We start from the raw sequence: 132,165 nt of genomic DNA on the forward strand, positions 1-132,165 counted from the left end.
CTAACAGACTTCACATTTTAATTCTACAGTGGCAGACTCACCACTTTACCTGTGAATTTTCCTCGGCGGAGTAAATTCAAGAGGTTTTAAAAAAATCCATTGTAGTCAAGTGCCTCTCACTAGAGAGGCCATAGTGTACTCACCATTTCAGGACAGAATTGACGGACTCTTGAAACAAAACCAGAAGAAAACTGGAAAGTCATGGAAAAGTGGGGGTGGGGGGCATGACAGGGTTCTCTCAGAAAGTAATGTGTCAGGGGTAGGAAAGAAAGAGGTAGTCACCATTTATTAGCTAGAATTGCAAGGAGATAGAGCAGAGGGCAAAGGTAGAGAAAAAGCCAAAGTATGCACCAAATGAGAATTGATCATTGCACTCAGATGTCCTTGGCCCTTTACTGAAGGCCAACCATGGGACCTGGACCCTTCCTTTCAGGCAGTTTGCTCTAGGTACCTTAACTGGTTGAATTCAAACACACTGGGATGCTGTCTGGTGGAAGTCAAACCCACAAGTGACCTGCCTGCTGGGACTCAAACCCACAACCTTTCACTGATTCAAGCACCTGGGTGCCAGTCCCCACACTGCATAGCTGGTGCATCACAAAGCTACTTCCCCTTTCAGGGTCTCCTTATCCTCATCTGCCATGGAGGCATCACATCAGACAGAGTTCCTCTCAAATCGAGGATTTGAGAACCTTAAAGAATATTTGCCCTGTCCTTTCCTCAAATTTGGTAATGAGCACTCTGTGTGCCCTAGTTGTATTAGGACTGCCAAGAGGTAAAAAATATTAATTAAGTTCTTCCCAGAGAGCTCGTAATCTATAATGGGAACAAAATGAAGCCACAATTCATGATGATAGAAGGCAGCATCCTAAAACTTCCATAGGGAGTCAGATGAACTCGGAAGAATTCCCATTTAATTGACATGATCAAAGAAGGCTTCATAAAGGAGACAACATTGAATGAAATGATGAAAGGTAGAGAAGTTTTCCAGGGCAGTGGTCAGGGCAGAACGTGACGGCAGAGGTAACAAGACGAACTAAGACCTACAATTGGGACAATATAGAGCATGGAGTGGAATTGAGGATTTCTCATAATTGCTGAATCACAGCATAAGTTAACACAGGAATTCAAGATAAAATGAGAGTTATAATGTCAGCATTGGGTGGTCAAAGCCTGTGTATGCCAAGAGCAGGTAATTGGATCTTAATATAATTAGAGATTTTGAGATTTCTACAATTTTATTTGGTAGGAGAGCCTCAGACTATGTCACGGAGAGTGTTTTTAGTAAGAATTTCACTTGAAAGGTGCTGACTTGGGCAAGGCTGGGGAAGGAAGACTGGAGTAGGGGAGGCCTGGAGGTGGCAGCAACAACAAGGTCAGTGCAATAGTTTCAGGTAAAAAGTACAGAGGACATAAGAGTGATGGGGGAGGCAGGAGGGAGAGGAGAGGTGCTGACACTTCCTCACCTCTTTGTCCAATCACGGGCCTCATTCCTCAACTCTTTTGTTGAGATTCCAAGGAGTAGTATTTCTAGTAGAAGCTCCAGTTGGTAGAAGCATAGTTGTTAAAGGTTTACTTTATCCCTTTCAAGCTTCCAGTGAGGCCAATGGAGAATTTAATACCCTGAGAAAATTTCTCAGATCTCAATCTCATCTTATAAAATGGGTAGAGATTATAGAGTAAGGCATTTTGCTGAAATCCTTTATAACTGCTGTGTCTTTCTGCTCTCACTATTTAGTCCATCATACTTTCCCTCATGTTGGGTGTCTTTTGAAAGTTTTGTACCTCAGTTTCCTTATCCACAAAATGAGAATTATAGCAGTATCTACCTTCCAGTATTGTTGTGAGCATAACATATGTTCATACATGAAACATGCTTAGAACAGTGCCTGGTATGCAGGTATATTCTTATTATACTATTGTTACTCTATGCCTAGAAATTGATCAAATGGTAGAGATATCACTGGATTGAAGTTCTGGTTGGACCATTGAAAACCATAAATAACTACTAATACTAAGAATATCACAGCAGGAATAACCTCCATGAATACACACATACATGAAATACAGAGTCGTGATAAAATGAGTTCATACTGCTATTTCCAAATACAAATTTTAAACTTACAAATATTTTTAGCATATTTATTCTTTTATCTCTTTCCTTTCATGATGAAAATTTAATTCCTAATAATATTGAAATAATCACTTATTTATAATACATATTTGTTTTCAAGTTAAATTTTGATTTAGCATTGCTTTTTAAGTAATGTAAAATATTTCCGTGTTTCCCCAGTCAAAATTTTACCATAGAGACATGTAGAGAAGCCTTATATATGTTCCTTTTCTCTTTACTCTATAACCTCTCTCAGTCTATAGGTAGCTGTTTTATATTTTTTCTGTTCATATATACATTATTTACTTGTGAAGTGTACATAATGCATACATAGATATCCATATTTTACTTTTTTACACAATAGTCAATCTTTCTACCATACTGCACTTTGATTATTTTTACTTCACATATTCTAGACCTCACTCTACATCAATATATAAAGATCATCCTTTCATTTCTCTAGGTGCATAATAATCTATTGTGTAGATGTACTATTGTCTATTTATCAAGTATCTTGTTTATAGAGATTTGAGTTCATTTTGATCTCTTACCATTAGGGAAAAAATGCAATGATAAATAGCTTAGTGCATATGTATTTTCCTATTTTGGCAATTACATCACTGGGGTAGATTTCTAGAAGAAGTATTGTTGGTTGCAAGAGAAATTTAATATGTAGTTTTGCTAAATGTTGCCAAATCTTCTCAAGCAATGTATGAGTGTTTGTTTCCTTCTAGACTTTCCAATGAAGTTTGTAGTAAAACGTTTGGATTTCTTATCTAAATTTGCCTGTGATTTATTGATCAGCTATCATCTATCTCTATTTTTACTGATCTAAAAGTTGGAAAATATTCTCTGAAGGTAGTGGCAATTTAGTTTTTTAATTAGCAATTGTATTTTTTCAGTTATAAATTTTTTTGTCTCTCAACTCTGAATCCACCCATCCTTGCCCTGATTTGATGATACTGTGCCTAGACACTATCAATAAACCCTACTGTATGACTTCTTGCTTGCCAGCCCTGGTCAGTGAATGTCTCTGCCACATAGTCGGCCACAACTACCTCTAGCACAAACATATTTAAAAGAACTTTAAAGGTGGGAGTCTTCGCCCACGTTTGTCCCTACCGTGGGTGGTCTGCCTCAGCCCCAGAGTAATAGCTGCTCTGTCTCTTCTTGTATACTTTAGACTTTCCTTGATCACTTGATAGTTAATTCACTGTTACCAGGTAGTAATCATTTATATTAAATTTTACCTGTTAAAATTACTGTGTGGATTTCTGTCTTCTGACTCCGTCTTTACTGATACAAAGATTGAACACCTTTTTATATATTCAAGGGACATTTGCATTTCTATTTTTATCAAACCAAGCATTTAGACACCCCATCTTTCTATTCCTAATATCTTTAATTTATTCTTACTCCCAGCAACCAACATCATCTAGACTACGATACACACTATTCCAAAGCTTGCATATATTGCCGAGAAGACACCAAATAAGCAATTAATCATAAGGGTGTTTTCCACAAACTCTTTATTACTCTTGAACTGCAATAACACAAAATGGTTAGCAATGCACATTCTTGAGTAAGGAAAAGCTGTTCAAATCCCAGTTCAGATCTATATTAACTATTTGGACAGTTTTTTTCAAGGCCTGCCTTACTTACTGTGATGGAGAATGCATGTATCACAAAACACACGTGTATAGGAGGGCATTGACAAACAGTATGTGCATGGTAAACACCAACTGCTATTATCACTGTGCCCTAGTTCCCTCTACTTATGACCAGGAAGATAACTGGCTGAACATGTTCTCACCATTATTCTTAATTCACATTAATATATTAGCTCCTCTAGAATGGAAGTCACATCTTTGTCATCACTATCTCTATTACTTGTCGGATCAATGCCTATTGCTTGGTTATTGGGCTTTAAAGTTCCAAGGTTCTTCATAAAACGTTCAGCACAGCTTAACTGTTGTATATGATTCATACCTTATGGTACGAAGATCAAAATCCTGTATCCAGTATGAATTCTCAGACTGCTCCATGGAGATCACATTTTTTTCTAACTTCTGGTTGGTTCTCATCCTCGTGTCAGGGAGATTAGCATCATCTGGCATCTCTTTGATGACACTCAAGCTAGGATCTGAAGCTCTTCATGGCCTGGGGCTGACTAAGTCTTACCACCTATCCTGTCCAGAACCTAACTACTCCTTTGTTGCCTGGAAATTTCATTCTACCACTCTCTTATTACCTAAATTCCTGAAATTCTTTGTACCTTACCACTGCTCTTTGTGCTGTGTGTAGTCTCTCTTCCAACCTCCATCCACACTTCAATTGCATTTAATTATCAACTTGTTCCCATATAGCAACTAATTTGTACTTCAGTGAAAGTTATTTATTTATGTATTAACTAAATCTTCATTGTTTTCCACTTATGTTTTAGACCAGGTGTCCTCAAACTACGGCCCTGCAGGCCACATGCGGCCTGCTGAGGACATTTATCTGGCCAGCTGGGTGATTTCGCCACTGCTGCCTGTCCTGCTTAGCAGCCAACTTGACCCGGGCCCACAGTGCGCATGTGTGGAATGTGCGGCACACTCTCCAACCATCTGAGGGACAGTGAACTGGCCCCCTGTTTAAAAAGTTTGAGGACCCCTGTTTTAGACTCTGCATTGATAGGAGCCTACTATATTTTCCCTCCAAGGTAACAATATAAAAAGGCAGAGGGTTAAGACTTACCAAAATAATGTGAATGTTTCTTGTCTGAATTCTTGGACGTAAAACATCTTAAATCTTTGTGTCCCCCAGCATTTAGTGCAAATTACATTGATTAAATGGTACTGAGAGACAGATTAATTATAGTGTTTTCTCAAAGTATCACAGATAATGCAAATGATACAGATATTGACGCAATATTGATCAACTTGTTGCTGAATCTATGTCTCTTATACGAAAAATATGGAAGATGTATTTGGGCAATGGGGCATCTCATAAGTCTTCAACTAGGCTATATAGGTTGATAACTTTTTCTTAGTCCAGACACTGAGAAAGAGTGTCAGAGTGAGAAAAACTCTTATGTATACGTATTGGATGCAGCAGTTCACATTCATTAATTTGTTTTGTCTCCACAGTCACCCTATAAGGTAGGCATCAGAAATGAAAAAGCTAATGCACAGAGATTTAGTGAAATTCCCAAGATCACACAAACAGTGAGCTGCAGAGTTCAGGTTCCAAGACAAGAGAGTCCTGTTCTCTCTGTCTCTGTGTCTCCTCCACTCAACTCCATCATCATCATCCAGGTAGCCTAACTTCTTATATGAACATTATAAAGAAGGTGGGGCCAAAGGCAGAGCTAATCTGCTATTTTGTGAATTCTTTAGATTCTCTGGAGAGGACCAAATCTCTAGCTGTCAGGAGAGATAGAAGGATATTTAATGGTGGTTGATAAGATGGGCCTCCAAATTTGCTCTCCACTGGGTCCAGGTGTCCCATAGGTGAAGGAAAAAAAATATGAAAGAGTCCTGCAATTTCCTTAATGTCAGAGGGGAAAAGCAAGTAGATTATAATGAGGTAGTATGAGGAATACAGTCCCCAGATACCAAAGAACAAAAAATCATTCTACTTAAAATAAGCTAGGATGCTTACTCCAGTCTGTTCTACGATTGGAAAAAACTGCAAATGATCTTACAGTTGCACTGCAGCAATATACTCTAGATTTTGAAATGTAATTTTGTCGTGATATATCACAGTGGAATATTTATCTGTAAGGAAAAGTAAAAGAAGGAAAGACTCAATCTCTGCTGAATGCAGAGGATTCTTTTATCACAGGGAGGCTGAAGCGGTTTCAGTTCCCTACTTCTATAAAGGATGTTCTCCAAAGACCATCCCAACTATTCTTCCTGCTTGACTTGGGAGAATTACAGTGAGTGCCTTTGCTAAGAAAAAAGATTTAAGGTTTACTTTTTGTTTGTTTGTTTGCTTGCTTTTTTCCTTTGGTGAATTTAGGCATTGGACAGGAGCAAGCAAAGCAATCAAATAGAAGTTGAATAGTTATAAAAGTTAAGAGAAAAATATAAAGAGTTCTGTCCATTTAACTTACTGACCTCATGAAATATTCACAATCTTGTTAATTTCATCAATCACTTGTTGACCCAAAGTTGCAAAAACACTGAGTGGCTAAGAAAGTATGTTAAACCAATGCTATATCTATTTTTTTTAAATTCCAAAATTTATAAGTCATTAGGAGGAATATAAACAGTGGTAAATAATGTGATTTTAAGGTCCTTTTAAATACCAGAACTATCTCAGGAAATTTAAGTATTCTTTTCAGAAACTCTTGGAAATTGAAAACTCAGATCAAGAATTTCTAGGCCATAAGGTTGACTGAAAAATCTATGCAGAGTGAGGGGAAATATTGCAGAAAAACAAGAAATGTATTTGCCAGAGTAGAAGGGGAGACAGAAGTATATAATTCACAGTATGAGATGTAAAAAAAGTGTATTTTGTTATCTTGAAAGTTAATATATGTGAATTCTAAAATAGGCAGTTTTCAGCAGCTGTAATTATATTTTTTCTTATGGAGGTATATGGCTGACTTTAATGCAGTTTAATGTATTCTAAAGTATTACTGAAACTCTGAGAATTACAGTACCAAATGCTCATATCTGTTATTACCAGGGCTATTCTAAATGATGTCAAATGTTAAGAGAATGATAGTTACATTGGCTGGTATAAATTTAGACTCCATTAGCCTAACTTTGTGACTTTGGGCAAGTGAACCTTTTGTACCTCATTTTCCTATCTGCAAAAAGGGCAAAATACAGTGTCTGTCACATAGGATTTAAATAAAATTATATAGGCAGCACACTTAACACAGTGTTGTGGAACATAGGAAATCCTCAACAGATTCTAGTACATTTCAATACTTGTCATTTTTCTCCCATCATTGTTTACTTTGTATGTTTAACCCCTCTGTTTGGGGATCAGAGAACAAAAAGATCCAGTCCTTCTTTTTCATTCTTTCTGGAGACAATGTTCTATGAAGTTCAAACAGCAAGTGTACTTCAAGGAAGAGGACCTAGATTGTACATCCATGCAAATAAAATACAGAGAAAAGAAATGTGGTTTTGAGGGACAGCAAATGATTTGGCATCAAGAGACCTATATTCTAGCCTAGGAGTCAACACTGGTTAGCTAAGAAACTCTTACGCTTTGCTGACCTCATCTTACAAAAGATAATCTTATTAATACTCTCAGGATATTGCTTCTCTCTTTCTCTGATTTGTGGTCAGGTTCCTATATGATAATGGATGCAATGACATGTAAACGTGTTATACAGGAGTATTCTATACAATGTCAGTTTTCATTGTTGATTAGGATGTTGAACGCTTACCTCAATGAACGCAGTAGAGCTGAGTATAAATAGGTATATCTGTGTGTGGCAGTGTCTGTGAGCATGGAACCAGCCCTCCTCACTCTTCTCTGCTTCCCAGGTGTGTTTAGGACCTTCCTTACTTCCAGTGTTAGCAAAGGTATGGGGTAACTTTTGACCCCATGTTTTAATTTTAAGGAGTATCAAACAACTTTGTTCTGTTAATCATAAAGGATTTACTTTTGCCTTGCCTTCTGAGCTATATTTTGACAGCTGGCCTAGTAAAATTTACTCTCTTATTCAATAATCTGAAGTCCCAGAAGAGGCGAGGTGTTTGAGAGGAAGTGGAGGAGCATTCCACTGTGCTGTGGCTAAATGTCAACTTGGAGATCTGGTCTGGGCATCGACTCTTAAGTTTTCTCTTTTTTCTTCTACTTTTCTTACCCTATATTTGGTTTCATTATGCCTTGCCAGGGGTGAATCTTTTTTTTCATTTTGATTATTTGCTATTGAATTATCCCTCGGGGTCAGACAGTGGCTGAAAACTTCCACTTGTCACTCCTTTTTTTTTTTTTTTTTTTTCAAGGAAATATGAGAGTACAGACATTTTGGTTGCATTTTATATCTTTACCTCTCTCTAGCAAGGGTTAGGGGTTTGCCCTTCCCCTCCACAGTGCTCACCACATCCTTCAGATGTGGGTCTACCCCTGCCCACCCCCGAATCCCTGGTGAACTTGTCACTTCTGATGTTTTCTGGTTCTCATGTGAACCTGTGGATCTGAGTGTGAGGGATTTTCACTGCCTCGGCTAGTTCTGTCATCTTCATCAGGGATGTCTGGTGATTCTTACAGTATGAGTCTCTAAATATTTGAGTGAATTATTGAAAATTCTCAAAATTTAACTGATCCTTTTTTGTTGTTGTTGTTCTTTAAAGATGTTAATTCTGGGAAATTGGGGTGGCATTCGAGCTGTACTGGCTGCATGGGGATATCCTTTATTCCTTTCCTTAGCCATACATTTTTAAAGGTTTTCCCCTCACTACCCCAAGAGATTCAGCTATTTTCCCTATCTGCTACTGTTAATTAATTTTGTTAACTTTGAATATTTTAAATTGGTTCCATCGGTACTGAGTTAATTCTGCCGACTTTCTCCAGTTGTGTCTGGAGGGTATGTTCATGTATCAATTCTAATAATTTATTTATCATAAATCATTAAGAAAGTCATATATTAATAATAAGTTATTTTAATTATCCAATAAAAAGTTAATGCCAGAAGTGATTGTAATTTAATGTATGCTAAATCACTTGCCTCAAGTTCATTAGTTAGTAGGCAACACACCTACTACTCAGATACGTCTTTGATTTGACATCAAGTCCAGCTTACTTTTTACTATGCCTTTCATTTTTCACTCCTATGTTAGAATTTTTATGTTTCATTAAAACATATTTATAGCTCCATTGTGTATTCATCTGACCAGATTGAATGTTCCATCTTCTCTCTTATTGCAGCTCAAATGATCAGACATATGAAAGAAGTCCGAGGCAGAAATCAAACAGAAGTGGCAGAGTTTATCCTCTTGGGACTTTCAGACAATCCAGATATACAAGGTGTCCTCTTTGCATTGTTTCTGTCCATCTATTTGGCCACCATGGTGGGTAATTTGGGGATGATCGCATTGATTAAGATTGATCCCTGTCTCCACACTCCCATGTACTTCTTTCTCAGCAGCCTCTCTTTTGTTGATGCCTCTTACTCTTCTTCTGTCACTCCCAAGATGCTGGTGAACCTCGTGGCTGAGAATAAGGCCATTTCTTTTAAAGGATGTGCTGCCCAGTTCTACTTCTTTGGTTCCTTCCTGGGGACTGAATGCTTCCTGTTGGCCATGATGGCATATGACCGCTATGCAGCCATATGGAATCCCCTGAGATACCCAATTCTCATGTCTGGGAGGATTTGCTTCTTGCTAGTAGCTACCTCATTTTTAGCAGGCTTTGGAAATGCAGCCATACACACAGGGATGACTTTCAGGCTGTCCTTTTGTGGGTCTAACAGGATCAACCACTTCTACTGTGACACCCCACCCCTGCTCAAACTGTCTTGCTCTGATACCCACATCAATGGCATTGTGATCATGGCTTTCTCCAGTTTTAATGTGATAAGCTGTGTTACAATTGTCCTCATTTCCTACCTGTGTATCCTCATTGCCATCTTGAAGATGCCTTCATCAGAGGGCAGGCATAAAGCCTTCTCCACCTGTGCCTCCCACCTCACGGCTGTCACCATATTCTTTGGGACAATTCTCTTCATGTACTTGCGCCCTACATCTAGCTACTCTATGGAGCAAGACAAGGTTGTTTCTGTCTTTTATACAGTAATAATCCCCATGCTAAATCCCCTCATCTACAGCTTGAAAAATAAGGATGTGAAAGAGGCCCTAAAGAAGGCCTTACAGAAACATGTACTGTGAATCCTGTTGTCTGCCATCTTGTTATGTAAAAGAAAATATAGTTTCATATGAATTTTGTCTGATTGCTTAACCTCTTTCTCTGCACTAAAGTATATGATTAAAATGAAGTATACTTCCTAATCTCCTAGCATCTTAAATATGTATACAAGTACCCATCTACTGAATCAATATAATGGATGAAGGTGGTGTCTGATAAAGGTATCAAAACACTTGGAATTGACTAGCCTGGGCTTAAGTTACAATTTCAGTATTTAGGTTATCTCAAGCTCAGTTTTGTTATATATCCATTGGTGTCTTTGTTTGGGCAAACAAACACTGAGGCACTTATTTGTATGGAGGAAGGTTGTTGGAGAGCGTTCTTAGGAACAATCCCTGTGTTGTGAGGGAAGCAGGATTACACAGAATAAGTTGAATTATGATGAATTTGCAACAGAAGTTTCAGTCAATCCCACAAAGTGTTCTGGAGCAGACATGGCCCTTCACAGATATTCCAAATTAAAGAAAAAGGGTCAGTTCTGGAGGTGAGTTACTCACTGGGAGGGGGCATTATTTGAACAAGGCAATTCCTGCTAGCGGGGGAGATTCCAGGAGTGAAACTCAGCCGTCAACTGTCAGCTGGCAATACAACTGTAAACTGGGGAGATGAGTACCTCAATTTTGAGAGGCAAATATGGGTGCTGTGCCACAGCATCCACAATAAATAAAAATACTGCTCCACTCACCTGGATATCAAGAGTACCAAATTAGATACACAAAAGAGTCTTACCAGGTAATGTAAAATTATGTGAACCACAGCAATAATGGGGGGATATTTTACTGACTTTTGAGTTAATTGGAATATTTTGATGGTAGTAATACTCTCTAGTCCTCCCAATTTTTCCAATAGTTTCCAATAAACATTTGACAGATTAAATTACATATGTATTGCTTGTTGTAGTGGATGGGAAACTATCAATATTGGAGTAATGAGATAACAGCCTTCTTTGATGACATGACATTTTCAAGGAGATATAATTAATGAATTGGAATCAAGCATTAAATGTCTAGTCCCTATTTTTTTTCTTTCCACCAGCCACTATAGATCATGAAGGAGAACATTAGTATCTGCATGCTCCAACTGATGCCACCTCATCCCTGAAGAATTCATTAGAGACCACAAAGGAGAATTTATCACATCCTGACCACCTGCAACAATCCTCTCATATTCCCATAACTTCCACTTTCAACTGTTAACCAAGATTTCTCTCAAGGACATCCAAAACTATATCATGACTTGTGTCTTCCTTCAATTTCTTTTTATTCTAGTTCTTCTACTATAATATTTATCCTTTAACTTTTTCTTAATCACTAATGTAAGGAAAGTAGCCCACATTATCATTATTCATCACTGTTCTTTTTTTAATTTTTATTATTTATTTTATTTTAATTTTTTTATTTTAGCGTATTATGGGGGTACAAATGTTAAGGTTACTTATATTGCCCATGCTCCCCTCCCCCCTTGAGTAAGAGCTTCAAGCATGTCCATCCCCCAAACGTTGCACATCTTACTCCTTGTGGTTGTATATACCCGTCCCCTCTTTCCCCCTCCCACCCTCCCGACACCCGATAAATGTTACTTCTATATGTCCACTTAAAACAATGGTGATATAGCACCTCTTGTATATTCCTGGATACAGCTGGAACCCATTCTACTAAGTGAAGTATCTCAAGAATGGAAAAACCAACACCGCATATACTCACCAGCAAATTGTTATTAATGGATCATCACTGTTCTTATGACCCATTTTCTCATTGCACTGCTGAGATTCCATGGTCCATCATATAATGACATGCTGTCAATCACCCTGAATTCCATGGTTCCACTTTCCTTCTACTCAACTCATCTGTCTGAATATCTACTTAGTTAAACTTAATTATTTCTTTGCTGTGTCCTTCACTTAAACTGATTTGTGCAATTACAGAAAATCCCTCAGCACTCTTTGTTGCTGATCTGTTGCTTCATACTTCATCCTCCAAAAAATAATTAATAACATAATTATTTCCACCTTACTACCTCTGAATCTTTATAAATATACTCGATCTTTCCTCCTGTCATAAGGGCACTTGGGCTGTTTCCACAGCCTTGCAATTATGAATTGTGCTGCTATAAACATATATATATTAGTTGGCCAATTAATTTCTTTCTATTTATAGTAGAGATGGGGGTCTCGCTCTTGCTTAGGCTGGTTTCGAACTCCTGAACTCAAGCAATCCACCCGCCTGGCCTCCCAGAGTGCTAGGATTACAAGTGTGAGCCACCGCGCCTGGCCTTGTCTTTTTTTCTTAATTCAAGGTTCCTTTATATTGGAAGCAAAGAAAAGAGAAAAAGATAAACGAGTTAACTTTCTGCATATTCGAATTGAATCCATTGTTAAAAAAATTCTGTATGGAGCCAAACTTGCACTATATCCAAGGTATGTCTGTATTTAAAAATTGTCAAAATTTGTTTCTAAATCAAGTATGGGTATCTCCCATGAAGAAGATAATCAGTTTTGTTTAAAGAAAATTAATGAGACGTATCACAGGGTCAAGAAAACATGTAAAATACTATGTTCTTTGTTGAAATCAAAACAGATATTGTTTTAAATTCAAGATAAGTAGACATAAAAATTTACTATGGCATCTGAAATTAGAGATATTAGTTTCTTTTGAGAATATAATCAGCTTCCACTAAAGGAAACTATGTAACATACCACATGAATGAAATCATTTTCTTATTCAGAAAATATATTGTAAAGTATTTCACTTTGTTGTTGAGAGTAGCTAAGAGATAATCAATATCGATGACCTAGGAAGTAAAAGGAAGAACTTATATGCTAACTAATCAAGTAGAAATAAATTCTCAAGTAGGACTAAACACATGACTCTGCTTAATCATAAACAGTTGACGCCTGTTGTTGTGTTTTCCATCAATCATCACTTCCAAACCAATTTAACACTCATTATTTCCATTAGACTTTCACTTGATCTCAAGCTATGAATATACAAAAACATTGTTCATTCCAGAGAATTGCATTTAAGAAAAACCAATGAGGGATACTTTTTGATTATTTTAAGACTCATTTTTTTTTTATTGGGAGACTGTAGATATTGAACTTTTCTCCATTTTACCAAGATTTCTCATAAACACTCTTTTCAAAGCCTGTTTCACATCCTTGTTTCTCAGGCTATATATAAATGGATTCAGCATGGGACTCACAAAAATACAAAACACTGCCACAATTTTTCCTTGCTCTACAGATTGCTCATTTGCTGGTCTCAGATACATGCAGAACAGGGACCCATAGAACATAGTGACAGCTGTCAGGTGGGAGCCACAGGTGGAGAATGCTTTGCGCTGCCCTTCACTGGAACGGATCCTCATAATGGTGATGAAAATGAAAATGTAGGAGATGAGGATGATGAGCAGGGAACCTGTGAGGTTAATCCCTGCAGACACAAACAGGGCGGTTTGCTTTATGTAAGTGTCAGAACAGGTCAACATTAAGAGGGGTGGGTCAGCACAGTAGAAATGGTTGATGGTGTTGGGGCCACAAAAGGACAAGCGAGAAGTCAATATTACCTGCATTGTGCCCACCATGGAACCCCAGAGGTAGGGGAAAGTCACCAGGCAGTTGCAAACCGGCCTGGACATTTTGCTGCTGTAATGTAGGGGGTTGCAGATTGCCATGTAGCGGTCATAGGCCATGGCTCCAAGCATGTAATACTCCGTAAGGAGCAGAGTCACAAAAACAAAACACTGGGCCAGGCACCCGGTATAGGAGATGGTCTTCTTCTCAGATAAGAAATGAACAAGCATCTGAGGAGAGACATTAGTGGAGTAAAAAATATCCACACATGCTAAATGAGTGAGGAAAAAATACATGGGGGTTTGCAGTCGAGGAGTCAATCTGATTAGAGAAATCATCCCAAAGTTCCCTGTCAGGGTGATGAGGTAAATCAGGAGGAACACCACAAAAAGGATGGGCTGCAGCTCAGGCCGGCTGGTCAGGCCCAGAAGAATAAACTCGGTTGCCTCAGTGCCATTGTGTTTGGGATCTAACTTGGTCTTCATGTTCTCTAGTTAGAAAAGAAGAATATGTCAGAAAGAAAAAGAAAAGTAAATTATATGCAATCCAAGAATAGGCAAAGTCAAACAAATTGGTTTTGAAAATATGATTACAAAGGCTGTCTCTCTCCAAGATGGAAGATTTCAGCAGATGCCCTCCAGTGGTTTGTGGAACTGGTTAAAGTAAACAATACAAAAGATTTTGCAGTCTATGCACTATATGACACGGGCTGTTTTGCAAATCCCACCTCTGCTCTGCTAACACACATGAGATTTGACTCAGCTCATTGATGTCCCTAATTAGACTACAAAATCAAGACCCTTGATCCTCAAACATGGCTCTAGCCGTAGTCTGATTATGACACAAATACTTGATCTGGGAATGGGGCAAATGAGTGACTCTCTCTCGACTGGTTCCATCATTGCCTGAAAACGTGAACCTTCTGTAAATTGGGAGACCGTGTATTTCTTGAGGGTCCATTGTATATACACTCAAGCTCAGTTTCTTCCTCATTTCTTACTTTCCAACAGCAATAAGCATCTAATGGTCCCTTGGGGTTCTTTCCACCCTAATTCCACCCTTTTCCAAATTAACAATTTATCTTTTGGATTGTTTTTTCACCTAATACGCACTTTTATCTCATAAATCTCATTATATCCCAATATATTTCATATTTATATTTTAACTTAACTAACACCCTTGACTTAACACCTTATATTTGAACCACCAAAAGTCTTGTCAGTTCTACCTTCAAAATGTTTCATACTTAATTGCAAAAGGGCTTGTCAGCATTTTCTCTTCTACCAGTCAGGTCTAAGATAAAATTCTCTCTTGTCTGAGCTACTGTAGTAGTTTTCATTCAGTTATAATTCTCTATTCTGCAATGCAAGCCAGTGATATTTTGTAAACTTAAATCCACAGCATGTCACTGACTTGATAATATAATGCAAGATTTCCCATCACACTTGGGCTAAAATCTAAACTTCTTAGCAGGATATACAAACACCTATATGTCGTCTCCCCATCCCCCAAACTCTTTTCCTATCCCTTTCTCTTCAGTCCTTCTTCTCCTGTGACATTGACCTTCTAGCTGTTCCTTGAGCATGCTGAGCACATCCCCACTCAGGGTCTTTGCACACATTGTTACCTTTTCCTAGAATATTCTTTCTCCAGATGTTTAGCGATTCATTTCATCACTTCCTTTACATTTCTCTCTTACTCTCTGAAAGCCATTGCCTGCTCACTTTTCTAGGTAAGCTGTATTCCAAATTGCTCTGGAATCATTAATCATGATTTATTTTTCCTCATATAATTTGTCATTTCTGAAATTATTTATGTGCTTATTGGTGTCCCCTCTATTAGAATGTTAGCCATATGAGGGCAGGGCCATTATTTTTGCCATATCCCTAGAACTTGGAGAAATTCCTGAATTATAGTAGCTACACAGTAACCATTAGTTGAATAAATGAGTGTATCACTGAGATAAATTTGCCACCTTATATTAGCTGACTTACCATGGTATATGGATCTCTTACCTCACTGATGTTATCACTGGAGACTGAGTTAACATAAAAAAAAAAACTCTAGATATGTGAAGAATTATATAAAGGAGCATAATTAGAGCTAGTGAAATCAATTAAGTGTTTGTTTTAGTAACAAAGCTAGTGGTAATGGTGCCTGACCCAAAACCTAGCATGCTGATGGTTAAACCTTGCAGGTTGTTCTGTTGGAAATGAGGGGGAAGTGGACCTAGGACTGTAAAAATCAGCTATCCTTAAGTCACTACAGCAAATTTTGCAAGGCCAGAATAACATAGAAAATTCACATCTTTCAAAAAATAACTGTATTTCTTTCTTTAATATATCACATATTTATGAACCTAATATTTAGACCAGCGGTTATCATCCTTGGCTTCTCATTGAAATCAAGTGTCGAGTTTTTGAAATCACCGATACCTGAGTCCTAGCCCGACCCAGGTGGAGCACACACCTTGGTATATCTTTAACAAGATTCCACATGATTGCAATGCACAGTCAGTGTTGAAAGCCTTGACCTAGACAGTTGAAATGACCTGTTGAAACTACATGAGGTTTTTCGCACATAGTTTTACCCTCTCTCCTTACACGAAGATTCTGAGATATTACCACAAAGTCTTCCCTCCCCGACCCCAAGTATAAAAAATTGTTTTCATCAATGCACATAAATCTTTTCTCCATCAGTCTGGGAGAAGGTAAAGCCCCAGCCTTTGACATTAGCCCCCATAGTATTCTGTTGGATCTAGAAAGTTTGACAAGAGAAAATCTTTCTGAGAGCCTCCATGATCCCATCTCAAATCTTCTTGCACTCAAGAAACAGGAAGAAAAGAAAGAAAACTTTCTTATCAAGGCTTATATCTTATTGTTTATTACACACAGCCCAGGGTTTGACTTATAGGATGGGTTGAAAAATGTATATCCCATAGATCACCAGTTGTGAAATAGACGCTAATATAGCTATCTTTCAAGTTATAAAATGTGGGGAGTAGGAGAGAAGGACTCTCTGTTATCAGTCCTGCTGACATGTTCACGCTCGTAGAAATGCCAGGGCAGATGGTTTGTGATGAAAGGCGTCTACGGATTTTCAGTCACATGTCACATAACACAACCTGCAACACCAGGAGCCTCCACCAGATGGACCCATCTCGAGATCTCTTCCTCCCCTTTCTTTTTGCTTTTCTTTTTCTTTCTTTTCTTTTTTTTTTTTTTGCTTTTGCACTGGATGCTTCAGAGTGTTATTTTATTTTTTTAATTTTTTTTTTATTTCAGCATATTATAGGGGTACAAATTTTAAGGTTACGTGTATTGCCCATGCCCCTCTTCCCTCCTCGAGTAAGAGATCTCCCTTTTTACTCAATGGTTTTCTCTCAATTCAAGGGAAAGGTGAGTCAGAAAATGGGAGGAATACGGAGAATAATAATGGCATGTACAAAATTGTTCCAGTTTAAACAATAGGATTACCCCAATTATGCTTAAGGTGGGGAGCAATCAAAGTTCCACGTACAATTCAGAGGGGGGAAAACCTCACTAAACACAACTTGACAGCCATATAGAACCTCTTCTGAAAACTTTGGCCACGTGACATGCTTCAGCTGAAAGCTCAACAAAATCCATAGCAATGTTGGAAGGTACACAGTAGAGAAAGGTGTAGTTCCTGGGAACAAAGCAATGCAAACCTGTTTTGATGATCCTGGTACAGCAATGGCATCACATTTCAGTGCAAACCCCAACTGGAAAAACCTAAGGGAAGTCCCTAGACATCAGGAAGGAGAGGTATTCACAACTATTTTCTATTTTTTTCTTCTCACTCTTACCCTTATACCCATTTTTATTCAAATCTCTTAACACTTTTCTGTTAGTAATAATTGTATGAAATCGTGAAAGGCATTAACGTTAAAGGCATAAGGGAGTGAGGCTATATTTTCTTGTGCCAAATTCTAAGGATCTAGGCTTGAAGAAGTCACACAAGTTAAGAGAGAAGTATGCCTTTTTGAATTCCAAGAACTGACTAAAGCTCAACTTGTAAGCCTACCCTAAACTGTAGCTGTATCATGAATAATGCATCTGTAACTGAGGTCAGAGATAGTTACAGAACCTATCTGACATCCTAATGCACCACTAGTCACCTGCTGTCTTTGTTGGAGAGGTTCTGTGTCTTTGGTTTTGTGCTAGTGTGGCAATTCTTATGGCCATGACCAATTCCATTTTGTGATGAAAAGAATAAAAAAAAAAATCAAACCAAATTTCTTATGAGTGCTTGATTTTCAAAACAGCCAGACTTACCTGTGGAGGTATAGTAATTTCTTATCCTCCTAGAGAGTCCCCAAAGAAGGTGGTTTTATACCTGAATGACTAACCTTTGGAGATTCATCCCTGAAGCATTAATCAAGAAATCACACAGGGATGTCATTAGGGTTCCCTCTGGAGGTGTTTACAGAAGTCACATCTTAATGGAGTTTATCATTAGATGTAGGTAGTGTTTTTCAGTAAATCCAAAAATACCTGGTACAAATTTTGATATTGGAATTCATTACAGGAAGATAAAAAAGTATTTCATTTTTACCCAAAAAGGCAGATAAAAATGATTCTGTTCCATTCCAATCAAAAGACCTGTGCTGTGACTCTGCTCATTATATCCTCTGATAGAATAGTCTTTTATGCTTCTGAATGCCCATAATGGTTGTTTCTGGCTCTTTGGTAATATTTGCCTCCTTTTATAACTTTTCTATTTCTTCTACTGGACTTTAGATGCTCTGAGGATAGAATTATTGTCAAGCTTATCCTGGTATCCCCTGTGGAGATCTGCACAAAGTTTTGTGTGCACGGCTAATGTTTATTGAAGAGTTATTGAATAAATAACTAAATAGTGATGATTAGTTTAAAATTAGCTCAAGCAGATGAATTAGCAAAGACCACTTATATACACATATGTTTAATTTCTGATTCCAGAGATATATTAGCTAATATAACATTTCCATTTATTTATTTATTTATTATTTATTTCATCATATTATGGAGGTACAAATATTGTTAGGGTTACAAATATTGCCCCTGCCCCCCTTCCTCCTCCCAATATGTCCAATCCCCCAGTGGTGTGCATCACACATGTTATGGAAGCATACACCCCTCTCCTCCCCCCTACCACCGGCCCACCACCCGATAAAAAGTTTTGTTTTGATTTTTTTTTTTGACATTTTGGTTACATTGTATATCTTTGCCTCTCCCTAAGAAGGGTTAGAGTTATGCCCTTCCCCTCCAAAATACTCGCTACCTCCCTATCATTGGGTGTCCACCCCCCTAATCTCTGGTGAGCATTGCCACCATTTGAAACCCATAGTTTTAATCAGTCAGTACCAATTTGATGGCGAGTAGATGTAGAGCCCATTTTCCATGTCGTGTGTTGCCTCACTTTGGATAACGGGCTTAAGCTTAATCCAGGATAGCATAAACGGTGCTAGCTCACTGTCATTTCCTAGAATTGAGTAATATTCCATTGTGAGGATATACCACATTTTAATTATCCACTCATGAATTGATGGGCTCTTGAGTTGTTACCATGACCGTGCAATAGTGAATTGTGCTGCTATAAACATTCGGGTGCAGATGTCTTTATAATAGAATGTCTTATGCTCTTTTGGGTAGATGCCCAACAATGCTATTGCAGGGTCAAATGGTATTTCTATTTCTGGCTGTTTGAGGTATCTACAAATTCTTTTCCACAAAGGTTGCACTAATTTGCAGTCCCACCAGCAGTGTAGGAGTGTTCCTGTCTCTCTGCATCCTCGCCAGCATTTGTTGTTTTGGGATTTCTTGGTATAGGCCATTCTTACTGGGGTGAGGTGGTATCTCATTGTGGTTTTGATTTGCATTTTTCTAATAATTAGAGAAGTTGAACATTTCTTTATGTGTTTGCATGCCATTATTCTGTCTTCTTTGGAGAAGTTTCTTTTCATTTCTGTCGCCCATTTCTTGATGGGATTGTTTGCTTTTTTCTTGTTAATTCTTTTAAGTTCTAGATAGATTCTTGTTATTAGACCTTTATCAGAGGTGTAGAGAGCAAATATTTTCTCCCACTCTGTAGGTTGTCTATTTGCTCTACTGGTTTCCTTGGCTGTGCAGAAACTTTTTAATTTGATCAGATCCCATTTGTTTATTTTTGATGCTGCAGTGATTGCCTTGGGGGTCTTCCTCAAAAATTCTTTGCCTAGGCCAATGTCTGATAGGGTTTTCCCAACATCTTCTTCCAGGATTCTTAAGGTTTCATGCCTTAAGTTTAAGTCTGTTATCCATCTCGATTGAATTTTTGTGAGAGGTGAGAGGTAGGAATCCTGATTTGCTCTTCTGCATGTAGCTAGCCAGTTTTCCCAGCACCATTTATTGAAGAGAGATTCTTTTCCCCAATGTATATTTTTGTCAGCTTTATCAAAGATTAGATTACCATATACTGATGGTTTCATCTCTGGTATCTCAGATCTATTCCAGATATCTATGCTTCTGTTCTTGTGCCAATACCAGGCTGATTTAACTATTATTGCTTTATAGTACAGCTTGAAGTCAGGAAGACTGATGCCTCCCAGTTTGTTCTTTTTATTTAAGATTGCTTTGGCTATACAAGGTTTTTTCTGGTTCCATACGAAGTGAAGAATTATTTTTTCTAGATCTGTAAAGAATGCTGATGGTATTTTGATGGGGCTTGCATTGATTCTGTAGATCACTTTAGGTAATATTGACATTTTAACTATATTGATTCTACCAATCCATGAACAAGGTAGATTTTTCAATCTGTTTAAATCTTCTGCAATTTCTTTTTTTAGTGTTTCATAGTTCTCCTTGTATAAATCTTTTGTATCTTTCCTTAGGTATACTCCTAGATATTTAATTTTCTTTGGGGCTATAGTAAAGGGTATTTCATTTTTGATTTGAGTTTCTGTTTGATGGTTCTTGGCATATATGAATGCTTCTGACTTGTGTATATTGATTTTATAACCTGAAACTTTACCAAATTCGGTTATCAAGTCTAGGAGTCTCTTGGAAGAGTCCATGGGGTTTTCTAGGTATATTATCATATCATCGGCTAAGAGCGAGAGTTTGATTTCATCTGCCCCCACTTGAATGCCCTTAATACCCCTCTCCTGCCTGATTGATATCGTTAGGACTTCAAGTACTATGTTGAATAGGAGAGGAGATAGCGGGCACCCTTGTCTAGTTCCGGATTGAAGGGGGAAAGATTTCAATTTTTCTCCATTTAGAATGATAGTAGCAGTGGGTTTGTCATGGATGGATTTAATAAGTTTAAAGTATGGGCCATCTATGCCTATTTTGTTAAGAGTTTTTATCATAAAGGTGTGTTGGACTTTGTCAAATGCTTTTTCTACATCTATTGACAAAATCATATGGTCTTTGTTCTTGATTTTATTTATGAAGTGAATTGCATATATAGACTTGCATATGTTGAACCATCCTTGCATCTCTGGAATAAAGACCACCTGGTCATGGTGAATTATTTTTTTGATGTGCTGCTGAATTCTATTCACTAAAATTTTATTTAGGATTTTTGCATCTGTATTCATGAGGGATATTGGTCTGTAATTTTCTTTTTTTGTTGTGTCCTTTCCTGGCTTTGGTATCAAGGTGATATTGGCTTCATAGAATGAGTTAGGAAGGATACTATCCTTCTCGATGGTGTGGAATAGTTTCTGTAGTATAGGTATGAGTTCATCTTTGTATGTTTGGTAGAACTCTTAAGTGTAACCATCTGGCCCAGAAGTTTTCCCTTTGGGCAGGTTTTTAATTACTGCTTCAATTTCTAAGCTTGAGATTGGTCTTTTTAGGAATTCTGTTGCCTCCTGTGTGATCTTAGAGAGGTTGTATGAATCCAAGAATTTGTCCATTTCATCTTCGTTCTGTAGTTTTGGGGCATATAGTTTTTTATAATAGTCAAATATAATGTTTTGTATTTCTTTGATATCTGTTGTGATATCTCCATTTTCATTTCTTATTGAGTTTATTACAGTCCTTTCCCTTTGGGTCCTTGTCAATCTAGCAAGAGGGCCATCGATTTTGTTTATCTTTTCAGAAAACCAGCTTCTGGTTTTGCTGATTTTTAGTATAGTTCTTTTGTTCTCCATTTCATTCAGTTCTGCTTTGATCTTTGTTATTTCTTTTCTTGTATTAGGATTGGAAATTGTTTGCTCTTCTTTTTCCTATTCCTAGAGCTTATTCATTAGGTTGACAGCTTTCTGTTTTTTGGATGTGAGTGTTAATTGCTATTAGTGTTCCTCTCAGGTAAGCTTTTGCTGTATCCCACAGGTTTTGGTAAGAGGTATCACTGTTATCATTTTGTTTGAAGAAATTCTCAATTTCCCTCTGAATTTTTTTTCTTTTCCCAATAATTTTTCAATAATAGATTGTTTAGTTTCTATGATTTTGTGAGGGATTGAGTGTTTCTATAGGAATTGAACTGTAATTTTATACCGTTATGGTCAGAGAAGATACAAGGTATAATTTCTATTTTCTTAAATTTTTTGAGATCTGATTTGCGGCCTAGGATATGATCAATTTTAGATTAGGATCCATTGGCTGCTGAAAAGAATGTAAATTCAAGTTTGTTTGGATGGAATGCTCTATAGAGATCTGTCAGACCTTTTTGATCAGGACTTTATTTAGGTCCATTATTTCTTTGCTTATTTTCTGTTTGGAGGATCTATCCAGATCATTCAATGTGGTGTTGAAGTCACCTGCTACTACGGTAGTGTTATGTAACAAGGTGTTTATATTCGACAAGGTTTTCTTTAAGTAATTGGGTGCTCCTGTATTGGGTGTGTAGATATTAAGAATTGTTAAATCTTCTTGTTGGATCTTCCCTCTCACCATTATATAATGGCCATCTTTATCCTTTTTTACTTTTGCTATTTTAAAGCTTATATTATCTGCAAATAGTATAGCTACTCCAGCTTTCTTTTGACTTCTGTTTGACTGGATGATAATTTTTCCAACCCTTGACCTTCAGCTGGCGGGCATCTTTGTGAGTTGGATGTGTTTCCTGTAGACAGCAGATGCTAGACTTGTGAATTTTTATCCACTCTGCCAGTCTATGTCTCTTCAGAGGACAGTTTAAGCCGTTTACATTTATTGAGAGGATTGAAATTGGAGGAAAATTACCATTCATATTGTTGGGTGAAATCTTGTTGCTTTGTCTTACTCCTTGGGCCATCATTTAGTTCGAGATCTAAACTTTAATTCTTTGATGATTTCACTTTGAGGAGTGTCTACTGCCCTGTTCGGTTAGAAATGCAGGTCTAAGAACTTCCTGTAGGGATGGTCTGGTCTTTCCAAATTCCTTCAGTGATTGCTTGTCTGAGAAGGACTTTATTTCTCCCTCATAGATGAAACTTAATTTTACCGGATAAAGAATTCTAGGTTGGGCTTTGTTCTGTTTTAGAAGGTTAAGGTTAGGCACCCAATCCCTCCTGGCTTGTAAGGTTTCAGATGAGAAGTCAGCTGTTAGTGTGATAGGCTTACCTTTATAGGTCATTTGCTGCTTTCGTCTCGCTGCACGGAGAATTGTTTCTTTCACATTTACTTTGGTCAGCCTAAAAACCACGTGGTGAAGTGATTGCCTTTTCACATTGAGTCTCCTAGGAGTTCTGTGTGCTTCTTGTATTTGGATATCAAGATTTCTGGCCAGGCCTGGCATATTTTCCTCCAGTATTCTGTGAAATAATTTTTGCAGCCCTTGAGAATGTTCCTCTTCCCCTTCCGGAATCCCAATCAATCTGATATTTGTTTTTTTAACATAATCCCACACTTCCGGTAAACTTTGGTCTTCTTTCTTGTTTCTGTGTTCCCTTTCTTCTTCTGATTTGTGTAGAGCATAGGCATAATCTTCAAGTTCTGAGATTCTTTCTTCTGCATGGTCCATCCTGTTCTTTAGGCTTTCCACTGAATTATGGAGATTCTTGATTGTTTCCTTCATTGCCAGAATTTCTGTATGGTTTTTCTTGATAGTCTTAATTTCTTTGGAGAATCTTTCGTTCATTTCTTGTATTGTTCTTGTGGTTTCTCTATGCTGTGATTCTATTTTCTCTTCAATTCCTTTCAGTTTTGTAGCAATCTATATTCGAAAATCTTCCTCTGTCAGTTTACTCATATCATGTAAGTTAGTGTCAGATGATGGAGAATGAGTATTTTGCTTTGGAAGTGACATTTCTCTCTGGTCCTTCATGTTTCCTGTAAATTTTTGCTGGTTCTTTCTCATCTGGATACTTTATTGAAGATCGGAGATGAAGGGAATGAATTATGAGCTAAAATCAGCTGTGCTTGAGCTGCCAGGGATCACTGAGAATCTCCACTGAGGGGTGAAGACTGTCCCTTTTCCATTTGTCACCAGTGGAGCTTTAGTCACTGCAGACCCCTGGGGAGGATCCACGGAGGATGGCGCTAGCCACTTCTTATGCCCCTTCCCAGGCAGAGCTCAAGCAGCTGGGGGCCGCAGACAAGTTCCTCTGAGGGGTTCTGAGGAGTGAAAACTATCTGTGCATCCTCGGTGGTGGCGGGGCTTGGGCCACTGGAGACCCTGGGAGGGTCCTGGAGGATGCCTCTCACTCCCCTCTTCCACTCCCTCCCTTACAGGGCTTGGGCTGCTGCCCGAGTCCACCGGGCAACTCAGTCAAATGAGCAATCTATCTCACTTTTCTGTCCCTTCACAATTGAGGCATAAGCCGCTGGTGTTTATAGATCTCCCAGCAAAGGCAACCTTACACCGTGCCCTGGAGATTTCAAATTACTTTCTGCTCCTGACTCCTCTCCAACCTGCCTGCCTGTCCATGTTACACCTTCACGCTGTCTTCAGGCACTTTCCTGCTTGCATGGGCATGGAGGTCAGTGAAGGGGAAGTTGTCCCCCTGTGGGGAGGATCATACAGCTGTTTGGCTGGCCGTTGAGCACGGCCAGCTTACACCCAATCTTTGCAATACCACTCGGATTCTCGGAACTTCACAGTAAATCCACTGAGTCACTTTATTCCTTTTCCCAGCACTACTGCCCCTCGAAGCTTTCCTGCAATTCCGTGAAGCTGATCCTGTGGGAGAACTACCCTCTCGAGTGATTTAGGCCACCTTCTTCACCTCCCACTCCAAGAACAGAGAGCAAGGAGGTCATTCCTAGTCTGCCATTTTTAACAAAGCTCAACATTTCCTTTTTGATCTTATCTATACTGATATTTGAAATCAGAGTAAAGTCCTAGTACCTATGGGCCAGATTCATAATAATACTATTTGAATGATAACAAAATGATATATTATATCTTGCTCATAACTAAGACAACCTTACTCTCCTGGACTCCATTCACCATTAATACTTCACATAAAATATATATAGATTATGAAGGAAAGAAAGTAAAAGGCCTAAAGCATGACCATTCAGGACAGGCGTACTAATGAGGGGAGATGTAAAGCACAAGACAATTTAAGACCTTAGGAGATCTCTTTGAGACAGGATGTTCTAATTTTCCTGCCATAGGCTTTGGCCCTAAATCAACTTATTGGGGAGCCAAAGCAAGCTTTGGGCTCAGCTTATTTAGGCAGTTCACACCTGGATTTGAGCTATTATTTCCACATTCTTCAGTTTCCACATGGCATGAACAGTATTCAAATTTCCAAATTCCCAGCATGTCCCTAATAGGGGAGTACGAAAATAGCTAAGATTTGATCACTAAGATCTAAGATGTCATGACCTGGATGTGTTGTATTAGTGAATCTGAGTCCTACACAGCAGACTTCCTGGAGTAGATATAAAGGTAGACCTAAGGGGGAGATTTGTTGTTCCCATGAAAACCAAGATGAAACTGGGTGAGTGGAAAGATTAACAGGCTATGCCCAGCCAAGGGATATAAATGACCCTGAGATGCACTTGTCATGGCAAGTGACAGCAGAGCATATGCTAACCAAGCTGACTAGAAGCCAAGAACACCAGAGAGCAGCACCAGATATAAATCTAGGCCTCCCTTCCCCACTGATTTGGGCCTCGTAAGTAAAAGAAGGGAAAACAGGATTAAAATCTGAATGACAGAGCATTTCCCTAAAGAGGAAATTCAAAAGAAGTTATTTGAATCACTGGAAACCCATTGAGTAATTATGTCTTGATATAAGAACCCAGGTAATGCAATAATTAAAGGTATTTGGTCACTATAATTTTTTTCTAAAGAGAAACAGGAAAACTATTTACATACCAGTTTCCATAAACATGCAAAGAATAAACAAAACACGTACGTGTCAAGGTGGGCAAAAATGTTACTACAGTTTAAATAAAAGCCCTGCATATATTCTTTATTTTCTCATTCTGGAAATGTGTTGCTGTCTAGTTGATTAATTGAAATGGGTGAAAGCTCTACTGTAGTAGTGTCTGTTACATTTGTAACACCTAGTCCTAAATTTGATATTTGATAGCCCTATATTTGATAGCCAAACTATCAAATTTTCATTAAATGTGTTGCCTAGGAGGAACTATGTTTTAGTGTTTGACGAAGAAAGTGTTTTCTCCCTTAAGGTGATACATTGTGTCTGTTATACAGGGTGTCCCCATAATCTCCACACAAAGGAAAAAATTTGTAATGAATATTTTGTAAATAAAGGTACATTTAGCTATAATTTCCCATTTTCCCTGTATCTCCAGATTTTCCTAAATTCCGGTTGGACAAATGGAATCAATTGGATTTATGGCACATACACTATAAAAAAACATATTTTGAAATTGTGTTTTACCCTCTCTCTGCTCATCAGGATGGAGCTTCTGTGGAAGTTAAAAGCAATTACAGAGAATTTAAAGGCTGCATTTTCGAATTTTCTTTATATTATCTGGTGGTAGGGCACATTCATTCGTAACTCTTACTATGATGACTACTGTCATCTCTTGAGTACTTACCAGAAAACAGCCACTTGTATACTAAGCATTTTAAAATGGTTACTTATATTCATTTCCAAAGAAAAACACAGTTTATTGAACACTTGCATTGTCCTTATGATACAGATATTATTGTTTATTTCTTACAGATAAAAAGTCTATAACTCATAGGAATTAAATGATTGTTTTCAAGGATACAGCAAGAGTTTGGTTTCAAATACAAATATTATTATTTTAGATATTTCTGGGCTGGCGCTGTTAACACCCCAAACCATATAGGTTTATTAAGCTGGTTAGTGAGTAACTATAATATGGTTATTAATAATTTGTTAATGAGACAGTTGCAAACTTTATGAATATAAAATATACATGACAAAGATACATATGTAAATATTTTATACTGTGAAGACTCACATGGAGAACTCAAAACTATTATAATTTCCAGGCAAAAATGATAGAGTCAGGTAAAAAGTTGATAGTGGTTGATGAGATAAAATAAAGTCAGAGCTATGACTTCCTTTCCTTGCATGCACTTCTCATTCACAGCATATTCTCGAAGTTGTAATTTATATTCATGGAATAAATTAATAAAATTTTGTAAGATTTTAAAAACCAGGTCTCCTTCAAAGTATCATTGCAAGCTTCTTTGATGTTCCTTGCAATTGATTGTAGGAAAATTTGATTTTTGAGATATTTAAAAAGTCATGGAGATGATGTTAATATTTGGCCATGGGAGGCATTGGGAATGGGAGGAGAAAATGAAGGGTGACTCAGAGATGTCTGGAATATATACATACTTGCAAGGGTGTGGCAAGCATGATAAAAAGGATTGAGGCAGAGGATCGAATGACAGGACAGAATATTTTAAAGGGCACTTTGTGGTGATCTCCCTACACCTGCCATGCCCCTACCTCAGGGTGAATGGAAATTGGTGATATTGAAGCTGCCTGGCTGTTAATCTGAAGCATCCTCTTCTCCTCTTCATGATAAATATGGATGCTGAGGCTGTCCTGGATCTGGAAAGGAGAGGAGTAGGGAGGGTTACTCTCCTGCTCTCTGAGGGATTTCAATTTAGATGGAAGGAGCAGAAAAGCATGTCATAGCCACATTCTCAAATCCAAATTTGCCTGCAATAATGCTAATAATTTTAATATCTGATACCTACATGTAGTCCTTAATTGAATTAGGATCCAGAAAGAGAGGGATTCAATGACCTCTTTAAGCACCAACAATGGAGAACCCAAAATATCCCAAGACTTTAACAAAAATAATATTTATTATAATAATTATTATGACTGCTACTGCCTCCACCGCAACCCTTGTTGAATAAGTACTATCTGGGTCAGAGATGCAGCATAAAACTAAATTCTACTCAGATAGTTTAGCTGACGGGAAATTCAATGAAAAGATGGAGCATATTGGCATGGTTAAAGAAATCAGCCAAGGAAGTTGACACACCTGGAGGCTAACTGCAGAAAACAATTTCCATGGGCAGTGGCTACTGTCATCAGAGAACTGGAGCCAGGAAAAAAAAAAAAATCCCTTGTCACTTTCTTCTCCAACACAGACCCCAGCAGGAGTTCTCCTTTGAGGGATGCGGGCACTCTAGCACATATTTCCGCACATATCTAGCATATATTCCTGTTTATATTGAAGCAGGAAGGGAATGAGAAAGAAATTGAGTTACTTCTCCCTCCTTCCCACTTTAGACTTCATGCTGGTTCCTTTCATTCAAAGTCAGCTGGAAACCAGACACCAAAAAGCTCTATTCTTGCAATAGGGGTTAAACTCCAGGTGGGCAATGTAAGGTGAGAAGACAAGACAATAGATCTGAATGGAAGTAGAGTAGTAAACAGAGAATCACCAGCACACCAATATTATCTATAACCCACAATGTTTCATAGATATGTATTATCATCCCTATTAGAAAGATGAGGGTACGAGGCTCAAAGTCAGTAAATAACTAGTCCAAACTCAGCAAAAGTTAATTGATCATGCAATGGTTTTCCACACTCTAAAACTTTCTCCCTATATTGTTGACTATTCTATCTTACATGCTGTACACAAAGAAACTTAATAACCGCCCAAGACAAAATATATTAATTAATTCAAAAATAAAGTAAAATAAATAATGAATCCCATTGCTTCATTATTCTGGGGAGATTTGACTCCCTCATGACCTTGGGTAGTGGGCAAAACTGATGTCCTCAGTGAGCTTAGGATTTTCAGATGAATAAAAACAAAATAATGGCTCTTCATAATTCGAATGAATTTTTCCTAGAAATAATTGAACCATAGGGATTTAGTCCTTAGGTGACAGTTTTGTTATAAACTCTTCGGGTTCTTCATCTTCGTGCTGTCATCATGAAATCACTCATCTTTCTCAGGTAGGATTAGACTTTTTAATATTTTGGAATCTAGAAATAATTATTTTATTCAATAAAAATAAATTGAGGCAAAATATATTCTAATTAATTAGCCAACGTCTCTATGAAAATGCTACTATTCTCAGAGTATAGGTACTTACAGAATGGTGTATACAGAGTGTTTACTTAATGGAATGTGAACTAGACCAAAGAGAACATTAGCTTCATCAGTACTTATTGACTGCCTATAATTGGGAAAGCACTAATCTAGGCACCGTTGAGTCTACAACCAGATTAGGTAACATCCTTGTCCCTAAAGGAGCTCACACTTTGATGTTGAGTCTTGTTGTAGACCAGACCTGGATCATTCATCAAATAATACTAGTAGTCACAGCTTATTGTATGTTTACTATTAATACATGCCAGACACATTTTTAAAAACTGTCCTCTGAATTAACTCACTCATGTGGAGAGGATTGGTGTTATTAATTAAATTTTGTGAATGAGAAAAGGGAAGCACAGAGAAGTCAGTCACTTGCCGTAGGCCACACAGCTGGGAACTAGAGGAACCTGGATTTCCATCCAGGAAATATGACCGCAAACTCTCAGCGACTGTTATACTCTGCTGACACTCAATAATCAACCACGCTTACTCTCTCACCTCATGAAGAAAAAAAAAAAAAGGTGTAGTATTAAGTAATCTTTCTGACTCTTTTTGAGTCAATGCTACTCTTTATCATCATAAATACTGAATCATGTAATGTTCTGTGCCCCCTTCATGAAGAACGGGCTGTTTTTAGATTTATCATCTATATTAATTATTTAAAGTTAATGAAAAATACGTTTTATGAAGGAAAATTTATTTTTTCACTTCAAATCAAACCATGAGCACACGCCAAGGAAGCACCACCCTTGTTAAAGCCAAAGACCAGCCTTCTGGACTCTCACATAAACACAGCAAGCGTTTATGTGAGGATGTCTCAGGGGAAGGCCAATGTCAAGAGGGCAAAGTCTCAGCTATCCCCAAACCTCTTATGTCCACTTGCGAAAGTTTCCCTCTGAGATGTCCTTGCTCAAACCATAAGGACGTTGTGTTCTTTTTCTTAGAGGTAAGGCTATTACATAAAGTAATAGTCCAGTTAAATTGTCTGGACTGCTCATTGCTTGCAGTTCCCCACAGTAAAAAGATGGCGAAATTAATTATTTTGAATATTGATTAATATTTCAATAAATAAAGGCTAATTAAAATACTATTTTAGCGCCAAAAGAATATTTTCATATTTGGCAATTATTATTAAAATTATTATTAAAATTCAGTTGGACCCTATGAGCTTAAAAAAAAGATAAGCACAAAATAATTATGATTCCATTGATTTAGGATTACTTGCTTGGCCACTGAATTCAAAATCCCTACACACAGAATGGGATAACAGAATGTAGAAGATTTTTGAGTGCTGAATTTACAAAGTGCCTTGAACAGTGACCTGTTTCCAGTGTTGGTGTGGTAGTTATTAAAAATCTACTGACATCGTTATATTGTCAGCTGTCGAATTCTGATATGTGTCATCAGAGGAGAATGTCAGTCTTTCCATAATGGTCTTCATGGTCACATTTATCCCGCATAAATGTTGGGAGATGTTATAATGAGATAGAGTTAAAACAAAATCATTTTTATTTGAGGATATGTTTCTCAACCAACTTTTCATAATTCTTCTCTTCCTCTGGAGCCTTTTGATGCACTATTTTTTTCCTTAATTGTCCCCCCATAAACATACCATCAATACAAGCATAATCGTATACCTGCATACATATGCATATTATTGATGTACTTTGTGTATGTGTGGATATATATACACACATATGTATATGTGTGGATATATGTGTGTGTGTGTGTCTTTTATGCATAAAAATATTTAAGATTTACTGCTGTTCCATAAGAGCCAACTTTTGCCTTAGTTGGGCAAAAATATACAAAAAAAAGAAGATTTTGATCTAGGTTTTAAAAGTTAAGAATGATTTGGTGATGGTGAGTACATGTGGTTATATGAGGGCCACCTGAGGTAGACTAAAGTGGGGAACATGGGCATTCAGAATAAGATGAGGGAACAGCTTGAAAATGATCTTGTTCAGAGGGGCAGGTAAAGAGATCCTTGTAATATATATCTATATATAAATATAGATATAGATATTCATCATATGTCAGTTCCACTTCCCTGTGTTCTCTCAGCTTTTAAAACTATAGATGAGTTTCAAAGGTTGATACTTTATATGCCACACCCAAAGGTGTATTGTAAAACAAAGGATTATAATTTTAAAGGAAAGCAATGTTTACAGTCACATGTACAAGGAAAGTGTAAGTGAACACATAGAAAAAAGACTTGAAAAAAGATAAAAGATAAGCCTTTTCAAATATGAAAAGACTGGCAGAAAATCGTTTAAAATATGTTTGCCTTCATATATGAGGAGCTCTATATTAACTTAGATGTTTAAAATATCAATTGCATGCTTACAAGACTGTTTCTTTATGACATGTATATTTACAAGTTTGGAAGGAGAGGAAGAAATATCATATGACAGCGTGGAGGTAATGGATATATGACAAAAGCCATACGCATTTTTTTTTCCTTTTCTTTAGCCCTCATTAGAAGCCAAACAAACACAATGTTAAAGAAAAACTATACAACAGTGACTGAGTTTATTCTCCTGGGACTGACAAATAGATCTGAGCTGCAACCTGTCCTTTTTGTGGTATTCTTAGTCATCTACCTTATCACGGTCATCGGCAATGTGAGCATGATTCTGTTAATCAGAAGTGACTCAAAACTTCACACTCCGATGTACTTCTTCCTCAGTCACCTCTCCTTTGTAGATCTCTGTTACGCCACCAACGTCACTCCTCAGATGCTGGTTAATTTCTTATCCAAGCGAAAAACCATTTCTTTCATTGGCTGTGCTATACAATTCCACTTTTTCATTGCCCTGGTGATCACAGACTATTATATGCTTGCAGTGATGGCTTATGACCGCTATGTGGCCATCTGCAAGCCTTTGTTATATGGGAGCAAAATGTCCAGATGTGTCTGCCTCTGTCTCGTTGCAGCTCCTTACGTTTACGGCTTCGCAAACGGTCTGGCACAAACCATCCTGATGCTTCGTCTGTCCTTCTGCGGGCCCAACGAGATCAACCATTTTTACTGTGCAGACCCCCCTCTCATGGTCCTCGCCTGCTCGGACACCTACGTCAAAGAAACTGCCATGTTCGTGGTGGCTGGTTCCAACCTCACCTGCTCTCTCACCATCATCCTCATCTCCTACATGTTCATCTTCACAGCCATCCTGCGCATCCGCTCCGCTGAGGGCAGGCACAAGGCCTTCTCCACCTGCGGCTCCCATCTGACGGCTGTCACCATCTTTTACGGGACGCTATTCTGCATGCATTTGAGGGCCCCATCTGAGACCTCTGTAGAACAGGGGAAAATCGTAGCTGTTTTCTATGTCTTTGTGAGTCCTATGTTAAACCCGTTGATCTACAGTCTGAGAAACAAAGATGTTAAAAGAGCAATAAGGGAAGTTATCCGAAAGAAACTGTTAAATAAGCTAGATAGTTTGGTCAGGTCAGGCTAGATAAAATGCTCAGGTCCACAAGCATTTTAAATTAACAAATAAATTTCTGTTACTAAGTATTTTTTGTCCTTCATTATTCGTGCATGTGATTTGGAAGTATGTGTCAACTTATTAAAGTTTACAGTGCCATCTCAGTGAATTGACAACAACAGCATAAACTCAAACACAAGACTAGAAGGCACTGTCATTACTCTATAAAATCAATAAAGAACAGATGAGCCCATCCATAGTACTCCTACTAGTGCAAATTTATAAAAGACAGACTTATCAATTGCTATGGAAATGACAATGCTTTTTATTTTTATAGTGCTTAATAACGTCCAAACTATTTTCCAGAAACTTGTCAACCATAATAGGTGAGTGTTTTTTTTTCTTTTTTCTTTTATACAAATTATATAACAATTAGGATCATTTGAATATGGCTCACATTATTACTTTAAAATGCATCTTTAGAATGATTTTATGGATCCAATAAAATCTTCTTTCATAAGGTTTTTGATGGAAATGTCACATTTCCTTTAGAGGGTTTTCTGTTTTTTTGCTTAGTTTGGTCTGAAAAGGACTCTTCGTTATGTAATATTCCATTACAGTCAAAATTTGTGTTTTCTTGACAATTTTAGACGTAAAAATTCTTTCTGTGTAGTTATTTGCTATTCATATGCCTTCTTTGGTGAAGTGTCTGTTCACAACTTAGACTTTCTTTTAATTGAATTGTTTATATTTTGATCAGTGAATTGTGAAGAATATTTATATTTTCTAAATACAAGTCATTCGTCAGAATTATTTCATGTGAATGGCCTATGGCCTTCTTATTCTGTAGTTTACCTTTTCATTGTCTCAGCATGTGTAAAACTCTTCTTTAAGGTAGTTTCATACATGTAGCTATATTCTGTATTCTCCAACCTTATTTGTTGCTATACAAATTAATTAACATTGCCTTTTTAATGTATGGGCATCTGACTGTGTGATCCCCTACTTATAATTAAGCTAGTTTTTCCTTATCTATAATAGCCAATTCATTACTCTTCATTTATCTATTCAGCTATTATTGAGCCAGTTTTCTTTACTATTAGAAAAGTCACTTTGTAAATCTTATGTTTTATTACAATGTTGGTTTATGTTAACATATATAAGAAAATACATAAATACATACATACACACAGACTTTAGGGCATAGTTTCTTCAAACTGAAAGCTACCATTCTGCTAAAGAAGAGATGAATCTTCAACAACCTTTATACAAAACAAGGGTCAGGAAATGTGAGGCGCCTGTATTATAATCTTGTAATATTTTTCATTTCATAGAAATATTTAAGCAATACTATTATATTTTAAAATTTTTATTAGTGGAAGGAATCAGAATAAATCATAAAATTTACATAGAGAAAACTTTAGACTTCAATTTCAGAAAAAAATATGGCAATGCTCAAATCTTCTCAAATTCATGTGATATACCAAATCTACATTTTGATTTTGATATGCCGCCATTTCATATTGACTGATTTCTTACACCATAAACCATTATTAGGGATACTAAGAAAACTAGGAATGACTCTCCTGTCCTGGTCAGTGTACACTTTGATTCATTTGATTGTATTGGTCTGGAACTATCTGTGCACTGAAACATAAAGACTAATGAAAGCATCTCTAATTTCCTTTTTCCTCTAACAAATACAGTGTCAAACAACATTAAAATATTCTTTATTCTATTTTTAGCCTTCCTCCTAAACCAGTAATTTTATAAATGATCCTGGTTGTCAGACCTGTCTTTGATTCTTGGCGTGTTAATGACATTAACTCTGTCGGGCAGAAAGATTCCAGCATAAATCCATAATGTCCATTTTCCAAAGGACCCTCAGCCCTGGCTGGTCCTCTGCTTCCTTCCTCTGATTATATCACTTTTCTGCTCTCCACCACAGTCCTTCAAAGCTTTCCTCTCCTCAGATCTCTTACCTATGACACCTTCTTACCCTGCACTCTTAATACCCTTATCCTAGTCTTTAAAGATAAAAACTGAAGACTTTGATGGGGATTCCCTTGTCTTTACTATGTTAAAAATACAAAACTTCGGCCGGGCACAGTGGCTCACACCTGTAATCCTAGCACTCTGGAAGGCCGAGGCAGATGGATTGCTCGAGGTCAGGAGTTCGAAACCAGCCTGAGCGAGACCCTGTCTCTACTGTAAATAGAAATAAATTAATTGGCTAACTAATATATAGAGAAAAAATTAGCCGTGCATGGTGGTTCATGCCTATAGTCCCAGCTACTCGGAGGCTGAGGCAGGAGAATCGCTTGAGCCCAAGAGTTTGAGATTGCTGTGAGTTAGGCTGACGCCATGGCACTCACTCTAGCCTGGGCAACAAAGCAAGACTCTGTCCCCTCCCCCAAAAAAATACAAAACTTGGCTACTCATGTTTTTCTCCTTCTGTATTATTGAAAGTAATGTCTAATTTCTCTATTTATGCTAAGATTTCATGAACAAGTATACCAAACAGTGTACACACATGTTACACAGGGATTTCATCTACAAAGGAGAATCTGGCTCCTCCAAGCATCAAATTAAGATTATGCCCTTGAGAAACAAAGAATATTTTAATTAGTTCTTTAGAATTTAAGTACTCTAGGGAATATAACTAAGAAATATATTATAAATCTTCTCACCTTGCTTTTATACAATATAGTGAGTCAACATTTAGAGGTAGGTCATGTTCTACATTTGTTTATTAAAAATGCATTTTTTGTGTATGAAAAAGTCTATCTGTATGTTAATATTTCATTGACTTTATAAAAATCAATTGTTGTATGTAATGCTTTCTGATGTGTATGTGAGAATTAAATAAGTAATGGCTTTAGGGTGTAATTTTTGAGGGGTAAGTTTTACAGTCATATCTTATTTTCACAAAGGACTGAGAGAAAGTGGCTGGGACTGGAAGCTTAATCCCCTTTTAAACATTATCTGTGGTAGCCTAAACAAACATTTTCATGAGTGGGCTAGTTGCACAAAAGTGGGAACCAAAAACATCCACACTCTTTCCCAAATAATGGAATTGTTTATCTACTGTTCAAATTCTATCTTTTCAGAAAAAGTCATCTCTGAATGTTGATCTAGAAGCATACACCTTTATTTTTTTATAGAACCTGCTTTTTATCTTATTATATTAACTTATTATATTAACTTATTATATTATGTATTTTTTCTATGTGTTTACTATGTTTCCTCTAATATAATGTATGCTTCATGAGAATGGGAAATTTGTTTACTGATGTAAGTCCAGAAATTGAAATGGAAAAACTATCACACTCCGCAGTACACATGAATATATGGGTGGATAAAATTATAAAGGGATAATACAATTTTTAATTCTGTACCTTTTTACCTGTATATCAAGAGATAAATTTCACTAATTTAATGTTCTTTCTCTGAATAATATTTATCCAGACAACTAAGAATTTTAAATGAACATGTAGTAATACATTTTATTTCAATTTGTATCTGAAACAATAGGATATCAGAAATGGGGAGGACCCCAGAGATTGAAATTACTTCATTTGTCCATTTAAATGATGCAAATAACCTGTTGCTTTTCACAGCTGATTTTCATTCAGTTGGGGTTTTTTGTTTCCTCACAAAGTTAGAAAAAATTACCAAAGTGGAATTCCCCAAGAAGACAGATACAAATGTATGCATATATGGATGTGTATCCATATGAGTGTGTGTATATAAATATGTGTCTATACATATTTATATACACACACGTGTGTGTGTGTGAAAGAGAGAGAGATAGAGCACGTGTGTGTGCATGTGTGTGTGTGCTAGAAACAAAGAGAGAACATAAATATAGGGTGAAAATATTAGAGGGACATTCTGATGTGTTTATTGAAAAGAGAAGAGTAATTGTACCATAGATGAATAAATGAATGAGTGAATGATCCATGGATGGAATAAATTCAGAATCTGATTCAGACAGAAATCCTCACATACAGTCTTTGTCACTTTCAATTTTAAAGGGATAAGAAGATGTTCTCCCCAAACCACACTATAATGACAGAATTTATTCTCTTGGGACTCACAGACGACCCTGTGCTAGAGAGGATCCTCTTTGGGGTATTTCTGGTTGTCTACCTAATCACGCTGTCAGGGAATCTGTGCATGATCCTGCTGATCCAGACCAATTCCCACCTCCAAACTCCCATGTATTTCTTCCTTGGCCACCTCTCCTTTGTAGACATTTGCTATTCCTCCAATATTACCCCAAATATGCTGTACAATTTCCTCTCAGACCAGAAGACCATCTCCTACGCTGGATGCTTCACACAGTGCCTTCTCTTCATTGCACTAGTGATCACTTAGTTTTACATCCTCGCTGCAATGGCACTGGACCGCTACGTAGCCATTTGCAGCCCCCTACATTACAGTTCCAGGATGTCCAAGAACGTGTGTAGCTCTCTGGTCACAGTCACTTATATATGTGGCTTCCTTAATGGGCTCTCACAGGCACTGCTGACATTTCACTTATCCTTCTGTGGCTCCCTCGAAATCAATCATTTCTACTGCGCTGACCCTCCCCTTATAATGTTGGCCTGCTCTGACACCTATGTCAAAAAGATGGCGATGTTTGTTGTTGCTGGATTTACTCTCTCAAGCTCTCTCTTCATCATTCTTCTGTCCTATCTTTTCATTTTTGTGGCTATCCTGACGATGCGTTCTGCTGAAGGCAGGCACAAAGCCTTTTCCACTTGCGGGTCCCACCTGACGGTAGTCACTCTATTTTACGGAACCCTCTTTTGCATGTACTTAAGGCCTCCATCAGAGAAGTCTGTAGAGGAGTCCAAAATAATTGCAGTCTTTTACACTTTCTTAAGCCCAATGCTGAACCCATTGATCTACAGCCTAAGGAATAAAGATGTAATCCTTGCCTTGCAACAAATGACTAGGGAAATATTCTTTCATAAAATTGCAATTTAGACATCATTTGTAATCACTATGGGATGCCTGGAATAACACAGTGACGCTTTTCAGTGGACAAACCTATTATTCTGTAGTCATGATTTGTTTAACATAACAGACTCTCAGGGACCACTTTTGTTAGTTTCTTCTCAAAATTAACACCTTGAAGACAGATCGTTTTAATAAAAACCCTAAGGCTGAAATTAACAGTTTTTTATTGGGGAGAGATTCTATGAAAATGAATTGGTGGGTATCAAATAATTGTGTATTATAACAACATCTTTACTTATTTTGGGTAAATTATTTATATATAACTAACTTTCTCTGATGATAACTTTGAAAATCCATCTCCTTTGAATACTATGGTCTATGGAGCCATAGTTTGACATTATTTTATTTTTTTTTATGAAATCATTTATACTCCAATGCAATGTCTTAAAACAACAGCTGACACCTGTGTAGTTTCTGGAATCACCTTTCAAAAATTTAAAGATATAGGTCACCTTTAGGTAAAACTTTCTGTAAATTTACCTAAACCCATATGATAAACATCTTTGGAAATGTCTTTGTCCATGTGATAATACTGGTTATGCTCCCCAATTTTAAAATCAATTGTCAAGATCTGCTTATGAGTTTCTAAGAGGATGGATCCAATTCTATCATCAATATATTTTAATTGCATTCCATTCCAGGTATGTTTTTCAGTGCAGTACCTCTGACTTAGGACTAGGTTATTGGGAGTCAATAATGTCTTATCAATTGACTTCTGCATATCTATAAATGCCCTGAAATAACATACAAGCGAGTAGGGGTGTACATATCCCTCTGGAGGAGAAGAGCTAGCTTCTTTTGTGTCACAAAGCTGTTTGTGGCCCATTATTTTTCACATAAGTTTGTTTCAGTGGTTCTGAAACAGTTCAGTAGTTTTGCTATAGATAAAATTGATAGTAAAGAGTCTGTATAAAGAGACATGGGATTCACCCACATTAATCTTACATTAATAGTCAACCAGATGGCTGCATATTGAAACATATATATACATCCCTCGTTAAATTGCCTTAAATGTTTGCTATTTCAATATTTTGCCCTCTGATTTTCACTAACACCGCTATAGAAAAGCTGGTGTGATATAAACTACTATATTTACTGTAAAGTGTTCAAATTCATTTTCAGGATATCACCTAGAAGACTTGCAGTTTTTGTAAAATTGAGCTCTATGCATAAGTCTCAGTTGATTGAATCAGTCTGCTTCTATCAAAATCTTCTTTCAGAAACAGCAACTCTAAAGAAAGAAGGCCATTTGGGGTGACAAGAATTTAATATTTAAATCTCAGCACTTTGTGTTTGTATATTTGTTTGGTTTTGTCTGTGACAATAAGGCGACAGAAGAAGATGATCGATAGAGTCAACGATGAAGCCGAAGAGCTGGAAAATGAGGGCCAGGAGGTCCTCATGGTCACAGAGTCCCTGGCTCCACTTCCTTTTTGAGGATGTGCATCATTTAATCTGTGGGATGTTCCTTTATATTACAACAAATGCCCCTTTTTGTTAAGCAAAGCATTGTGTTTCATTTCTAGCAACTAGAATGGTCTGATACCCAGATTTATAATGTTATTTTAAAAATGTGTTTTAGAATTAGTGCAAAAAATACTCCGTTTTTTGCCTAAATAATTGTATGTGTCCTTTTATTTTGTAGTCCTGAAAACTGCTGTGGCTTGCAGCAACCAAACTTAAACTCAATCTTGACACTTTTTAATCCAAGTGATTGACTTGCTTGTAGTCTTTTTTTCTTTGTATTTTATTATTTTCTTCCATTTGTGATTTGATTTTTTTCATCATGTAAACTTTTGGATAAAAGTCCCCTGAGGAATTCTTTGGAAATAGGATAGAACATAAATCAGTATGTATGAAATAATTATAGCTGACATAACCATAGTGTAGTACTAGTTTTAAGATCATTATTTATTTTAATATCCACAGATGAAGTAGTAAGTGAGATAATAGTTATTATCTCCATTTACAACATTTAGAGTGTTAGATCCAGAGATTTAAGGACTTGCCATAAGTAACTCAGCCCCTATGTGGCGCAAAAGAAAATCCCTTGGTTTTGCATTCTCTCTCTTTCCAATTCACATTTTAGTAGTTATTAAACAACTCCTCAACATACTGGAAATACTGAATGAAATTTCGGAAATTATGAAATGATGAAATTATTGCTGTAGATGAATCATGATGATTATATGACAATAACATGCTTTCCAGCAATAGCTAATGTGAATTTCCCTTGATAATTCAGGTTAAGATAATAATCTGTGTACACTATAAGTAAAGTTCTGTTAATGTTCATGTGAAGGTAGGCAATTTTGATATAAGTGTAACAGGAGCAGTTTCACTTGGATTGTGTTGGTACTTCCCCACCTGGTACAGTGCCACATTGAAGGAGATTTTCTGGACCTATATTTTATTTTCTCTAGTGGAAGAGAGTCCAAGGCAGATATCCAGTTCCCTCATGTTCTAGGGCATTTCCCAGGAAGCCAATTTCTGTGTAACTTGATGAGGAACAAAGAGGAAATTGGCATTGGCTCACCTATGATCACCTCATAACAAAGGGAGGGGTGTGACTTATAGCAAGCAGCACCAGATCTTGGTGGTTGTATCTTGTCATCGCTGGGAGCCTCATTGACCAGAGAGCCCAGCCAGTGGCATTGCCCACCTATGCAGTTGATCTGGCAGTGTTGTCTGCCGGAGGAGAATGTTTATCACATATACTTGGCTTGAGTTACAATCAGTGGACCAGACAAGCTGCAGTGCCCAACCTGTAGTACCACCCAACCACAGAGCACAGCTTGCAGCCACACCCAGGTGGGGATCCAAGACAGCACTCCTCCCACAACTGCAGGACACAGCCTGTAGTTCCATCTGCTAAGGAGTCTGGCCAATGATCTTGTCTGACTTCAGAGCACAGCCAGTAAAACTGCCCAACTGTAGAATAACCTGAAGCCCACCCAACTGCATAACATTGCCACTGGGCCTTTCTGAATAGTAGACTCATCTAACTTTCACACAAAGCTGATGACCCCAGCCATCTGTGGGGCACAGCCAGCAGCCTCTCTTGAATACAGAGCCCAGTGAGTGGTCTTGCCTGTTTAGGGAGCTCAGCCAAGAGCCCTGAATGAATATGGAGCCCAGAGAGCATCCTCACCCCACCCTAGTGCAGAGACAGCAGGCCTATGTGACCCAAGACCCTGGCAGCAAGCCTGGCTTTCCCACAGATGTAAAAACCTGGCTTGTCCATAACCACGAGCTGGGCTGAGAGGCAAAGGTCTTTCCTACTGAAGTGAACCTGTAAAGAATGGAAGAGAAACTGGATCCTCAAAAGCTCAGAGATATATGGCAGTAAACAAGGATAACAAAGATTTAGGGAAATGTGGCAGCAAGAAGGGAAACAACAAAGCTCTAATAACTGATCCTAAGGAAGTGAGATCTATGAATTGAACTAAAAATAAAAAAATGAAAAATAATCCTCTTAAAGAAGTTGAATGATCTATAAGAAATCACAGATAGATAATGAAACTAAATTAGAAAAGCAACGCATGTACAAGACCACAAAAATAGGAATCACAGAGCTGGAGAATACAAAGACAAATAAAAAATTTCTCAACATCAGGCTTAATTATGCAAAAGAAAGGACAATTGAACTCAATAACAGATCGCTTGAAATTATCCAGTCAGAGGAATAAAAAGGTAAAAGAATAAGAAAGTGGGGAGAAACCTATGAGACTTATTGGATACCATCAAGTGAAACAATATATACATTAGGGAAGTGAATGAAGGAAAAGAGAATGAGAAAGGTGGCATAAAGTATACTTAAAAGTTGGTTGAAAATTTTCCAAAATTGGAGATAAATGGACATTCAGATTCACAAAGCTTAAGCATTTCTAAATAGATTGAACCTAAAGAAGTCTATACTGAGATACATTATAATTAAATTGTCAAACATCAACCCAAAAAGAGAATTTCAAAAGCTTCACATACAAGGGACTCATCATTAGACCATCAGTAAATTTCTCAACAGAATCCTTGCAGGCCAGTTGAGTGTGAAAAAATATATTCAAACACTAAATTAAAAAACAAAACATTAATTAAGAAAACTATCAGGCAAAGCTGCCCTTTATAAATGAAGGAAAGATAAAACAAACAAACTCAGTTTATAACTAACTAGCCTTAGATCTACCTTACGAGAAATATTAGAGGGAAGTCAGCAACATGAAGTTAAAGGATGTTAATTAAGACTGTAAAACATACAAATGTATAAAACTTACTACTAAAGATAAAGATATAGTAAAATTCAAAATTCTTTAATGTTATGTTACATAAATCATTCTCAACTCTAGTATACAGGTTAATAGATAAATGCATTAAAATAGTTATAACTACAATAAATTGTTAATAGATGTACATTATTAAAATAACTAAATTATTTAATAATTAATTGAACTAATTAATAATTAATTAATATAATAATATAAAATAAATACAAAATAAATAAATAATAAATAAAATAAATAAATATAAAATAAATAAATAATATAAAATAAAATAATAATTAATTAATAATAATTAATAATGTAAATTATTACATTTATATCATTTGTTATATATTTATATTCAATAGTTATATTTATATTTATATCATTTGGATAGATTATTGATTAGTAAATCAATAATCTAAAATGTAGGCATGGGAGAAGTAAATACTTAAGGTTTTTGCATGTGATAGTTTCCAAGTTAGCTATCAACTTAAAATAAGGTATTGTAAGTATGAGATGTTTTATGAAAGTATCATGGAAACACAAAGGAAAAACACAGCATATAGTCATTAGACTGCCTAAAGTCAACATACAGAAAAAAATCCTAAAAAAAAACCAAGAGGAAAGCATCTATTAGGTCATTAAATATAAAATGATCAATTTCGAATCAAAAGTTTAGCTTATTATATCTTAAGAAGCAGTACAATTAATCAAAATCTGTGTCTAAACTATCAAATTGAATTTGTTTTCTCGTAAGATGTGGTCCAAAGTCTGGAAGAAGAGGTAGTCCGTCAGTATAAGGTCTCAGCCTGGGGAATTTCTCCAATTCTTTCTGGAGTTTTGGTGTATTCAAGGTGGTATTCTTGTCTTTGAATTGTTTCTAGTTTATTAGTTTTATTCTTACCTGGAAAAATGCTGGGGGATTTTCCATTCCACTATCTTGCTGTTGTCCCTCTCCAAAAGTTCCATTATCAAGATTTTTTTTTTTTTTTTTTTTTTTTTTTTGAGACAGAGTCTCGGTTTGTTGTCCAGGCTAGAGTGAGTGCCATGGCATCAGCCTAGCTCACAGCAACCTCAAACTCCTGGGCTCAAGCGATCCTTCTGCCTCAGCCTCCCGAGTAGCTGGGACTACAGGCATGCGCCACCGTGCCCGGCTAATTTTTTATATATATATCAGTTGGCCAATTAATTTCTTTCTATTTATAGTAGAGACGGGGTCTCGCTCTTGCTCAGGCTGGTTTTGAACTCCTGACCTTGAGCAATCCGCCCGCCTCGGCCTCCCAAGAGCTAGGATTACAGGCGTGAGCCACCGCGCCCGGCCCCATTATCAAGATTTAAAGATGGAAATTTTTTTTTGCCTTCCACGGATATCATACAACAAACACTGGGCAATTAAAAATTATGAGCAATATGTCTGAGACATAAATGTCTTCCTGATTCCACAATGTTTCAGTAAACTCAAGAGAGGTGATTCTGATGTAACACCCCTCAGTCCTCCTGAGATTTTAAGAGCAGGTCCTCACCTCCCACATCCTGGCATAAATATGACTACACTTTATAGCTTAGAGAAGCTTAAAGAAACTTCATAAATCAAAGACAGAGAAAATAGGTGTATATCAGAACCTGAAGTAAGTTCTTGTGTTTTTACCTTCCTTATTTTTAGTTAAGAGAAAATCATATTAAAAGTCTCAACAGAAGCTCATAAATTATTTGCATTTTTGTTATTAAAAATCTATTTTTCTGACTTTACATATCAGTCAGGCTCACAAATTTTGAATTTTTCCTCTGGGAAAAAAGATATACTTTCTCTCAGTGGCTGCAGGCAAATAAGCAGGAGAGGAGGTCAGCAGTGAAAAGTGTTAACTCTGTTTCTAACAACACTTATTGCATGCTTACTTTATGAAAATCATTTTTCTAAGCACTTTAAATGAATTAACTATCTTATTCCTCATGAAAACTCCATTTCCTATTTTAAAACTGGGAACAACTAAGGTAAGACAGTTTAGATAATTTGCTACCTTCATGCAATTTGTAGCTGGTGAAGCCAGAATCATAATCAGTAATTATAATACAATTAGTCACAAAATTCTTAATTTTTGAATAATTAATTATTGACTCCTTGTACATTCAGCTTTTTAGGATAGGCCCAACATCATCTCATCTAATTTATTTATTTTAAAAAGGTTGCAATTTAGCAAAATGTTAATAAAATTGACTCAAGTGTTACTTGGTGGCAGAGCTGGATATAGGTTCCAAATTCAGCCTGAACACTTTTATAATTGAGCAAATTTCTGAGCACATCTTGAAAATTCAGTGAGTTGTCACTTTAGTGTCATTTGCATCTGATGTAAATACTTGCCTGCTAATAAGTTGGCCATTAAGTGTACAGGTATACATGTAGACTGAGAGTTGATCTCAGTGCTATATTTTTCAAGGTTAATATAAGATACATTGTTATCCCTAAACTTCACCTCTCAATTTGGAATCCATCTGTGTACTTTTCTTTCATATGTAGCTCTAAGTACTTTATCACTTGCATTTCAATCATTTGTTTTCCTTCATCATCTATTAGAACTTTTCTCAATACCATTGGTGGGAGAAGAGGGAAGGACAATAAGAAGGAAATAGAGATAGCCCAATGCATTCTCCTTTCCCTAAAAAGAATAACATTTTGAAAACAGACTAGGAGTCAGTTCTTCTTTATCTGTAGTTGCCAACAGCACAGAGCTCTATGTGTCCCTTAGGACAAAACAGAAATATGCATCAGTCAATGTATATGCATCATGCTATTTCCAGTAAATGATGGAGTCATATTTACAAATATGTTAAGTCATCTTAAAACTTGCTTCTTAAAAATGACTAGTTATCAGATTTCTACCTTTCATCTCAAACATATTGCAATTATATTTTCTCCTGCAGATCTCTAGGACAAATTTAACTTTGGTGCACTCTGTTTCACATATATATACACACATACAGTCTTCTCTCTGTATTCACAGCAAAGTTTAAACCTTAATCAATTTTTCTGACAACAGACTTATTGAAATTTGCCTTGATATTCTTGGACAGTATTTTGCAGAACTGTCACTGATGCCAAAAAACAAAAACAGAACAAAATAAAAAATACAAGAAAGACAAACATTCTGTTCATCTTTCACAAGTGTAAGACCATTTTCAGACATGGAATGGAGCTTATTCTGAAATAAGAGTGAATATACTTTGTATCTTCATCCTCTGACTTGTATCTCTCCATTTCCTTTCCACATTCCCTATTCCTGATAACCACTGTTTTGTTCTCTCTGTCTATTTGTTTTTCCCACTTAGAGTTCACAAGTAAGTGATATCATGCAGTATTTATCCTCTGTATGTCGTTCATTTTCCTTAGCATGATGTCTTCTAGGTTCATATACATTGAGACAAAGGGCAAGATCTCCTTCCTTTTAGAGCTGAATAATACACAGCACAGTTTCATTATCCATTTGTCCATCATTGGGCATGCAGGTTGTTTCCATATCTTCCCCATTATTAATAATGCTGCCATAGATGTGGGACTGCAGGCATCTTTATGAGGTGGTAATTTCATAGGCTGAACAAGTCTAGAAGTCTAACATAAAGCATGAGGACTATATATAATAAAATTGTACTATATTTAGGACTTATTCTATATGAGTAGATTTTAGCTACTCTTACCACAAAAACAAAAAAAATAGGTAACTATATGAGTTTATACTACTTTTCTTCAATAGGATAACATTATATTGTCTTTATGTATTTCATAATATCAACATTACATTGTTTACTTTAAATAAACACATTAAAATTTATCTTTAAAAAAGAGTTTATATATGTAAGTCCAAGTGATCTATGATCCCCTTATATTTTGGGGGTAAGGTTTTTAGTACATGCATTTATCTTGGCTGAGGATGCATAGTTTCTTTGTATTTTTTTAAGGAGTATATGTAATTAACAAATAAGTAAATGTAGAAGAAAACAAACCAAGAAGCTTAAGAACCATTCTTACAATGAATTCTTGCCATTTTCCTTAAATCTGTGTATTGATAACTAATCTTATCAATCGCTGTGCACAGACTTTTTTCTAATTAAAGCTCGATCCGCAGGACACACCACCACAAGCCACACCAGTTTTACTTACATTTATTAAGGGGAAAGAGGAAAAAGAGAGAAAGTAAGAGGAAAGTACCACAGGGGAAGAACAAAAAAGAGTAATCATACCACTAGGATCTCATTATCAGCACTGGAGGTTTATCATCATGAGTAATCTCAACACCGGGGGCTAATTCTCACGGGCATTCTCTCAGGCACTGGTGAAGGCAACACGCTGGGATATCAAGCAGGTAGGCAATGGCACGCTGAGAAGTTGAATATAGGAAGAAATGGCAGCGAAGAAGAAGCCGTGGAGAAGCATCTGAGAAAAGGCTGAAAAGCAGCTTGGGGACTTTCTTATACTGTTTATATAGTAGTTTGAACAAAGGAAGGCTTTGGCACCAAAAAGGCATATCCTCTGGTCACTGAGGTCCTGGATCTGGCCAGGAACCTGGCCCGTAGTGACTGGTCTCACATATCAGTTCTGGGCATGAGCCTAGGGTAAACTTCCCTGGACAGCCCAAGATAAACAATCCTAGCCAGTCCAGCAAGTCCATGATAAACATCCCCAGGCACATAGCTCAGAGCTGTCAATTCCCATTTCCTCAAGAAGTGGCCAACTTCTCCAGGAAATGGGTGCACACCTCAAGCCTTATAAATTTATATGACCCCAAGCAGGCCTTAATATTCTGTACCTCAGTACAATCTGCCTCTTTTTTGTTTTTCCTGAAACAAAGTATTTTCTCATTCACTTGTAATTGAATAACCTAAAAAATTTACCTAGACAGCTAATGCCTTGAGATCAATTACTGTCTAGTGCATCCTCATTTGGGATAAAATCATTCACTTAAGGCATCTTTCTTCTAGTTTTCTCAACTGATGGAAACTGGGGTTCTCCTTCCCTGTTGTATCAACATTGTTGGTGCTGCTAGTCTGTGTGTTCCAGGCATGGCTGGTTCATGTGCTCAGGAGGACCCCAAGCTTGTTTTAATGCTCTACTGTCATAGTCTTGATGTTCATAGTAATTGGTGAACAAGGATCCTTACATTTTGATTTCATATTGGACTAATATGTAACTGGTTCCAGTTGCAGGTTTTACAACCTGTAGCTTCCTCCTGTCCTCGAGCTACTTCTCTGCTGTCTTCTTCCATCAAGAAGACCCTCACCTAGGTGTTGACATAGCAAGCCTGTATGTTCCTCATTTATACGGTGTTTTCCTTTTATTCTGACAAGAGACAGGCAGCCAGCCTACTGTGGTTTTTCTTCGTTGTACACACGTCCCATTTGCAGTCTTTTCTATGTCTCTGAATTTATGAGAGCTTCTGCTCTACTTCAGTTGTGCATTTCTGGATATTACACAAGTCATCGAGCTGCTAAGTAAAACATTTCAGATCCCCTGGGTGGTCGTTAATGACATGCAACAAGTAAGTCTTCCTGCAAAAGAACCCCTCATATCTAATTCCCTACTGTGTGTTTTTAAATCTGAGAAAAATGATTTAAAATCATTTTAATCAAATTACTTAATACTTTGTAGACTTACAAAATCAGTTTGTGTTAGTACACAGGAACAAAAAACTTTGGAGGTTCAGAGAAAAAAATGATTTCAATCAACATTGACACTATTTGTACATTTATATTTGCTTTATTTCCATAGTTTCCAGAGAAAACACTCAGGAAATGTCCAACCCAAATGGCAGTGCAATAACAGAATTCATTTTACTTGGGCTCACAGATCGCCCAGAGCTCCAGCCACTCCTCTTTGTGCTGTTTCTGGCGGTTTACCTTGCCACCCTCTTAGGCAACCTGGGCATGATAATGTTAATCAGACTGGACTCTCGCCTGCACACGCCCATGTACTTCTTCCTCACTAACTTAGCCTTCGTGGACTTGTGCTATACCTCGAATGCAACCCCACAGATGTTGACTAATTTCTTATCCGAGAAGAAGACCATTTCCTTTGCTGGCTGTTTCACACAGTGTTACATTTTCATCGCTCTCCTGCTCACTGAGTACTACGTGCTGGCAGCAATGGCCTATGACCGCTACGTGGCCATATGCAACCCTCTGCACTACAGTGTGAGAATGTCCAGGCGAGTCTGCACCTGCTTGGCCACGTTCCCTTATGTCTATGGCTTCTCAGATGGGCTGCTCCAGGCCATCCTGACCTTCCGTCTGACCTTCTGTAGATCCAATGTCATCAACCACTTCTACTGCGCTGACCCGCCACTCATTAAGCTTTCTTGCTCTGATACTTACATCAAAGAACACGCCATGTTCATCTCAGCTGGCTTCAACCTCTCCAGCTCCCTCACCATCATCCTGGTGTCCTACGCCTTCATCATTGCTGCCATCCTCCGCATCAAATCAGCGGAGGGAAGGCACAAGGCCTTCTCCACCTGTGGCTCCCACATGCTGGCTGTCACCCTGTTTTATGGGACACTCTTCTGCATGTATGTTAGACCGCCAACAGATAAGACTGTGGAGGAATCCAAAATAATAGCTGTCTTCTACACCTTTGTAAGTCCAGTGCTTAATCCACTCATCTACAGTCTGCGGAACAAAGATGTGAAGCAGGCCTTGAAGAACGTCCTCAGACGAAACATGGTTGCTACTGTGGCAATGCCTTCATTTTCCATTAAACCATAGCTCTAAAGTTTGACTCAAAAAATCTTGAATATCCAATTTTCCAACCACCATTTACTGAATAGGGTTTCTTTCCCCAGTGTTTGTTGTCATCTGCTTTGTTGAGGATCAGTTGGTTGTAGGTAGATTGTTTTATATCTGGGTTCTCCGTTCTGTTCCATTGATCTATGTCTCTATTTTTGTGCCAATACCATGCTTTTTTGTTTCCTATAGCCTCATAGTATAGTTTGAAGTGTGGCAATGTGTTGCCTCCAGATTTATTGGTTTTTCTTTTTGTTTGTTTGTTTGTTTGTTTGTTTTTGCTTAAGATTGCTTTGGCTATTTGGGGTCTTTTCTGCTTCCAAATGAAGTGTAGAATTATTTTTCTAGATCTGTGAAGTATGATGTTACCCCCTTAATATTTTGAAATTTAAAAATGTCTTAGAATTTGATCGGGAGCTTTCTTAGTCTCTACAGAGAGGTCCCAACCACCTCAGGTATAAAATAAAATTCCAATTTTGGGGAAAAATTAGATGGACTTTATTTTTTATGGCTTGTTTCTCAACATATGTCCCATGAATCAAGAGCATATGTGTTACCTTGGAGGTTGTTACACATACAGAATCAAGTTCTGCACCTTGGCACTACTGTATCTCAATATGTCTTTTAACCAAATCCCCAAGTGTTTTTAAGTAAATTAAATTTTGAGAAGAACTGCTTTAGGTGAAAACTCCCAACTGGTGTATGCCATGCAACACTGATGTGCTCTTTCTGCTTGTGATGATAAACTGAATAAACATGCTCTCAGCTCAATGTCTTCAATTTATTCTATTCTTTTTCCCATCTGTCCTTTTGTTTGAGTAGTCTTTAAGAAACCTGTCCTTCTGTACTCCTCTCCTGACTTACTAAGTTAAACTGAAACTGTGCAGTTGATATTAATAGTAGTTTTTTTTTCTTCCTTAGGAATATGCTTATGTGGTGAAGAGGTGGCAATGAGAAAAGAGAGGAACAGGATTATCATACTTTTCCCAAACTTAAGTTTGTGCATCCAGCCCTAGGAGCTACACAAATCCACCTCTTCCTGTGACCCTACAGCACAGGGTGATAACTCTCTGTTTCACCTATTTTTGAAACATTTAGAATAGGTTGATCTGAGAGTAAGAACTAAATGAGGAAACTGAGTAAGCAATGGTACATATGAGATAAGAGTATTTACCTTGCTTTGACTATGCTTTTTATTCCTAATTATGGTTAGGTGAGTAATATTAATTTTTTTCCTCCCTGAGCATAGACCTAGCACATAAATAATCTCTTTATATGTGCCATGGAAGTGAGGATTTGACCCTGGAGGGGAAAATAAATTGCTTTGGCATCTTCATAAAGGTAAAATAAAACAAACAATAACAAAATAAAACATATTTTTTCAGGCCTCTTGCTAAAATAAATGATTTAAGGGACAAATAAAAGATTCCATTGCTAGAAAGCTTGTGTTCCCCTTTGGAGGTGAGCTTTCCGTTTGGTTCTTCATACTTCCAGAGTTCTGGATAAGCTGTTGCTTTTTTACCTTTATATTTATTTGGATAATGGCATGCCCTGTTTAGTCTCTGAGCCAGTAGGTGGTGTTTGTGGGTGAGATTGGACCACACTCTGTGTGATGAGTTGGTAGATGCCGTAAAAGGAAGTACAAAAAAGACACCTGCACTCGAATGTTTATAGCAGCACAATTCATAATTGCAAGGCTGTGGAAACAGCCCAAGTGCCCATCAATCCAAGAATGGATTAATAAAATGTGGTATATGTATACCATGGAGTACTATTCAGCTCTAAGAAACAACGGTGATATAGCACATCTTATATTTTCCTGGTTAGAGCTGGAACCCATACTACTAAGTGAAGTATCCCAAGAATGGAAAAACAAGCACCAGATATATTCTCCAGCAAACTGGTATTAACTGAGTAGCACCTAAGTGGACACACAGGTGCTACAGTAATAGGGTATTGGGGAGGTGGGAGGGGGGAGGGGGGCGGGTATATACATGCATAATGAGTGAGATGTGCACCATCTGGGGGATGGTCATGATGGAGACTCAGACTTTTGGGGGGAGGGGGGGAAATGGGCATTTATTGAAACCTTGACATCTGTACCCCCATAGTATGCCAAAATAAAAAAAAAAAAAAAAAAAAAAAAGGAAGTACAAAATGATCTCTCTGTCAGTAGGTGGCACTTGCTGAGAGGAGCAGGTTGCAGTTTTGTTTTTGGGTCCTGGAACCAGCTCTTCTTCCTCTGGAAAGGCACTCTTGTGCCTTAGGTGGTGGGTGGGGCCCCGGGGCTTCAAGGTGTGTCCTTATTCTACACCTCTCTGGGGGCAGATAGGGGATTTAGGCTGGGCTAGCTGGCTTGGGTGAGCCCAATTTCAAGCACCACAAATGCTGTTAGCAGGGGTCAAAGGTCTGTTCTCTGCTTCTGGGCAAAGCTGCCAGGGAAGGGCTGGAATGGCCCCACTCAGCTGAAAAGTCTGCATGTGGGGGTGAGGCTGTCTGAGATATGCAGTCTGGAGCAGGCCTTTCCTTTCCACCCTTCCCTATTCTGCAGTGTCTCTCTGGTTGGTGCCAACAGGCTGGACCTCAAGCCAGAGGATCTCCCAGGGAGGTTCCCTGCCCAGGATCACAGTCTGGGCTGGGTGCACGGCCTTCCTGTGGGAGGAGGGCTGCCCCTCAAGCACACTGATCTCCCCCTAAAGACACACACACACCTCAGTAGGCTCCTTCACAAAATCCTTTCTGTGCCCTGGGGCAATGTGATGGAGACCTAGATGTACAGGGTCTGGTCTACAGGCTTGTCCCCTGGCTTCTTTGGTACTTAATTTACTCTTTTTGGGGAATAGTAATAACACATTGTAGAGTTTTTAGGAAACTTTATTTTAGTAATCTATAATTTGCCCGCAGTGAAATATATCCACTTTAATTATGAGCAATGTGTTTTGACCAATGTGTACACCTATATAACCACCACCATAATTGAGATTGGAAATGTAAATCACCCCTAAAGTTCCTTTTTATCTCTTTGCAGACAGTTCCTTCCATGAATGTCGAGCCCTTAATAATCACTGATCTGCTTTCCTAACCAAAGATATTTTTGTCTATTTTAGCATAAGAGCCAACCACTATGTGTTTTTTTGTGTCTAGATTCTTTGACTTCAATATATCATTTGGAGAATGTGCCTTTGATGAAATATACATGTGTCTCTTTTGCCTCCATAATTAGACTGAATATTATTTAAGCACATGTACATGGTACACCCTGTTCATATTGTATTTGTATCTCATGGATGAGCAGTACTTGGACACTAGGTAAAAGGGAAGAAAGGTAGACAGAAAAATTTGATCTTTATCCTATATGTTTTTGTATGTTGACAAATAAATAGAATATTACTAAATTAGATGCCTACCATGTTTTCCAAAAAATATTCTTTTAACACTTGGATCTAACACTTTGAACTTATTCTACTACAACTCATTGTGAGGTCTTATCCAAATGACTTTATTTACTGGATTTTATAATTTAACCACTTAATTCTAATCATTTTTGAAAAGTGTTTTGCAATACATAATTCAGACTGAAAAGGAATCACAGGAACATCAAAGTCCACGAATTATGTCATTATTTTATATCTTTACTATTTGTTCTATTCATCTAATTGGAATAAATGGTGACCTGAAATGCAAAAATTGCATGAGAATGATCACTCAAAAGGATTATAAATTGATGCAATCAGTTTGCTCAAATCCCAAGAGTCTATTGAGTATGAGTCTGTGCTAATTACTATTTTTTCCCTGGAGTTATCTTTCGCAGTAACATTGTAATTATTTCTTCAGGGTGTGTTGAAAAATACTTTAGGGATAAATGCTCCAAATTACACAAGTTGGGTATAAATCATTCTCTGTAACTCACTGCTTGGACCACTAGTGTCTCTGAGAGAATCTTTCCTGGGGTCAGGTAGGAATGGAAATTCTGACTTCTATACTTGTACTTGCTCTTTTTGTTTTAATTTTAGATTTTTGTCAGTAGGAGTCAGATGACAACAAAGGCTTGAATGTTAGCTTAGATTCTTAGTTAATAAAAATGAGTTTTTATGCATTTTTTATCTAGATCGGTCACTATAAACATTGTAATTTAATTTTAATTATGTATTTACAATAATTATTTTACTTTACAAGTAGAGTCATTACCTTCTGTTAAGTATTGAAAATACATTGAATAAGTACATTGGAGGAAAAAATTTATTATCATACTAATAATTATAGAATAATATTTGTTTAAAGGACAACTCCTCCAAAACCATCCTTCATTAAAAATTCAAAAGAGATTTAACTCTTTTTTATGGCTGAATAGTATTTCATTCTATCATGAATGGACCTGGAGAAATTTATGTTAAGTAAAATTAGCCAGAAACAGAAAGTTAAACACCATATGTTCTTACTCATATGTGGAAGCTTAAAAAGTTCATCTCATAGAAGTAAAAGGTAGAACAGAGAATACTACAGGATGGGAAGAATAGGAAGCAAGAGGGGTAGAGAGATATTTTTTAAAGGATACAAAATTATAGCTACATAGAAAGAATAAGTTCTAGTGTTCTATAGCACTATAGGATGACTGTAGTTAATAATGTGTTATATATTAATAGTTTCAAATACCTACAAGGATGATATGGAATATTCTTAAGAAAAGAAATGATAAATGTTAGAGTTAAAAGATACACTAATTTCACTGATCTGATTACTGTACATGTATCAAAAGAAACATCATGATGCACCTCATGAATATGTATAATTATTATATACCAATTAAAATATAAAGCAAAGGGAAAAAATCAAAATACAGACAAATTCAAGCAGAAATGATACTTATTCTAGCAAAAAATGAAACTTTATGGAACTTTATATGTCTCTCTTTAAGTTATATAGACAGAACATTTGGGACAGATTTGACATTAAGATGTACATGACTAGGTAGGATTGGCAAACATGTGGATGCAAAATTTGAATGTTAGAAATAATGGGAACTTTAGAAATTATTCAGTCAAAGTCTGAAATTATATAGATGAGGACTCTAATGCCCATTGAAGGAAAATCACTGTACCAAGGTAAAGAGACTGTTTTCTAAATAAAGACTCAGAAGAGTTTCTAGTGACCTATCCTAGGCATGTATGAAGCCACAATGCATATCGTGACATAGGATTTAGGTTCATGTGTTGTGATCAGGTGATGTGTCCTACTCTTATATTAGTGAGACACTGGAATGGGAAACCAAGAGAGGGGGAAGGTCCAGCAGTCCGTTATGGCAGAGGGGACAAGGAAGGTCCTCCTTCCTGGGAAAGTGACATTCCTGTGAGATGCTCGGCTTCACCAACTACAGAACTTATCCACCTTTGTCTTCATTTCTTGCCCTAAAATCTCATTATTAACCCAGCCTTTCTTACCCACTTGTTTATGTCTTAATGTCCAGTTGAAGTAGTTCTTAGGCTCCATTACTAAAATTAAATTTCAGTAATCCTCACTTCTATTTTCTGTGGCCTTTTCTTTGGCTTCAGTCTCTCCTAGTCTTCCACTCAGTCCATCTTACATGACTACATAATGGTGACGCTATCCACATAGGATGATTTGTCCCTGTGCCAGCAGTTCCATGCTATCCTGCTAGATTGAACATTTGCATTTTAACTGGAGCCTGAAAAGGGCAAATTTATCTCTAAATGAACATTTGAGCAAATAATATTTCAGGTATCAGCGACACTTGTAGAGGCGAACGACACTTTTATTGATTGATTGTGGTTTGTTTTTTCTTTTTCCTTCTTTTTGAGTTGGGAGGATAGGAAAATCTTGGAACTCTGAATTTCACCTAGATATTTACTATATTTACCAATTTACCATAAATGGCACCTCTGGCTTTCTGCTCAATGACAGACACTAAACCTGCTAAAGGGCAAGTAATGTTTTGTTTTATTTACATTTTTATATAACAAAACAAGAATGTGGATATAGATATCTTTGTGAATCAAATTCATCAACATGAACAAATCTGTGTTGACTTTGTTATCCAGCTTTCAATCATTCCAATCCAGAAGGAAGCAATTTGACATTATTGAGCCAGTGAAACTTTATCTGGAGTTTCATTTTGCTTATATTTCTTGCAATAAGGAACATAGACTTTTAAAAGCACACTGCTATCTACAGGGATTCCTAATTACCCAAAAATTTCTGATGAAACATCAATATCATAGCAAAACTCATGCTTAGAAGAATGTCTATTATCCTCCCTCACTGGGGTTTAATTATTTTTCTTTGTGATGTTTCGCATACTGAGAGCAAAATATTCACAGCTTTTACAAAACTAATTCAGCAATCTCTCTTAATACTTTAATATGAATTACTTGGCTTTCTATAATGAAATAAGATTTTAAAAATAGCAAAAGTCATGAAAGACAAATTTTTCTACTGCTTGCATAAATATCAAATAAATGAGAAATCTTTCTAACTACAGGGCACAGCAAACATGAAATAGTAAGCTGTCAAAGGCCATGCCCACAGCCACTAAACATGAGCCTTTAACGTATTCCATAAATGCAGTCTCAATAAGCATAAGTTTATAGAACTAGAAATATTTTTCAGATGCATTTCTGTTAAATATTTCATAATCATTCAGATATTAATTTTCAGGAGGACAAATGCCTGAGCTCTAATGTAACAAATTTTAATATTTCATAGGGATTTATCAAAATATTTTAGATTTGCTAATGGTATTTTTCATATGTACACTTTTAATAATCTCATTTATTTTAGTGCACACACATTTACATACATACACACATATATAGATGCTTGTATGTTACACTAAGAGTTTCTATAAATGGACCTGGATCTTTTTAATATGATGTGATCCATGAATGGAGCACCTGCCCAGGAATCATTGAGATATTGATAATGATGTTTCCCAGCTACGTTTGCCCTTTAAAATGTGAATCAGGCAATAAACTCAGTTAGAGGGGTCTTGGAAAAAGGTCATGATTAACAAGAGAAAAGAGAGGGGAGAAGAAACTGGGGATATACAGTCAAAGAGCAATTTGTAAAAAATCCAAAGAGAAAATTTAAAATGCCTGCAAATTATACGAGAGTATTTTAAATATTTGGAGCTTCTCTCATAGATTGCATCCGTATATTAAATATATGGTAATTTGACTTATGCCTTATCCCAACATACATTCAATAAGCACCTATTATTATTTTTAATTTTATATGATGAGAAAGCAGACACTAGTTAGGATTTTGTTATATAGATTGCACATTTGAAGGTAGAACAGATTTGTGTCTCCCAAGGATTGATATGCAGAGCTCTGATATCATGCTCTATTCTATTTTTCTCAGAGCTCTTTAATTTTTGTGCCTGTTTCATATATGAAGTGCCTCTTCCATACTCAGTATGAAAATGCCCAAGCCTTTCTTTTGAAAATCAATGATAACTTCAAAAATGCTTTGGCATCCTACCAGTGGCACAAGTGAATAAAGGTGGTTTCCCAGGTTGTATAGCGTATGTCTTATTTACTTGTATTTTGTTTAGTTATTGAGGTTGAAGGACTCTAGTATTCCTTGCTAGAGTGGAATTGGGGATTTCTAATCTAAAGAGAAAACTTGATAATTCTCCAGGGTCTTTGAAAAAGTAAGCTTGGGAAATGCTGCACATTCTTGCCAACCTTCTATAGCTTCACAATGCACATGTGAATATAAAAGGCTCTGGACTTGTAATAGAGATTTTTTCCCAAAAGCCAACATTTTCAAAACTTATTTCACCATAGACCTATTTGTTTTTGGTCTAATATCCAGTGGTTCTAAATTAAAAAAAAAAAAAAAAAAAAAAACACTGGAAATTCTAATCTGAAAACTCAAGTGACAGCAAACTTAATGTGTATGTGTGACCCATTTTACTCATTTCTAGTTGCACTTATTCTACATCAGTTGCAGGGCTCTTCTGGAGATAAAATGAAATATAAGCAGTGTAGGTATTTTGTAAACCTGAAGTGCCTACCTGCATGGAAAGAGATACTATGATCAAAATATAGTTTTTCATCCTAAGCTGTGGGGTTGTTGAATTCCAATCTCTTTTTGGTCTTTGAGTTTATTTATTTTTGTCTTTATTATTTGTTAAATATAATAGGATGAATAAACAGGTGATGGCATTTAAGGTACATTGCACGGATGTAAATATTAAATGAATATCTGATATCTTTATGCTATTGAAACAAAAGACTTACACATATTTAGGTAAATACTTTCCAAAATCAGGCATGCTTCTGGGGAATGAGGAAAGGGCACTTTTGCCATTTACAAATATCCTGATTCTCTAATTATTGCATTTTTCTCTCAAAGGCCAGAGTTGGAGATTTAATCCCTGAAATTACTTCTATTTTAAAGTAACAGAGAATGGCAGTTCTAATTCATCATCATAGGCACACACACTTCTAAACGATGTATTAAAGACAAATTAAAAGATATGCTACTTTGTAACTTTCAGAAGGAGTGTTCACATTTCTTGGCCTGTGATGAATACTTTGAGTTTCTTTGGCTTCTTACCATTTCTTAAATTCTCATTGCCACAGTAGAAAAGTCATCCCTGCATCTATGTGGAATATCTTGATTTCTCTCAAAAGCCTCCTGAGAAAAGTCTCTGCACGTACTGTCTATACTACCTAAAAATCGTCCCCACTCTTGTCCTTCCAAAAAATTCCTAGTTATTCTTCAAACCTCAGCTAAAGGTTATTCATCTTTGATGCCTACCTTAATTCCTAAATACAATTAGTTACATTGTTCAAATTTTCATTAATGAACTAATCACATTTAACTATTAATTTTTGTGTCCTTTACCATGAAGATCAACCAGCTCTTTCAAGGCAAGTGCTGTTATTAATATTAGCTGTGTTAAGTGTCCTAAGAAAGCGACTTGGATGTATGTAGTTTACAATGATGTTTGATTAAATACTATGGGATCCTAAAAACTTCACAGAGTCAAAGTAGCTAACTTGGGAAGGTGATTGATTCGATTTCCAGAAACAGCTGAGACATTGGAACCACATAGTTGGTGACATTGGCATTGTGTGGAATTGTTATTTGTGTCTCACTTGATCAAATCTACAGATATCTGCTTTGAGCCCTGGTTAAGGATAGGCTTAAAAATTTAATCAATTGCCAACACTATCTTTGGTAGATTTCACATAAAAATAATGAATTCTGATATTCAAAATTGGAAGCGCTTAAGATCTTAGAATACAGAGCCCCTGTTACTATATAGCAAAAATTATATTGGCCCAAGTAGCTGCCGACTGACTCATTTTTTTCCATATATAGCCATATATTTTTATTTTTATATAAACAAATATGTGAGTTTGAGTCACACTCACATGCTTTCCAATTGCTCTTACTCTACCTCTGAATACTAATATAAGAACACAAAACTCTTCTTATGAATTTTTTTAAATGTTAGTTTCACTTCCAGTTAACCCAGTATTAAAATAGTATTCCCTTAACTATACACTCTGCAAGAAAGTAATGTGACAAGAATAAAAATGCAAACACAGTCTCTAAACATGTAGAGGGTAGGGGGGTGTTGTTTTTCCTTAGTAACCCTAGCCAGGTACTATATAGCAATGTGACTGTGGTGGCTTGGTTGTCAGGCAGGAAAGTAGATAATATATATATAAAATACATTATATATATTGTATTGTATTATATATATTGTAAAATACATTTTATATATTAATGCAATATATATATATACATATATATATACACACACATGCACACACATGTCATTGAATCACAGTTCTAGTGACTTCAAAATAAAATTCAGGCAAGCATGTCTAGTATGATCATATTTATTTAATATTGTATTGGTGGTCTCAGCTGGTATAATACAATTTATTCCCTGACTTCTAATTTTTAAAGGAAAGATTGATTCTTTTATATTGGGAACCATTGTCTAGTTTACTCTGGTTCACTCTTAAATCCAGCCCACTCAACTCATTCTTATTATCTAAATGTCTCCCACAAACATTTGAGTTTTGATCTCTTATCCCCTTTAGTGCATCACTTGTAAAATACCACAAAGCAACATTAAGACTCCATAATAAAATTGTAATCTCTATAATCATAGCATAATTTTCCATTTTATTCTTTCATTATAATCAATAGTATCTGAACATATAATATCTGAAAGTATAATCTGTTCATTCTAATTAGTATTGCTTAGACTTTGTACTAAACAATGTTCTTTATCTTTTAATTAGTTTTTGTCTTATAATTCTGGACATAATAATACTATAATGAAGAAGTATGAACTATTTACAAATGCTACTAGAGAGCTTAATCAAATTTGTATTCATCAGCAGCACAAATTTGCCAAATTTTATTACATGTCGTAAACCCCTTAAATGCTTTCTGCAATAAATTAAAAAGATGAATAAGCATGTAAAGTTATGGTCTAAGATTTAGAAATTCTTCTTTCTTCTATCCATGTCTTGCTTGCTTTATTCATACAAATTCCTCTAACTAAAAATTCCTTCATCAGTAATTTCTATAGCCCTTTGTTATTCTAAATTTGGGAACCTTATCTTTGATCTGTTCACATAGAAATGACATGCTCTTGTATCTTCTTGATACAGCAGTTTAAGAAGGGCCAAAACAAACTTCCTTCAAACCTCTTTAATTCTGGGCTTTCTACCACAGCACTTAAGGAATGGAATTTTCAAAGATGGAACTTCTAAATATGCACACACTATCAGTGACTTTAAAAGTGTTTGGTTCCAAACATACTCTATCATTTTGTCCAGGACCAGTCCTGGGCACATATTTTAGAAGAAGCTGGTGATTTTATACTAAACTGTAAAGGGCAGTTGGTGGTTAAATCCATTATTAGACACACTTTGAGTCACAATTTCCCCATTCTAAAGCAGGTTGGTGGCATAGGAGGCACGTTCTGCTCATTATATACCCAGTTATCTCCTTAAGACAACCAGCCCCAGCATTCTCAGACTCTCCCTAATAATAGCTGTGTGATGATAGATGATAGAGGAAGAAAGAGAGAGAAGGAGAATAAGAGAAAGAGAGAGAGAAAAATATCTGATGGAATTCTCATTTGCCCTTTTAATTTGTTTTAATTCATCTAAGTGAAAAATGCTGGTACCTAAGAAAATGGTCAAAGGAAATTCCACCTTGGTGACTGAATTTATTCTCTTGGGATTAACGGATCGTCGAGAGCTTCAGCCCATCCTCTTTGTGCTGTTCCTGGTGATCTACTTGATCACTGTCGGGGGGAACCTTGGGATGATGGTGTTGATCAGGGTAGATTCACGCCTCCATACCCCCATGTACTTCTTTCTTGCCAGTTTGTCCTGCTTGGATTTGTGCTATTCCACTAATGTGACTCCCAAGATGTTGGTGAACTTCTTATCAAAGAAGAAAACCATTTCCTATGCTGCTTGTTTAGTCCAGTGTTATTTTTTCATTGCCATGGTGATTACTGAATATTATATGCTAGCTGTTATGGCCTATGATAGGTACATGGCCATCTGTAACCCTTTACTTTACAGCAGCAAGATGTCCAAAGCTCTCTGTGTTCGCCTGATTGCTGGTCCATACATCTATGGGTTCCTTAGTGGCCTGATGGAAACCATGTGGACGTACCGCTTGACCTTCTGTGGCTCCAATGTCATTAATCATTTCTATTGTGCTGACCCACCTCTCATCAGACTCTCCTGCTCTGACACTTTCATTAAGGAGACATCCATGTTTGTGGTAGCAGGATTTAACCTCTCCAACTCTCTCCTCATAATCCTCATCTCCTACATCTTCATTGTCATTGCCATCCTGAGGATGAATTCTGCTGAAGGCAGGCGTAAAGCTTTCTCCACCTGCGGGTCCCACCTGGTGGCAGTGACTGTGTTTTATGGGACCCTGTTCTGCATGTATGTTAGACCTCCCACGGACAAGTCAGTGGAACAGTCCAAAATCATTGCTGTTTTCTACACTTTTGTAAGCCCTATGTTGAACCCCATCATTTATAGTCTGAGGAACAAGGATGTGAAACAAGCTTTTCGGAAACTGATCAGAAGAAATGTATTTTTGAAGTAAAATCATAGTGTATCTTTCTTTATAAATCAAATAAAATATCTATCTATTTATGTGAGCTATATTGAACTTTAATATAATTCAATTTTAAATCCATAATGAAAACTATAATAATGGCAAAACATAAAATACATAGTTACAGAAGATTTATAGTTTTACGTGTGACATACAAGTACAATGTGTGTGTGTGTGTGTGTGTGTGTGTGTGTGTGTGTGTGTGTGTGTGTGTGTGAAGGGTAAGGAGGTGTGCAAGTAGGTATGGGCAATAATTCTTCTTTTATATACTTTTACATTTATAACTTTATATATTATTGTTATGTCATAAAAAGTTATACGTTTTTGTAATAAAATATTTGGTTTCTATAGAAAGAGGTAAAGTAAGAGAGTAAAATATTTCCTTTCTTCCCTCATTCTCACTTCTCAGAGATACCACTATTAACAGTTTGTTGAATTTCCAGGAAATTTCTATATATCTATGATCAAATGTGTGGTTATATATGTGCATATATACAGAAAATTGCTAAGACATATGTTGAATCTCAGGACCTGCTTTTAATTGCTTATAATTCTACAGCATTTACTTTGCAGGAGCTTCAATCTCATGTTCTAAAGGAATGTCACAAAAAGTGCTGATGAAACTTGCTGTCACCTCTAAGACAAAAATCCCACAATAACACCTCCTTGTCCATGTCTGACATCCATTTATATATCCTCACTTGTGAGAGTCACTTTTAGTAAGACAGTCTCTGCCTGCCATGACAGGATACCAGGACTTCCAAGCAGTTATTTTTCAGATATGAAGTCCTGAAGTAGGCAAAGAATGTTTCTTACAAAGATAAATGGCTGGCCTCAAAGAATTGTGACTTCTATAGAATTATTAGTGACATTCCACACCTCTGGGGTCTAGAGTCCTTCATGCTTTTTCTCAACTCTGCCTTATTAATCTATTTTTTCAGAAAGGATCCGATGTTTGATATTTGTGCCATAGTCCAAATTTTGCCCACAATAGTCTTTGCCACAATTAGTTATTATATATCTAATTTTTGAATGAAATATGTTCACTTGTTTGTATGTTCAAACTAATAAAAGCAAATAGCAAGTTGATTTTTTAAAAATGTAACATTTCCAATGATTTTGTAATTGCAGAGCATAAGCAAAATTGATGAATGTATACTGAGTATCTACAATAAGTCACACTATTACTAGTACCAAGGAATTTTCAAGGAGCTCTAGCATGGATAGTTTTGTAGGGTCATGAAATTGTAAGAGAAAAATCAACCCAAATTGTTAAGTGCTATAATGTAAGAATGTGGAAGTTTCAGTGCCAACAGAGGAAAGAAGCAATTAAATCTGAGCAAATAGAAGCTAGTCATATGATTTTACAAGACAGTAACTTGTTCATCCTTTGTGCACCCTCTCCAGCCTACGCATAACCTGTAGTATGATATTATAGCATACCAGGCAGGGGCCGAGCAAAACAAGTGTTGGGATTGATTTGTGATCACATACATAGATGCTACTTTCAATGAAAAATGAAAAGCCACAGAATCATAATTAATCACTTCCACAACATATATATATATATATATATATATATATATATATATATATATATACATACATATATAGTATTTCAAATCTTTCTTTCTACCTTGGAGTTGATTTCTTTTTTTCTTTTTTTTTTCTTTAATTACAAAATATTAAGGGGGTACAAATGTTTTAGGTTACATGGATCTGTTTTGTAATGCTAGAGTCCTGGCTATAGGTGTGCCTATCACCCAAATAGTGTTCATTGTACCCATTAGCTAGGTTTTTGCCCTTCCCTCCTTCCCCCTTCCCCTCTGTTTGATTTCCACTGAGTCTCTGCTCAATACTTCCCACAGGAATTTTCAGATTCATTCATTCCATATCATCCCATACAATTACTTCAACTTTTCTATTAACATAGCTAGATGTTGTTATTTAAATATCATTTTTAAAATCAGATTGCCTAAAAATTCTGTTGGCTGTAATCCACAATATTTTTCAGAAATGCAAGTGCCCATGTCATTCACATTTAAGAAATAATTTACCAATATGAAAACCATAGTTATGCCCGCATATATACAAGTTTAAGATACAAAAGAACCAAATCAAGTGCTTTCATTAATTGACTGGTTGGCAGGAATCAAACCATCTAACTGTCAAAACCATCTATTTTGTAGTCCATACTGCATTGTGATGGATAGACAATATGTGCTCATAAAAATTTTTGTGTTAATAAATTAATTTACTAGGCCCTTGGCTTTACAAAAAATTACACAATATATCCTTATTAAAGATTTATTAAAAATTCACTTATTAAAGTCTATCATGAAGGATTTCAAGAAGAAACTCTGGTTTCATGTTCTTCTTTTAAAGTTAATTTTGCTGAATTCATTATTTATTGATCAAGTTGCATAATGCAATGAATGAAGCATCTAGGAAAAAAATAAATAATATTTACTGTATTTCCTAAAAAACAATAATTATGATAAGAAGAAGATATTTTACATTTGTCTCCCCACCTGTCTAAAAGATCATCATTCTGATAAGTGTTTCTTTAAGGAAAACTTATCCATGTGTTCTAGGGAATGGTAATGTTATAAATCTAATATTTTTATTCATATTTCAGATATTTTATTGGAAGCAATGGATATATCAAAAATGTTTACACATTGACATTTACACATGCACATGCAAAGGAGAGAAATAATAATTTTATCAAAGTTCAGACATTATTTCAATATATGTTGTTGCAGTTAATCTGCCCATCAACATTATGAGTTTAGTATTGTAATCCCCATTTTAACGATAAGAAAGCAGAAGTTTACAGATTGTTAATGTAAAATTAAATAGATCAAAATAGAGGTTCTAATTTGCCTAACTTCAAAGTTTGTTGTTATTTTTCCCCTATTATAATATACTTTATTGAATGGAAAAGCCACGCAATGAATAACACAATCCTTTTCTGTATTCCAAAAATGTCGTTGATCAGGTATTTAACAGCTGCATGCACACTGAGTCATGTAACCCACTACAAGAAAACATCTTGTTTTATAATATAAAGATAAATAAACTGTTCAATAAAGTGAGCTTTGTAGCTAGATGTGGACTCAATCATTTGTAAGCTCAATGAATAGGTAAGAGCAATGAACTCTGGAATCTGACTTACCAGGCAAGTCATACAACCTGTCTCTGCCTCAATTCTTCTTTTAGGTGAAGACAGTACTTTTTCATAGGAATGTTGCATAGAAGATATTGACTAATACATAAAAAGCACTTAGGACAGTGCATGATATACAACATTTACTCAATAAAAGTTATTGAACCGATGATCTAATTTAGTTTGAGTGTGAAGGCCTGAAAATCAGGGGAACTTTTTATTGGTAAGTAGAAAGTTAATTAACCTATCTTAGACTCAATTTCCTCTCATAGTTTTCTACATTTTCCTTTAATAAATTTATCACTTTTTGGTTATAATTAATGCCTGTGTTCCCTATAATATTGTAAATGCCATGAGGTTAAAAGCAATGTTTTGGGAGTGATAATCTGTATTACTTAGCCTGGTACATAGTCTGTGCTTCCTAAAAAATATATATATATACATATACATATATATGTATATATAATATACACATATATATGTAGAAAGATAGATAGAAAAAAGGAAAAAAAGAAGAAAATTTAAAATAATTGGAGACTATCAAATTTGTTTTGTAAAGTGGTGAGCTATTCCTATAAAACACATCAAATACATTGATGGTATATTAAATGCATATACTTTATTCATGTATAATCAGTCTGCTTTTATTTCTTTGTACAGAAGAATTCATCTGGAAATGTCCAGAATAAATCAGACCAGAGAGAAAGAATTTAGCTTCCTGAGGTTGACCAGTTTTCCAGTGTTGCAGCTTATCTTCTTTGATTTATTTCTAGTAATTTATATTCTCATTTTTGTGAAAAACTTGGACTTACTTCTGCACATCACACCCTCACACTGTCCCCTCACCAATCTGCCAATACCACAAATTCTGTTTAACTTTTTATTTCGAAAGTTCACTTCCATAGCCAATTTATTTGAGCACTATAACATGGTCACATTCCTGTTAATTCAAGGTTTTGTCCCTGTTGCCATCTGTGGCCGTCACATCCACATGGTCATCTATTTTCCATGTAATGACAATATTGGGTCCAAAGTTCTCCACATTTGTATGACTGCCATTGTATATGTGTGTGGTTGCACATAGACTTGATGAAGATCGTGATTTTTTTCTCCAAGAGTTTACGGCATGGAACATCATTGTGTCTTACCAGTTTGTGGCTACTCAGACCAATTAAATGGGATTTTATGACACCATAGACTATGTTGGATCTTCAGAATGTGCTTAGAAGTTTATTGGAGTCCCAAGTTTCCATTTTACCAACAAATTTGGAATCTTTCTACTCTTTTTTTCCCCCCAAATTTTTATAGGAGCACAAACGTTTGGGTTACGACTATTACATTTGCACTGCCCAAGTCAGAGCTACAAGTATGCCCAGGAAAAACTTTTACAGACATTGACCTAGGCAAAGAATTTATGAAGAAGATCCCCAAAACAATCAGAGCACCAACAAAAATAAATAAATGGGACCCAATTAAATTAAAATGCTTCTGCATAGCCAAAGAAACTAACATTAGAGTCAATAGACAACCTACAGAATGGGAAACAATATTTGCATGCTATACATCTTTCTAGACCTTTTAAGCTAGAAAAGTATCTCTGCTGTTGAATCCTATCTTATACATACGGCTAGGTAATGGTACCTCCTTGAAGAAATCAATAGCAAAATTAAGATAGTAGCTGTCCTATATGTCTTATATGAGATTAATAACATTTATCTAAGATTTTTAATGAGTGTCCAATAAAATTATATTTGAAAAATGTGCAGTATGTTAATAAAAATTAGTTACTTTATTAATTAGATATATTAAAAATACTTGATCACCAAGAAATTCAACAAATATACATAGTATATCGTGACTCGGGAAAACAAAGAATTGTTGAAAGTATCTCAATCATTTGAATTATTTAGATATTAAGTGCATTCATTTTCTCTTGGACTTTTCTAAAAAATAAAACAATATGAAATAATCAAAAAAGGAGGGGAGGCTAAAAATACCCACAGTTTTGTTTTTTTCAAATGAATGTATGCTCATTGCAATGACACTGCATGGCAGAATATGCTCTTGCTGCATTGGTGGCTAAGTGAAATAAGTGAGTGATGTGCTCTGTTTTGAATGCAGCCTTTTCTTCCCAGTAATGGAAGGAGTGAGGTAGAATGATGCCCAGTGATAGATACATGATGAGCAGTAAGTAACAGAGATGAAGACGATCACACAGAAGAGATGCTTACACCATTTCTAACTCCCATGTTAAAAGTTGCTGAGCTGGGCTGGACGCGGTGGCTCATGCCTGTAATCCTAGAACTCTGGGAGGCCAAGGCAGGCAGATTGCTCAAGGTCAGGAGTTTGAAACCAGCCTGAGCAAAAGTGAGATCCCGTCTCTACTATAAATAGAAAGAAATTAATTGGCCAACTAATAAATATAGAAAAAATTAGCCAGGCATGGTGGCGCATGCCTGTAGTCCCAGCTACTCGGGAGGCTGAGGCAGGAGGATCGCTGGAGCCCAGGAGTTTGAGGTTGCTGTGAGCTAGGGTGATGCCACGGCACTCACTCTAGCCTCTGCAACAAAGTGAGACTCTGGCTCAAAAAAATAAATAAATAAAATAAAATAAAATTGGGAGAGACATAGATAGTGTTGCACTGGGAGAAAGGGGTTTTCCTTGAACATATAAGCATTGGTCAAAAATGTCCATTTTTTTAAAAAAAGATAAACTTGGCTATGGTAGTAGATCCTGTCCATACCCTGGCTTTATCCATATACCCTGACTTGCAGCTTTGCACTACGAACACTTGTGGCTCTCTTCCCGGGAGTTTCTTCCACTCACTCTAGCCTGGGCAACAAAGCGAGACTCTGTCTCAAAAAAAAAAAAAAAAAAAAAATAGAAAGTTGCTGAGCTGTCTTCAGGGAACTTTTAATTGGCAGAATTGGTTGCTTCATCATGATTTTTTAAAAATGCATTAGGGAAAAGGAATCACTTTATAAACACAAGCAAAATTTTCCTTACTTATTATTCTTACAGGCTCATTAGTTTTCCTACTTGTTTATAGGTAGGGCTGTCTATTTTGTGTTGTTAAGAACTAGGAAAAGTATAACTATTTCTACTTGGAATCCAGATAATGATTTGGCAGAAATTAGTGCATGGTTAGAAATAGTTAAAGCACTGCATAGAAAGAGTAAAATTGATTGTATGTGTAGTGCCTATGCCCAAAATATGAGAATTTGTATTTATTCTAAAAATTAAAAAAAAGGGAGAAAGAAACTAAAATTTTTTGTGTTAACTTTATGTACCTCACATATTGTCAGATTTTTACATACATTATCACTTTTAATTTTCAAGGAATATCCCTTCAACAACATTTTAAGGTGAGTTTAAATGTAACGTTTAAATTTAAATTTTTATTCTTTCTTGCAATAACTATCTATCTTTATTCTGCTTTCCATACAATTGCAATACCATGTGTCAGTGTGTTTGTGTATTTGTGAATATTCTGGGTTTCTAAATGGCATAGAATGGATGGAAAGAAAGTTTAGGACAATTTTAAAATGTCTCAAGAAGCCGAATCAGGATTATCTAAGCTTTATCATTACAGTTTTTTAAGTCATACCATAGTCCCTGCATAAAACCTCTGAATGGTTAATTAAATTCTAACTTATAATGATCACTTTATGTAGTTTTATCTTATACAGCAGTCAGGGTTACAATTATCTTGAAAGTTTGTATCAGTTAGATAATAGGTTCAATTCTTGTGGGGAAAAAAAAACATAATAGTTACTAAACAAATTAGACATTTGTTTCTCATTTATATAAAACTCCAAGGTGGGAGTGCAGTTCAGCTATGCCAAGATATCAGGAGCTCCAACTTATTCATTTGTTTTTCTGTGTTTTGTAAATACTTGCTCTCATCCACATGATCCAGTTTTCTTTACCCTTAGAATGAAATTATGAGAAGAAACTTCACCTCAGTGACTGAATTCATTCTCCTGGGATTGACGAATCGCATGGAATTGCAGATTCTCTTCTTCGTGCTGTTTCTGGCAGTTTACATGGTCACTGTGGCCGGGAACCTTGGCATGATTGTCCTCATCCAGGTCAATGCCCGCCTCCACACACCCATGTACTTTTTCCTGAGCCACTTATCCTTTGTGGATCTGTGCTTCTCTTCCAACGTGACCCCAAAGATGCTCGAGATTTTCCTTTCAGAGAAGAAAACCATTTCCTATCCTGCTTGCCTGGTGCAGTGTTACCTTTTCATTGCCTTGGTCCATGTGGAGATGTACATCCTGGCAGTGATGGCCTTTGATCGGTACATGGCCATCTGCAACCCTCTGCTTTATGGCAGCAAAATGTCCAAGAGTGTGTGCACATCCCTCATCACGGTGCCTTATGTGTATGGAGCGCTCACTGGCTTGATGGAGACCATGTGGACCTACAACCTAGCCTTCTGTGGCCCCAACAAAATTAACCACTTCTACTGTGCTGACCCACCTCTGATTAAGCTGGCTTGTTCTGACACCTACAACAAGGAAACATCAATGTTTGTTGTGGCTGGATGCAACCTCTCATTTTCTCTCTTCATCATACTTATTTCCTACCTTTATATTTTTTCTGCTATCTTGAGGATCCGCTCCACAGAAGGCAGACGCAAAGCTTTCTCTACCTGTGGTTCCCATCTTACAGCTGTCACTATATTCTATGCAACACTTTTTTTCATGTATCTCAGGCCCCCCTCAAAGGAATCTGTGGAGCAGGGAAAAATGGTTGCTGTATTTTATACCACAGTGATCCCCATGTTTAATCCCATGATCTACAGTTTGAGAAACAAGGATGTGAAAGAGGCTTTATTCAAAGAAATGTTCAAAATGAAATTGTTTTCTAAATAAATGTCATTACTAATTTTTGTTAAGTGTTTTTATTTTCTATAGCTTACTTTTTTTTGTCAGAGTTCAATTGATATGAATTTATCCAAATCTGTACCCTTTTCTTGAATGGATGGAGAACTTTCCATAGAGTAGTTTCAATAAAGGGAATCTGCTTATCTGCATCAATTTATAGGGATTTTTAATTCTCCAAGAGACAGTTTTGCTCACCCAGATCAAAAATAGGAACTTCTATAGTGAGGATCTAATGTGTGCAAAAAAAGTCAATTCAAACTTTGGGAAATACAACCAATAACACCAGAACCAGACATTCTGTTTGGAAGGAGCTAGTCATCTACTTTTAGACTGCCTCTTAATAGTAATTATTTACTTAAACATACAATAAGCTTTGAAAAAATCATTGCTACTAATCTCTGATTACTTTTGCCTCCTTTACCAGAGAAAACCAGCATTCCATTTTAATGTATCTGACATGAAAATGCAAGCTTCTTCCTTTGTACATTTGCTTGTCAGCTCAGCTCTAGCCCTTTCCTGTGTTGCCACCATCTCTAGTCTAAAACATAACAATGACTGGTCCACAGTGAAGCACACTTATTTTGCCATGGCCCATACCTGGCTTCTTGCTTGCCTCCTTAGAAGAAAAGATAATTTCCAATAGGTTTCTAAACTGAATGTTACCTAGAAGTCTGTCCAAGGAGATACATGGTTAATTAATCACATGTTCAATGTCTGTCTAAAACCACTATATCAACGCATAACATGCAAAATATAGCTTTGTTTTGTTTTGTTTTGCTTTATTCTTAAGAGACGAAGTTTTGTTATGTTTCCCAGGCTGGAGTGTTGTGACTTGATCATAGCTCACTGCAAACTCCAAATCCTGGGCTCAAGTGACCGCCATACCCAAGCCTCCCAAAGTTCTGAGATTACAAGTATTACCCACCTACGCCTGGTCTAAACACAGTTTTAATAATAATGTCACCTCATATTTGCAGAGAATCACTGTCTTTCAATCTTGCAGATATGTGTTTTGTGGGCATAGAGGCTTACTACTTCCTCAAAGGTAATTTAGAACCTCAGAGATAATCACCTACATGGAGTATGAATGCTTATAAGATGGGAACTTAGAACAGAGATGCTCTCATGAAATTAGGATTGTTGAAGGGCTACAACCTCTACAGAAGTACAGAGTCAGTAACAACAACAACAACAACAACAACAAAATGAAGCTAGTTTTTCTTGGCTTTAACTCATGGAAGAGGAAAAAGTTATTTAAGAATTCATGACAATATGTTAATACTCATGCAAATTGGGTTTACATTTATACTGCTTTCATGGGCTAGCAAATCTCAAACCTAATAACAAATATAAAGTGACTCAGGTTGGAAGAAGCTTCACAGCACTGGAATAAGCAAATACAAATACAAGTCAGAAGAATGAGCTATCAACCACCCAGACGTCAAAGGATTTCTGCAGATACAGTCATGATTCACATGCATTTTTTTAAAGGAAAATAAGAAATAAAAAACAGTGGATTTTTTTAAAAAAATAAACAAATAAATATAAATAAATAAATAAAATATTTATTTTAATAAATAAAAATAAATAAAAAATAAAAAAATTCAGTGGATACACTGAATTTCAGATATTGGAATTAATTAATGCACATTATAAAATAAATACATTTCTACTTAAAATAATGGTGACCATTAAAACTATGAGACTATGAAGTTTAAAATAAAGAACTAAAATCTGAGAAGAAACTATCAACATAGAATTGAAGACAAGCAAAACAAAGTTCTTGGAATTAGAGAAAATATGTGTTTATGTATATGTATCTGTATGTATATGTGTATATATGCACACACACATATATACACTGACTATATAAAGCAATGATAATATATAATATTATATATATAATATAGATTCCAAAAGGAAGAATTGATTTTGAGTTACTGGTAAATATAACATTATAAAGAAGGAGAAGGTAATAATAGTTTTAAAAATTGGCTAACTTAAGAGTTTATTAAGCTTAGTGTGAGTGTTAAAATGTCAGATGTTATTAATGAAAGACTAAACATAGAATACATATTGCAAAATTTAGGATAAAGAAGATTAAAAAATAACACTTACATAATCTTGACTATGTGCCACACAGTAATCAAAGTTCTTTACATATATCAATAGCTAGAAGAATAAATGAGACATGTGATATCATTGCCCTAAATTTATATTTGGGGAAATCTAGGATAAAGAGCAATTAAAGAACTTTTTGCTGATCACATGAGTAGTAAGTGCTAGAGCTGAAAACTATAAGCTCATCTAACTCTAATTTATTATCATACCTTGCGATATTGCTCAATCAATCCATAATAGCACAAGAAGAAAAAAGCACCAAAAAGGTAGGCCTGGAAAGAGGTTTTCATAAAAGAAAAACCCAATGTAGCATTATCCAGTGTCTCTTTTTAAAAATATATACAATGTCTATTGTTGAATCAATACTTATTTGGGATAGACAGAGAAAGCTCAATATAACAGAAAAAAGTCAAACAATAGAAAACAGAACCAAATTATTTCAGATATTTGTGCTATCTGGCAAAGACTTAAAAATAATTATCATTAACACATTCTAGAAATCCCAGGAAAAAACGGACAGAATAAGTGACAAAGATGAGAAATTTCACCATAGTATATGAATCTATTAAAATAACCAATGGAAATTCTAAAATTGACAAATTAAACACCAGAAATTATGTTCTTTATTTATGTTTAAGAGCTGAAAACAGGATTAATGAACTGAATGAACTGGATGATAGATCAGAAGAAAATACACTGAATCAGTGGTCCTCAACCCTTTTGGCACCAGGGATTAGTTTCATGGAAGACAATTTTTCCACGGACGGGGGAGAGTGGGGATGGTTTCAGGATGATTCAAGCACATTACATTTATTGTGCAGTCAAATCTCTCTGCTAATGATAATCTGTATTTGCAGCTGCTCCCCAGCGCTAGCATCACTGCCTCAGCTCCACCTCAGATCATCAGGCATTAGATTTTCCTAAGGAGCGTGCAGCCTGGATCCCTCCCATGTGAGGTTTACAGTAGGGTTCACACTCCTATGAGAATCTAATGCCACTGCTGATCTGACAGGAGGCGGGGCTTATGCAGAGATGTGAGTGATGGGGAGTGGCTGCAAATACAGATGAAGCTTGGCTTGCTCTCTGCTGCTCATCAACTGCTGTGAGGCAGGTTGGGGATCCCTGCAGCTCTAGGAGCAGCTCTAAAGCACAGAGAGAAAAAAAATGAATAGAAAATCCTGGAAAAAACACTAGAGAAATGAAGACATGGTAATAAGGTTTAACATAAATATGGCCAGATTTCCAGACAGAAAAAAGAGAAAGAATAGGCCAAAGCAATATTTGAAGAGAAAATGTCAAAAGCATTTTCAAAACTAAGGAAAGACATCTGTACATGGAGATTGAAAAAACTCTAAGAACCCTAAACAGGACACAAAAATGAGTTCTCTAGTCATATCATAGTCATACTGCTTAACTTACAAAACAGTAGTAAAATCTCAAAGTAAACTGGAGGGGAGAAAAACACATTATGTCAAAAGAGCAATGCTAAGACTATCAGTTGACTTCTTAATAGAAATAACAGAAGCCATAAAACAATAAGTGCTCATAAAGTGCTCAAACAACTGCCAGAATAAAATCTTATTCCGTGTGTTTCTGTGTGTGTGTGTGTGTTTCTGTGTGTGTGTGTGTGTGTGTGTGTGTGTCACAGACCTTCCAAATGCTGCATTAGTTCCACAATGGAACTCATATTTGACAATAACACAAATTCTGGGCTTATCCATGGTTTCACAAAAATTGCTCTAAAAAAAATCTGAAAGATAATCACAAGCCAAAATGTGTATTTGAAAGACTGAGGAGGTACCTTCACAACAGATATCTAACCAGAAGTGTGAGAGTGAAATGTCAGAGATGTCAAGTGTCAAATCTAAGGAAATTGGACACTTCATACTTAATAACCTAATATAAATGTTAGCATATTTACTGCACAACAATGTAAATGAAGGAAATCTTGCCATACTTGTCACTTTCAATATTGTGAATGAAAATCACAATGTGGTGTTTATTTAAAGAATAGACATAATAGAACAGGCACTGCATGATACCTACCATATAAAATTCAAAAATGGACACAACTAACTATAGTGTTAAAAGTAGGGGTATAGTTAAGTTGAAGGGTAGTGACTAGAGAAGGGCATAGAAAGGGCTGGTGCAGAAATGGCAATATTCTACTTCATCATTTAGAGGATGGTTAAACAAATCTGTTTACTTTCTAAAAATTCATGAAGTTGTACATTTACATTCCTTGCACATTTTCTATGTGTATATTGAACTCCAATATACAGGTTACTTGAAATTAATAAAAATCATACTAGTCTTAGGTAAGCAAAGCTTCATTCCAATATCAAATCATTCTGTTTATCCATAAGTATGCAAACCAAGTGTATTGGTTTGCTGGGGCTGCCATAATAAAGTATCATAGACAGGGTGGCTTCCACATGAAAATTTATGTCCTCACAATTCTAGAGGCTAGAAGTTCAATATCAAGGTGTGGGCAAGGTTGGTTTTACCCTGAGGTCTCTCTCCTCGGCTTATAGATAACCATCTTTTCCCTGTGTCTTCCCATGGTGTTTCCTCTGTGTCTGCCTGTGTCCTGATTTCCTCTTTGTTAAGGACGCAAGTCATATTGGATTAGGGCCCCCTCATATGACCTCAATTTACTTTAATTTCCTCTTTGGATACCCTGCCGTCACATACAGTCATGCTCTGCAGTACTTGGGGTTACAACTTCAACATATAAATTTTGGAGATGGAGACACGATTCAGCCCATAATACAAAATGAAAAAGATAAAATGCTAATAGAGGTTTGACACAAAGATGTGGCAATGGTGTGGAAGAAACTGTATCAGAAAAGTGGATTAAACTGAAAGTAACGCGGTAAATCTAAGGCAGTATGAGAATACATTGCAGATGTCAGTATTATTCTGTGGACTTCCCAACGTAAGAAGAAAAATATTGAGACTGAACTTAAGGCAGAGAAGCACTAGACTGGGGTTGGCTCCCACGTTAAATCTTCACTGTGCCTATTGTTACTTCTCTGGGGAAATCATTCAGTGGAAAAAAAATTAACAAAGGAATTGCTTCATCTTGGCACATTTGCGAAATACCTTAGGGAAATGCAGCCAACATACAAATATTACAAATTCTTCCTGCATTATTCACCAGAAAAGCCATCGATAATTTTGGTAAGGACAGCTCTTCACCCATAGGTAAGTAGGTTTCATTTTTCTGCTTGTGTTCATAATCCTGAAAACACTATTTGTTTCTACAATCATAAGTATTATCAGAATTAGATTTATGATTGTGATGATTAAATGACTAGGTGAAAAGGAAAATGTCAGTTGCCAGAAAAGATAGATATTTAGTATTAATATTTAAATAACTTTTACTTATAAAAGTGAGTGAGTGAGTAATGAGGATGGAAGATAAGGGAATGAACTATATTGAGTGGCATGTGCTGGGATCCTTCACTCAATAGAACTGATAGCTAATATTTATTGAGGACTTGTCATGTAGTAGGCACAGTGCTATGCATATTTCATGCTCTATTTTGTGTAATTCTCAAAATAGCCCTGTGAATTTATTAATACCATTTATCAATAGAAAAAAATTTTAGCCTAGAATTATTAAGAAATATGACCCAGATGACTCAGATTAGAAGTGTGGATGTCAGAATGTGAATTTAACAGTGGCCTGCCAAGCACATATTTTTTATCAGTACACTTTACTGTTCATAAAGAAGTCCTTTATGTATTAAACTTGAGAGAAATGTTATTATCCATATCTATTATAGGCAGAATACCATAGATTTGGTTTACGGGTCAAATGAGTTGATATTTATAAAACAATTAGATTAGAGCTTGGCATATGAGAAACACTATTTGTTTGTTTGGCATATTTGAAATACTATGATGTCTGTTAAATAAATAAACGAGTGATAAAACAGAAACTCAGAGTAAGGAAAGTGTCCAAAGAGTAGAACAGCATCTCAGAAATATCTAACTGCAGATCCTATGAAGTGATTTTATGATAAGACTATTGTAGCTTTATTGAGGTATTAATCTGTTTGTTTGGTCTTGTCTTAAAAATGAAGACTGTCCAATTGTAAGTTACATGGGTGTATGCATTTATCAGACACATAATCATGTGTACTTAAAATACGTGAATTTCACTTGGTAGATGTCTAATAATGCTATTGCTGGGTTGAATGGTATTTCTATTTTTAGCTCTTTAAGATATCTCCAAATTCTTTTACACAAAGGTGGCACTAATTTGCAGTCCACCAGCAGTATAAGAGTGTTCCTGTCTCCCCAGTACCCAAAAGAGCCTAAGATATTCTATTATAAAAACATCTGCACCTGAATGTTTATGGCAGCACAATTCACTATTGCAAGGACGTGGAAACAACCCAAATGTCCATTAATTCATGAGTAGATTAGTAAAATTTGGTATATGTTTACAATGGAATATTACTCACTTCTAAGAAACTACAGTGAGCTAGCACTGCTTATATTATTCTGGATTGAGCTTAAGACCATTATCCAAAGTGAGGTGACACAAGATCACAATAATGGGCTCCACATATACTCGCCATCAAATTGGTACTGACTGATTAACACTATGGTGCTCAAAGGGTGGTGGTGTTCACCAGGGATTCGGGGGTTGGAGGGGTAGTCCCACATCTGAGAGATGTGGTGAACATTGTGGAGGGGAACGGCATACCTCTAACCCTTGCTAGGGAGAGGCAAAGATAGAAAATGTAACCAAAATGTTAAGAAAAAAAGAAAAACAAACATTTGTCGGGTGTGGAGCAGGTGGGAGGGGGGAAGAGGGGATGGGTATATACATACATAGTGAGTATGATGCACACTGTCTAGGGTATGAACACGCTTGAAGCTTTGACTTGAGGGGGGACGGAAGGCAAGGGTAATGAATGTAACCTTAACCTTTGTACCCTCATAATATGCTGAAATTAAAAAAAAAGAAAAAGAATAAAAATTTTAAAAAAATATGTGAATTTCACTGTTTATAAATTTTATCTTAAAAAGAGCAGTAAACAAGGAAATATAGGTTAAAAGTGAAGGGAGCTTAATATATAAGAATGAACAAGGGTACATCACTACTATGGTTGAATAGAAGAAGACACATATTTTACCTGATGTTGTATAAATCATAAATTAAACCTTCGTTTCAGATATTCATAGTCAAAGAATAGCCTTCTATAGGATGTTCTTGTGAATATAAATGGTCTCCACATAGAAAAACAGAAATGCACATTTTAGTTAATATCAGTTTTATCCGTTTTTTTCTTTGTTGCAAACAACAGAAGACAGTTCTGGCCATTCTATACAAAAAGGAACATTCTGGAAAGCTATCGTGGTCTCCCATGTCAATGTGCAGGTTAGAAGACCAGGCTTAGAGAACAGATAGCAACCTAGGAAGGTCTGGAGCCTGAGCAGATCAAACCACACAGGGCCACTGTTCCTTTGCAGAATTGGTCTGACCTTCCAGCCTCACTGTAATCAATTTGATGAAAAAATATTTTGTCCACCTTGAATGCCTGACTGACTTAAGATAACCAGGGGCAAGCTTCTGATCCATGTCTAGTCCTATCAGAACCAAGGATCTGGGCCCTCCGTGGAAACCAGAAATAGGAGACTGAGAGCAGAGAATTTCCATCAGCCTCAACTCCAAGCAATGGGAAATTTCCTCCAGAAAAATTCTAATAAGGTGTTAATGAATGCAGAATGTAAAAGCTGGGAAATTCTCTAACTGCAAATGTATATACATTTAAAAACAAAAACAAAAACAGACATTTCTTGGTGGGGTTGGAAAGCAACCCAGCTTGATTACTCAGCCTTTCCCAGTAGGAAACTGGATTGGTGAAAACTTCAAATATAACACAAAGTCATTTGGACAAATATCATCCTTTGATATCTTGTACTTATCTCTCTCTAAACCCATTCTTTGTTGCCACTATAATCAGGGTAAAGGAATTGTTCAGTCTTAAAGATCATATTTTGGGGCAAGTAAACCTGTAAAGCACATTTCTCAAATAAAAGGCAGGAATAGAGGAAGATGAGGAGAAAGTGATGAAGAAAAAAAAAAGGAATGAAACCTCGATTAGAAGGGCATGGAAAGGAAGAGGAGAGAAAGAAAACAGGAAAACATAGAGGGCTGAATCACAAAGGGAGAAAGCTACTTGGAACCCTGTGTTCCAATGCTTGGCTGTTACTGAATTTACCAACCATGAAGATCAGTAGAAATGGAGTAAAATAACTGCTGACAAAAGGAGGAAGGACTTAGTAACAAGATCATTGCTGTAATGATAATAATTTTTTTTTTTTCATTTTACTCTAATCCAATATAAAGTTTGCTTCTCCCATTGAAGGAAATTATGAGAAGAAACTTCACCTCAGTGACTGAATTCATTCTCCTGGGATTGACGAATCGCATGGAATTACAGATTTTCTTCTTTGTGCTGTTTCTGGCAGTTTACATGCTCACTGTGGCTGGCAACCTTGGCATGATTGTCCTCATCCAGGTCAATGCCCGGCTCCACACACCCATGTACTTTTTCCTGAGCCACTTATCCTTTGTGGATCTGTGCTTCTCTTCCAACGTGACCCCAAAGATGCTCGAGATTTTCCTTTCAGAGAAGAAAACCATTTCCTATCCTGCTTGCCTGGTGCAGTGTTACCTTTTCATTGCCTTGGTCCATGTGGAGATGTACATCCTGGCAGTGATGGCCTTTGATCGGTACATGGCCATCTGCAACCCTCTGCTTTATGGCAGCAAAATGTCCAAGAGTGTGTGCACATCCCTCATCACGGTGCCTTATGTGTATGGAGCGTTCACTGGCTTGATGGAGACCATGTGGACCTACAACTTAGTCTTCTGTGGCCCCAAGAAAATTAACCACTTCTACTGTGCTGACCCACCTCTGATTAAGCTGGCTTGTTCTGACACCTACAACAAGGAAACATCAATGTTTGTTGTGGCTGGATGCAACCTCTCATTTTCTCTCTTCATCATACTTATTTCCTACCTTTATATTTTTTCTGCTATCTTGAGGATCCGCTCCACAGAAGGCAGATGCAAAGCTTTCTCTACCTGTAGCTCTCATCTTACAGCTGTCACTATATTCTATGCAACACTTTTTTTCATGTACCTCAGACCCCCCTCAAGTGAATCTGTGGAGCAGGGAAAAATGGTTGCTGTATTTTATACCACGGTAATCCCTATGTTGAACCCCATGATTTATAGCCTTAGAAATAAAGATGTAAAAGAAGCATTAACCAAAGTGCTATCACAGAAAAAATAATTTTCCTTAAAAAAATCACTGTTATTTTGGTTACAAAGCATTTCTAGACATTTTTCTTATGTTGTAGGACAGAATTGATGGTGAAATGAGAAATATGGTACATTAACAGAGAACACTGCAGTTTTTAAAACTTTAATTATTTTCTAAATTCCAAGCACTTAAAAGTTTAATTAAAATGTTTTTGTGTTAGTATTTGTCATTAACTAAACAATCATCTTGTTGGCCAGATATTTTTTGTTCTTTGTCTTTTGTGCATAGGATGGCTTTACACTTCTATCTCTTGGATTTATTTGAGAGCATATGGCTATACAAGAAAAACAAGATTAGAATTCAGATATGTCTGTTGAGTATTTAATTGCTTATGAGAGCACTATTAAATGGGTATTAATTTTTCCCTTTGTTGGCCAGCAAGAACTAAGATGATGGCTGCTCAGGTGAAAAGGAACAGAGTCCTCAGCCAACTCACAATGGAAATGTAGAATGGCTGATACATATATTTTATTTTGATAAGCTATTAGGAATTGTTGAGTTTGCTTATTTCCACAGCACAAAATAGCCTCTTCTGATTGCTAACAATATTATTAATAATTATTCAAATTCAAATTGGCTAAAGTATGTAAAATAGAAAGTGAACATCACAACCCTTGAAGAAATCATATTTGAGATTTTGTTTTGTGTTCTTCTAGTCTTTTTTCTGCTTTTATATACAATGTGTTTAGCTAAAATTACTTATTATAATTATTATATATAATTATCTCTATTAAGATAAGGTGTTGTTATTTTTTTCATCAATTTCTTCATTCCTATTCTACAACCAACACTTCCTTTTCTTCATTTTCACAATGGAATGACATTTTAATTTTTACTTTAATCAATACTTATTGTTAAAACTACTATGGATATAAAATCAGTAATGCCTGAAGAATACTATGAGTAATACTATGAGCATCACTAATACTTGTATTAATTATTCATATTATGAGTAATACTATCATTATAATTCTCTTCCTGCAAAATTGTTTGGTTTTCATAGAGTTAATAATTGTTTCTAGTTTTGCTTTTCTTTTTTTACAGTAGCTACTTTTCTACAAACTTCGCACTAAACTACAAAGCTCTTCTTTATAGGGTCAAACAAAATAGGTGATCTATAGTGTACACATTTTTTTCTCAGAAGTCGTATATCCTCTCATTGGATTCATCTCTAATTTAAGAGATATAATTTGGGGATAATGATTCTTATTATCGGTTTAAAACATTTTGTTCATATGCTCTATATTAATTATAGGGAAATATGCTACAAACTGGAGATTCAACAATATGCAAGACAGAAAACAGTCCTTTATTAAATTAAGGGCAGGGTACCCAGATAGTCAGTTACCTAAACAAACAGACAATAAAACATTTCAGGTACTGGCAAGTGGGATGGTGACATCGAAGCAGGATGAGACACTAACGAATGACTTGGAAGTGAGGATCATGCTCATGTGTTAAGTTCAATGAATGGAAAAGGACTGTGGAGAAGATGACATTTGAGTTGAAGCCTAAATAATGAGAATGCAGCAAACATCAGCAGATCTCTGGGATCTGTAACCAAGAGAATCAACAGCAACTACAAAGTTTCAGGAATAGCCTACATATTGGGGTAGCAGAAAGAAAGGCCAAGTAGCTGGAGCTTAATAAATGAGAGAAATAATAGGAGGCATTGAGGCATGACATGTGATCTCTTTTCTTATTGGATGGTGCTACACATTGGCATCATTGACAAGACAAACAAATTGCAATGTTTTCCTTACATATCCGCATTTCAGTTACTATTGTCTAACATGTGACCAATATTCCCTCAGGTTAGATAGAATGTGAGGATTAGTAATTTAGTTAATCAAGTTAGTTAAATTATTATTTTTTTATTAAGCAAAAAGTATTTTATAGGGCAACTAATGGGCTTTTCTACTATCAATTTCAGATTCCCATCAACATTTTTGTTTATCATCAATTAAGACTTGGGTGAAAGATTGTCTCTTCCTGCGAAGTTTCTCTGACACATTTAGGTTCTATAGGTAACATATTGTGGTTCACCCATAGATTTACAATTATGGTATTGCATTTTAACATGATAAAATAATTATATGCACATATGTCTGTTTCTTCCACTAATCTGGGAAGTTCTCAAAGGAAGAGGAGTCTTTTTTACAAAATGTTTACCACCTTAGCATAGTGTCTGAAAAATAAATGATGCTCAACAAATGTTTTTTGAATGAATAAGAATTTGCCAATCCCTCCCTCTTTCTGCCTTTTCCTGTGTTTATGACCAATTACAAATTTTTCTCCATACTCCCTTCTCCCATTCTAACATGTATTCAAGGCAAGAGAATAGACGATCATTTTGGTTTAGTAAAATCATGTCCATGCTCTTTATCTTAGATGAATCACTGCAAGCTCATTGAGGGCTAACCAAAAATTAGCAAATATAATTTTATTGGCACTGGACAGGCATGCTCACACACTATCTGTCTTTTTTTAATTGAATTGAAACAGACAAAAGTGGATGCTGAACCACACTAAATGGATTTAAGGTAACTATTTTTCAGCGAAATATCTCAGTAACAATGCATCTTCCTTGAGATCAATTTATGATTGTACACAGCATTTGAGAAACATCTGGTCACTTTCATCACCTTTGCAAATATCATTTCACTTTGATTTATATAACAATGTTGTAATTGAAAAATCATCCAATGTGTAATGAAATTTAAAAAAAAAACTTTACAGAAACAAACTAGGCAGTCTGGGACAGAGGAAAGAAAAGATTGAGTCATGATTTGAGGTGTTAGGAAACAGAAGGGGCCCCGTTATTGCTCAGACAGGCAAGAGGTTTGGTGAGAATCAGCCAACAGTCGTTTACTGAGATGAGGAAATACCTTATACTGGAGCAAGTACATTCTTGTGCAATGCCTTCTCATGACCAACCATCCCAAGATTCATGCCACCTGATAGGTGGATTCTGAGCATCTCCTTGCCAACTAGCAAAACATTCTCCTCACATTGAGATGAAGGGGGTTGTGGGAAAAGGTTTGGCCTCACCGTTGTCAGAACTGGATTTGAGTTTCAGTTTTATTATTTATTTTTGTTGTTGTTGTTAGCTGAGTAAATGTACAGAAGTTACTTATCAGTATCAGTTAATTGTCAACTGCAAAACAGCATTAGTGACATCCATTTCTTTGGGTTATTGTGAATATCAAATATTATTCCTTAAGTACATTTTGAGGCAAGTATGCTCTTAGTTCCATTTTGGACTTTATTTTAGGTAAGTCTTCTAAACATGGGAAGCGTGATAGAAACAAAAAGTTAAATATGTTAGTCATTAATTTATTAAACATATACTTACTGATTATTGTCTGTGTCAGGCACTGTCATTGTCCTTGGTAGTTGTCAGTTTCCCCTATCTGTGACAGTCATAGGTTTTGTTAATATTTTTTTTGAAATTAATTACTTATACCTAGTATAATTCATTCACATATCTTAGGCATACCAGCAACATGCAAATTCCTTTAGAAGGGATATATTTTTATTTTTTTTTATTTTTCAGGTTAAACACAATTTAGCTTTGTACTTAGTAAATATTCTTGTGCGAACTTGTTGAAGGACAAGCATTGTAGGAAATATGGTAGTGTTCTATATATGGTGAGGATCATTATCTGAATTCTATTTGATGAGAAGTTACGTGTCCCCAGGGTATTTTAGATTTGGTCTTCAGTATTGTCTGAAGTACCACACTAGTATTCATAATAAGCAATTACATTGCACTCCAGTAGTATAAAATATGGATTTTTCTCCTGTATGTTGGTTCAAGATAATGCAGCACCACCAATTAGCATTTCTCCCTCAGAGGATGTTTTCTGCTGGGATTCTAATTCTAATTGCTTCTTTTGAAACATTTGGGAATCCTCCTGAGATAAATGCTGATGTTAATATTGTGGGTATAAATAAATCATCCAGCACTGGCTAGGATTTGACCTTCAGGGTCATCACAAAGACACCTGTATTTTCACAGGTAGGAGAGGGAATGTCTTTGTATGTTATTAATAGTTTTCAGTATGTAGTAATTTATGTGTTCTCTTCATTAAAATGTGCAAATTTTAAATAGTGATGTGTTGAAATAGGTAGTTTGGGGACAAACTTGTACAGACAATGCATTTGCATGAAAGAAAATCTGTAGGATGCTTACTTAGCTCTTTCTTTCACTGTTATGATATTTCAGTATAATTCTTTATTATATGTATTCCAGCAGATTTGTTCACCACTATCAGTTTCAAATAATATTCATTTTTGTATTTCTCATTTGCCTAATGTCTTGGTGTATAGTGTTACCAAAAGAAAAAGACAAATTGGAAATAATTTAGGTTTAAGTAACTTAATTAATCATTTAAAATTTTTCTGACCTATAAGAAGTAAAGTGAATGTTCAACCACGCTTTTCCTTGTGACTCTTAAACATAAGGCGAAATTGTTCCTTAGCTTCAATATGTGGAGCTAAGAGGCCTAGATGAGCAGATCTCTAAGCCCTGGGTGGTTCTTTTTTTTTTTTTTTTTTTTTTTGAGACAGAATCTCGCTTTGTTGTCCAGGCTAGAGTGAGTGCTGTGGCGTCAGCCTAGCTCACAGCAACCTCAAACTCCTGGGCTCCAGTGATCCTTTTGCCTCAGCCTCCCGAGTAGCTGGGACTACAGGCATGCGCCACTATGCCCGGCTAATTTTTTATATATATATCAGTTGGCCAATTAATTTCTTTCTATTTATAGTAGAGACGGGGTCTCACTCTTGCTCAGGCTGGTTTTGAACTCCTGACCTTGAGCAATCTGCCCGCCTCGGCCTCCCAAGAGCTAGGATTACAGGCGTGAGCCACAGCGCCCGGCCCCTGGGTGGTTCTTTTATTTTATAAGATTATGGATTCTTTCCTAATGACCTATTTCTGTCTAGAACCTGGTTCTTGTGCTCCAGAGAAACTTTATTTTTCTTGTTTCATAGCATTAGCATTTATTAAATTTTATTTTTTATTATTAGTTTTTTTTATTTCAGCGTATTATGGGAGTACAAATGTTTAGGTTACATATATTACCTTTGCCCCACCCAAGTCAGAGCTACAAGTGTGTCCATCCCCCAGATGATGTGCACCGCACCCATTAGGTATGTACTTACCCATCCCCACCTCCCCCCTTGCACCTACCTGACACCCGATGAATGTTACTATTGTATGTGCACATAAGCTTTGATCAATTAATACCAGTTTGATGGTGAGTACATGTGGAGCTTGTTTTTCCATTCTTGGGATACTTCACTTGGTAGAATGGGTTCCAGCTCTATCCAGGGTAATACAAAAGGTGCTAGATAACCATTGTTTTTGTGACTGTGTAGAACACCATGGTATACATATACCACATTTTATAGACCAATCATGTACCAATAAGCACTTGGGTTATTATTTGATTTCATTTTTTCCAATTAAGATTCTTGAAATATGAATTAATCTACTCACAAGCAAATAACTAAATTGGGCTGGGGACCTGAAAACAGTAAGTTGATGAAGATAATTCTGTTTTGCTAGGTTGCACATATAGTATCAGAATCATTCTTGGTTCATCATCAAATTTACAGGTTGCATTTGAACACTTTGCTATGACTGCTTTTTGCCTCTCAGCAATAGTATGAAAAATTTCCCATGGGCCATATATTCGTATGTTAGTTGTCTCTGTTTGCCATAGTCTCACGATTCTATAATTCAAATATGGCTAATGATAATGGTTTCCACTAAAAAGGATGCATGTCTAGACGACCAGTTGGACCTGAGCAAGTGTGCAAAGCTCCGTAAGACTCATTCAGTACTAAAATACAGATGATGGACCGAAGAAGTTGCTCATTAGCTAAGAGTTAAAAGAAGAGCTTTTCTTCCTTCTTGCCAATTAATTAAAATTCTTAGGTGCTATCCTAGATTCTTGGCTCAAATTTCTTCCTATTCTTTACAGTTAAGGCACTGATACCTAGGCTGCCTGTCTGTCTTCTTGCTCCTCCATCTCTTCTCATTGTTATAATGTCTGTCTCTATCATCTGTACCTCCAAGAAAACTCTAACTCCAGATCCTCTTTTATTCATATTTGGTTACTCCAGTAGCCCATAGTGGCAATCATCGGGGCAGGATAGCAGGCAACAGTATTAGATCATTGAATCTTACCACTTTGGGCAACAGTTATTATTCAAAGGAAGGAGGAGATTGGCTTTCCAGGGAAAGTAGAATATTACAGAAGAAGATCACCACACTGAGAAGTATATGATTCCTCTCCTCATTCTTCTGCTCCTGAACTGTGAGTTGGGGCCATAATGTTAAGTTTTCTGAGCCTGGTTACTCACATAACTAAACCTATTGCTTTTATCATGTCCACTGCCCTAGTTCTAGCATTCAGCACTGTGTCTAGAACTTGAAAGATACCTAGTAATTACTTGCTATAAGCATGTGTACATAAACTAATGTATGGCTTACAGGGTTTTACAAAGTGACTTAAAGTGTTTTCTGAATTATAAAATTTCATGTTAATAAGATCTGAATAACAATTGAAAGACTTCATACTATTTAATAGCTAATATGTCTCCATATTCTTAGGGTAGGTGAAAAATGAAGTGCTATTCCCATTGATTTCTTGAGCCTGCTCATAGGGTGTAAGTCATTTAAGCCTCTGACAAGTTCTCTGAGAATAAAATTTTCTAATATCAGAATTATCCCATGGGAAAAAAATATTTAGTTGTAAATTTCATTTTATGGAATTATTAGCATACTAAAATTATTTGTGAATTTTAATTTAAAATCATACTAACATACAAAATTTTAACTTATTTTGATATATCATATATTTAAAATAGTTTGTGATAAATTCAGTAAAATATATACTATCTATATAATTTATAAACAAATAAAATATGAGGAATACACTGTTAACTACAACCTAAGATTAAAAATATTTGTATGTACAGTGTAAATAAAGATACAATTTAATACTTTTTAAATAATCAATTAAGTGAACAGCAAATATTGAAATAGTTACTCTTTTCAATCTGATCCGAATGCCTTGTTTGTCATATATCAAATTAAGTAAATGTGTAACTTTTTCTGTAACATTGGTTACAGTAATTTTTTTCCAACCGTATATAAATAACTCACTTCCCTGACTACTACAGTTTTATAGTAAATCTTGATACACAATAGGTAACACTCTGCTTTTAAAAGATATTGACTTTCCAGACCTTTGCTTTTCTATATAAATAATAGAATCAGCTTACTTGCAGAAAATTGTGTTAGAATTTTGTTGGAAATGTAATTGACTTTATGGATCAATCCAATTTTTATGGGGGAGATTTATCTTTTCCTGCATTCAGTGAACAAAGCATCTCTCTCCATTTTTAAGGTACAGCCCCCCCCACACACACACACACAGATAAATACAGATGTTGAGACCTAAGTTTGTGTGGCAGTGGCATCAAAGCAGATCAGACCATTGGGTTTTCTGGGTATATTAACAGTGAATAAGTTCAGGTAGAGAAACTGAAAATATAGCTGGGTGCAGCGGTTCATGCCTGTCATCTCAACAATTTGGGAGGCCAAGGTGGGAGGATTGCCTGAGGCCAAGGAATTCAAGACCAGCCTGGGCAACATAATGAAATCCTGTCTCTACAAAAAATAATAAAAAAAATTAGCTGGGTGTGGTGGTGAGCACCTGTAGCCTCAGCTACTTGGGAGGCTGAGGCAGGAGGATGGCTTAAGTTCAGGAATTGGAGACCGCAGTCAGCTATGGTGATGCCCCTGTACTGCAGCCCGGGTAACAGAGTGAGAATCTGTCTCTAAAAGAAATAAATGAATTTTTCATCATTTTAGGGTGATTGAGTTAATTCCTTTTATCCTAATTACTAAACTATATGTCAGAGTTAACACAATGAAAGCACAGGAAATTCACTGATGTAGGACTGCTTTACCCGGCAATAGTAAAGGGAATGTAAGCCTAGCTGAGGACTCTAATGCTGATTCTGTGCAGCATGAATGCAGTAAAATAGCGAGGAGTTGAAATACAGGACCAAATTAAAATATATGCTGAGACTTTAAAGACAAATGAATATAATATCTTATATTGAGTTGAGAAATGAATATATGAATATGCATAAGTATACTTGTTCAACCCTATGGGCAGATTGACTAAATTATGTCTGGGAATGGAAAGAAATGTTGTTAACTACTTAATATCAATGTTCAAGACTCAAATAAAAGGGTTTGTTTACATAGATACCCCAAAATTAATGTATAAAGCAAAGAAATAGCATACACATCACCAACACAACCACCACCAAAAATAAGAAAATAAATAAATAGAACTTCTTGTCAAGTGCAGCAATAAGCACTGTTAGTAAGAATTAGACTTGGTGAGATATATAGTATATTAGCAGATCACTTAGTGGGAAAATATGAGATGAGGGTATGAGTGGGATAAGTCACTTTGCCTTCCTAGGGTTCTGTTTCTCAGTCTTCAGAATGAAGAAATTTGCTTGGATTGTCCTCAAAGTCCTTTCCAACTTTCTAATGTATCTTTTGTGTATATGAAATCATGTAGATAGGAGTTCTAAGCATCTCTAAATGTCTATTATGATTTATTATTTGACATATATTATCTGTTTTTTATAGATTTCCCAAAGTATATGGATAATTCAATTTATAACTTTGTTTTAAGCCTCCAAATTAATTGCATGATGTGATTACAAATTCAGCCTGAATGAAAAGCATTTGACGAAAAACATTTAGACTTGCTTCATAGTGTATCTATTCCTATCTAATTATAAAAATGCCAATGACAAAGCATAGCTAAAGCCTTCTAAATCTTTTTACACAAAGTATAATATTTAACTAGGCTTTAGTGACTAAAAAAAATTCTTTCCTGTTTTTCCTTAGATAATCAAACCAATGCCTCACATATGAGACATAGAAATGTCCAGAAGAAACTACACCGAAGTGACGGAATTTGTTCTCTTGGGTCTAACAAGCCGACCAGAGTTGCGAGTTGCTTTCTTTGTGTTGTTCCTTTTTGTCTACATGGTCACTGTGGTAGGAAACCTGGGCATGATTGTTTTAATCAAAATTGATTCTCGACTTCACACTCCCATGTACTTCTTTCTCTCAAGCTTGTCTGTTTTAGATCTGTGTTTCTCCACAAATGTCACTCCCAAAATGCTAGAAAATTTCTTATCCAAGAAGAAGACCATTTCGTATGCAGGTTGTTTGGTGCAGTGTTATATTGTCATTGCTGTGGTCCTCACAGAGCACTGCATGTTGGCAGTCATGGCGTATGACCGCTACATGGCCATCTGTAATCCACTGCTCTACAGCAGCAAGATGTCCAAGAGTGTCTGTGTCCGCCTGGTGATTGTCCCTTACGTCTATGGCTTCCTCCTCAGTGTGATGGAAACCTTGAGGACCTACAACCTCTCCTTCTGTGGTGCTAATGAAATCAACCATTTCTACTGCGCTGACCCTCCTCTTATCAAACTGGCATGCTCTGACACCTACAGCAAAGAGCTTTCGATGTACATAGTCGCTGGCTACAGCAACGTCCAGTCCCTCCTGATCATCCTCACGTCCTACATGTTTATCCTTGCAGCTATCCTCAGAAGCCGTTCTGCAGAGGGGAGGAGAAAGGCTTTCTCCACATGTGGCTCCCACTTGACAGTAGTCACAATCTTCTATGGAACCCTCTTCTGTATGCACTTGAGACACCCCACAGAGGAGTCCGTGGAGCAGGGGAAGATGGTGGCCGTGTTTTACACCACGGTGATCCCCATGCTGAATCCCATGATCTATGGCCTCAGGAACAAGGATGTGAAAGAGGCCTTGAGAAAAGCAACAGGAAAGCAGAAATCGGGGAAATGAAAGTACTCAACTACCAATAAAAAGTTCTAGAAGTAGTAAGACAATATTATTGGGTTAGACGTTCAAGTTTAGGCTGAATATACACAACACATTTCTAATTTTGTGTTATGTAGCTGATTGGGTTAAAATTCCTAAAATAGTGGTTGGAAATGGGAAAAAGAAGAGATGTCACTTAGGCAGTTCATTCTCATCCCTGCTTGTTTCAGATAGTGTCATTTCTTGCACAAGCATCATTTTAAACACTGTGTTTTTGCTTTGTTTTGTTTCTATGTCAGCAAAAACGTCTTCAGGCAGCAATCTCTGACTTGTATGCCAGTTTTATTAGGCTTGGTTTCTAAAGCTCTTTCAGCTTGTCTTACTGTGAACATAACTTACATTCTCAGGGTCTGTTCATGGTCTGACATGGCTGCTATAAAGCCAGCCCAGACAGGAAAATGATCTTCAGGTTTTCTAAATCTTCCATATAATATGTCTGCTTTTATTTTGTGTGTCAAAACATAATTATATTCTCATACTTCCCTGCAAGACAATCTGAGAGGTATTGATTCCAGGAAACTGTATCAAGCTGAAAGATAAATGTTCTATCTACAATTAACTATCAAGGATCACTCCATTGATGGATAATGTGCAAAATAGCATGGGAAGAAGACAGACAACATAGCTTTGATGGACTAAAAAAAGTGTTTTTCATTCAAGTTACTTTACTCGCTTACGTACACACACACACACTTGAAAATGGGTGCAAGACAAACTGTTCTCACTTTATTACAATTGCTTTGCTAATAAGCTTCAATTTATCTTAAATTGAGATTTCCTGGAAACCTCTCTCAACTAGCAAAAATGCTTTCAGTTAATCTTTCTTGTTTGAGTCTGTCTTTATGATATAGTAGTATCAGTCACTGGATAGGATTAAATAACTTAAAAAATGGATATATTATAGAGATTATCTAATCAAAAAGCTTTACATAATGGTGAGTATAATTAAGGAAAGAGAACTTGCTGATAGGGCTAGACTAAAGTTGACTTTTGCTCTGTGAAGGATGCCTTTGTAGTATCCTACTCATGGGATGGCCTATGTTTGTACAACCTAAAGCTGTTTAGAAAATACTATATATATATATATATATATATACATATATATATATATATGTAATGTATAGACAATTCTTATTTTAATAACCAATATTTTTTTCTTTTTAAAAAACATTTTGCCATCACTTCTTTCTTATTTAAAAAATGTGTTGCTAACCCAATCCAATGTTGCTTAACACTTGAAATTAATAACATTTGATTTTGCAGATGATGGGAAGATTTTAGATAACTTATAAAAGTCCTGACAATTGCTAAGTGAAATCTCCTGTGTAATATTTTGTTACATAAATTAAACATTTTTCCAGACCTGAGAATTAATCTAATGCAAGTTGTTACTTAACTACATTTTTACCTTTCACCCTTACCATTCTATTCTTCCCATTGCATTCACTGTCATAGCACCTGGGATTCTAATATGACCTCAGCTAAATTACAATATTTCTTCACCCTTTGAGGTCGTTTGAGAATCACCAACGATGCTGATGTCAAATCAATGAACAGGAAGTATGCACTAAAATTTTCTTACTTAGTGTCTTCATTGCTTGACATTACCTCTTAAAATGTCTTAGCAACAAAGGAAAATACACAATTATAACCTATGTCAGAGGAGAGGACTTGTGTTCCTCATGGATCATTTTCATAAAAGCGCTTTTCACTAGTGTGAAACCATCTGGCAGCAAAAAATTCAAACCCGAGAATCAAGAAAGAGTTGGAAACAAGTTACTAGACTGGTCTGGGTAGCACATTATCCAACCATGTAGTGACTGAGTCCAGAAACAGAACTGTTGGGGATCACAGGCTGGATTACTGCACGGTGAGGGAAGAAACATCTAGCAAACAGCATGTGCCTGATCAGAACACATCCTAAGTACTGTCCAGGTCTGATGGTGCTTCCTCTCATATCTAGTCCTGCTTTACAAAAGTTAAGGGAATGGGTAAGGCAGTAATTCATATACAGTGATTACCACTCTTTTGTTATATTGATATGAACCGACAATATCTAGACAATTGGTTTACTAAATAAGTTTTTGGATTGAAAATAGTTTGGCCAGTAGAGATACAATTTATCAATATATTAACCGTTATGGTCAAGATAAAATGGAGTAGGGTCTTCAGGGATTTGTGAGCATTTACTAAAAACTTGTTGGCTGATGGATGGCCCAAATAGTCTTTTCAGGTCATCATTGTTCATAATTTTGAGTCAATGTTATTTAATATTATATAATTACATAATACTGAAAAAAATCAAATTGTTTTTCCTTCTATACTCATAAATACTTCTGGGTCCTAATATATACACATATATATATTTTTTCAACAAGAAATTCTTCAATTCTCTGTAGTCACAACTGAGTATCCTATAATTTAATTGAATTCTGACACTGTCTACCTGGACTTAGCCTCAGATCACACAAGCTCAGAGCTCAGTCCTACAAAATTCCCCTCTGCCAACCTGCCATGTCAGATACTGACAGCAAGTGTAGGCCTCTGCTAATTCTGCGAGGCAGCCTATTAACTGGGGGTTCCTATGACCCCCTCGGGTGGGTTTTATAGTTTGCTAGAATGGTTAACAGAACTCAGAAAAACAAATTAATTTTTGAGACTACTGGTTTGTTATAAAATGATATAACTAAAGAACTGCCAGATGGAAGAGATGCATAGGGCAATGTGCGTGGAAAGGGGCATGGAGTTTCCATGCTCTCTCCAGGTACACCACCCTCCTATCACATTCATGTTTTCCAACCCAGAAGCTCTCCGGACCCCGTCCTTTTGGGTTCTTATGGAGGCTTCAGACACAGGCTTAACCATTGGCCATTGGTGATTAAGTCAGTCCCCAGTCAAAATCTCCCTTCCCTAGAGGTCAGAGAGTGGAGCTAAAACTTCCAACCTTCTAATCGTGCACGTGGTTTATTCCTTTGGCAACCACTCACCCATATTTAGGGTCTTTCCAAGTGTCACCCCATTAACATAAACTCAGATGTGGTTAAAAGGGGCTTGTTATGAATAACAAAAGTTTTACCTTTGTGGCTCTCATAATTTAGGAAATTACAAGGGTTTTAGGAGCTGCGGCCAGGAGCCAGAGATGATGACTAAATATATATTTCTTATTCTATCACAATCTAACAATTGAGTATATAGTAGGCAAGGTAAAGGGAAGTCAGAAATTTAAAAATATGAAGGATGTATTTATTAAAATATCTAGAAAATTATCCTAATTTGAGAGAAGGGGAGAAACAAAGGTAAGCTAGAAATAATCACTTATGTGGTTTGCCTGAGAAACGGGGGAATTCATATCTTTACCTTCTTTCTCTAAATTGTATTTAGAAATTGATGGGAGACATAAAACACATTCTGTTAGGCAGAATCAAGTACTAGAATGGTTTGTATTATTTTTCCTACTTGAATCTTTGAAACAATAAGTTTCCAAAATAGCAATGATTGCAGCAAGTGTCTGGAGAGGTAGGGCTTGAGCCTCCAAAGACCTCTGCATTCCAACATGGCATAGTAGCTCCAAAATGCTCCCTCCTCCTTGAAGGAAGAAAAAGAATATAAAATTGCAAAAAGTATTAAGAGGTCTCGCAGTTCTAAATACAGAAAACTCAGCAATAATCAGATAAGAATAAGAATATATCGCCAAAATATAAGCCCCAGGAAAGTGGGTATAATTTTTTTAAACTGTATTCCAGGTATATAATAAATGCATAAATAAATAAATATCAATATCTATAAATGGTGACATCAAGATCAAGAATCATGGAGTACATGCACCTGCTAGAATGTAGAAGCAGTCCTGTTGGAAGCAGAGAGAGAAATCAATCTAATTAGTTTCTTCCATATTACAAGATAGAACCTCTAGATATTAATTAAGCTCAGTTAGATAAATAAACTTGTGTGCCTTATGATATAGAAATTGAGAATTGAAAATCATACTCACTACATTTGAAAATAATTATCTTTATCAATAAAAATTTAAATCATATTTCTTAAGAATGTTCATTTATTTTCTGTCCTCAGTGGTTAAAACTATAAACATGAACAAAATAGCTATTAGAAATCATCTTTCAGCAATAAAAAAACTAGAAATTGGGAATTTATTTTTCTAAAATGTTTAAAAACAAAGAAATGACATAAAGAACAGTGAAAAACTATCAATCCTAGTTTTAGGAATGAAGTTGGTCTTAGAGAATTATATTAATTCTTTCAGAGAAGAGAAGCCCATGTAGGGTCATCAACGACGTGTGTAGGAAATATATCCTCCTACACTCACTCAGTTTTTACTAACTTTCTTACTCAAAAAAGGGAAGGGACTTTCTAGGCGAATACAAAGAAATATGCTAGTGTTTGCCAACTGTGAAGTACAGTTCATTCCAAATATATGCTGTGACTGACACAGTATTGACATGATTATTCTAACAAGGGAAACCGAGATATTTTTTCCCCTTTAAATAAATGCAACACAACCACTAGGATGCAGAGAAAATACTTTAAACGGGAAGAAAGCAAAATATGAAGTTTTTCCAGCCCTTATTTTTAAAAATTCTAATTCTGTTCAGAGAGATTTTGCTCTTGAGACTCATTTTCCATTATAGGTGATGCAATATGTAGCATTTTAATTACTACATGTTTTGATCTGTATTCTCTAGTGAAAAAGCCCCATAGTGGGAAACCCAGCCTTTATAAATCCTTCTGAATTATTCTTTGATGATGACAGATGGGAGGTCTCCAAAATATTTTTTTCTTCATGCACAGGTTGGTATATGCATAGGGAAAATTTATGTGTTTTCATAAAATCAGTCTGAAATGTCAGTCCTCTAGGCTTTTCTGGTGATTCTGAGTAGGAAGAGAATATTCTATGCAGAATTGTTAGGAATTAGGATTAGAGACTCTTCACTGCAGCAATGGAGTTTAGTTGTGGGTGGTGCTTTGGGCTTGATGCCCCTAGTACAAGAACTGTGATTCATCTAGTGACAGAAATGCATGCTATTTTATCTAACCAGACAATAGAAATCCTTCCCACAAAGTGTCACTAAAAATGCTAACCAAATAAAAGTGTTTCTATTTTCTCTATCAATAACATTATCTTGTTAGTAGAAGTGTCATTAATTTTTCTGTCTCTCTCATGCACATGAATAGTCATTGACTTATACTTTTATACAGTGCTATCATCTATACAATACCAACATTATGTTTTCAAACTCAATTATTGATGAAGAAGCCTTCTTGTCCACAAGACATTAATAAACGATCCTGTACTATTTAGGTCCTTTCTTTGTTTTTCCTTTTTTGTTTTTCCTTTGTTTTCCTTTGTTTTTCCAGGTCCTTTCTTTGTTTTTCCTTCTCCACCCTAAAAGATTGGAGCTTAACATGGAGACAGCCTGAGAAAACAAGACAGCTCTGCATGTCCTTTTCTATAATTCTCTGCTGGGTTACAAAGAGCACTTTGAAGATGTTTATAAGTTCTTTGTAGTTTAAATAATGGGTTCTGACACTTCCTAAGGTGACCAACCTTCTTGATCAGCCTATGATGATAGGGTTTCCCAAGAGGCAAAACTTGCATTCCTAAACTAGAACATTTTTGCCCAGACAGGGTGGCCATTGTTTACTCTACATATATCCTACCACAGACTGAGCTGTTAGTGACCTTAGATGAGTTTCAGGAGAGTGTCAACAGTTGGTATTACATTCTGTTCCCTGGTTCAAATTTGTCATTAAACTGCTACTAAAATTTGAGGCCTTCTTAGATGTGGAGACTCAGCTCATTTGTCTTGATTGCTCACTGATACACTCAGCACTTAAGTGCTTGAAGATTAATATATTTTACTTTTTTCTTATATTTTTTACTACATTGACCATAAGTGAAAAAGAAGCAGTTAACGTGTTTTCATTAAATACATGTTTTCTTTATCACTACCCAGTATCAATAAAGCTATAAAAATATTCCCTCAGAGTAAGTCTATAGAGGAGGCTAGAACATAAAGAGATTTGTTGCCTAAGTGTGTGGAAAATGGTCAATTATTTGGAAGAGGGCAAAGGGACTGATGCAGATTTCTCTATAGAGGAAAGAGGATATGTTAATACAGTCAGCTCTTTGTTTCTTTCTTTTACAAATTCACAGTTAAATGAAGGAGCACTTCTCTCTGTCCTTGGAGATTTTGTAGAGGGCACCTATAATGTTGCTGCTTTAACTTTGCTTCAATCATTGCCAATGTTCTAAGAAAGCAAGAAAATGATTTCTCCTTTTTCCAATCTCTATTGTATTTCTATCATGTGAATTCCAGTGAAGAGATGAGTATTGGCGGGGAGCAGATAGAACATGAAAACGAAGGGGAAAATCCTAGGGAATAAAGAGAAAGGGACAGCATTCATATAGTAATGATTAGGAAAAGGCACATGTCTTTACAGACAAGAAACAGGTCCTTAGTAATTGCTGTTGTTGGTGAAAGGAGAACCAGTGAGTTTTCTGGAATGCATTAGATAAATAAATCATAACAGAACAAAATAACAGAGTCTTAAACCCCAATAGGAGACCAATGACATTCATCTCAAGTTATTAAGTAGCTGCTAAGGGCATATTCTGGTATACATACTATATAATATTAGTGAGTGTTTTAGTATTCAGTGACACAAATTGGCAGGAACAAAGTTATCTGCCAGTAGGGATTTCAATGAAAGGCTTGTAATAAGAAAGTATTGATGAAAATGTTACAAATGTATGAAGGTAGTGGCAATAATAAAAAGTCTGACAATACTAGCTAATGCTATTTAGTGCGCTAGACACTCTCTTACCCCCTTTGCTTTTATTATCTTATTTAATCCTTACAAGAGTTCTGTTTTTTTCAGAAAAAGAAACCACCTCCGAGAGATGGGTAACACATTATTTTAAAGCAAACAATCTTATTGCTCTATATCTTAAGTGAAGTATTAATCTTTGAAAAAAGATATTCTTTTTAAATCTTTATATTAGGACACAGAGCTAAATATATAATTTCTCTCTTTTTTTACCGATCCAATGTAAATTTGTGTTGCCTCTAAAAGTTTTCTGGAAAAATAAGATTTTTAGATTATGTTCTACATTCTATTGTTATACTACTATGTTTTAGAATATGTAAAAGACATATTCCATTTAATATATCATTAATCTTCTTTATACTTCTATGAAGTAGGTACGCCCTAAAATAGTGTAGCGAACTTTAACCATTTTATTATGCTATTAACAAAATATTTCAAATTTGTTAACATATAATACTTAATGCAACAAACAAATCACCTAAGTCATTAATCTTTATTCTCTCTCAGAAATTCACCAGAGACCAGCTGGAAAGTGATGATGATATTTTTCTAATTTGTACTTTGGTGGCAAATATTAATATATGATAGTTTTATGAAGAATTATTAGTTGTGCGATATCTTGGTTGAAACATAAATGGAAAATAAGTATAAAATTACTGCTTATAAAATAGCTCCAAATATTTAGAGTATTAGAATCTGCTAGAACCCAGATATGTCTTCAAAACCCAGGTAGCTAGCCATCTTGATCTGACGCAGTCAAAAACCAAAAGTCCTTTTCATAATAAACATCTCAACTTTGCAAGATGATTAAATGAAAGTACTATTTAACTTTCTGATTATGAACTAGTACTTCCTTCTATGTGGCTTTGAGTAAATTTCTAAAACATGATAGACCATATCAACTCTACAAATCTAGTGAATAAATAAAATGTAAGCACATGCTAAAAGTTGAGGACAGTGATAAGTGGTCTTTGTGTTTCCAAGAGATAGCAAGGAAAAATTTTTCCTACTTAAATTTCTGTTTCTAGGCAAATAAAGGCAGATATAATAAATTATGTCACCATATTTCTATATTTATATTATTTTACCACTTTCTGCATAAAACATCTTGTGTATATGTACACTGGCATGGGAGGAATAAGTACTGATAAGAAAATATATGTGAGAAAGAAGAGAAGAGGGACAGAAATAAAAATAGCAAAGACAATGAAATGAATTAGGAAAATATAAAATAAATGAGAAATGGCTATATTAGGTGTGTGTGTTTACTGAATTCTATTTATTTCATTAGGTAAAATGCACCTATCTGTGGAACAGATTTAACAAAATGCTCAATTTTACTGATGTGACAGAATTTATTCTTTTGGGGTTAACTAGTCGTCCTGAATTACAACTCCTTTTCTTTTTGGTTTTCTTGATGGTCTACATTATCACCTTGATTGGGAACATTGGCATGATCATATTAATCAGGATAAGCCCCCAGCTCAACAGCCCCATGTATTTTTTCCTCAGTCACTTGTCTTTTGCAGATGTGTGGTTCTCCTCTAATGTCACCCCTAAAATGTTGGAAAATCTTGTATCTGAGGTCAAAACCATTTCCTACCCTGGATGTATAGTGCAGTGCTTTTTCTTCATTGCCTTTGTTCACGTAGAAGTCTTCATCCTGGCTGTGATGGCCTTTGACAGATACATGGCGATTGGCAACCCTCTACTTTATGGCAGCAGGATGTCAAGAACGGTCTGTATTCGACTGATCTCTTTCCCTTACGTATATGGATTTTTTATTAGTTTGATCTCAACACTGTGGACCCACGGGTTGTACTTCTGTGGGAACATTGAGATCAACCATTTCTACTGTGCAGACCCAGCTCTCATCAAGATGGCCTGTGCGGGGACCTTCATTAAAGAATACACCATGCGTACACTGGCAGGTCTCAACTTCTCTTACTCCTTATTGGTCATTATTGTCTCCTACATATTCATCCTTATTGCCATCCTAAGAATGCGTTCAGCAGAAGGAAGAAAGAAAGCCTTTTCCACATGCGGGTCCCACTTGACAGCCGTCACCATATTTTATGGAACACTTTTCTTCATGTACCTTAGAAGCCCCACAGAGGAGTCTGTGGAGCAGGGGAAAATGGTGGCCGTTTTCTACACCACGGTCATTCCCATGTTGAACCCCATGATCTACAGTCTCAGGAACAAGGACGTGAAGGAGGCCATGAGCAAAGCAATTGGTAGAGCCTTTTCAACTAAATAAAAACATGAAATGTACAATGAGATTCATAGTTCATTAGAAAGGGTGGAAATTAATCATTTCTATTGGATAATTTTGAGGAGAGTTATTATTTATATTTTCATTGAGTAGACAGAAAAATATATATAATTGGAAAATAAATAATGCTGTGTTGAGATAAGAGAAATATGTTGTAAACAGGAGTTTCTGGGTGATGAAATCTGAAATTTTGAAAACATGTTGATGATATCATCTATAGCTTTTCCCTTCCTGACAATGTTAAATTCAGTAGATTATTTTGTACTTGGCGAATTTTTTTCATGCCTCTTTGACCTTTCCCAATTCTATCCTTTCAATTCTGCTTTTATAAAAACTATAATGATCTCTATTATTCTCTTTTTCTTTGCACCTAGAGTAGTTTTTCGTTCTGGAATATGTATTATTTTTTTCAAAATATTTAAATTGAACTCAGGTTCACCATTAATCACTATTATATTTGAGACATATTCCATAATAATGGAATATTTTCTACATAATATATTATAATTTTAGGCAACATTAATTAAACCCTATATATCATATGGGTTTTCATTTTCAAATGTATATTACTTCATTAAATACAACTTATTTATAAAGAAATTATTTAATATCTTATGATAGTAATTTAAGATCTTTACCTTTTTAAATGACGCAGGTGATGACACACTCTCATTGGTGTTTTAGAATTTAAAATGTGCTTCCCTAAGTAGATTTTAGCACTTTACTTTCAGAATATTTTGAAGAGATATAGAAATATATTTACTCTTTTTTCTGTTTTTGTTTTTTTGTTTTGTCTTTATAGGTCTGTTGGTAGTAGAACTAGCTGGGTCCTTAAAAGTTCTAGGATATTGATTTTGACCATATCTGCCTTTAAAATTAACAAATGATAACTTATGTATAGCAGATATACTATACTTTATTATTTTACCATAGGTTGCCTCAATTTTAAAAAGATTTGATTTGAAAGACAAGAAAAAGTATGAGGCATGAAGATCTGAGTTTGATTGTGAATGCATAAAATATTTAATGTGTCTTGTTAGGACACAAGTCCTATTCACCTTCTTATATTTAGCAATAATTTTAAGAGGACATTCAAAAAATAAAACCAGAGTTTTCACAATGAAAGCAAAATTATTCACTTATTAATATGCATAGATGTTTGCATATATGTGTGTATATATGCATCAGTGTATATTCTTATGCATATATGTATACATGTGTATATATTCATATATATGTGCATATTTATGTGGGGGGATGTGTAAGCTGTATGCTTTTTGCCATAGTAGTCAACTTGATCAGAAGTTTTTATGAATACCCCTTTAAAAATTATCGTTAGTACCAAATTAATTGTCACCTAAAAAAATTATTACTTATATCTATTTAATTTATTATATTAGTACATCATATCATATGTTACATTTGGGTGCTATGTAATTTCTCCTACTACAACATTTGAGTTTATAACAACAAACTGCCTATTTCACCAGTAAACCTCCTTTCTCTATTTGGCTATGTCTTGACCATAGATCTTACAACTTAGTTAATTTGAAAGGCAGAAAGTCTCCTAATTATTATAATTTAAATATGCTCAGGTTCTAATAAAGTTGAATGTTACAAAATGCTCCTTGGGCACTAGAATTATTTGAATTCTGATTGTTGATACTGTTTCTTTTTCTCTTGGGCAATTCATGTTTTTTTTTAAAAAAATGAAGTAATTATCCTAATTACTCTATATTTTACAATGCTAGCTTACTGAACTTGAACTTCCGTGAGAGAATAGATCATTTCTGACTTGATCATCACTGTAATACCAAAAATTCTCATAAACTCTCCACATCATAGGAGCTTAATAAATATTTGTTAATTGCATCAATACACTAGCTATTAGAACTACCTGTGACCTTAGAAGTTCTAGTGCATTCATTTTTACTATGTCTGCCTTTAAAATTAACAAATTTGTTATATATGCCACATCTTTTGTTTAAAACATGTTGTGTGTCTTCCTATGGTGTTTTATAATATATTTTTAATGATTATGTAGTCAGATATACTAACCTTTGTCTTGTTACTTTCTTCTTTGGGTCATAATATGATTCGTTTTTGAATGTAAGGTTGAGAAGTCCATTATATTGTTTCCAAATCCAATCCTCCTTCTTTTATAGTGAAAAGTAAAATAAAACAAAATAAAAGCCCTACAAACTAGATATTTTCTCAGCTTCTTTTGCAATTTCTGTGTCCAGGTAGCTGAGGTCTACTTAAATAAGATCATATAGGTAGAAAGGTTGTGTGCTATTTTTAAGTCCAGCCATAAAAGTCTCCCAGGATTAATCCTGTATTTTATCTTTCCAGGCTTTGAAAATGACCAAAAATTTCAGTTTTTTAGTTTAGAAGAGATTGTAAAGATATTGGAGTAGAATGAATTATAGGATAAGGGCAAGAGATATGGTTGTTAGGACCAGGGTAGTAGCATTAAAGGTGGAAAGAAATTCTCGGATTCTGAATATTTTAATGTATGTTTCTTGCTCTGTAAGGTAGTGTTGTTGCTTAAAAGTGGCTGTCCACCACAAATGACATTTTCTGCTACTACTACAATGTGACTAGCTCTCACCAATGGAAGGGAAGTACGATTTTTATATGTGAAACTTCTAGACCTATGTGTTTAAAAAGTGTGGATGGCATCCCCACCCCTTCTCCAATATCTAACAGCTGGATGTTGATGCTCAGGTGACTTTTTAAACTACATATGGTAGAGAGCAGAGGACCTGAAAACTTGAGACCCTGAAAGACATTGTGGAACAGAACCTCCTACCATGATCCAAAATACCTGTCTGCAAGTTTCATGAGGAAGATATAAAATTCATAATATTGTATGCTTTCATCCTTTCTTATTCTTGCTGCTTCTATTAGCTAGTCATTTGTCCACGTGCTTACATACTCAAACCCCTGATCCTTAAGAACTAGATTTTTTATTTTGTTTTAGCCAGCCCTATTGTTTTCTATTATCATTTTATGTATTTATGTTTATGAATACCATTTCAACTGTCTTTAAGTTTATTTTTAATTTTTCTAACATTTTGCTGTTAAAGGCTGGATTGACTTACATTCTTATTTCTTTGCCTATTTCTAAGGATTCTCTGTTACTCTTCATGTGTACACTATGAATGAACATAAGGCTTATGTGGAAACAGAACATATACTTCCATGGAAGCTTTAAAATCTACCACTTCTATTGTGCAGATCCTCTTTCCATCAAGATTGCCTGTGGAGGAGAGTGCACGCCAAAGAATATACAATAATTGTTATAGCCGAAATTAACTTCCCATATTCTGTCTCTATGGTCCTCATCTCCTACACCCTCATTGCAGGGCTGTACTATACATGCTCTTTGCTGATGGGAGGAGGAAGGTCTTTTCCAGCTGCAGGTCCCACTTGAGAGCTGTTTCCATGTTTTATGGACTTTTATTATTCACGATTCTCAGGCGGCTCACTGAGGAGTCTGTAGAACATGGAAAAATGGTGGCTGTGTTTTATACCACAGTAATTCCCATGCTGAATCCCATGATCTATAGTCTGAGAAACAAGGATGTGAAAGAGGCTGTCAGCAAAGCAATCACCAAGGCAAACCTGGGACAGTAAAACTGCAATAGATATCTTTGTGGTATGTTGGTTTCTATTGTAAATGACCAGACATAAACATCCTAGGTTAAAAGTTCTAGTTCTAAAGGTGACTCTTTAGAGGTCCAACACCAAGAGGTCCAACATAAGAGAGTGATGCTTTAGTCCATGAATGGACTGTAATTACTAAGCATGCTTTCTCCTACATCTGCAACTATATTATTAAAAGTGGCATATTGTCAATCACAATGCACTTAAAATTGTGCTAAGTGTAGTTATTGAAAGAAAACACCAATAATAATTTGGATACCCTTCTTAGAGTTGAACATTATTTCCTAAGGTATTTTCTATATATACATACTTATCAACCTGGCTTTCATATAAATATATATTTTTAGCAAAAAGAGTAAAATTCATTTGTTTTCCATGATTCCAGAATGTTGATCAATCCCATTTTATCTAAAAATTGTTTAAAGGTATTCATATGTAAATGGATTTTGAAAATGAAATGGTATTCCGCTAGTGTTTTAATATAATCTTAAATTTGTCCTCAGTATGTATTGTTAATAGTCAAGGTTGTGTCTAATAACTTTTTTACCCTAACTCTACTTCTTGGTTTGAATTCTGGTATAAATTGATGTTAAAAGGGATAAATATCTCTGACAAAAGGTTTTTCTGCTTTCATCATAATCAAAAGATAAACCAGTATAAATTTTCTGATATTTATGTCAGAGCTTTAGCAACAGGATATTGTGTTATTAAATGATTGATTGATAATATGATTTGAAACTGTTGTTTGCTCCCAGCTTCTCATTAAGAAACAGCTTAAATCAACATTTCCATATCTAGAGTGAATTAACCAGATAAGAAGCTCACTGGTCAAATAAACACCTTTGTACTGGCCATGTACTCAGATGTGATCAATACAGTTTAAAATGGTATCTCCTTTTGACCTGGTTAAATTTCCTGAAGAGCTCATCAGATAATTCATGTAGATTGGTATATCCACATACTACCTGTTCTGCATTCCATACTTGCTACAGGCAGATTGAAAATTTGTCTAGCTTAGTGTCACTTGCCAATTTATTAGAATAAAGGCAGATGGGATTTGATTTGCATTTCTCTGATAATTAGTGTGATGCAAATCAAATCAGAACCACAGTGCAATAATAGCATCCCATCACAGTTGAAATGGCTTACATCAAACGACAGTTAATAACATATGCTGGCAAGAATGTGGAGAAAGGGGAACCCTCATACACTGTTGGTTAAAACGTAAATTATTAATAGTACAGCCACTATGGAGAATGCTATGATGGTTCCTTAAAAAACTTAAAATAGTGCTACCGTATCACTCAGGAATAACACTGCAAGATAGATAGCCAAAAGACAGGAAATCAATATGTCAAAAAGAGACAACTGCACTCTTACATTTATTGCAGCACTATTCACAATAGCCAAAATATTGAATCACCATAAGCACCCATCAACGCATGAATGGATAAAAAAAGTGTGGTATATACACATGATGGAATATTATTAAACTTTAAAAAATAATGAAATTCTGTAGTTTATAGCAACGTAGATGGAACTAAAGGCCATTATGTTAAGTGAAATAAGTCAAGCATAGAAAGATAAATGTTTTTAACTCATATATGGGAACTAAAAAAAAGAGGACGTCATGAAAATAGAGACTACATGGGTGATTACCAGAGGCTGGGGAAGAGAAGAAAGGAGGGAGAGAGGAAGAGAAAAAAAGACTCAGGTTCTTGCCTATAAAATGGGAGTAATAATTGCCTCAGGGTTGAATTACAAGAATTAAATTAAACTAGCATAGCATTTGGTATGTGTTTACTTCAATAAACACATTATTTTTTCCTGTTACTATTACAAGTAGTATATTCCTTATTTATAAAATGAGGCAGTTGAAAAAGTTATTTTTTTCTGCTTTGATATACTATAATTTTAATTGCAGGAAATAATACTTGATTCCTCTTTCACTGGAAAATTCAAGCGGCCTGGAATGTGAAATATAGAACATAGAATTGGTATACACAGGTTGAAAACTCCATCAACAGGTTTAATATGATACAAACCTCCAAAATTTTATTCGACCCCAGGACGCATTCAAAATAACTAGAACTTGTGGGAAAATAAGAATAGGTTCCAGTTGTACTCACCATCAAATTGGTACTACTGATTAATTGGTGCTCACGTGGTAATAATATTCTCCAGGGATGGGGGATTGGGAGGGTAAACTCAGGACAATAGGACACGGTGAGCATTGTGGGGGGGAAGGGCAGGCCTCTAACCTCCCCTTGGGAGAGGCAATGATATAAAATGTAACCAAAATGTTTGTACCCTCACAATATCCTGAAATAAAAAATAAAATAAAATGAAATAAAAAAAATAAAATAAGGCAGGGCAGAAATAAAGGTTCAGAAAAAAAATTGCACAAAACTGTTATAAAAAAAAATACACACTCAACAGTTGGCACTTTCTCTAGAGACATACTTCCCCAAGGGTCATTTTTAGGAGAATATTCTTAATTGCTTCTTGTTTTTCAAGGCACACATTTAAGAGAGGCTTCTCTTGTGAACGCCCAGTTTCTCTTTATCTGGGAATTGTTGTTAAAAAAATTCCTTCATATAACGTTCACTTTTCAACTCCACTTCCTTACTGGGAATACTTGTCTTCATTCTCAGGTAGGTGAAAAATGCATCTACCTGAAACTGTCAGATAAAGCTTGCATCATAGATTTATTTTCTTTTATTCTTTATAGGGATGCATTAACGGTTTCATACATTACGCTGTGTTTGAGAGAAAGAGAGAGACACAGAAGAGATATATTTTCAATAAAGATTAGATTATTTGATTATTATGAATGATTAATGGAATGCATTTCACAATTATTCCTGGCATATTTATTATGTATTAATGTATTTCTCTTTTCATACTCACAAATACATAATGAAATGAATATTATTATCATTAAGTCATATTGAGGAAAAGAGAAATTAAACACAAAACAAAACAAGAAGTAAACATGCCCAAGTTTATAAAAATCAGTCATGGAGCTGGCATTCCACCAATGTCTGATATAGAAACAGAACCCTTTAACTGGGATATTTAATACTGCTTCATACTTGGTATTGGGGAAAATCCACATTTATTGGTAATTTAAGTTGAAATAGAGTGATAAAATAAGGGAAGGGTATGCATATATTTTTGAATTTGGATGGTGAGGAAATCTTGTAAATACTTGGGAGCTCCCAAATACTCTACTTCTTTGCAGACCGTGCACCCCCTAGGATCATATCTACCCACTTTAGTTTTCCCATAGTTTTGCTATTGTGATCCATCACCTGGTTCACCACTGCTCAAGTTTTCTTGTATTTAGCTTTTGACATACTAACAATGTCATCTCCTGTATTCTTACTAGTGCTGTTTCATCCTTAGTACTAGGCAATTAGATCTGGCTTTCCAATTAAGAATTCCTCTATTTCTAATCTTTGAAAATCGCATAGAGGTGAAAAGCTCTGGCAGCCACAGATATATACTATTGAATGAGAAATCAGGTATGATCTGTTGACATATTTGTAATCTCTGCTCACATATGAATCTAAGAGTCTTCTAGATGAGTTTGACAACTTTGTAATAGATTTCACAGCCTACACATAAGTATATTCTAAAGCAGTTTATACAATTTTTAGACAACTTCAACTATTACTCTTTTCTTAGTGCTTCAAATTTTTCTTAATTAGCACTAGGCTTTGGAGTCTTGTAGAGTTGATCTAATCTACTATGATGGTTGCTTTCTTCTCTATCCATAAAAAAATTTTCTTTCCAAGTTTGTCTGTTGAAAAGTTTTGAATTATTTTTGTGGATAAAGAGTTCATTTATTTTCACTATGCAATGAGGCTTATTTTTTTTCCTCCTCTATTATTTTTCTGGTGACTGATAACCAGTGATAATTATGGATAGCTTCCATCAAATTGTGATTGAGTAAAGTGTAATCCCGTAGGTTAAAAGAAGGGTTTTAGGAATAATCATTCTCTAGAGGTGATACCTAGCCACCAGAAGGTATGGTATAATTCCATCTTCAACAAATTCATTGTCCTGCTGAGAAGCCATCCCAAGATTTCTATTGGATGGACTTGCACTCTGTATTCTACAGGACATGAATCTTCATTGATAATAATGGTATCTTTTATATTATTATTATTTGATGGGGAAATACTTTTAGATTTGTCTCAATAATATCTATTAACACTATGCAAGGAATTAGTGTTTTCTTGGGAATATAATTTATAAAACATTGTCTGGAAGAAGTCTCATATGATACTCATACATTTGAGAATAAATTTGCAAAATATCCAAGAAAACTTCCTGGAATTCCACTGGATCTCCAAAGAAGAATCAATCATTTTTCCTATTTCTGCTCCCATTATAACTCTAAAACAATATATACTAGTTCTAGAAATTATTTATTTACATCAACACCTCCATAAATATTGCCATTAATCTTTTCTTTTACTCATTTTTGAATCTCCAGAACACAGCAGTAGATGATACCTATTGGATTATAATTGCCTGTTAGGTTTGGAAGGGAGTCCATATCCAGGAAATGTGCATAACGTATGAACATGGTTCACCTTTTAACTTGATTTCGATGGCTACTGTAATCAGTTTGTTGTTCTGTAATTTAAAAGAATGTGAGTATGACATGGACTAAAATATTTTTATCTGATGAATTTGGTCATTAAGTGGCTTTCATTTCTAATAATGTGGAATATGCTTATACCGAAAAAAGAGATAAAAGACAAAACTAATCTCAAATTTTTGAGTTCTGTTAAAAAGAGAACTATGATTCCTAATAATTATCTTAAAAATATAAAGCTACCAAATACACCAACATTGGAAACAAGGGATATTGAAGAAATAGTCTTGAGATTGTGACTACTCACAATACTTAATACTAGCACATTTCAATCACCAAGCTTTGCATAACTGCTCTATAATAGAATCTACTTATCATGGTAACTTTCAGAGAGCCTGTTACACAGCAGGTGCTCAGAGAAGATTTGTTGAAAATAATGGCAAAATGTGATCATAAAAGGAGACAAGGGAAGGGGGCATAGATAAAGATATAAATTAATAAAGATATAAATCAATAAATTAATATTATCAACAAATTAATAATTAATATTATTAATAAATTAATACTTAATTCATTTTTATTTATTTTATTTTAGTCATCACAGAGATTTGTAGCTCATATTGTCTTAGAATTCAGAAAATGCTCAATTTCACTGATGTGACAGAATTTATTCTTTTGGGACTAACCAGTCGTCGGGAATTGCAAGTTCTCTTCTTCATCATTTTTCTTCTGGTCTACATTATCACCATGGTGGGCAATATTGGCGTGATCATGTTAATTAAGATCAGTCCACAGCTTAACAGCCCCATGTACTTTTTCCTCAGCCATTTGTCATTTGTCGATGTGTGGTTTTCTTCCAATGTCACCCCTAAAATGTTGGAAAACTTGTTATCAGAGACAAAAACGATTTCTTACGCTGGATGTTTAGTGCAGTGTTTCTTTTTCATTGCTCTTGTCCATGTAGAAATTTTTATTCTTGCTGTGATGGCCTTTGACAGATACATGGCGATTGGGAACCCTCTGCTCTATGGCAGCAAAATGTCAAGGGTTGTCTGCATGCGACTGATTTCTTTCCCTTACATATATGGATTCCTGACTAGTCTGGCAGCAACATTGTGGACTTACGGCTTGTACTTCTGTGGGAAAATTGAGATCAACCACTTCTACTGCGCAGACCCACCTCTCATCAAGATGGCCTGTGCTGGGACCTTCGCAAAAGAATATACGATGCTCATACTGGCTGGCATTAACTTCACATATTCCCTGATTGTAATTATCATATCGTATATATTCATTCTCATTGCTATTCTCCGAATGCGCTCAGCGGAAGGGAGACAGAAGGCCTTTTCCACCTGTGGGTCCCATCTGACAGCTGTCATCATATTTTACGGTACTCTGATCTTCATGTATCTCCGACCTCCCACAGAGGAGTCCGTGGAGCAGGGGAAGATGGTGGCTGTGTTCTACACCACAGTGATCCCCATGCTGAATCCAATGATCTACAGTCTGAGGAACAAGGATGTGAAAGAAGCCATGAGCAAAGTGATCAACAGAATATATTTAACAAAATAAAATAAAACTTGAGTTAATGTTGTCTTCTATTACTTGGTTGGAGACAGGTTATTAGCCAGTACATAAGACCATTCAGCTAAAGAAACTAAAGAAGTTTGGTGGGTTGAAAAGGAAAAAAAAAAAAAAAAAGTAATGTGAATTGGGAAAAAACAAAGTAGACTGACCCATTCCTCATAATATAAGTGATGAAGATTAATTTAAGAGAATAAAGTAATTAATTGAAAAGCTGATGTGTGCCAAAATTCATAGGTGCATTAATTCAAATTGTTCAAAGATTGAGTTGGAACCAAAAGATTTGTCTGATTCAAAAGTACCATAGATGAATTTAGGAAATGTTTATCTGTCCATTTAAAAACAAATTTCAGCCAGAACAAATAACAAAATGTTTAGTTTAGTTTTCTAACATGAGAACATAAAAATAGTGGTCTCACTAACAGTTATGAGATTGTTATTATTTAAGATTTTTTTCATTCTGTGGTGTTGGATCTGTTCAGATACTACTGCCTTTAAAATAGCAGTGTTATTATTTGTAATAATTTTTTATTTATTTTTTATTTTTTTAGTGTTTCTTAAGAGACAACATGGTAAGTGTCTTTTATAGATTCCAACTCTACAGTTGGCAGTGTTCCAACTGTGCACAGATCCCCCTGTGGTGTCTTCAATCTAACTAAGAATAGGAGAATTACTGGAGCCATGTATTTGGAATGTTTCATCTTAACCTCCAGGTTCCATTTAATAAGTTAAATTGTTATCCATGTGGAATATTTGGCAGATATGTGACTAAGATACAGTACCTACATATTCTAGTTAAATTTGCACTTGAAAGCAATCAGATATTTAAGATAGACTATTTGTTGTCAACAGTAACATTTGCTGTCTTAACAATAGTAACATAATTTGATGTCTCTCTTGTACCTAATTTCATGAAGCATAAATATGAAGCTATAATTTATAACTTACTTCATTAAAGTCTATGTCCTTGGACCAAAAATATCTCCAAATAAATACATAAATAAATAATAAGTTTTATTGCAAAAAATGCATAGCTAAAGAAATGTAATTCATACATTTCAGTAACTAAGATTTTAACTGTAAAAATGAAAATATAAAAAAAAGATTAATACCATATGAGAAAAAAATTCTTTGTCCACTATTGAATTTTTATTTTTTTCAAGAGGAACTAGAAATACTTTAAACTCATTTCTACAATGTACATGTATATCACAAACAATCCTTTAAAATCATGTACATATGTAAACAAATTGGTAATTTAGATTCAATTATAATATAACTGTGGCTATAGTTGCAAAATTTGAAATATCTAAAGACTTTCAAATCTAAGGTACATAAGGTTCTTTCTGGGATGAGTTAAAAGTAATTTCTTTTGGCAATAAAAACATTTATTTGCCATTTTGGGGAACACTTGATATGCTAAATTAGTTGCTTACTACTAAAAAATGTCAAAGTGTGTCTGAAAGCATTAATACCTGTAGTCTCTTGGCAGATGAATTCGGATTATCTATATTACCTCTTTTTATCCAAGAGATAAAAGCTTTCCTATTTATTCTTTCGAAGAGTTAGTTTAGTGTTCCATGAAGAATGATAATATCAAGGTCAGTGGTTCCTAGTTTGAGTTTCCAAATTTCAAATGAATTGGCAGAAGACCTTGGACTAGTCACTTTTTGTCACTTAGTTACTTTTAGGGATATAGTCTCTGGTCTCCATGGTCTCTTCTGACTCAGAGTCTTTGAGTCTAGATTCTTTGGCAGAGCTACAGCAATTTTTCCCTTGAACTTCAAGGTATTTCTGTAAAATATTTTTCAAGTAAATGGTATCATTACATTTATTTCTACATGTATCAGCTTAATCATATTTAAGCATTTCTAACATCTGACCATAAAAGCCGCACACTCATTTCTGTTTCTCTTCTGTATTTCTCACTGTGTCCCTATCTGACACACACACACACTTTCTTCCTTTCCAGTTTCCATTTTCTTGAGCTATTGTATATTAAAGCAAAATTTCCTAGTGCCAAGTTCATGTAATAGACTTTCTCCATACGCATGAAAAGAAACTCCGGTGTTCTTGATACTTGGGCACTGAAGGATGCAGATGAAAAAACAAACAAACAAACAAACAAACAAAAACTTTGCCTGAACACTATTCTATCCATAATTTTCCAGACTAAACAGAGGAAGTATATATTTTAGATTGTTTAATCTAGGTCGGCATCCATGTTCTTTGGCTTGTTAGTATTTAAATATAGTCAAATAACTTAATCTAATATTTATTTCACATATGCATATTTTTATTCTTCAAAATAAGGATGCTATTGCTCACAATCTTATTGAGGTGGTAAGATCATACTTGTAAACTGTTTAGAGATATAAGTTCACAAATAATGTGAATATGTTTTGTGTGCTTCATATGCAACAGGCATGGGGCAGAGAGTTATCCTTATATTACCTGAGATCATCTCAACCACAGTGTAAGATAATAGCTTCCCTACTTTACAGATGAGGACATTGAGGCTCAGAAGTCTGTTACTTGTCCAAGGTCACTTAAAGTGGTATAGCAAAGGTATAATTCCAGAAACGTCTGGCTTTGAGGTTCATCTTCCACTTCAGCAATGATCTCTACTTGTACTTATTCTCCCAGACACTGACAAATGATTTATTCTTTGAGTTATCTGGTATTTGAAACTGTCAGATGGGACATGCATTGCTGTGATCATCTATCCTGAGAACTGGTGCCTTTTAGAACAGTTCCATGACAATAAAGAAAGTGAATGACTAAAATTTTATATGATTCAAACCAACAATATTTTGCTGAGCTGCATAATTGTCAATGTGTGAATGAAAGGGGACAGAACCCAGGTGAAAGCAGGAGATAGATCATATCATGATCAATAATTTTGGTCTCACTTTTAAGAATTATTCTTCCCATCAACAGTCCTTCACTTATCCTGCTGTTGAGATAGTTTTAGAATTTTAATTATTGTTTCTTATATAATAACTTGGATAGTTCCTTGGAGATATGGATCCAAAACTCCTAATGTTCAAGACACTATAATTTAAAAAATAGTAAGAAATTGCTATTTGCTGTTGTATGCTAAAGATAGGTCTCCAAGTTTTGCTCTTTGCAATATAGATGGATACAGTTAAATCTTTTAATTTTATTCCCTATTTTGAGGAGAAAACTAATACTCTATTCATAGACATTTTTATCAAATTGTTTTATTATGTGGAATTATATTATTGGGAAATTTTCATATTTCTATCTATAGTTTATACAAAGGCTTATAAGAATGAGATTGTCATAATGAGAATTTACAAAACTCTTTATTCCTCTTTTTTTTGTCCTTTTACTCTCCTTTACAAATAAGGACTATTGGTTTTCATGGTATTGTTTTAAAACATACATGAACGGAGTTGAGGATATTGAGTCAGTGGAATGACTGGTCCAGTAATTTGTACCTTCACTGTTTTTCTTCGTGGGAAATTCTTGAAATGTTAATAGAAAATGAATTTGCTGTTTTATTTGTAAGTTAACCATTCAAACTCCTTGATTGTTTGGATGGATGATACATATATAGATAATAAATTGGTTTTCTCCCAGAAGTCACGTCTCCTGATCCTAGGTCAATGGGATCACCTAAACTGGAGGAGCCGGGAGAAGCAGTGGTCTAGTACCTCTAATGTCAAACCAGCTATGGGGCCACAAATGACTCTAAACAGTCCATGAAGGATGAATTATATGGAAGACATAAGCTTCTTCTACTGTAGAGTAGGAGCAAACTAAATTTTAAATGAAAAGAAATATAATAGTAAAATATGTCAACAAAGAGGGAACAGTAGAAGACTATTAAGGGTACAATACGGGAGTAAAATTATTTGCTACAGGCAAAATAGGAATTTGTCTACAGCAGGTGACTCTTGCTAACTTAAGTGCTTAAAGAAAAATGGCAGGTAGAAGTCATTCCTGGTAAGTGAGTTCATTCTCTAACAAGTGCAGATCCCATTACAGGGGTACACAATTTGGTATGTACAGGTTGACTCTGAGAGGTTACATTTAGTTGCAGTAATGGCTCTAGTAAGATGGACTAGGTCAAACACAGACAGGGCTGTTATTCATGCGAATTTACCATGGTTTGCTTTTCCAATAATTAAGAATAGATTAGAGTAAAGACATGTGGGGATACTTACTATTTTATAAATTTAGATTTTGACAACAGGGATTGCTTTTGGTTTGTAATTTTGTGTTTTTATACCACAAATTTGTGGTATAAATTTGTCACCCTGACAAAAAGTCAGGGTGAAGTACAAAATCTAGGGCTGCTCAAGCAACAAGTGCTTCCATAGAGATGGTCATCATACCCTGACACTCTAAGGCCATAGTTTCTTTAATCATTATGGCAGAGCTATTCCACTGTCTCCAATATTTAATTTTTCCTGTTAGATATAAAACACTGGCCATCCTGCCTAAGGCAGTCCCTCTCCCATGACTTCGCTGGGTGCAAGCTATGTCAAAGCTCTCTCTATTAGGAGTCTTATGCCTGCAACTCTCCCAGGCTGGAGTTCCACACCGGTAGCTCTATAGTTATGGGGTCTCAATAGTGGCCCCACCTCTAGGGCCCCACTAGACATTGCCCCATGGGCATGTTTCTGCCTCAGCCCCAGACTGTCCATGACATCATTTGAAATCTAAGTGGAGGAAGCCATGAGCCTACAGCTCTTGCATCTGTGCACCTGCAGAATTAGCACCATATGGACCACAAAAGGTTACAGTTTGTATCTTCTAGAGAAGTGGGTCAAGCTGCACCTGGACCCATCTGAGCCACAGCTAGGGTAGCCAAGGAGCACTGCACTGGAGTTTGGTAGAGGAGACCCAAAGTGGGTTCTGGGCTGCAATCCCATGGAGGCTGCCTGGGGCTCATTCACTGAAATCATTTTGCAATCTTAGAGCTCTGGGACTGTTGTAGGAGGGCCCTAAAGTTCGAATGCTGTCAGGTTCATCCTTCCATTTTCTTGATTATCCCGTATATCTGCACTAACCTCGTTAGAAAACAGTCACTTGGCTACTTCCTTGGTTTGATCTCCCAACACACTTTTTTTATTCTTCACATTGCCAGGCTGAAAACTCCTAAAATTTTTCTATTCTGCTTCTCTTTCTATTAAAAAATCCATCTTTAAGTGATTTTTTCTTCTTGCATCTTATTGTATGTGGTTGAAAGTAGCCACACAGGTCCCTCAAAATTTTGCTTAGAAATTTATTTTGCCAGAAATTTTAATTCATTGGTCTTAAATTCAGTCTTCCATAAAACCATAGAGTATGGACAGGATTCAGCCAAGTTATTTGTCACTTCATCATAAGGATGGCCTTTACTCCAGTTTCCTATAAGGTATTCCTCTCTTCCATATGAGACCTCATCAGAATGACCATTACTGTCCATATTTCTACCAACATTCTGATCATGACCATTTAAGTAACATCTCAGTAGTTCCAGAATTTCTCTTCTCTTCTGCTGTGCCTTCACCAGAATCATGCTAAATGCTCCATTCATGGAAATCCAGGCTTTTTCTAGCCTGGTCTTCCAAACTGTTCCAGCCTTTAACTATTACCAAATTCCAAGGCCATTTCAAGATTTTCAGATATTTGTTAGAGCAACAATCTCACTTATTGGTATCAAAAACTGTATTAGGTTCTCCAGAAAAAACATAGTAATAGAATATATATATATATATATATATATATATATATATATATATACACATACACATACACATATATTTATTTATATTTATTTATTCATTTATTACTGATTTATTAGTGGAATTGGCTCACAAGATTATGGAGGCTGAGCAGTACTGCAATAGGCCTACTGTAAGCTGTAGTCCTTGGGATCCAATTAGAGTGACTCAGTTCAAATTCCAATGCCTCAAAACCAGGGAACCTGATGGTGTAATTGTCATTTGATACTGAGGTCAGAGAATCCTGGGGGCTGCTGGTTTAAGTCCTGGAGTTTTAAGGCTAGAGATCCTGACATTTGATTTCTTAGAGCAGGGAGGAGGAGAGTATCCCATTTCCAGGAGAAAGCAAGAGAGGGCAAGAGGGGGCTGAACTCATTTTAATAAGCAACCCACTCATGAGATAGTGGCATTAATCCATTCATGAAAGAAAACCCTCATGAATATTAATGGTTATACCTCTTAACACCATCACAATGACAACTGCATTTCAACATGAGTATTGGAGAGGATGTTCAAACCATAGCATTCACTATCCTGTTGGTGCCAATTTAATGTATTTATCCATTTTGTGTTTCTATACAATACACCAGAGACTGGGTAATTTATAAAGAACAAATATTTATTGCATATCGATCTAGAGACTGGGAAGTCCAATGTCAAGGTGCCTGCATCTTGCAAGGGCCTTCACGCTGGATCATGAAGTGGCAGAAGCCATCACATGGTGAGAAAACAAGAGAGAGCAATAGGGGGTTGAATTCCTTTTTATCAGGAACACACTCTTGTGATATGAAAGCAGAGCATTTAAGGCTTAATAACCTCTTACTTGTCCCACCTTTTAATACTATCAATATGGCAATTACATTTCAGCATGAGTTTGGGAGATGACATTCAAACCATAGCGAATGACCATTGAAGACGGAGGAAGGGATTAGAGTTATGCTGCCACAAACCAAGGATGCCTGGGGTTACTAGAAGCTAAGAAAGGAAAGGAAAGAAAAGATCCTTCCCTAGAGTCTTCAGAAAGAGCATATACCTTGCTAATACCTTGGTTTTGGATTTCTAGTCTCCAGACCTGTGAGAGAATACATTTTTTGTTATTTCAGGCCATTCTGTTTGTGGTACCTTGTTTTAGCAGATCAAGAAAACCAAGACTACATTTCTGTTTGCTGTTTTCCCACATGGGGAATCTTCAAACTCATCAAAACTTTTTATTTCCCCATGGCTGGTGGTTTTGCAATATGTCATCTGAAGCCAGGAAGCTATGGGGTGGAAGAGGCACAGAATCCCTTTTCAAAGACTCAATAACCTTTAACACCTACTCGCATTGCCAATCTCAGGTTCAGCTCTTATTGCCCGTGGTCAGAAAAATGGTTCTTTTGCCATTATAAGTTTGTTCTCACTCTACAGTTTATCAAATAATTCTGAGCAGCAGCTAGTTGTCTTAGCTATTTAATGTCATACATTTGAAATTACAAAACAAATAACAATAACAACCAATCTGTTTCGCATTTTGAGTGTTTGCATTTGGAGATTGATAATCATGGCTTTGAGATTAAATTTATGCACTTCATGTCCCTACCCACAAAAATCACCCTAAGAGCTTGAATGCCTAACTATAACTTATTCCTTCTCTCCATAATTTATACCTCAAGAGAAATTCATGTAGAACATCTTGTTGCTGCTTTAATTATGATGCTAGTGTTGGGTGAGGCAGATATAAAAATGATTTTTTAAATGCATAGTTTCCTGTGATAGTATTAATGTATTCACATCTTCACGTAAGTCTAATATCTAAATTTAATCATGAAACCTGTTCTAACATAACTTGAAATAACTTAAGCTAACATGGTTTTCAAAGATTTATAATTAATTTCTAGTACAGCAATTTTTGCAAATATTTACTAAAATATACATGAGATAGTTTTATATAGCATACAGATATTTTAAAATTTTGAATATTTGAAAATTTATAATTTTTGTCAAATTTTGTCATTTTCTATTTATTATTGGCACAGAATTATCATTTGCAGTGGTTATATAAAGTTTAGTTTTCAGATTTACTTAAATAAAATTGTGAGTCAATTGTAAAAAAAAAAAAGTGCCTAGAAAGCAATAGTCCATGTGATGTATCAATGTGGGAAAAAGGTTCCTTTAGTCCCTGAAGGTCAGAAAACACAACTCCATGTCAAGTCACCACAATTATATATATATATATATATATATATATATATATATATATATATATATACACACACACACAGAAATGAACACATACACCAGAATATCATATATGTATATAAAGTTACTGTGTTTATAGTACATATATTATAATATATATACATATAGAATATTCAGTGTTTTATTAAATGCAGTAATTTTTGAGGGTACTATCTACTTGTCCTGCACTGCCTCTCCTGAGTTTTATATATTAGCCACCTTCTTTATTTTTTTCAGCATTCAGTAATTTCCATAATATCCAGGACAATTAAGTGGTTAAACTGAGCCTATTGTTAATGCCTCTGTTCTTACATTATTGGTTAATTTTAGTAACATAGTATTCTATCAGATTTAGGGGAAACTCCAATGTACAATGTGCTTTCCAGATCGTTCAATGAACTATCTGCTGGGGCAAAGCTATCTTTGAATTTAAGGACTTTATGAGAAGCACTCACCCAGAAGTTAATGGTAAAGCAACTTTGTATCTTTTGGATGCCACTCAGAGGTGGTTTTGAGGAGTCCATCTGAGAGAAGTCAGAGACACCACCCAGTGTCACTTAGCCAGTATGTGGTGCAACTGAGGTTTGATTTCAAGACCATAAGACTCCAACAGCTAGCTTCCTCCTATTTTGCTAAGATGCCATAGCTTAAATAAAGACAAATTTTGATCGCTGGTCATGTCTGTGTCCACATTAGGAGCCTATTGGTGATATGAAAGCAGGGATATTAGAATGAAAAGGTTGATCAGATCAGGGTAGGAAAATGCTCATATGTAATCGTGGCATGCACCATCAACATGGCCTCATTTTGTTCACTATTAACAAGTTGGCATTCCCTTGGTTGCCAAGTCCATTGTAACACCTATCAGAGTACATTGGTCATAGTAACACTGTCATATAATTCAGAACATGGATATAATTTAAAGCTATTCACTCATCTATATGTCTTATAAAAAAAGAAAGTTGTTTTAACTTAAAGCCATAGAAACTAAAGTGGCTTAATAAAAATAAATAATGACACAATGTTTTAGAATATGTTATGAAATTCAAGGGCAAATAATGTAACCAGGCCTCACCAGAAACCAGTACTCGTGCCTTGCACACTCTAAGAACTGGCAGCCAACCTCACTCTCTCTCCCTGAGCTCACATGTGTTCATTTCTTTTGTCTCACTTTCTTTATATTTCTTTCTCTTCACACCAGCTTTCTATTTCTCAGTGCACAGGGAAGTCTACAGTGGAAGCCTCAGCTCCAGAATTCACTTAATCTAAGATTAAATGATCAGCTGAGACTCACTAGAAGTATTTGATTATAATTCCAAATTCTCAGGAAAGACATCTGATTGTCTTATCCTCAGACAAGTGGTAACTTTGATATATTGTGCTTATATAGGTATGGCCACTAGTACAATCATGGATGCCACCTTAGACAAGTGGAGCAGGGGGATTATCCAACAGCAGGGGGGCATTATGAGTAGGTAAACAGTCCACGTTTTGTTTACTCACTCACTCATTCATTCTTCTAGCATCATTACTTCAACCATCATTCTACCATTCCTCCCACTCTTCCACCATCATTCCACCACTTACTAATATTAGATACTAAAAGTGACAAATTATAGAAGATAATGCATTCTGTCCAGTGAGTAGCTCAGACTGAAACCCTAAACTATGTTTCTAAGCCAAATCCTGGCTGTTGTAATAGATTGACAGACTAAATAGGGCAGAAGTGTTACTTGAGCTTAGAGTTAAAGTATGTCCTTAGAATAACTAATTCTGACTCTCAGATTTCTATGTGAAAATGACATCTTTTCAAAAGACTTGATAATCATGTGTATTAGTCAGGATTCTCCAGAGGAACAGAACCAGTGAGATATCCTCTTAATACACATTCACACTCACTCACGCAGACACACACACTGAGTAGCTCAGAATGAAACCCTGAACTGTGTGTCCAAGATAAATCCAGGCTGTTGCAGATACACACAGGAAGAAATTTACTATGGAATTGGTTCATATAAATACAGAGGGCAATAAGTGTCATGATATGATACCTGCAAACTGGAAGATCAGGAAAATGGTAGTGTAATTCAGTCTGAGTGCAAAGATCTGAAAACTAGAGGAGCTGATGGTGTAACTCCTAGTCTGAGGCTAAAAACCTGAGAACTGGAGTGTAGGGGTGATGCTAAAGTGAGGCCCAGGGTCTGAAGGCTGGAGAACGAGGAGCTGATGTCTTAGGGCAACAGAAGATAGATATCCCAGATCAAGAAGCAAGAGAGAATTTATTCTTCCTCTGCCTTTTGTTCCCCAATAGATTGGATGGTGCCTGCCCACTTGGGTGAGGGTGATCTTCTTAATTCAGACTACTGATTCAAATGCTAATCTCTTCCAGATACACCCTCACAGACACACCCAGAAATAATGTTTTATCAGCTATCTGAGCGTGTCTTAGTCCAGTCAAGCTGACACATAAAATTAGCCACTGCATTGTGTAATTTCAGGGAGTAACCAGTAGTGAATACAGCGGTGGTCAGAGGCAGAGTGAGGAATGACGGTTAGCATCTTTGGTACAGTTGAGGAGTGGGAAATTACAAAAATGGCACTGAAATACACAAGACATTCACTTCCTTGCTCCCTCCCCTGTTTTTCACCAACATACTAAACAGAAAAATTTTTTGAAAGAAGCAATTAAATCTTATTAACAGTTTCATAGGAGCTTCCAGCTCAAAGCCATCAAGGTAACATGTCCAAACAGTAGTATTAAAATAATTTGTTAAAAACTTTAATTCTTCTTTAAACTGTTCATCCTATTATAGAGTATATGAACAACAAATTTGGGTGGAAAAGGATTTTCCTCATGTGAAAATGATAAAAGTGAATGTATGCCAGGCAAAGATTTTGAAAACAACAGAGCTACATGTGGTATCGTTCCAAGTCAGGAAATCCCTTTTTTGAAGTTCCTTAGAGGCAGGAGATACCATTTTTCAACAGCTTTCCTCAGGGCGTTCTTTACCTCTTGATTCCTCAAGCTGTAGATCATGGGGTTCAGCATAGGGATGACGATTGTGTAGAACACAGAGGCCATTTTGTCCGTGTCGAGGGAATGGTTTGATTTGGGCTGCAGGTACATGAAGATCAGGGTCCCGTAGAATATGGTCACAGCGGTCAGGTGAGAGGCACAGGTGGAGAAAGCTTTGTGCCTCCCTTCTGTGGACTGGATTCTCAAGATGGCGGCCACGATGTATAAGTAAGAAATGAGGACGGTGGTCAAAGAGCTGATCATGTTGAATCCAGCGAAGATGAAAATCAGGATCTCTTTGAGGCTGGTGTCTGAGCAGGCCAGGGACATCAAAGGGACATCATCACAATAGAAGTGGTTGATTAGGTTGGGGCCACAATAGATCAACTGGAAAGTAACTATTGTGTGGAGCAAAGCAACACAGAAGCTGTATAAGTAGGGGCCCAATACCAGTTGCATGCACACCTTCTGGGACATGACCACCATGTAGAGAAGAGGATTGCAGATGGCCACATAGCGGTCTTAAGCCATTACTGCAAGGAGGAACATCTCCGAAATCAGGAAGTTCAGGAAAAAGCCCAGCTGTGTTGCACATGCATAGAAAGATATAGACCTGTGCCTGGTCAGGAGCGTGTCCAAGAACTTGGGGGCTATTGATGAGGAATAACAAAGGTCTACAAAGGCCAGATTGCTAAGAAAAAAGTACATGGGTGTGTGAAGTCGAGAGTCCAGCCGGATTAATGAAATCATCCCAACATTTCCTACCAATGTTAGACTGTATACACCTAAAATGAGGAGGAAGAGAGTAATTTCGATCTCTCTCTGGACTGAAAAGCCCAAAAGAATGAATTCTGTCACTCTGGTGCTATTCCTTTCAGCCATTTGTTCGAGTCTGTTATCTGCTGAAAAAAGACAAGGTAGGACCAGAGACAAATTTTTGGTACCACGACATTGGAATCAGACACCAACCCTTGTGCATTTGGGCTTGTAAGAAGATACTATTCATTGAAGTAGAATACAAGAGGAAGCAAGCACATCCCATTTCAAAATATTCTCTCTGGCTATTTATAATTTTATGAGGCCAAAAAGTCGTAAGCAATAAAAATAAATCAATTGAATGCTACACAGTAAAGATAGGCAAACAAAACATTTTATATGTTTGTAAACATATTTAATACTTTAGCTTTAGATAGTATTAAATTATATTGGATAAGGAGAAGAAAATAATTTTCTATTTCCTGCTGCATTATTTTATTTTTGGTGGAGCAAAACCTTAATGCACTAATTTATTATTTTTCTAGTAGATATTTTTTTCTATTTTAACAAATATGCAGCATGCTAAATGAAAAGTTAAGCAGTATATTCAATGGGAGGAATAAAGGAAGACAATAAACATTTATACTTTGGCCAGGCATGATAGCTCACGCCTGTAATCCTAGCACTCTGGAAGGCTGAGGTGGGAGGATCGCTTGAGTTCAGGAGTTCGAGATAAGTCTGAGCCAAGAGCCAGACCCTGTCTCTACTAAAAATAGAAAAACTTAGTTGGGTGTGGTGGTGAGCTCCTGTAGTCCCAGTTACTCAGGAGGCTGAGAAGGGAGGATCTCTTGAGCCCAGGAGTTTGAGGTTTCTGTGTGAGCTGAGCTGATGCCACCACTGTAGCCTGGGAAACAGAGCGAGACAGTTTCAAAAAATATATATACATATATATTTTTTTTGTAAGTCAGGGAAATTGTTATGTAACTAATTTTCAAATACAGCCTTTCTAAAAAAAAATTAATGTAAGTAAGACTGGAATATATATATTTTAAACATATAGTTATATAAATTTGTGTAAACTGTAATATAGTATTCTATTTTAATTACTTATAACATTTATAGTCGGAAATGTTTTCTACAACATCTGGTTAATTTTCAATGAAACAATAGAACAAATCCCTGCTTTTAAAATGTGGTAATCTCTTTTACAAGATAAAGTAATTATTTTCAGCAAATAACCCTCTTGTTTTATGTACTCTGGGAAGTTATCATTGTTAAAGCAAAGACCTTTATGTTCATAATTGTGAATGTATATTAGTATTGCCTCTTGTTCCATGCTTAGGGCTCCAAACCGTATGCAACTTGGGTCGTGTTGTGGTGCCATCTGGGCAGCTATTAGGAGGAGGAAGCAGCACAAGGAGCCCAGACAGAACATGGTCAGTTTGCCTGAGGTTGCTAAGTTAATTCTCCTTATTTGGATTCTTTGTTCATAGGAGCTACAGAGCCATGTCCTCCTCCTCCTCCAGTCGCCACCATCTTCAAGACTACCCCTTAAATCTCTGGCTGTCAGCTCCCTGGTACACTGCTCAGTGAGAATTAATCTGTCTCATTTCTCTGTCCCTAACTCTCGTATGGTTATCACAGCCGTGCACAATGTGGTTACTGGGAGTTATCTGCCTCATTCTACCTCTGAGTCTGAGAAAGCTAACTTTAAATTTGGGAGGAAAGTAAAAGATAAGATATTCACATCATATCAAATTCCAAAATAAAATAAATAAATAAAGTGTATAAAATACAAAGAATAATACCCTTTCCTTCTCAAACTTATTGCTTAGAGAAAACTTTTTTTTCTAATAGTTCAGTGTGAATGGTCATATAATTTGTACTTTTAATTGCCTCTTCTTCTATTGACCCAAGCTTAATACTTTAATTGGTGCCTAATGTATTCTTAAAAAAACAACAAATACATACACACACACACACACACACACACAGACATATATACGCACATATGCACAGACATACACACACGTACATACATGAATCTATACGCATACCTATTTACATACATAAAATCCAGCACAAAAACAATTTTCTCCCTCAAATATTCTGCCGGGAGGAAGCCAATGCTCATTTTGTGAGAAACGTGTTAGGATAAAATTGTCACTCTGAGTTGTCTTCCTGAACTGGCATCTTAACACAGCTCAGAGTACTTCAGTACACAGTACTTTGGCTCACCACTCTGAGTGTAGAATAAGAGGAGAAATAAGAAAGTATCAATTTGCCAGTATTAGCCCACTTTCAGGCATGGGAACATGCTGAGTTGAGGTCCACTCTTGGTCTTCTGTGGTAAACATCACTTCAGGTGTTTAGAGGTAATTAGTGGGAGCTTTGATACTGGGTTACTTTTCTTTAAACATGCACTGGAATCAGGCTCGTTTTCCTTTCTTATGTATTGATAATAAAAGGAAAAAGTGTAAAACCTAAACACCCTCAAATTTCGAATTTGGAAAAGGCTAGCTCTCATTTTTGTGTATTACTCTCAAGTATAAGTGTCTGTTTGATACACATTTTCCCCAAAACCAGCAAAATTTTCTCCGAAGAGAAAAATAATTATCACACACATGCTCTAGTTCCCCAGGATTTCACTTCTGAAGTTTTATCAAAAGATAACGAATGTTTTCCTCTTCTAAAGGAAACCCAAGTCTCAAGGAACACTTGAGTGAGATATTTTATTTTGGGAGAGTTAAAAGGTTTATTTAAATCCTGGATGTAGACATCAGCCTATGCAGCTGGAGCAGAGTTAGGGTCATCTACGATCTTTTTAATGGGGAAAGTAGTGTAAGACTTGGGGGAGTGGCCTATTAGAAATGACCAACAGAACCTGTCAGCCTACCTGATTATAGACGAAATCTTCCCCTGAATGTTTCCATATGGATCTCCTTCCACTTGACTCTCAGGGAGAGCATGTGAGTGTGTGATATATGCCTTTGTAGAGTGGAGTCTTTATTCTTTCAGAGTTAATTCCCAATATTCCCGAGACATGATTCCCCAGGGCTACTGACCCGCCCAGGGGCCAACTGTCATAAGGAAGTTCTAACTAGAAAAAGATCAGCCTATGAAGACAAAGGCAACATTCAGTCATATTTGAATAAGAACCACTGAGTCACTAGTCTTTGCTTATATATGTGAAATTCAATTTGTATAACCACAGCAAAGCAAAGCAAAACAAATGGAAAACAATTTTTTTAAATACCACAACTCTTTCTAAGGCAATGTCATCATTTGTTTGCCTATGTTTCTTCCTTTCCCTTGATCTTAGTGAGAGGGATTCTCATTTAATCATTTGTTTGACCATCACCTGAGTGTACTTTATACCTAGACATTATGCATTTTAGCAAACATATTTATTTATTGTTTTCTTTTCTAAGGGTAGAAATGAAAATGATGAATTCTTTTAATCTACATCCTACAGAATTCACAGTTTTTCATAACATTTAACTTTTAAAAATCAGATGGTATTGATTTGTTATACAACCTGAGGCAAGGTCTAAGTGGTATTTGTCTATACAGCTAACCAGGTGACTTAAAATTCTTGATTGAATAATTCATCTCTTTCTTATTAGTTTAGAATTAATAAGAATTTAAAATATTATTTTATTGACTAAAATAATTTAATAAAATCAAATAGCTTCCATATATATTAAAAATCTTAGAATTTTAGAAATCTTGATGGACACCATGTGTTTTTATATATCTTTTTTTAAAATAATAAAACAAACTTTTTCTAGACAGAAAGTATATATATACATATATATCCTGATTTAAAATTGTAGATATACACATTATGAAAAAATAGGTATAAATTATCCATGAATAGTAATTTCTCTTAAATTTGGGGATAATTAACATTTCTTTCCCTACCACATTATTTAGTTTTGGTTTTTGATCATGGTCAGAGCATTTCACATGAGATCTGCCCTCAACAATGTTTTTAAGTCAGCAATATTAGTCAGCCTTAAAAGAAAAAAAAAGAAAAGAAATTCTTCCATATGGTACAACATGGATAGATCTTAGGGACATTATCTTAACTGAAATAGCCAGTAATAGAAGACAAATATTGTACTAATCCACTTATATGGAGTATCTATAATAGCCTCTCTCATATTTTTGTATATTTTATTAAATTGAGCTGATAGAATATTTGGCAATTTACTGCATATAATTACTATTTTTCATAGCAATATATATCAGAATTCTATGTACTACCGAATATTCTTCCAAAATCATGTTTTCTAATACATATATGTAAAACAGAGCACATGATGACATTTGGTGATTTTTTTCCTAATTAGTAAAATAATAATACTATGATAAATTACCTTATTTACAATCTGTTTAAAATGGCCCACTATTTTGAGAATAAAATACAAAAAGACAGAAATGTTAAATAAGAGAATATGGCTACTATAAATTTTTCACTTATTGTTAAATTATCTTTCTCTGATAATCTGATAATACTCCTTAAAAAGTTTTGTTTTTATATGTTGCCTCCAATTGATCTCCTGTCATTTTTCTTGAAATCATTCCAATAAACCTTTTACATTTCCCCCTATTGAAAGTCCCCCTACCAAGGTCATACATGACCTCCATGTTGCATAAAGCCGTGATCAATTCTCCATCACATTATTTAACCTCTCAGCTATATTTGCCACAGTTAATCATTCCTGGCTTACTTCTCTTCACTTGGATTCACAAACTCTCCTGATTTTCTCCTATTTCTACTTCTCTAGATGTCTCTTCTTGGTTTTGTTGTCGGTGTCTTCTTCATCGTCTTCACTTATAAATACTGGAGAGCCACAGACTCAGTTGGTCCTTTGTAATTTTGTCTTTTTATAGCTATCTGACTTCCTTTTCTTGTTAATATCATTCAACATTTCTATTTAAATACACATATATACATACACACAAACAGATGAGGTCCTCAAATAGGTCATTTTGGAAATCACTTGAGGTCCTCATTTTGTAAATCACAGGTTCTCAAATAAGGTCATTTTGTAAATCCTGCCTGAGCCACTGTCTGTGTGGAGTTTGCCTGCTCTCTGCATGTCTGCATGGGTTTTCTCTGGGTCTTCCAGTTTCCCCCCACATACTAAAGATGTGCATATTAGGTCAATTGGCCTGTCTACAGTGTCCCAGCATGAATGAGCGAGAGAATGCAATGTGTATGTGAGTGTGTGTATGTGTTTATTTCCCAATATATCTCCTCACCTCAATACAATCCTCTGAACTCTAGACTCCCATATTTACCATCCTACTTGTCACCTTTACTTGGATGTGTATTAAGCACTACAAATTTAATATCCAAACTGATTTCCTGATAACCCCTCTCAAACCAACTCCTTTCCAACTCTCCCTATCTCAGTGCATGGACACCCCAAGGTTGCTTCAGGCAAAATCCTTGGGGTGAAGCTTGCCACCTCTTGCTCATATTCCACAGTCACTCTGGTAGCAAGTCTACTTTCAATATATCCACCACTCAAATACTTCATACCAACTGCACTGCTACTCTGTGGTCTTGTCTAGGCTCCTTTCTAATACAAATATTTTTCCATGCATTTCCCTGTTTCCATCTTTTCCCCCTATAGTCAAATTGTTAGCACAGTAGCCATAACAATTATTTTAAACAGTAAGTTAGGTGATCTCACTCCTCCATACAGTATCCTGCAATAGTTGCCCCAGTTTGCCCAGAGTAAAACCCAAAGTCTTAACTAGAGTCTGTAAAGTCTGGCATGACCTGTCCCCTGTGATCTTTCTTATTCTTAATCCCTTAATGCCTCCCTTACATCCATCATTCTATCCACTCTGACCTCAGACACTTCAGGGCATTCCAGCCTCAAGTGTTTGTACTCTCTTCCTCTCCCTGGATGGCCTTTTCTCAGGTGTCGCTGTGCCCTGCTCTCTCGGCTCCTGACACTTCTGTGGTGGTGACGTGTGAGAACATGGGAGCCAGACTGTCTGGGTCCAAATCTTGTCCTGCCATTATGTTTTATAATAGCTTGGTCACACAACATATCTGTGCCTGTTTTCTTCATCTTTAAAACAGGAATAGGAATAGTAACTGCTTTAAGTGCTGCTTTGAAGAATGAGTTAGAGTGTGTGAAATCCAGAATTGTGTCATATGAGCATTAATTACTACTAGCACCATATTCCTTTCTTGATTTGCTTTGTTTTTCCTCTATATTATTTATTTTATTGTATTATGTTTAGGCAGTTAGCTAGTTTGTTATCTTTCTGTTATCTATTTCCTGGGCAAATAGATAGATATGATCAATCATGAAGAAAAATTTTGTGATTCTATGAGAACATGTAAGAGAAGAACCTGGTCTAAAATGGAGATCAGTACCTTTCTGTTGAGATATGATTATGAGTAGGAGGTAAAAAACAATAAAGAAATTATTTGAAATATTCCTACAAACCTAGTTTGTTTCTCTAATTTCTATAACGTACCATTAACAGAGCACTTTTTTCCCACTCTTCCTTCACGGTGTTACGATTATTATAAATTGAAAATGCCCTACTATGTGGCAAGATATTTCCTCAATTAATATTTTGTTCTATCAAGATATGATAGTAAACATTACTCATTACATTATTCTAAATAAATATGTGTGTATATACCTTGACACACACCCACATATATGTTCATGTGTATGTGTGTATGTATGTGTATACACACATATAATTTTAGAATCTCTGTTATTTTCTAAAAGAAAACCCATCAGTATTTTGATTATAATTGCACCATATTTATAAATTGTTGAGGGTAGAATTGACATAGTTATATATTAAATAACCTTCTCCATGAAATATACTGTTTCTTTATTATTTATGAATTTTCAAATGTCCCACACTAAACTTTTTAATATTAATATGTCTTTTTATCAATCCTACATTTTATTATAATAATATTATTTTTTACCCTCATTATAGCCAAAATATTTTTATAATAGATAATGATGCATAATTAAACTGCTATTTCATGTTTATATGTATATGTGTATATGTATGTATATATTTTTTTAAGTGGGCACATTAATAACATTTTAGTAATTTTTAAAGTTTTTATTGGCTTTTCTATCATATCACCCAGAAAGAATGGAGTATCTCTCTCCTGTTTGTTGATACTTAAGTCTTTCATTTGTTTTGTTACCTTTATTGTATTTGGTCTCTTTCTTCCTATTCTGTTTTCCCGACTGCCTCCCATCCTCATAGTGATCCCTAGGCTAGAGTTTTAGGAAAAAAAATAATGATGATAACAACAATCACTCTATTTCCTTATTTTAATTGGAGTGTTTCTAATATTTTTAAATTTATTTTCTTTTTTTAAATTTCAGAATATTATGGAGATGATGCCTATTGTTTAGTGACAAATCTTTATTATTATGTTAATATTCTCATTGCTGCTTTCCTAGGAGCTTCAGTTACCAAAGAGAAGTTAATTTTATTTTTATTTTTAATTATTTTATTTCAGGAAATTATGGGGACACAAACATTTTGGTTACATGTTATGACTTTGCCACATCCCACCCATGATTTGAGAGGTTAATTTTCATCAAATACTTTTTTAAAAAATTCATTGAGAGACCAATGCACTATTTTCTTTTGTGCTGTTAATTTTTTGAGTTACACCAATAAATCCATTTTATTCTAATGAAATAAAATTATTAATTAGAATAAAATGTCAAACATATAGATATAATGTCTTGAACATAAATTTAGGCTCTTTTGCCACTTAATTCCATCAGATAGCATTCTTAATGTTGATTTTTTTCCCTCTGACAATATCCTTTCTGCTCACAATACATAAGCATCGTTGAAATCAGAGTAGTGTGAACCACTGCTAACATATAGGCAGTGTGCCTGGACACTGTTCTAAGAGCTTTTCATGAAATATATCAACTGATCCTTTATAACAGTCTCTAGTTTTGGTTATAATATAAAATTGATTTTCCTGTTCTCTATTTACATGTGAAGAAAACAGGGCTCAGTAGAGGGAAGAATAGGTGCCCAATGTCACACAAGTTTGAAGCACAGAATACAGTTTTCTCCTTGCCAACAACCCTCACATCAATCACATCAACCCTTTAGTCATTTACTATACAGACTTCTATTTATTAACATTAATTTTTCCTTTAATTTATAATTTCAAAATAAATGTACGTGAGCTTTTTTTTTTCTTTTCCCAATGTTTGGTACTTAATTTCTAATGTGCCTAGTGTTTTTTTTTTCTCACTTAATTATAAAAGTGTGGAAGATTGTATGGCTGTACATGAATAATCCTCTACATATGCCTTCATATGTAAACATACATACACCCAAAATTATTTCCCTGATATTTTAAACTGCAAATTTAATATTTTCCTTTAAGTAAGTTTATTTTAGTAGTTTTCACTAGAGTGACTTATTTTGATATCTTTTGATATAATTTTTGCTTTGCAATGAGATTTTTGTGACCTACCATATTTCTAGGAAATGATAAGACCATAGTCATAAGCATTTTATCTTAGTTCAGGTCATAATCTATATCCTCAAAATATGCAGAAACCAATAGTGTGCCCAGCTGACTGCTACTGCTACTGCTACAACCAACTGCTACAGCTCATAGGCTATCACCCCATCCAAACCCTATAGACATGGTGTATGCTACCTTATATTATTAGTATATACACTTCCTCATTTGATATTTATGTCCTATCTACATGTGAGTAGGGCTTTAACTCGCTGTCTGTCTTAGATATCTTTTTTCAGGGAAAAAAAATGAAACATCCTTTAATTTTCTTTCTTGCATTCTAGTAGGGCCCTCTAGTCATAGGACATGTCAAAACGTTTAATTGTAATAAAAGTTGTAGTTTGCCATTGAATTTGAAAACTGTTAATCTGTGATTATATTCCATGTTATTTGATACAGATTAATGTGATAATCTCACCACACAATTTAGGAGTTCCCAAATACCTGTTTGTTGCCTTCCCATACTATACAATGTAAACAGAGTTAGTTTAGCAATTCTATTTCTAGTCAGGCCTCAAAAATTCAGAGTATCTGGGAAAATGAAGAAAAAAAGTGTCAATTTCTATAATTACCATCATTCTGCTGTTGATTTTAATTAAATAACTGCTTATCATTAAGTAAAGAGAAATGAGGTCGGAGTTTGCTTAATCATTGATGATGAAACTGTCTCTCTGGGTCTTATTATGATTCAAAACTCTTCAGTTGCATACAGAATTCCCTATCATAATTGCTATAAAAAGTGTATTTACTTAACTAATCAGTTTCCAGGGGCCTTATTAAAATGACTGGTTTCTCAGCTTCTTTACGGGCACGTATTAAATGAAATCAATGTCAACAAACACAAAGTTTTGTCTTTTCATTAAGGATAGTAAATATGCAGCTTAGTTTGAGTGTGTTGAGATAATTATCTGATTCCTGAGGGTTGGCCATTTCCTCCACCTTGAAGCAACTTCCTGTGGGAGACCAGGCAGTTTAGTGGGAAGAGAAAAGGATTTGGAGACAGCCTTAGGTCTGCACCCAGGCTCTCCTTTTCAGCTGTGCACTCTTGGGAAGGGTGCAAACTCTGAGCCTCAATTAGGAAATGGAAATACTACTTACAGCAGAGGGCTATTTATAAGGAGTAAACTTATAATGAATATTAAATCACTTTGCAAATTGCAAATTAATGATAACACCAAACAATAATGTGTCTAACTTTTATTCATTGCTTATTATATCCTTGGCAAGCTCTAAATATGTCTGTATACATTGTATTATTAATCCTTATCAGAACATCATGATGTAGGTAAAATGATCCCATGTTTCACATAAGAAAAGAGAGGCTCAGATAATTTAAATAATTTGCATCAACCCACAGCTAATAAATGTGTTAGCGAGAATCCATGTTCAAGGTGTAACTGTAGAACGGATATTCTTAAGTATTGTGTGCTTTCTCTATATATATTTTTTATTTCAAAAGTTTTTCTAAGATATTCAAGCATATATTATGACAGTGTTCCTTTCAGTAATAAATCTGGTATGCTCATGTTATTTATAGTCGTAGATGAATATTGTATTAGACAGGTAGATGATAGATATATACATACACACATGCAAAAAGGATTCTTTGCTTGGCTAACTTTAACGTGGCTCCTAAGCCTTCCTCTAAGCTTATCTGTGTATTTTTTCTAAAATCTAGTTTTAGCAAAGAACCCTGCTTAGCCAGTTTATAGATAACCCCCACCATGATATTTGCTCACCCTCGCTACCTATCTGATCAGGTTCCTCACCCTCCACCATCCTCCAAGTGATGTCTGATGACCCTGGCCTGTCTTCAGCAAAAATCCTGTTAGGTCGGTTTAGCAAAATTTTCTCTAAACAATTATATTAGTCATTTTCTATCCATTGACACCCATCTATCCCTTGGCTATAAACCCCACTTGCCCAAACCGGATTCAAAGTTGAGCCAAAATCTCTCCCACTGCAAGACCTCATTGCCACGGTCCCCATACCTGTCACAGTGGTCCTACGTAAAGTCTGCCTTATTGTGATTTCACAAGTATCATTGCTCAATTTTTTTTCTTTAACTCAGATTATGCATATATCATTAAATTATTTGATGATTGGTATATTTGAAGTATAGTTCTTTCAGGAATACAGAGAATCAAAAGGTATTTTTAATCTCTGATATAATTTGCCCAGCTCATCCTACATTGAGAGAAACATGAAATAACACAGCTTTCATATAACTCTATAGGATCAAGATCCAAAGGGACCTAGGTACTAATAAATAAGCAAAATAACTTCAGAGTCAGCTCCTTGGGTGCCAAGATCATTGCTAAGCAAGTGAGTCAGAGGGTAGCCAATAGCTACCCTCTACCTGTACCTCAGCTCCCCATTAGAAACCTATCTCCTTTGTGAGCCATGGTATTACTACATGGAATCAGACTGCATCCCAAATGCATTTTATACCTTCATGCTCTCTGCTTGTTAGCAGTTTCTAAAGTATATCTCTCTTTTTAATTTTTTTTTATTTTAGCATATTATGGGGGTACAAGTGTTACGGTTACTTATATTGCCCATTCCCCCCTCGCCCCTCGAGTAAGAGCTTCAAGCATGTCCATCCCCCAAACATTGCACATCTTACTCGTGGTCGTATATAACCCCCTCCTCCTCTCCCCTCCCACCCTCCCGACATTCTTTTTTTTTTTTTTTTTTGAGACAGAGTCTTGCTTTGTTGCCCAGGCTAGAGTGAGTGCCGTGGCGTCAGCCTAGCTCACAGCAACCTCAAACTCCTGGGCTCAAGCGATCCTCCTGCCTCAGCCTCCCGAGTAGCTGGGACTACAGGCATGCACCACCATGCCCGGCTAATTTTTTCTATATATATTAGTTGGCCAATTAATTTCTTTCTATTTATAGTAGAGACGAGGTCTCACTCTTGCTCAGGCTGGTTTCGAACTCCTGACCTTGAGCAATCCGCCCTCCTCGGCCTCCCAGAGAGCTAGGATTACAGGTGTGAGCCACCTCGCCCGGCCCCTCCCGACATTCTTTATAAGTAAAATACTACTTTATCAATTCTCAGTGTGCTCATGTGTGCTCTCCTTCCCCTCTTTCCCCCACCCCCACACTACTTAACCTCATACTAAGGTAGCCAGATGATACCTTAGAAGTGATCTCCTTCCTGCAGTAGCACTGACAAAAAAAAGAGTTGTTACTCTGTGGCAGATGGAGGAGAGAAATGGGAAGGTGAGATTTTCCACTGTAAATTCTCTTATGAAAGTTGTTCACCATTAAGGGCTCTCCATTTAAGTGCTGGCAACAAACTTTTAAAATATCCTTCCTTAGCCTTTGGAAACATTGGAAATAAATTAAAATCATCCCTCTTGAATAAAGACTGCCTACTCACTATAATTTTTTGTATCCTGAAATAAAATAGAAACCTATTGGTATATCATTTATTTAATATCACTTCTCAGAAACAGCATTTGGACCTAGCCAGGGCTCTAAGGCAATCTGACTCAAGCCAGTGCTTCTGAACCTTTTTCATGTCATGTCGTATCATTTCTATCTTCTTTGAGACACAGAGGGAACATCTGATGCCTGAAGTCACCAGGTTTGGACACCTGCAGTATGCTCGTGGTACCCAGGCTGCCTCTGCAGCCTGGTTGGTAAGCCCTGGTAGAGACAAACCAAGCTTGGTGCAGCCCTGGAATGAAGGATGCTCAACTAGAAAAGCCCTGCAAACCCTGGTAAAGCACAAGGCAGGGCCTGTGAATAAATCAGAAATATCTTGATAAACCGAGTAGTGGACAGAAGCCAGCAGGTCCCCAATGACCATTTCCTTTTACTCAACATCATTCACTCGCCACTATATTTAAATAAATATTTGTGTTTGTCACCATTCAGTCTGTGATCTCTATGACTATGTATTTTTCCTCAGGTCTTCCTTTTGACGTGCGATTTGGTCTGTAAGTAATTAAATTAAGGATAGGATGTTGATTTTTTTTGCATAATTATTCACAAAGGTTTAGGACAACTAGAAAACATTTCTCCTAGGAGTCTCATTTTACAGATGAGAGAATTGAGCTTCAGATTTATTCAGGATCCTTTCTTGAGGCTCTAAACCAGGACAGCTGTATAAGAGCAAATGGGACCTAGTGATATCAAAGTGTTGAAGTGAAATGTAGTTACGATATATAGGGACAACTACAAATCTGGCTTTTGGGAATTTGGGGAGATTCTCAGAAACATTTGAAGTTAACATCACTGATAGCAAAGGCATGAAAAAAGACTAAAAGTTCTACGTTCTACATGTAGTGATCTGTCCTTTTATTTTATTTTCTATAATAGATGAGCAAAAGTGGGGTCTATTTTCTATGCCAGACTGAGGCTGATATAACTTTCTTTTGATTTTTTTAAACTTCAAAATGATTTTAATATAAATTTAGCTTTGGGATGACTTTATCAGCCACCATTCAATTTCTTTTTTCAAATTCCAAAGTTGTATAATTGTAATTGAAAGTATAAAATAGTCATTAAAAATTAAACCTTATGGTCAAACAAAATTCAACTCAAATCTTATTTCTTCCAGTTTTTAGATATGTATGTGTTATTAAATTATATAAGCTTTTAATTTTAAAAATTTATAAATACCTATCTCAATTGGAAGTTATAAAAATTAACAGAGACAATCCACTTAAAACACCTCACCCAGCACCTGACATATGAAAAGCATTCGGTAGATGGTACCTTATTTTTTCTTTGAAAAGTTTTGAAA

The 132,165-nt window shown here is 35.8% G+C and overlaps 11 protein-coding genes across 11 annotated transcripts; 10 read left to right on the forward strand and 1 right to left on the reverse strand.

Moving 5' to 3' along the window:
- Nucleotides 1-8,997: 8,997 nt before the first annotated feature.
- On the forward strand, nucleotides 8,998-9,951 carry LOC105861300 (olfactory receptor 5AP2). Its single transcript, XM_012746689.2, has one exon. The coding sequence runs from the start codon at nucleotides 8,998-9,000 to the stop codon at nucleotides 9,949-9,951; it is 954 nt and encodes a 317-aa protein (XP_012602143.1).
- Nucleotides 9,952-13,060: 3,109 nt separating this feature from the next.
- LOC105861253 (olfactory receptor 5M5-like) lies at nucleotides 13,061-14,044 on the reverse strand. Its single transcript, XM_012746644.1, has one exon. The coding sequence runs from the start codon at nucleotides 14,042-14,044 to the stop codon at nucleotides 13,061-13,063; it is 984 nt and encodes a 327-aa protein (XP_012602098.1).
- A 17,456-nt stretch (nucleotides 14,045-31,500) lies between these two features.
- LOC105861254 (olfactory receptor 5M5-like) lies at nucleotides 31,501-32,463 on the forward strand. The gene has a single exon (XM_012746645.2). The coding sequence runs from the start codon at nucleotides 31,501-31,503 to the stop codon at nucleotides 32,461-32,463; it is 963 nt and encodes a 320-aa protein (XP_012602099.1).
- A 4,017-nt stretch (nucleotides 32,464-36,480) lies between these two features.
- On the forward strand, nucleotides 36,481-37,428 carry LOC105861307 (olfactory receptor 5M1-like). Its single transcript, XM_012746697.3, is given in 1 exon segment — nucleotides 36,481-37,428. A coding segment is annotated over 1 exon segment (948 nt).
- Nucleotides 37,429-47,501: 10,073 nt separating this feature from the next.
- Nucleotides 47,502-48,470, forward strand: LOC105861285 (olfactory receptor 5M11). Its single transcript, XM_012746673.2, has one exon. The coding sequence runs from the start codon at nucleotides 47,502-47,504 to the stop codon at nucleotides 48,468-48,470; it is 969 nt and encodes a 322-aa protein (XP_012602127.2).
- Nucleotides 48,471-59,681: 11,211 nt separating this feature from the next.
- Nucleotides 59,682-60,620, forward strand: LOC105861255 (olfactory receptor 5M5). The gene has a single exon (XM_012746647.2). It carries the CDS (start codon nucleotides 59,682-59,684, stop codon nucleotides 60,618-60,620), a length of 939 nt encoding a protein of 312 aa, XP_012602101.2.
- Nucleotides 60,621-67,745: 7,125 nt separating this feature from the next.
- On the forward strand, nucleotides 67,746-68,684 carry LOC105861287 (olfactory receptor 5M8). Its single transcript, XM_012746674.3, has one exon. The coding sequence runs from the start codon at nucleotides 67,746-67,748 to the stop codon at nucleotides 68,682-68,684; it is 939 nt and encodes a 312-aa protein (XP_012602128.2).
- An 8,528-nt stretch (nucleotides 68,685-77,212) lies between these two features.
- LOC105861256 (olfactory receptor 5M8-like) lies at nucleotides 77,213-78,139 on the forward strand. The gene has a single exon (XM_020286868.2). The coding sequence runs from the start codon at nucleotides 77,213-77,215 to the stop codon at nucleotides 78,137-78,139; it is 927 nt and encodes a 308-aa protein (XP_020142457.1).
- A 9,013-nt stretch (nucleotides 78,140-87,152) lies between these two features.
- On the forward strand, nucleotides 87,153-88,091 carry LOC105861288 (olfactory receptor 5M5-like). Its single transcript, XM_012746675.2, has one exon. It carries the CDS (start codon nucleotides 87,153-87,155, stop codon nucleotides 88,089-88,091), a length of 939 nt encoding a protein of 312 aa, XP_012602129.1.
- Nucleotides 88,092-96,300: 8,209 nt separating this feature from the next.
- LOC105861257 (olfactory receptor 5M3-like) lies at nucleotides 96,301-97,233 on the forward strand. The gene has a single exon (XM_012746648.1). It carries the CDS (start codon nucleotides 96,301-96,303, stop codon nucleotides 97,231-97,233), a length of 933 nt encoding a protein of 310 aa, XP_012602102.1.
- An 8,888-nt stretch (nucleotides 97,234-106,121) lies between these two features.
- Nucleotides 106,122-107,410, forward strand: LOC105861303 (olfactory receptor 5M3-like). Its single transcript, XM_012746692.3, has one exon. The coding sequence runs from the start codon at nucleotides 106,166-106,168 to the stop codon at nucleotides 107,096-107,098; it is 933 nt and encodes a 310-aa protein (XP_012602146.3). The 5' UTR covers nucleotides 106,122-106,165; the 3' UTR covers nucleotides 107,099-107,410.
- The last annotated feature ends 24,755 nt before the right edge of the window (nucleotides 107,411-132,165 follow it).

This window comes from Microcebus murinus, chromosome 4 (genome assembly GCF_040939455.1).
Source record: "Microcebus murinus isolate Inina chromosome 4, M.murinus_Inina_mat1.0, whole genome shotgun sequence".
NCBI classification, from domain to species: Eukaryota; Metazoa; Chordata; class Mammalia; order Primates; family Cheirogaleidae; genus Microcebus; species Microcebus murinus.

Excerpts from the sequence above, each read along its gene's own strand:
- LOC105861255 (XM_012746647.2), top strand. The coding sequence starts at position 59,682 with ATGGTCAAAGGAAATTCCACCTTGGTGACTGAATTTATTCTCTTGGGA.
- LOC105861254 (XM_012746645.2), top strand. The coding sequence starts at position 31,501 with ATGTTAAAGAAAAACTATACAACAGTGACTGAGTTTATTCTCCTGGGA.
- LOC105861285 (XM_012746673.2), top strand. The coding sequence starts at position 47,502 with ATGTCCAACCCAAATGGCAGTGCAATAACAGAATTCATTTTACTTGGG.
- LOC105861303 (XM_012746692.3), top strand. The coding sequence starts at position 106,166 with ATGCTCAATTTCACTGATGTGACAGAATTTATTCTTTTGGGACTAACC.
- LOC105861256 (XM_020286868.2), top strand. The coding sequence starts at position 77,213 with ATGAGAAGAAACTTCACCTCAGTGACTGAATTCATTCTCCTGGGATTG.
- LOC105861300 (XM_012746689.2), top strand. The coding sequence starts at position 8,998 with ATGATCAGACATATGAAAGAAGTCCGAGGCAGAAATCAAACAGAAGTG.
- LOC105861253 (XM_012746644.1), bottom strand. The coding sequence starts at position 14,044 with ATGAAGACCAAGTTAGATCCCAAACACAATGGCACTGAGGCAACCGAG.
- LOC105861257 (XM_012746648.1), top strand. The coding sequence starts at position 96,301 with ATGCTCAATTTTACTGATGTGACAGAATTTATTCTTTTGGGGTTAACT.
- LOC105861288 (XM_012746675.2), top strand. The coding sequence starts at position 87,153 with ATGTCCAGAAGAAACTACACCGAAGTGACGGAATTTGTTCTCTTGGGT.
- LOC105861287 (XM_012746674.3), top strand. The coding sequence starts at position 67,746 with ATGAGAAGAAACTTCACCTCAGTGACTGAATTCATTCTCCTGGGATTG.